Source organism: Colius striatus, chromosome 1, assembly GCF_028858725.1.
Source record: "Colius striatus isolate bColStr4 chromosome 1, bColStr4.1.hap1, whole genome shotgun sequence".
In the NCBI taxonomy this organism is placed as follows: domain Eukaryota; kingdom Metazoa; phylum Chordata; class Aves; order Coliiformes; family Coliidae; genus Colius; species Colius striatus.
The window spans coordinates 88,998,161-89,142,339 of NC_084759.1; the positions used below are offsets into that span (position 1 = coordinate 88,998,161).

Below are 144,179 nucleotides of genomic sequence, written 5' to 3' on the forward strand. Positions count from 1 at the left end.
CACAATATCAAATATGGATAGATAGATAGATAGATAGATAGATAGATAGATAGATACTCTACAGAAATGTGGAATAAATTTTTAAGTATTTTCAGCCACCAAAACGTTAGGTAAGTGTTGTGTTTCTGTGCTAGGACACCATCAATAACTTCAATTTGTAAAATAGTTCCAGCTTTTTATTTCATTTTATGATACAACATACTTAGACAGGTTGGGTACAGAAATTTGGGAGATGGAAGAAAGCTGGATTACATTATTAAAAATTAAAATCTCTTTCCTGTGCATTCTGACTAAAATTGTTATTTATCTTTCTGCAGCATCAAAGACTTTGTATAAGTTTCAAAATCATCAAATACTTTTAAGTGAGGTAGATCTTGCAAATTTAATCATCATATTAATGAGCAGTGAGCAGACTTTATCAGTGAATTAAAGCACAAATCTCCATGTACCAGAAGTCAGAAATGCACAGACACCTCAGACACAAAGAAGTGGTTGTTCAGTATGGCTGCATGCAGTGAGGAGAGCTTTCTTCCTGGTATTAGGAGACACACATGTTGCTTCAGGAAGAGGCAGGTGAAGTGCGATAAATGTATTTTTTCTTGGGACTCAGCCTTCTCCCGTACATAGTTGATTATTGTAATCAGAATTTTAAAAATGAGTATCTGTCTTGCTTTGCCTTCAAGTAAAGAAGCCCTGAAATGATTTCAACAAGCATAAATTAAATACATCCTTTAGGATGTTTAATTCTACTAACACTTTCAGCTCCAATATGTCTGTAGGTGGAAGAGACTGCAAGGAAGGTCTAGAAGAAAGGCTCCATGTACTCCACAAAACTCTGGAGCTCCTTTCTCCCACCTTCATGGGGAGCACATGTGGTTCTTTCATTGCACAACAGGAGGAGCAAGCTGGAGCGCAGCTGTGCAAGGTGTTCAGAGCATGGGATTGGTTTCAAAAGGAGCTGTCCAAATTGCTGATGTCTGCAAGAGTTTTGGCCAAAAGGCATGCAGACCCAAAGCAGGTGTGTTGGTGACAGAAGAAACGTCTGTGGTGGAAGAGCCTTTGCCTCTGGAAACAGGGTAAAATTTTTTAAGGCTTCCTTGCTAGACTCAGCCTCTCAGCAAGCATGGGCTTAACATTCAACTTGTGCATTTCAGGTCTCTGACTCTATTACTGTGCACCAGACTTAAAACTACTGTATCTGAGGATATATGAAGTTGACTTAATTTTATGGTTATTTTAGAAGCTCCTACTGATTTGTCCAGACTTTCCTTCCAGATTTGAGATAACACATGATTGCAGGTGCCTACTGAACTTTGGAGAGTGCTGGTATTGCACAACATATGCTCTATCTAGTGGATAGGACTTTTACATTAAGACTTGAACTTTGCCCATGTTCTTTAAATCACGTGAAACAGATTTATACTGTGCAGTGTCATTGCTGCTATCAAGTTTTCTATGTGCCCTTCGCTGCCATCACACTATCAGATAATTTTTATGCATCGGATTTTACAATGCACTTTCAGAGATATTAATAAAATGTTCTTTTAATTACTAACTCCATAAAAAGGGGGTTTGCATATAGCTCATGGATTGCTGGTGTCATTTGAGATTAGATCAAAGCTTGTGTAGGAGATAGCAGCAATCTGAACATAATAGTGCATTTTAAGAACAAGTTAGTTATGGATCACAAACCCTGGCTGCAGATTGAACAGGGTTTTAGAAGTAGAACAGCCATTATAGGAACATGGGAAGATCAGTGGAAATCATTAGTGGAGACAAATATCAAAGAAGATTTGAACTGAGAGTAAGAAAAGTAGGAAAAGCCATCTGGAATAAAGAATACAGTTAGAACTGCCATTGAACTCCTGGTTTTGATACAGCAACAACAAAAAATAATCAAGGAGCTTTGCTAAAAGCAAACCAGATAAATTTGTCATGCCCCTCCCTCCCTGGTCTATCAGGGAAAACAACATTGGAAACCTATAGAAAGCATCCAAAAGGAAATAAAGGCTGTTCTCTGCAATTTCTGTATGGAATGCAGTCAGCTGAAGCTATGTGGACAGCTTCATCTCTCTTCTAGATTAATGACTACTTTTATGAATACTTAAAACCCTCAGCACCCCTCCCAAGAAGAAGTCTTACTGCAGAACTCTGGGAGATGAACAACTTTTTGTGCCAGGCCTCCTCTTCACGTCCAGTGACCCCGGCAGTCTGCATTTAGATCCAGACCTAAGTACCACCTGGTAGTAATCAGTCACACAGATGCATCTCTCTGACTGACCAGGAGAGAAAAGCTCATTTCCGAGGAGCCATTATTTCTTTTCTTGAAAGTCTTTGACTGGAAGTTACCCTGTAGATTCAGCATGCTTTCCAGTATGACCCAAGGAGTCATATTATTGTAGCAAACATTAGTTGCCTGTTTTCATTTTTGAAAACCCAAATAGAGAATCCAAGAGGCTAACATTATGCTGGTTCCTAAGACTGACATAGACAGAAGTGCATCCTTTCTCCATCCACAATTACTTGAATTTAGGTAATAGATTATTATAAATTATCCAAAGCAATGAATTCGCAGATTTTGAAATTGTAGTGGTTTTGTGTGGCCAGGTTTTGGTAGTACAGGTCTAGAGGGGTGGCTTCTTTAAATAGAGTTGCTAGAAGCTTCCCTTGTATCTGATAGGGCCAATGCCAGTCAATTCTAAGATGGACCTGACATTGACCAAGGCCTGGCCAATTAGTGACTGAAGTAACGTCTCTGGGATTAACGTACTTGAGAAGAGGAGGAAGTTGCTGTGCAGATGCTGAACTGCAGCAGCAGCAGGGAGTGAGAATGTTAGAACATGTCTGCAGACACCAAGGTCAGTGGAGAAGGAGGGAGAGGAGGTGCCTGGGAACTGGAAGAAAGACTCCCCTGTGACCTGTGGTGAGGACCATGGTGAGGCAGCTGTGCCCCTGCAGCTATGGAGGTCCATGGGGGAGCAGAGATCCACTCACAGCTTGTGGAGGACCCCATACTGGAGCAGGTGGATCCCTAAAGGAGGCTGGGACTCTGTGGGAAGCACATGATGGAGCAAGTTCCTGGTAGAATCTGTGAACCTGTGGAGAGAGGAGACCACACTGGACGAGATCTGTTGACAGGATTTGTGACCTCATGGGGGACTCACACTGGAGCAGTTCATTTGTAAATTCCCTCATGGATGAGACGCAGGCTGGGACAGCTCGTGAAGACTTGTAGCTGATGGAAAGAATCTACACTGGAGGTCATGGAGGACTATCTCCCATGGGAGGATCCCACAGTGTAGCAGTGGGAAGTGTGAGGAGGCCTCCCTCTGAGACGAAGCAGTGGCAGAGACCATCTGGAATGAACTGACCGCAACCTCCATCCCCCATCCCCTGCGCCGCTGGGTGAAAGGAAGGTCCAGGGAAGAAGGATGGGTGGGGGGAGATGTTTTTAAGAATCAGGTTTTATTTCTGATTTCTCTACTCTGTTTTGATTGTTTGTTAATAAATCAAACCATTTCTCCCCAAGTTGAGTCTGTTTTGCCCATGATGGTAATTGCTGAGTGATCTCCTTGTCCTTAATTCAACTCACGAAGCCTTTGTGTATTTCTCTCTCCCCTATCTGGTTGAGGAGAGGGAGTGATAGACAACATGGTGGGCAGGTTAAAGCAGGGTTAAACCACTACAGTAATTAAGAAAACTGTGAACAAATTGGTTAAAGTTAAAATAATGAGAATTGTTAGTGATTTTTGATCTCTTTTGTAACAATATTATCTCAACAGTATTTATGATAGTCTCTATCACTTATATGGTGATATCAAAGCATGTTCTAGAATTCTATTGAGTACTTCTGCTTCATGCAACTTAGTAACATATTAATCTTTTTGACTGCACTTTTTTTAACTGATTCAAAGCAAATATGTCTTAATCTATGTCTAGATTAAAAATAACCCCCAAACCCAACTGAACTTAATCTCTCATCCAAGTGAGTCTGGAAATGTGCTTCCAGTAAAAGCAAAAAACCTCTGACTGCCCTGGGATGATATCCATCCACCTTCCACAGTTTGTCAGAGCTCTGTTTAGGAGTAGTCATAGCCAACTTCAAAAAGACACTCCCAGAAGGCAAATGGAATTGCCTCACTGTGCATAATCTTGTGATTAAAAAATAGGTAGGCAGCCCTGCTGCATTCGATGTACACAGTAAGGAATATGAGTCTGCGAGGTCTCACAGGGTTATATATGATACAGGTAGAGCGAAGCAATCAAAGTTCAATTTATAGTGGCAGGATAACAGAGAGAAAGCACAGGAAAACTGCACTCAAATACAAGCTGCTTGCTGCTTGCCTCTGCAGCGCTGATTTACCTAGAGCCAGAACACCAAGCACAGATGTAAGTACAATTTACAGCAGGGGAGGTAGCTGTATTTATGTTCTACTTACGCCTTTGGCATACACTACAAGTACAGTGCAGTAGTTCTAGTGCCAGCGCAGATGCCTGGTCAGGGTGACAAAGTCTTTGCTGTCACCATATGACCAGACCGTGAAGCTGCACATCCACACATAGAGGTGGAAATGAGGGGTGCAGCAGTAGGCAGCTCAGAAGATACCTTGTGCTCCTGAGTCACTGGGAAAATGCGTTATCTGTTGTCTCTTTCCTTAATGAGTTAAGAGATACTGCAACTAGTGTGATTTCCTATATATTTTTGTAAGGATCCATAAGTGTTTTTTTTTTCTTGTGAGCAGTGTTAAAAGATACAGACATCATTAAGAGTTCAATCTTCATCTTAACGTGTGTGAAGAGAGGGCTGAGGGAAAAGCACACATGGAGGTACACATTTACTTTTTATTCAGAGTAGGAGAAAAAATAGTCACCTGATGCTACTCTAGACAGCCGTGAGCATGACTGCATCAGCAGTTTCTACCAGAGCTACTTCTCCCACTGAGTCCCCTGCACACCAGTCTGGGTAGGCAGTGCCAAGGAAGGCAGCAGGGACAGGGGACAGTCCCTTCAGGCCAGAGTGACATGATACCTACACCAGGATTTGGAAGTGGAGGCATCTGGCCAGAAGCAATGATTCACAGCACCTTCACTTTTGTGTTTGCAATGCATTAAAAAAGCACTGGAAGAGAAATGGTACCTCCAAAGACTGATTTCTGCCCCTTTTGAGGAAGCTTGTCACTTTTCCACAGGTTGCAGAGTCTGAGGATGACAGCACAGGCTGAAGTGCTCAGCCACACCAGAAGGTGCAAGCACCATTAACAAGCAGCCTCACTATGCATCTCACTTAATATTTTTTCTGTACCCTAATTTCCCTTTCTGGACTTTTTCTCTTGTCTACATGACAGAGTCACCTGTGACCAGTTACTGCAGCTTTGCCAGCCTCTTGGGAGACACACATTGTAGCCATGTGCAATGCCTTAGCATTAAGACTATTTCTGCATATCAACTGCAGAATGCTCTTTGGAGTTTGACTTCTGGCAGATTTTAGTTTTACTATCTTGAACATTATAGAGCTATTAAAAGGAGCCTACAGCAATAAACAATTTGGTGTGTTTGCTGATTAGTGTGAAAGTATGCTTTCTGAACTGTGAACCTCCTGTACGTGAGATTTTATATCTGTCTGAACTTTTTACCTGCAGGAGTTGCAGGTGTTGAAGGTTACACAGTAATGAATTACTGAGTCTTTTGGAAGAAGAGTTTTACCTCCTTTATAATTTGATTGGCTTTCAATTGTATTTCTAAGGAGATAATACCCAGTTCTGTTTTTTTCCCCTGATAAAACATTTACATAATGAGGAAGTGGCTATTGACAGGAGATTCCCGAAAATAGAAGGAATAAGCAAAACTGTAGCAAAGCATTGGTTCTACAATTCCTGTATATTTGTCAGCAAGGACATGGATACTAGCATGAGCCACTTCCAGAACAATTTGTGACACATTTTTCTGTGCATGTTGGAACCACAACCCTGTGAAAGAGCCATGCCTGTTTTCATTTGAATAGCTGCTCTTTTCTAGTTCATGTTAGCTATCTCCTTAGACTCTTTGTTTGTCTAAGGTATGCTGATCACACAAGGATCCCATGGGGACTAATCTAATTGAAAATAATCACATCTGTTAAATATTCTCCTATCAGGACTATGCTAGATCTTTTGATCTTATTTTCCACAGAAGAAAAATGTCTGTTCATGTATTATACCATTTAATTCTGGTACTTACGTAGTAAACCAAATTGATTATTTTCATGTGGGTTGGTGGGTTTTTTAACATATATATATATTGTTCAGTGCTATGCAATAAAGTAGAAAATATATCTTGTACAAAAGGTTTGGCTGTCCTGCCTTCTGCAGTCAGTGGTCAGTGCAGATGCACAAGTGTTCAGGGCCAGGTTGGATGGGGCTTTGAGCAACCTGGTCTAGTGGAAGACATCCTTGCCCATAGCAGGGAGGTTGGACCTGTTCAAATCAAACCATCCTACTATTCTATGCCAAGCTAACAGGTTATTATTGCCTGGGAACAAATGGCCATTTGAGGGGAGCAGCACCAACTTGGCGATTTGGGAAACCACAGCCAGGGAACAAGAGAGGGCGTTCTGGCCATCCTGAACGGCTGCACAGAATCAGACTGCACTGGGAAACCTGAGCAATGTAGCAGTTTCCAGTTGCTTTGCCCCTCATCCATTGCTCCAGGTAGACTATGCTGTTTCTGGTTGTTGTGGTTTAGCCTCAGAAGGCAACTAAGCTCCACAAAGGTACACATTTCTTCCCCTAGGTGGGATGGGGGAGAGAATCGGAAGAGTAAAAGTGGGAAAACTCATGAGTTGAGATAAACACAGTGATAGGTGAAGCAAAAGCCATGCACACAAGCAAAGCAAAATAAGGAATTCATTCACCATTTCCTGTGGGCAGGCAGGTATTCAACTATCTCCAGGAAAGCTGGGCTCCTGCAGATGTAATGGTTACTTGGGAAGGCAAATACCATAACTCAGAAAGTCCCTCACTTTCTTCTTCTTCCTCCAGCTTTATATGCTGAGCACGACATCATACAGTATGATATATCCCTTGGGTCAGTTGGGGTCAGCTGTCCTGGGTGTGTCAGCTCTCAATTTCTTCTGCACTCCCAGCCTACTCATTGATGCAGCCACATGAGAGACAGAAAAAGCTTTGACTCTGTGTAAGCTCTTGAACAGCAATAACAATAACATCACTGTGTTATCAACACTGTTTTCAGAACAAATCCAAAACACAGCCCCACACTAGCTACTGGGAAGAAAATTAATATTATCCCAGACAAAACCAGAATACTGGGAAATCTGCACACCAGTACCTCTCAGCCACAGAAAAAGAGTATGGAAAGGCAGCAAAGAATATAGTGTAGTCTCTCTTTCTCGGAATCCCTAAGAGACATTTCTGTTGCACCTCTCAGGTCTACATCTGAGCTTTCCACCTGCAGAGCTCTACATTCTCCTTCCTCTACCAGCACCTTCCTTACACATCTATTTTCTAGGGTCTGAGGCGATTTCTCCCCAGTTTACAAATTCATGGCCCTTATCCAGGGACTTCATTAGTTGATTTATTTGGGTAACAGTGTGGAAGAGAAGGTTTTGTGGACTGCAGCTGGTGTGTTATGTTTCTGAGAAGAGGTGATTACCTGTTCTTGTCTTTGCTTTGTTAGCCACCCTTTATCACAGCTTTAAGTCCCTGGCTAGCTGGAGATACATGATAGAAAGATAACCATGCTATCACAGAACAATTTGGTGACTACAAAAACCCAGTTTGTAGAAAATTTTACTTGTTCTATGTAATACGTTGGATGCTTTGTATGTAGTGTATGGCACCTACATGGGTGGGATCCCAAGGTGAAGCAAGGGAGGAGTATGATTAGGAAGGAGCAGCAGAGACAATATGTGATAAACTGACTGCAACCCCCATTTCCCATCCCCCTGCACTGCTCGGGCGGGAGGATGTGGAGAAATCAGGAGCAAAGATGAGACCAGGAAGAGGGAGTGGTGGGGAAATGTGTTTTTATTTCTCATTAGCCTACTCTAACTTTTGATTGACGACAAATAAAATGCATTTGCCTGAGTAAAGTCCATTTTGCCTGTGACAGAAATTGATTAGGAATGTCTCCCTTTCTTTACCTTGACCCATGAGGTATTGTACTGTATTGTACTGTAAGTAAAGTGTGTGGTGTATAGTATGTTATTTACTGTATTCTGTTATATTTTGGTTTTATATTGTACTGTACTGTATTTTATGTTGTGTTCTATTTTATACTATATTGTCTAGTAGTGTAAGTATGGTATGGTGATGTATATATTATGTTGTGTCTGTTGTATGTATGGCATGTATTGTACAGTAAGGTACCTATGGTATAGTATAATATATACTGTGTCATAGAATCGTTGAATCATAGAATGGTAGGGGTTAGAAGGGTCCTTTAGAGATCACCCAGTCCAACACCCCTGCCAAAGCAGGTGCACCTCGATCAGGTCACACAAGAATGTATCCAGGTGGGTTTTGAAAACCTCCAGAGACTCCACACCCTCACTGGCTAGCCTGTGCCAGGGCTCCCTCGCCCTCATGGGAAAACAGTTTTTGCTTATGTTTAAATGGAACTTTTTGTGTTCCAGCTTAATCCCATAACTCCTTGTTCTGTGTATGTATTGTATACATTGTATGTATTAAATTGTGCTTACAATGCATGTCTTTATTGTATGTCAGTGTACAGGGTCTAGTTGGAGGCCTGTATCTAGTGGAATCCCTCAGGGGTAGATGCTGGGACTAGGATGAGGGAACAGAGGGCATTATCAGCAAGTTTGTTGATGATACTAAACTGAGGGGAGTGGCTGACACACCAGAAGGCTGTGCCGCCATTCAATGAGACCTGGACAGGCTGGAGAGTTAGGTGGGGAGGAAATCTAATGAAGTTAAACAAGGGCAAGTGTAGAGCCTTGCATCTGGGAAACAATAACCTTATGTACCAGTACAGGCTGGGGAATGAACTCTTAGAGAGTAGTGTAGGGCAAAGGGACCTGGGGGCATAGTGGACAGCAGGATGAGCATGAGCCAGCAATGTGCCCTCATGGTCAAGAAGGCCAGTGGCATCCTGGGGTTTATAAGAAGGGCTGTGGGCAGTAGGTGGAGAGAAGTTCTGCTCCCCCTCTACTCTGCCCTCATGAGACCAAATGTGGAATATTGTGTCCAGTTCTGGGCCCCTCAGTTCAAGAAGGACAGGGAGCTGCTGGAGAGAGTTCAGCACAGGGTCATAAAGATGATGAAGGGGTTGGAGCATCTCCCTTATGATGAAAGGCTGAGGGAGCTGGGACTCTTTAGCTTGGAGAAGAGGAAATTGAGGGGTGATCTCATTAATGTTTACAAATATGTAAAGAGTGGGTGTCAGGAGGATGGAGCCAGACTGTGCTCAGTGATGTCCAATGGCAAGACAAGGGGCAATGGGTACAAGCGGGATCATAAGAGATTCTAAAGAAACATAAGGAAAAATTTCTTCACTGTGAGAGTGAGGGAGCACTGGGACAGGCTGCCCAGGTGGGTTATGGAGTCTCTTTCTCTGGGGACATTCAAAACCCACCTGGACGAGTTCCTGTGTGACCTACTCTATGTGGTCCTGCTCTGGCAGGGGGATTGGACTAGATGATCTCTAAAGGTCCCTTCTTTCTTTCGACATTCTTTTGACGTTACTTCTAACCCTTGAGATTCTGTGAATCTGTGATATTGTGGTATATTGTGTTGCTTTCCACTGTACTATATTTTATTGCCTTCTATGATAGGTGTGATATTGCACTTATTGCATTTTGTACAATATGGTATGGTATGTGTGGTACATATGGTATCAGATATTGGTTTGTATTGTATTCTGTGTTGCACTGGATTGTATATAGTGTAGTAGTGTATTGTATGGTATTTATTTATAGATATGGTAGATATGGTATTGAATGGCATTCTAATGTATGATATTGTAATGTAAAGCACTGTATTCTATTGTATTGTATTGCACGCTACTGTATTGTATGACATGGTTATTTATTTTATCATGTTTTGTATTTAATGGATTGTATTGCATCTATGCATTGTAGGGCTCAGTGTTGGGCCCAGTTCTGTTTAATAACTTTATGAATGATCTAGACAGGGAGGCCAAGTGCACACTCACAAAGATTGACAATGACTTGCCAGAGTGAGCCAAGTACTGTCTTTTGATGCCTTGTGGGAGGAAGCAGGGGAGCCCAGAGGCATGGCCAGCAGAGTTGGGCTGTGAGATTTTGTCCTGCTGCCTCTCAATGAGGCACAAGGAGTTCCAGAGTGAAACCTCCTGCTATATGTGCCTGTGGACATCTGCCACAGCCAGAATGACCTGATCTGTAAGTCCCTGGGAAGACATTGCTGAGGCCTCCGTGACTGGTGTGAAACACCAATGATGAGCACAAGACAAGGGATAGGGGACGGAGTTGGCAGTGATGTTGCAGTAACTCGCCCATGGTGGGGCTGCAGCTCTGCCTTGGGCCAGTGATGGGGGCAGGGATGGGCCCTTGTGATGTCTCTGAGCCATGGACAGTGTCATTACAAAGCAATGGCTTCTGATGTCTGGGTGCCTGAGCAATGTATTCTGTGACCTCCAAGAGATGCGCTGCCCTGTGATGTCACATAATGATGGGCTGTGACATCCCCAAGCAATGGGCTGGCACTGGGTGCCCCTCACTGCCTCCATTTGGGTGCTGAGTCTCACTCCACAGCTCGTGCTCACACTCCAGCCAAATGGGTTAGTGAGGTTTGGCATGTTCAGTGAGGCCTTGGTGCTGGAGCTGTTCTTGGGGAGTTGTACTCGAGTACTTGATCCCAGTCAGCGAAGGATTTCCTTGGTCCTGCCAGGTGCAGGCAGCCAGTGTAGGCTGGAGCTCTGCTCGTGGCAGCAAAGGTGAGCTGGGAAGGAACACCTTGCCTTGGGGATCTGGGAGGGCTTCCTTCTTGAGGGATCTAGGCAGTTCTTGCCCCTATCCTGAGGCCAGCCACCAACTGTGGTCTCTCTCCCTTTGCAGCTTGAGCCCCGCTGCCGCAGCGCCTGTGAGAGAGAGAAGTGTTGCACTTACAGCTCCCCAGAGCCCACAGCAGCACATGGACAGTGAGGCCACAGAGCTGGACGAACTCTGTCCCATCTGCCTGGATGTCTGGAAGGAGGTTGCCTTTGTCATGCCCTGCCTGCACAACTTCTGCTACCAGTGCATCCTGCAATGGGCTCAGAGGAAGCTTGAGTGCCCCCTCTGCAATGGAGCCATCTTGTCTATCCTGCACTCCATATGGTCAGGCCGTGGCCGCCTGGAGTTTGTCATCTCATTTCCCAGGACACCATTAGTCCTTCTCCAGGCAGGAGCAGCTCCCCACCATGCAGCTGCCCAGCAGCTCCCTCAGCCTGAAGCACCCCAACAGCAGGCTGCAGAGGGGGAGCCCAGACGGCCCAGGCAGGGCATCCTGCCCCTGGCCTGGCTGAGTCATTTCCGAAACAACCCAGTCCTCCTCCAGCTGCAGCAGTCCATCAGGAGATGGGGAAGAGCTTTGGCAACAGGACGTTGGAGGCTGCTATGGTGGAGGAGACAGACACGCTCTCCCTGACCAACCGTGGGATGGATAGAGAGCTGCCAGCCTGGATGCTGGGGATCTCCTCAGGGGTCCAAATCCAATGATCCAATTAAATGCATAAAAAAACCTTGGTGTTATGAATTGTGAGGGTAGCAGTGCTATCATGGCGCTTTTTTGCCCAGATAAGTGGGTTGTTAATGCTAAGCGGTCCTTCTAGGTCTTCTTAGGACAAGAGGAAAATGTCCTCAAGTTGCTCCAGGGAGGTTTAGATTGGATATTAGGAAAAACTTCTTCACTGAAATGGTTGTTAAACATTCAAACAAGTTGCCCAGGGAGGAGGTGGAGTCACCATACATAAAACACATGTAGATGAGGTGCTGAGGGCCACGGTTTCCTGACGGGCTTGGCCAGTGTTAGGTTAGCGGCTGGACATGATGATATTACAGGTCTTTTCTAACCAAAATGATTCTATGATTCTATAAGAGTTGGTTTAAATCTGACCCAAGGCAGCAATGTTTAAGAGTCGTCACCATTTGTGAGCTGCTTTGAGAGCCTGTGAAACACACTGGTTGTTCTGTTACATTTCTTAGAGGAAGGATGCTTTATACACCATGCAGAGGATTAGTTGAGGATATTTGCCTTTATGTTATTTGTGATCCTTTATAAGTTGTAAGTAATACTGCAACTTAAGCTTATACAAAGAAGACTGACTGATTTTGATACATTTTCCACATGGATGGTTGCTCTTTTTCCAGTGTTCGTAGACAACATCTTTGTTCCCTTCCCAAGGCCAAACTTCTTCAGTTACATTATCTCTCCAGCACTGACATGAAGCTGCTGGATTAAATCAAGACAGGGATTTTTGTCTCTCTTTTTTTGTTTGGTTGTTTTTTTTCTGCTCACACCACACAGTACTTGGCATAAGGTCTGTCTCTTCCCATGTTCAGGTATAAGCACATTTCACCTGCCCTTGACTCTTCCGAGCAGACATAAAATGTGTCCCTACCTATAAGCATTCTGGTCAACAAGGTGCTGTGAGAGAGGTATGGTCATGATGGGGATACTCCAAACGCACTGACAACAATAAGAACAAATTCTTAAGTGTAAAACAGCTGGCCATTTATACATTAGGAAGAATTGTTACCAAATGTAGTTTAATCTTTCAGACGTTTGGGGTTTGGGGTTTTTTTTGCAGGGAGGGAAGCAGGGTTTGGCTATAGTTGCTTTTTTTGTTAAACCCTTTTCTCCTTTTTCACAGAGCTTTCTTTACTAAGAAAAGCTGAAGTTTTCTCACTGGCTTCAGTATGAAATGGAAAATGTGGCGTTACTAAGTAATACTTACTATCACAACCAAGACAAAGGGGGCTACCACAAAAGAAAACCCTCAAACAATAAATGTGACATGACAATATTTATTGTTTCTAATTGAGATTTAAAAAATCTCACAGCTGTCAGATAAAAATATCTGCAGAGCCTATTGAAAAGGGAACTTAAGAAGGAAACCAAGGGAGACAGTCACCACAGAGGCACTTGAGAAAATGCTACAGTTATAAAAGGCACAAATTCATCACACACACAGCATATATATTCCTGCAAAGTGCAGTCACTCTTTTTTTTCCAAAACACGGAGGCAGGCATCACTGAACACTGACCTGCACATGACCACAGGAGATACACTACATGCATCAGTCTATGACAATGCCTAAACCATTTGACAGGAGAAATACTTTGAAAGCAAGATTGCTTTGACCATCTTGGTATTTATCTTTATTGAAGAACAGATTGTAAGATCAAGGTGATCTTAAGGTGGTGGAGACAGGAGAGGAAATGTTAGTCCATTTAATCACAGGTCAGGGTTACTTGTGTGCATCTGTAATCTGCAGTTTAAGTGGGTTTGCTTCTTGCCTGAGATCAGTGCCAGATCTGTTGTAATGTAATTCTGGCTCCCTTTTGCACCCAAGTACTTTTAGAGGACATATAATTCCTCCTTCCTCTGAAATAGTTTTCTTACATGTCTCAAAACAAACCAAAAAACACCTTAAAATTTCTGCACTTCTGTAAAGTCTACCTCCTCAGTGAAACAATAGTTTCACTGAGGAGCCAGAAAGATTATTTTAATAGAAGTCCCTAGCTTCTCTTCCAGTTCCAGTGATGGATAGTTCTCTCGGATTCCAGTGATGGATAATTCTCAGACCTGTAATTAATTGTGATTAATGTCTTTGTTGTGCTGACAGCAGATGAGCTATTTGGAACTAAGATCTGCATTGAAGAAAAAATTGCACCAGTTAAGGGAAAAACAAGGGGCTGCCTCAGATTGCTCACTTCCTTCATATTATTGAGTAGTTTATACAATTATCTTTCAAGCACTCTGGGTAACAGAGATTCTCATGCCATGACCCGACATCCTTTGCGATATACAGTCACTAAACAGTGTACAAGCAAGTAAAACTTTTTGGTTTGTTTTTTTGCAAACTTTTAAGAGCCTTACAAAATAGGGGTGATAACACAATCGGAAGAGACAAATACAATTATTTCCATGGTTGTTCTTATAATACATAGTAGGAAGCCAGTAAACTGCTGAAACTTCCGTGACAGCAGATTTCTCATCAAACATGTAAATCAACTAATATAGCAGGACTAGTTACCTGCTCAGTCGGATTTCATTCCTCTCTTTGAAGGGTTGGCACAAAGGGATTTTTCAAATGTGAGCCAGACCTAACAGTTCCCTCTACCCATGGTGAAGCAACTTGATTCTGTACCTACATTTGTCATTTTTCTCATCACTGGCATCCACATACACACAGTGCCACATATTCCTTTTATGTGGAAGTTGTTGAGGGAACAGCAGCAAATCCTTCTTTTTAATCCCACGGTGGTGACAAGCTCCACAGCATAACTGTAGCAAGACATGGCTGTAAAGACAAAGAGAGAGTTCCTAATGCTTTGGCTGTTTGGAAGGAAGAAGACAGACTTTTAAGTGCTAATGCAGATGTTGCAATTCAAACCTCCCAGTTCCATCAGATTTGGCTAGAAGGCTTGGGGCATCCATACATGATACGAGATTTCAAGTCCCACTTACTTTTTTAGTTGCATCAGAATTTTTCTGAAATTAACTAATCTCATGAAAAGCTTTGGTTATTATTCAGCTCAGTGTTAACTATACCTAACTTCTGTTTTTTCTTGGATTTCCTGCCCTGGAGGCATACAGCGTTTTTTTGTTAGACTGGGAAAAACCTCTGCCAGATTCAGGAGCAAAGAAGAGAGATCTTTTGGACATGAATAAAACCAGTTTATCCTCATTAGGCTCATGAGACTGCTCCCCTTTAGAGATCTGCAGAGTATTTCCAGGGCAGACACAGGGCTTGAATTGCAAGCAGTTTTGGCAGAGAAACCATCTGCAAATTGAGCAGTTCTTTATATGTTGAGTGTGTATTCACCATCTAGCACTTAGAAGTATTCGGCCAAGGCCTTAAAAACATCATAGATTTAGGTTTCTATGTTGATCCGTGGCCTGAGAATTCACCGAGTTGTGAAAGCTCTGAACTTCCACAGTTCTCATTCGGCTTTCAGTTCCTGATTCATTTTGTAAACACAACTCACAGAAAGAAAGCCACGTAGAAGTACTCTGTGGCGGGGAAACAACCCAGCCAATTAGCACTCTATGTAACACAACGAGAAAGGCCATATGTACACTGCTGCACTACTCTTCTGACTTAAAGATCTTTAAGTCTGAAAAGTTCCCTTAGGCATTTTAAAAGGCTGCTGTAAGAATATTCATCTGTGATAAAATCCAAGAGATTTTTTTAACTGGCACATCAAGTTAAAAAGAATGAAGCCTAAGGGCCGGAAACTGTTGCGCTGCTCACAGATATTATAGCTTTATAAGTAGTTCAGTGGATTTCCATGGGACTATTTGGAGAAATAAGTACTATTCTGTGCAAGCAGGATCAGATGCTAGCCCAAAAGCTTGCCTGAGACTGGTGAGACAGCTCCTCTATTGTCTGTTCACACTAGTTGCTGAATATACAATTTTGCTCCCCTCCATGGATTTTTACTGCAATGCATTTTTTTTACACGTAAGTGGGTACTGGCTGAAGGAAGATATGCAGCAAACAGGCTCAGCAGAATTCCAGACACCTCGAACTTCATGTGCACCAAACCCTGTTCTCAACTATACTTGTAGCCTCCTGTTTTACATTGGACAGATGTAAACCAGCAGAAATACCTGGAATAAGGTACCATCATGTTGACAGGTAAGCACCTAAACTTTTGGTGGTTGGGAGTGGGGGTGTTTCTTTTTTTTTTCCCCTTATTTTCTTTTTTCTTATTTTACATTCTTTGAAAGGTATCAAGCTAGGGAACGCAGAAGCACTCACATGTGACTATGCTATCTGTGGTTCTTTTTGGTCTCTCTAGGATTAAGATCCTTGATGAGTTACCGAAGTACACAGTCAGTACGACACAGCACCACAGGCAGAAGTTGAAAGTGCTATTCCCATCAATATGGTTGTTAAGAGAGACTGAAGGTCTGAATTAGCTAAGCTGTGTTCAGCATGAAGCAAGTGTTGAGGGGCAGCTGAGCTGGTTTTTCAGTTGTTTTGGTTTTTTCAATGCTAACACCACTCTTTAAAGCCCGCTGTGCCCTACCATGCAAGAGACAGCCTCAAGGTGTACAAAGGATAAATTTAAGTAAATGAAAGGAATGAGATCAGAAAAAAAAAAACATAAAAGAGGTTTTTCTATGGACAGCTTTACAGCTTCTTGGACTAGGCAGAGGTTAATTTGTTAAGTGCAAAGTCCTGCACCTGGGGAGGAACAACCCCATGCACCAGTACAGGTTGGGGGTTGACTTGCTGGAGAGCAGCTCTGCAGAGACAGACCTGGGAGTCCTGGTTGATAATAAGCTAAATATGAGCCAGCAACGTGTCCTCGTGGCCAAGAAGGCCAATGGCATCCTGGGATGCATCAAGAAGAGTGTGGCCAGCAGGTCAAGGGAGGTTCTTCTCCCCCTCTACTCTGCCCTGGTGAGGCCTCATCTGTAGTCCTGTGTCCAGTTCTGGGCTCCCCAGCTCAAGAGGGACAGGGAAGTGCTGGAGAGAGTCCAGCACAGGGCCATTAAGATGATCAGGGGACTGGAACATCTTCCTTATGAGGAAAGGCTGTATTGACTGGGGCTGTTTAGTCTGGAGAAGAGGAGACTGAGGGGAGATCTTATTAACATTTATAAATATCTAAATGGTGGGTGTCAGGAGGTTGGTGCATCCCTTTTTTCTGTTGTATCCAGTGACAGGACAAGGGGTAATAGGATGAAGCTGGAACACAAAAAGTTCCACTTAAATATAAGAGAAAACTACTTTACTGTGAGGGTGAGGGAGCCCTGGCACAGGCTGCCCAGAGGGGTTGTGGAGTCTCCTTCCTTGGAGGTCTTCAAGACCCACCTGGACATGTTCCTATGCAACCTGATCTAGGTGAACCTGCTTCTGCAGGGGGGTTGGACTAGATGATCTCTAAAGGTCCCTTTCAACTCCTACCATTCTATGATTCTATGAAAGGCTGCAGGAACTCGGGCTGTTTAGTCTAGAGAACAGGACACTCAGAGGAGATCTCAAGAACACTTACAAGTATTTAAAAGATGTATGTCAACAGGATGAGGCATCCCTTTTTTCTACTGTATCCAGTGACAGGACAAGGGGTAATGGACAAAAGCTGGAACACAAAACCTTCCACTTGACCATGAGGAGAAACTTCTTTCCTGTGAGGGTGAGGGAGCCCTGGCACAAGCTGCCCAAGGAGGGTGTGGAGTCTCTTTCTCTGGAGATCTTCAAAACCCGTCTGGACACATTCCTGTGTGACCTGATCGAGGTGAACCTGCTTTAGCAGGGGGTCGGACTGAATGATCTCTAGAGGTCCCTTCTGACCCCAATCACTCTGCGATTCTAGGCAGAGGAGATCTGATTCATACAGGAACACACTATCTATGACATTCTAGACAGTGTGAACACAGCTGGGAAGCCTGAAGTTCAACTACATTGCTAAAGGCAGCGAAAACATTGTTTTTTAATTCACTATAGGACTAATGTGCCACTGGAAATGCCAACAACCTATGGCCACATTTGAACATTTTGGATGGATAAATGTAGCTTGACTTTTCCCTTAGGTGCTGCCTGGGCTCTGAACATCTGAGTGAAAAACAAAAACACTACAAAGATCCATACCAACAATTTGCATGAACTAGTTACTTACTGTTTAAGCTATGGATTTCTTTACTCAGTCTACCACACAGAAAAAAGACAGAAATCCTTTGTAATACAACTAGTGATGGAAGTGCCTGTGATGTCTTGGAGTTCAGAGTCTGGTACAGACATTAAGTGTAAAAACAACTGGAAATCTCATCAGAACAGTCTTTACAGAGGTATTTTGCCACTTCTGTTCCGAGATCTGGATAAAGTCCTCAAGGTGGTAACATTTGGCAGAGTATCCTAGAAATTCAACCACAAAAATGTTACTGCTTGAGGTAGGCCTGGATTCAAGAGGTTCTTTTTCAATACAGATCCCTTTCCTTTACCACTCCCCTGCAGCCCTCTTCTTTCTACTGTTTTCTCCTCTTCCCCAGTCATGATTGGATTTTGGAGACAGGGAAGTACATGCCCAAAAAAAAAAAAATCTGAGAAAAAGAAAACTGCTCAAGTGTGAGGCTTGAGTGAGAGTTAGTACCTTTCTTCAGTTCCTAAGTAGAAGTCCCTTTTTGTAGGCCAATAACCCAGCTGCAGCCAGAGAGGTGATGACAGTGGAACATCCAATCAGCTTGAGCAGTCCCGGCACAGATGGCAAGTTCCTCTCCCAGAAGGTGGTAGTGATGGGTAAAGCTGGAACATCCTGCAGGAGAGAAGCCATTATCAACATAACAACAGCTCTGCTGTGAGAGGCAGGATGGAAATAGAGAGATTCTTGTGGCAGAAACAGCACCAGGTTGAAGCAGTTCATGTGAGCAAGAAGTACAGTGAATTAAAGCTTTCTGCTCAGTTAAAGGCAAGGAGATACATGGAAAGGATTCATTGCCCAATTAAAAAGTGCAGTTCTTTCTGATTCCATGATACAGAGTTGTCAGACGGGTGCCCTCTCTGAGTTTCTATCATGTTCCTGTTTAGGGAAGGCAGTTTTGGTGAATAAGGGAAAGTTCGCTGTGTCTTTGATTTAGTGAACTTAAAATAGCCCACAAAATTTAATCTCATCAGCAGAACTGCAGAAAAGAAAAATATATTTACATCTACAGAAAGACTTACAACTGATTCAGGTTCTGGCTTCCAAATTTCACTGTCTGGGATTTTCCTCATAGCAAACAGTATCTGCAAATAAATAACATTCTCTGTAAGTACCATTCATTCTCTGAAAGGAAAAAGAGCTGGCTTCAATTTTTGCTTCAAAATGGCATGATGAAGGTGACAACTGAACACATAAATTCAAATTTTAAAAGAAAAAACCTCAACCCTTGTACAACTAATTTCTGAGGAGGCCTGATATTTAATAAAACACTCCTCCTAGTGGAAAACAGAAACAACAACAGAGAAATCCCTCTATGCTTCGTTTGTCCATCCGAGTTATCAGAACTTGGCTAGTCCCATGAGGATGGGGTAACACGAATATGCCTAAGAGTGAGGTATACACTGATGGCAAAGTGAGGTATGTATAGATCAGCTACTGTATTGGGAAGTTGTATACCCAGGCACAGCTTGTTTTGCAAATTTTAGTGGGATATAGGATCACAGAATCTTGTGAGTGAGGATGGACCATCACCTTCAGGCAGAGAAGAGCACGACTGAAAAAAAACCTTCACAATGAAAAAGTAACCATGCAAGTACATCAGAGTAGGATGGCAAAGATTATCTGAAATGATAGTCATGAAAGACAGCAAGATTAACTTATTCTACAGTAAAATAAAACAGAGGTAGTGATATTAATATTTTTCATTTTCCAGGCACTTGTAGAAATAAGATTTACCACCTTTTATGATGAGCTTTAATTCCAGACAAAATTCATGAACCACATCAACTTTTCAATACAGGACAGTGAGAAACACCATTACACTATTTAAAAAATATCCTCCTCTCACAAGTAAATAAAGGAAAACACCAACATTTTTACCAGACAAGCTCTCTTGCCAACTTCTCTGCTGAGGCCTGTGGAGGTCCTGCTGTAATGTGCATACATTAGAGAGGTCATAAAGCATGACCTCAGAAGAAGGTTAGATGTAACCTTCAAAAGTGGTACAGTTTAGGGACAGTTGGTTCCTGTCTTTTTAGGAAAGAGGTATGGGGTAGATATACTTTCAAGATCCTTTCCAGGCTAATTTCTATGTCATGACTGTAGTTTTTTGACACAAGGTTCCCTACATCTCATAAAAGAAAGATGACGTTTCTTTTCCTGCATCATAAACTGTAATATTCCTAAAAAGTACTTGAGGAATTTGCATTTTCTCAGAAGCAAAACATTTAAGTCATTGTTTAATGACTTTATGTAAAGCTATCTCAATGGTGTATCACCATGTCAATGGTATTGTTGGAAACAGTTGAGGAAAGGACTGACTTGGTGTGCAGAACTGCAGAACTGTGCTATTCCTAGCGAGGGCCATGATCTCTCAGAACAATGACTAACACAGTGCCCATGTTGGGGGAAAAGAATGACTAGGTGAGAATTTGAGATTTCTGTTAATGAAGAAATTATTTTGTTCTTGGAAACAGAAGAGTTTATGAAACAGCAAGACCCCCTCCTAAGCCTTCCAAATCTAAGTGCAAAACCTTAATCTTTTTTGAAGTCTGTCCCCTTTGAAGAGATTTCCATCAAGACTTCAGAACACCTGGAGATGTCAACACTGAGTTCCCATTTCAAGGTCTTTCATTTTCCATAGGATAGTGTCCCCCGTTCTGGGCTTGAGGCTGTACCTCTCTGGCTGCTCTCTCTCCAGCTTGTATTGCCCCCTCCATGTATCCGCTCCACTCAGTGGCTGTCTCTGTGCCAGCAAAATAGATCCTGCCAACAGGCTGACGAATAATCCTGGAGGAAGGACAAGCAGTCAGTCACACCAGCCATCTCAGGAAAGATAATTGAGATCCTTGGGTTAATATCAGAGTAAATGTATCTTAAATAAGAGCAAGCATTTAAAGGCAGTAACTTCAGGTGAGGTGAGCTGAGCTGAAGGAGGAGTCTGCATTGCATTTTGTTTCTTACAGTAAACACAACAGTGTTCATATTTTCCAAGAGTTTACACTGCTTATAGACATAAAGGACAATTAGTTTGAGCTGAAACTTATTCTACCTCACCATTTTAGCCAGCATTGTAAATAACAATGCTAGGCACAACTGGCACAGGACAGCATTCTGAAGTAAACTCCCATGATAAATAACAAGCAAATAAAGCAAAAAGAAAAAGAAAGAGGATTTTTTTTCCTCTATTTTTACCAGAATTTGCAATAGTTATAATTAAAATTGCTTTAAACACTAAGACCCCTATTTTGTTCCTCATTACAACTGCTTTCTTGCTCTAAATTCTTCTTAAATTGTGAAAACTTATACTTCCAAAAAAGGGCTATACCCCGACATTAAAAACTATGTATCTGAATCCAGATACAGAATCTGATTCTGTATCTGAATCTGTATCTGGTCCAGTCTGACCAGTGAGCCTTTTTCTCTTTGGTAAATCTTATTTTCATGCAAGAACTTATTTTGGAGAGAACTCTACAGAAAGGCACACCAATTACTATACTAAGCCTTGACTGATAAAACAAAAGGAATAGTCAAAAAAAATATCACTCATTACTGTCAATGTTGGCAGGAACCAACTCCTTGCCAGTGTTTATTTATAAAACACCAGATAAAGATGTTCAAAAAGATGATCTCAAAAACCAAAAACCAGTTTTGTAAACAGATTGTGAAAGCTTCCCAAATCCCTTCCAAGAATCTACTCAGTCTACTCAGTTGTATTCACTAAATAACAAAAGTGAATAAAATCCTCTAATGATACTGCACTCATCCATCAAAAAGCCCAAGTGAGACAAGTGGAAGATTATAGTATCCATTTAAAATATTCCTCAGTGATCTTAAAGGTATAAAGAGTGACAGAAGATTTATGACCCTTTCTGAGGACATTTATTAACTTGATCTTATCTTACTACTCCAAAGCCCACTATAAATAGACACTGTACCTTCCATACTGAGTCATTATGCCTGGTGGGAAGTAGGCTGTGTAGCAACCCCCAGAATACTGCTCTTCACACCAATTCTTCTCTTCGTAATGCACTGGCTGTAAAACAGAGATTAATTCACTCAGGGAAAGGACAAAGTCCCAAGGAAGCTAATAAATGAAGTAAGGAGACAGCAGAGAAGAATTGCTTATGATTTGCTGCATGTCAATGTCTGACAAGATGAGCACATTTAACAAGTCTCTTAATGCAACATGGTTCCAATACAACAAACACACGAAGTAAGCACTGATTCTGCTTACAGTATCAAGATGTAGTGATTGACAGAATGATGTAAACCTCAAGACTGGTGCCTACAACATTTAACTCACATAAAATTGCCCTGAAAGGATAAATGGTGTTGATCACATAAACTAAGTGTGACATCACACAAATCCTATCAGTAATTGACTATGACAGGGAAGAGAAGGCAAGGGAAAGGCAAAAAACCACAAACCCACATGCAGCAATGGATCTTAGCAACTAGTAGGAGAGAAAAAAATGTTATCTTCAGCATTGACTAAGAGGCAAGAGGAAGGTGAGGGGAGACACAATCACTCTCTACAGCTCCCCTGATGGGAGGAGCTGTAGTGAGGTGGAGGTCGACTTCTTCTCCCTAGTAATGAATGATAGGACACAAGGAAATGGGTTCAAGTTGCACCAGGGGAGGTTTAGATTGGGCATTAGGAAGAAATTTTTTACTGAGAGAATTATTAAGCATTGGAATGTGCTGCCCAGGGAGGTGGTGGAGTCACTGTCCCTGGGGATATTCCAAAGACACATATGATGTGTGAGGTGACTGGTTGGACTTGATGATCTTAAAGGTCTTTTCCAACTGCAATGATTCTAAGTTCTAAGAAAAGGCAATCCTGTCACATCTGGAAACAGCTGAGATGTACAGTGGTAAGCACTGTGAATGTCACCCATAAAGCTAGACAAGAACCTGTCCGTCTTTCAACTGTTTCATATGAACATTGTTATCCTCACTACCAAATACAGCCCAACACTTGCCATGACCTTCTCTCCTTTCCTCTACAGATGGAAGAAAGTGCACCTGTAACAGGTACCTTTCCCAAAACTTAATGCAGTGCTGCCAGAGTATTGCTGCATTCTGGTTTCATTCTACCCTTCCCCAGCTCAACAAGTCTGACAAGAGACACCATGGTTTAGATTTTGTGCTTACATATAAAGCTTCCTCTGATCCCAGAACCTTTGCATAGAGCTCACACAGCCTCGTCTTCCTGCAAGAGAAAAGCAACAGAAGACTTCTGCATGAGGAAAAAGAAAACAAAACACTTCTAAGATGTCCTAGTTTCAAGAGAACAAGTATTGTTATCTACTTGAACTTGAAATTCCAGCTTTTTGAAATTATTCTAATTGGTCAGCCTCAGGATCACTAGGAATAACTCCTGTGCTGTGCACATGCTGGTTTTCCCAGCAGTTATGCAAGCTGTGCCCTTAAGACATCTCTAGCTGCCCAAATTCACATACTATCCAAAGGTCCTCTAGGCTGTCAGGAAAAGAAAATAGTAAGGCATTGCACTTCTTTGTTTTGGCACATGGTCTAACTTATAGTTTGTTCCTACAAAGAGGTAGGTATTGATAGCCTGAGGCTCCCTTGGGAATCAGTACTTAAGTTCTGTTTCTATAAAATTTCCTCCTGTTCTAGTTTATAAGTCTATATATCCATGAATACATTCTATTCTGTGGCAAATCCCAAGTGTAATTAAGTTCTTTCATACAAGTCTTTGAGTCTCACTGTTTACTATTAGAGGCACTGCATCAATTCTCAAACACAAGAAGATGAAGATGAAATAGTAGTTCACAGGTGTGAAAAACAAACACGCAAATACAACCCTGGAAAGATGTTTACTTTTGGAAGCCAATCCTGTGCTCCACACAAAGCTATACTGGGCACAGAATTACAGCAGTCTCAGCTCTGTAACTGTATGGGGCTACACTTGTAGCCATAAAAGCATATGAGGAAACCATATTTATACTGCTGCATGAAGCAACCCAGCTGTACACGAGCCTAGCTGTACCCTGAGCGGCTGAACTCAAAGAATGCTGTAGAAGAACGATGAGTAGAAAACAAAAAACAAACAAAGACCTGAAGGGATTTGGACAAGGTGTCTTCCTGTTTAGGGCTGGCTTGAGCAGGAAAGAGAAGGCTGCTATACTTTGGAAAGAGCTGCAGCCCTGGGGTAATGTTGCTGCTGGAAGGTGTCAAGCCCCACAGCAGCAGAGGGGAAAGATGAAGCCCCTTCCTCAGACTGCTCCAGCAGCAGAAATGTGACTGGCCAGGAGGGCTCAGAGAGCTGCAGGGTCTATATATTTACATCCTCTGCAGTCAGTAGGTGACATGAATCCAGCAACAGCTACAAAAGGGATCACTTCCTCCATCTCTCCACCTCTCCCTTAGTGAGGTAACCACCGTGTCCCTGCAAACCACCAGCACCTACCTGATGTCTGAAAAGAATAAAGCCATTTTAATAGCATGATGCAGCAAAGCCTTTGCTCAGGTCTACCCAGTGCCTCTCACAAACACCTACTGGCTCCTGCTTTCAGGGCAGGTCAGTAACACCACCAGAAAGTGAGTTATCATCTTGAGACCTATCTGCTTCTGCTCCTCCCAGCACCATGACAGCAATGAGAAGGACTCCTCTAGATCTTCGTGTGCCCTGCTCTTTTTCCACTCATAACCTGCAGACCTTCCAGGGAGCATGGAAATGCCATTCCAGAGGCTGGTAGAGATTCTCAAGTATGGTCAACTGCAAGGCTCTAAAGAGGCTCAAGTTCACTTCTGTTTGCTAACTACACTGCAAATACAGACAAAGTTAGTTTAAAGTAGCCATGCAAAAACAAAAATTTGCTTCAGGCCAAAGGAATTATCAGTCTCTTAAGAAGTTTCAATGTTGGAAGGAATTAGTCATCAATAACAAGGTATTCTTTGACAGGGAAAAAAAAACCATAGAAAAGCAGTTTATAAAACACTGAATTGTACCAACAATAATCTATCACTGAAGACATTCTCTTTAAAAAGAGCAATTCTTGCAGATGCACTGATCTCTCTGCAACATCTGTACTTTTTGTCCTAGGACAGTTTAAATAAATCCTTATTTATGGTTAATGCTAGCATGGAACATATGGAATATGAAGTGAGTAAAATCCCCATTTCTCTGCTTTGGACTCAGCTGTGAAATTGTCACTAGCACTAAATAAGAGAAATGTTATGCCTGGAGCTGCCTAGGTAGGGTCCTGCTGAGAGTTACACTGTGCTCAGTGTGGGAGAGGTACACATGTAGACACTCAGCTCTGTTCCCTGGTCTCTTATTCCACAGCAGTGTGTGACGCCTTCACCTTCATTGCACAGCTGTGCAGGGTAGGGCACGATCTAACCACTGTAATTACTCATTGGCTCCTGGCCTGGGAAGAGCATCTGGAAGGCAACAGTGAGTTTTACTCCCTTCAAGCTGGTTTATGCTGTAAAATGGTTTCCATTCCCTCCTACAACCGCTGCTCCCAGCCATGAATTAGGATAGCTGCCACAATCTCTACATCCTACTCTTCATATCCAACAATTAGCAAAAATCTTACCCTGTCATCAATGTGAAAAAGAGAGCGCTCAGCTTGTGCTGATAGGTGAGATGCATCCTCTGTAGAGAGCAACAAGAAGCTTGTCCTCAGAAGAAATCCTTCCCTGAAAACACCATAACCCCTCTCTAAACACAAACTGGTTGTACCCTGAGTGTACGCTGGGAGATGGTCCAGGTTCGTGCTCTGTCTTCTCCTGGACCCTGATTTCCAGTGGAAGGAGACTTGTCCTCGTGTGCTGCAGAGGAGTTGCAGTGCAGCTCAGCGGGCTCCTGCCTTGGCTGGCTGTGTCCAGGACAGCCAGAGACATACCCCCACAGCAGGGTACAACTATCAGGCACCAACCCAGCATATTTCAGATCCCTTCTTTACCAAAGAAAAGCCCTTCCTAGGCTAAGGTTTATTCCTCTAAGGAGAAGAGCTCAAAATCCTTTTGTTTAAAACTCAGCCGTAGGCAGCAGCAGTCAGATAATTGTGCTAATGCTTTCAAAGCCCAGGGGAAAGCAACCTTTCCTTCATGGTGCCTTGACAACAGCCAAGACAGCCCTCCCTTTCACAGACAGAGAAGCTGTTCTCAAACACTGCAAATGCTCAGTTGTATGCGGTATATTGACACATAGCGTAAGACACCATTTGGTGTTTGTGATGGCTTAAAATGCTGGGCACACTGGATTTCAGCATACCTACACTTTTATCGTCAGTCACCTGCTGGGAAACCATCTCAAAGTCTGAGTGCTGAGGAAAAGGCTGCCTTGTTCATTCTTGCCAAAATTATAAGGGCTCTGTGGTACCAGGCTGTCATTCGAAAAGACTGGGACATTAACAGCCCCATTTAGACCCATTATCCACCAACCACTGGACCTGCAAAGATAATCTGAGATGACTACATCTTCTCTAGGCTAGCTATTACTATAAAAAGGCTTACTTGGACACAAGTATTCCTTGTGGCAATCTTTAAAAACAAATGCATTTTCTCTATGTCAAAATAAGACTCTCCTCATATCCACACTCTATTTGTAGTTTTAGTTTGATCAGATACTGTGAATCAGTGTGATGGAGAAAACTCATTACTTTGTAAATTCTATTTTAGCAATAAACCAGAGCACTACCCAATGCAGAGTATTTGTTTCAAGATGGTAAAAAAGATCTTCATCTGTGCCTGAAGGGCATTTTGTTTTCCCCATAACTGGGATTCGGGAGCTGGAAGCAGCTTTTTGACCCTTTTGTGATGCTGAGTCTCGTTCCTGGCAGCTACAGAAGCCTCAAGGTTCCACTAAGTTACAGAAAATTTAAGGATCCCCCAGGATGATTAGAACAAACTCAAGCAGAGTGGCCGAACTTGCCCCTTCTGATAAGCTTTCGAAGAGCTCAGTGCACTTGTGGAAAGCCAGAGGGGTAGCAGTGGGGGAGGATGAGAGTAGTCCTGGACCCCTTTCAGCGAAGGCAGTAGAATATCTGCACTACTTTCATACTCAGCAGCTTAAAGCAGTTCTTTTGCTAGAGTCACATAAACAGAGCAGCCCTGCTGGAAAGTGCGAACCAGGAACAGAGATTTTCCAAGGGGCAGGGACTAGTCACCACATCTGCTGCCAGTCTGTGGGGATTCGGTGGGGCTTTCATCCAAAACCAAGCAAGATATCCTCTTCCTTAAAGTGATATGTCTGCCTACTCTCACAAGGCTACAGATAGCTTCTTTCAAATTGAGGCAGTTTGCTCTGCTCTGGTCACTTATAACACAATTTTGACCCAGATTCCATGTAGATCTCCAGTGTTTGTACTTACCTTTCTTCTTTCGTGAGACCTGTTAGTCTTCTACACTTCCGAGCGAGAATGAAGCTATAGGAAGATCAAAAACAACTTACTCCCATCACATTACTACATTTACTCCATTATGTAAAATGACAATACTTCATGATGGCATGCTGTGATTCATACTACCAGCTTTTGACTCTCTATCCAAAATATCCATTTCACCTCTTTGCATGATGTTACATGCTCTGTCTGCTACTTGCAGGATCCACTGTGGAAGTAAGTACTCTGAGATTCAGGCTGGAGTACTTGTATCAGCTGTATCCCAATATTTCCCAATTTTCTCAAGTGGGAAATATTCATTTCCAATGAATATTCCAATTCATTTTCCAATTGTTTCCCAAAACGCTTCCCAATTTCGTACAGCAGTGGGTGTGGACATATAACAACTGGAGGTGAAGCCCGGGATTGAATCAGAAATTAAGCAACTTTATTAAACTGATCATACTTTCTGTCTGGTTCAAAAAAAAAAACCCAAACAACATATTAAAAAAAAAACCCAACAAACCCAAAACAGAAGAAAAGAAAAAAAATCTAATTCTTGAAAACAAATTTTCATTTAAAGAACTGGAAGATCTAGGGGAGGCAAAATATTTGCAGAAAACTATTTCTGCAATCACTCCCTTTTTTCTTGTCTTTCCTTTTCTCTTCTCCAGTTTAGTACTTTGCCACACAAAAAGACAAAAGACACTGAGAGACAAAGAAGAAAACCATAATTTCTTTTTTTTTTTTTAAAATTAGCAACTAAATCATAGAGAGAACATTTTTTTAAAAGAAAACATATTTTAACACACATTGAGAAACCCAACCCTTTAACTATTTAAAAATATTTCCCTTCGAATGTAGCAGGTTTTCTGTTTCAATTGGTGCCTCTGAGACACAATATAAAGGCATTAACTAGGTACTTTCTTTTGTCTCTTACCCTATTATGGCAGGAAAGCTGCCATCAGGCTTAGTATCATCAAGTGTTAAATCAACTGCAGCATCTTCATCTTCAATGATCATGGTACCACAATATCCTGTTAAGCACAAGGTGGAAAAAAACTTAGGATCTATATATACAAGTGCAAAAACAAGCATCCAAGAAGCTAAAAAATACTCAGAACTTGACTGGAAAAAGCCCTAAACAACTTGGTCTAAATTCACTCTGCTTTGAGCAAGGCATGGGACTAGATGACATCCAGAGGTCCCTCTCAATTTCTAACATTCTCTGATTCTATGATTCTAATAGAATAGGAATATATTAATATAAAGGAAAGGAGAACAGAAAACCCTCATAAAGTGACAAAGATTAGCACACAGATCCTTTGCTAGGCAGTGTAGTGTAGTGCTGCTTTGAGTCAAAGAAGCGCTAGACCCTCCCTAAAGGTGAAAGTTACATCTGACATGTGCTGACAATTAATAATCCTTTAAAAGCATCTATGAAACTGAAAGTCAATAAAGGAATCTCCTGTTGTTGAATACATGAGAGAAAACTGAATTATTCTGCAACATGGTTGGCGAAGTAATTATTTAATTATTAATTGCACAGAAAGACGCTGCTCTCAGATACTGAAGATGTTCAAGTACCTCTACCATGGTTGTTTCCATATAAAACATTTATGTTAGACACAGGAAGAGATATTCATACATTGTTTTGGAAACACAAATATTCTTAAAAGAAGCACTGAAGAAAATTAATTGTTCTTAAAAGAAGAACAACAGTGTTAGCAGAGCACAGTACGCAAACTATGGGTTCTATCGGGAAATGGGAGCCACTTCTTGCCAACCAATCCTAAACCTAACAGCCAGAATATGCCAAGATCCAGAACTCTCAAAATCATCCACAAAGATGAAGGGTGGATGACATTCATAGACAAGCACAGATGTCAACTCATTGTAATAAGTAGTGATGAGGAATGGGTGCAGTTTGCCTTAGATTCAGTAAGTTATCAAAGACAGTGAGTTGAGGAATTATGATGGAAGTATTCAGTAGGTTAAGGGAGTCCAAGATGACCAGCCCAGCTGGGGATGTCTATCAATCATAGAATCATTTTGTTTGGAAAAGACTTTTAGGATCTTCATGTCCAATTACTAATCTCACACTCCTAAGTCCACCACTAAACCACGTCCCTCAGCATCTCATCTATGTGTGAAGACACCTTCAATTAACTCTGCCCAACGTATCCAGAAGGCAGAAGTTTTGCAGGCTGATAGCTGATGGGATAAAACCTCTTACCATCACACATCATTTGTACCTTTACATTACTGTACAAGTGGGAGAGACTCATCTCATACCCAGGTGCCGCTGACAGAAAAAGAAAGAACAATAAAGAAGAACCCAGGCAATAAGCAACAGGCACAAGTTCTCCCTTCGTGCCTACCTCCTTTTTATTCCCCCATCCACCCTCTCTTCCCAAAAGGTCTCTCAAGTTTCTCAAACCAATGAAGGCAAAAATGGCATATAAGGGTGTGAAGAATCCTTCTGAAGTCCAGCATCCTCTAAACACAAAGTCTACTCCCTCACATGTACCCTCTTCCCTCTGTCATTACTATTCCTTCCAATTAAAATGTAATACCCTTTTTCCTCCAGAAAGTTTCCTTATAGTATACAATGCACTTGATGACTGAGCCCATGGGGATTCGGTTGATGAGCTGGTTTCTCATTGGGGGCAAAGGTGGGTTGAAATGAATCTTCAAACAAAGAGCTGGGGGAATGGCACTGATCACATATTTACCCTGGAAAAGAAATTACATGTAAGCCAAATACATTCTCCACTACTTCATCCCAAGTATATTGCTTTAATGATCCTGGCAGACATCTGGGGAGGCTGCAGGGTGTATCTTCTGAAGTAATTCTGGCATTTAGCATAAGAATTGCAAAGCTGAACCCTCATAAAATCGTGCTTGTTGAACAACAAATAAGCATTATATAAAAAGCCATCTGTTCAAATGATGGGTCAGCTGCTCTTTCCCCAGCATGGAAAAAAGGCCCTATGTTACAAAAGTTCACTGGTCTCCCTTCCATCTGGACTGCTCTGTTACAACTTGGCTGCAAAGCCTGCGATGTTTTTCACAGAAAGTTTGCTACCAAGCTGCATTTTTGTGTTCACCTTATAATTATTCTTTAATTCAGAAGGTAACTGAACACAAAGAAGAGATGCTAGCAAAGGAAAAGTTTGAATATGTAATCTGCTTTTCAGGCACCACTTTAAAGCTGTGCCATTGCTATTACTTTGGGACAATCAGGAAGTGTAACTTTCTGGCGTAGTCATTTAAATCTCTGTTATACTTTGGTAATAATTTGGAGAAGTCAAAAAAGAAAACCTAAAGCTTTCTTAGTGATCCCAGCACAAATGGTTGCTTAAATGTTTGAGGTTTCACTACCTCATATAATTCATGATCTAAGGTTTCCACTATGACACTTTCACCCGACTGGTCGATGCGGATGACTGGTTTCCTCAGCTTCACCCGGCCTCCCAGGCGCTCCATTATTTTCTCACTGATCTGGCTAGTGCCCCCAACAAACTTCCTCTCCTGAAACACAGAAAACAACAACTTGGCAAAGCAAACTCCACAGAACGGTGCTTGAGAAGTGTCTACTATGACAAACATTTTGCTTAGAATCCCATTAGTATTGAAACATTTTTGGGAAGTTTGACAGTCTCACCTGGAAAATGTATCCACGTTACTTTCTTTTTCAGTGAACTCCTCAAATACTTTTCCTATTTGACCACCAGCCAAAACTACAAGTATCAGTAACCTCTCATGTGGTCAGTCTCCAAAGGTACTCCACAGATCTATGTGAATCAGCAAGAGCTCTGAAAAGCGCCTAAACTTTCGAAACTTTCTCTGAGCTCATTCTTATCCCTGTAGATGTCTGTGTACCAGAAGTAGGAACATTGATCCTCATAATAAATAACAAGGTATAAGAAGCTCACACCAAAGACGCCTCCTGCGATATATAATCTAAACTAAATTAACTCATCTCTAATGGAATACAGAATTCAAGTAACACTGTTAAATTATCTGTAATTACTGCTTAACTATACATGTGTATACATTTTTACATGTTTTAATGCATTTACATTTTTGTTATTATTTATTTATTTGCTTTTCTAAAAATACAAGTATTTCTAATGCAACTAATGCATTTCTAATACATTTCTCAAGTGGAAGACAGTTAACAGGGTCTCTACCTTCTCGAAATGCATCAGCAGCACTAGTGTACCACATTTCAAACATTTCAGAGCAATATCATATTTCAGCAGGAGTGTTCATCTTATTCAGGATGATTTGAAAATCGTAACAGTTTTAATCCTTGGAAGCTTGTATCATTAGGAAACCAGCTCTGGGCTACATTTTTCTGTATTAACTTTGAGTGCTCTACACGCTCATTTAGGTAGCACTGTCACCTCCATTAAGCACTTCTGAAGTGGTAAGGTGTGTCTCAGCCTCATGACAGAAATAAGCATAAGTAAAACTTTCTTTTTTCAACATGGATAAGCAAAGTATGTGTCCTAACCAGAGCCCAAAAAGAAGTCAGAGTCAGGAAGACACTCAAATCTATTGATCCCTGCGCTGATGCCTTCAGCACTCGTTTTGCAAAAGTCAGACTAACATGTAAATGAATAGAACTAGTTATCAACTTGCTACTGTCTCAAAGTCATGGATGATTTGGCTCTCTGAACTGAAATAAACAAGCAAAAGAATGAAGTTAAGACAGGGCCTGTCACAAGCTGCAGAGGTGATGGCTGACAGTACCTGTCCTCCGTTGGATGTTGAAAATATCCTTGTTGTCCCCCCACACTGCTTCACATACCACAAAAACCAAAGGGCAGAGACCTCGTGGGGCTCAGAAGTGACATCCACATTCACAAACAGAGTTGCAAAACTCTTGGCAGCACTGCAACAAAGGACAAGGAAGTGAGTTAATTTAAAAATTGAAGAAGGGTGACGGGCTTGTTCTTTAGTAGGGGAGAGACTGTCTCTGGGGACCTCCCCTTTCACTGTAGGCAAAGGATTCCTTTATTTCAGTTGAAGGAGGAAAACAATACCTTTTATACAACATTTTTAAAGTAATCCTTAAAAAAACAAAAAAAATTTAAACAAGCACTGCTGTGTTCCAGCCAAATTAGGGCTCCACAAGACACAGAAGCCCATGAAAGCTTATGTCACTTTATGCTACTAATGCAAAGTTAGGTTGTTGTTCTAGACTCAGAAGTGAGGGAAACGAGTCTTTCTGTCTTCACTGGACTTCAAAATCACCATGTCCTCCCACAGTTTCTAGGCTATATACAAGATCTGTAGCTCTGTTTGCACCTGCTGAATGATTGATAGGGATTAAGATTCTATAGGCATTTCATAGGTCAGGCATTAAGCAATCAATAACTTCCAAGGCCAGTATAGAATCCACTTTTGGCTGCTTCTTTATTTTTTCTGTCTTTGAACTTTCAAAAAAAATGCTACAAGTGTTACTCAAGCATACTATTTCAAACACCTTTAGATCTACATAGAAAAAAGGCATCTTCTGAAGTAAAAAGCTGATCCACTTTTTGAAATAGGGCTGTGTTCTGGCTTTATTCTTGACAGACAAAACCAACATAGAAAATATTTATCAATTTTTGTCTGTATAAACACATACTGTAAAATATAATAAACTTTGAAAACATTTTGTCTAATGGAAGAATTATTGTGTATATATTAATATTTTATAAGCAGAAGAAACAGATGGTGGTTAAATTCTCCTAGTTTCTTCTGCCCTCTCCCACTGCTTTTCAAGGTTTCAGTTCCCCAGTTTCTCCCCATGTTCTACCTAGAAATGGCAACATAATTTCAACCAAGAGCAGTCAGGGTATTTCTAGCATGTGACTCTAGCCAAAACCAAAGCTGTGCAGTCTGTTAGATGAGAAGAAACAGCAGCGATTACCTTTCTGGATCATTACTTTCCAGAGTGGGAACTTCCTACGGCATGTTAACTAAACCTTGAACTGGGCAAAACCAAGCCGAGATGCACATATAAAATCTGAAAAGCATCTTGGAATTAAAGGAGGCTGACAGCTATGCCAATATTCAGGTAAAACGTCAAATCTTATTCCATCAGGGTTTGAAAAAAATATGACTGCAGTCATGTGAGCTACTGGATATTGACTGCTGATGCATGGCATTTTGCTGATTTGTATAGTTCCTTAGCAACTTAGATGGTCAGCAGAACCACCAGCATACTTTTCCATTTGGCTTTCCTGAATATGGATAGTGATACAAATAAGAAAAGCTTTCTATATGCTTTTGCACAATTGTCATGTTTGTTAAAGCAGAACAATCAGAAGATTAAAAGTTTTTGGACAACAGTCTATTGTCTGCTAAAAATTATATATATTGCTCTCTAGAGGTCGGCTGAAGCTGTAAAATTGCTCCTATCAATGACAGTGTCAGCTTGAGAGTGGGTGCTAGCACATTTCTGCACCAAGCTCATGCAGGCTCACAGCAGCTACATCACGTCAGGTGCTTAGCAGTTCTGAAGAGGCTGCTGTAGAAATCAATCTCCTCTACAGCAAGGCAGAATCAATGTTGGGTTTTTTCCTACTTGAGTGTGAAGAAAACAAATCAAGCTGCTGTTGAATGGCAAGTAAAGAAATATTCCTTTTGGTGTACACATAAAAACAGGAAGCATTTTTGGTTTTGCTACGTGGTGCAGTAGAGAAACAACAGAATGATGTGTGTTAGTGATTTATTACTGTTTCAAGACAAATGCTATTTTTCTAACACTTTGGTAAAATCAGTTGGTCCAGCACAGAAAAAATGTAGGTATGTTGTTCCATCAAAAGTTTGACTCAAATACTTCTTGTAGCCAGAGCATTTCTCTCTTAAAGGTTAAACACAGAGTAAAGAAAGCAAAAATGCACATAACAGATGAAGGTACTACCCATCTCTTCAGAAGCAGCCTTCTCCAAATACATTTTCCTTTCTTCTTTTAGTGTAAAAAGTTATGGAGAAGTACTGTGTGCACTGGCAGGTGTTGTGGTCCATTATTGCTAGACTTCCTCATCTAATTTCTTTAAAAAGACTGTATTCTAGTGGTACTTATACCTATTTGCAAAGCAGTAACACTTGTTTTGTTCTCTAAGGTATGTAACTATAAGCTATTATATTTCACATTAAAGCATGTCTTACTTTGTCCAGCAAATTTTATCTATGAGATCTTGCATCGTCATTTTGTCCCATTCTTCTGCATGTGGAGCTTTCCACGGGGCTTCACTAGGAATCTAAGGAAACATACAGAAACATTCATCAGCAAATGGCTGAGTAGCATAAGAAAGAGACAACAAACACAAACAATCTCATCTTTCCACAGTAATTCAGCCTGCAAATTCCTGGCAAGTAATACAGTGAACTTACCAGAGGATACTTTTAGGTTTTTCGTTCTTTGTTTGCTTGTTTTAAGACTATTCTTCTTTAGATTGTTGAATAGAAATAATCTTAGAAGTAATAACTTTGTCTAGAAGTGCTGGGGAATGTCTCTGAGTTATTCTGTGTCTGTCTCATTCATCCACACAAATAATGGTAACTCTTCTCAAAGTCTTATAGCTCAGTCAACAGAAAACATAAACTACTGGTAACAAACTAAAACGGACAAGTTGAATTTGAGAGTGGAGAAGGGCATACATTTAAGAGTCTGCAAGACTCTTAATATATTACTTTCCCAATCATCAGGCAAAGTGCTAAATATGCCTAAACCCCAATGTTCCTGTATCCAGAAAAAAAAAGGTATGACTGCAGACAGCCTCATCAGCCCAACCCTCAGAAGGGCCTGCCAGGATGCCACTTACACATGTGCTCCAACCATCAGTGCATATCAAAATGCATGGCACAATGCTGCTCTTGCCAGCACCAGGTTTGTTCAAGCTAGAGCAGCTTTGCCTCTCTGTATCCTAGTCCCTGCTTCACTCATGAAGACAAAGTTGAGCTGTTCCTCATACCATACCTCCTTTCCCATTTCATCCATGGTCCTCCACAGATTGTTGTAGTCCAGGTATGCCAGCGGATTCCACATAGGAGGGAATGTACCTTTAAAGGGGTAAGACTTACCCTATGAGACAAAAAACAAACAAAAACATAGTAAAAAATAGATACAACCACAATCATGGCTTCTGTGTGCAGGAAGCTGCACCAAATGGTTCAGTGTTCACTGGAAGAAAGCATGAATGTAATCAATATGTGTGTCAGCTTCTGACAGATCGTGCCTGTGTGTGCATGCAGAACAAGAGGCAGTGAGCACAAACTGAAACATAGGAGACTCCTTCTGAGTACCAGGAAACACTTTTTCACTGTGAGGATGACCGAGAACTGGCACAGGCTGCCCAGGAAGGTTGCAGTCTCCATCCTTGGAGATAGTCGAAAGCAGCCTGGTCACAGTCCTGGGCAACTTTCTCTAGGTGGCCCTGCTTGAGCAGAGGGGTTAGACAAGAGGATTTCCAGAGGTCCTGTCCAGCCTCAATCATCCTGTGACTCTTGTTCTGCATGAATTTGACACACAGTTTAATGAAGTCAGTTGTGTGCAGAACTGATGTTGTCTTGTATCTTCAGAGTTTTAATTATATTGGGTGCTTCTGAGCAACACAACTAAACACCCTGCAGTACAGTCACCAAGATCAGACCAGAAAAAATGGAACAGCACTGCTCAACTGAAATGAAAAACTGCCTAATTTATACTGAAAAAGACAAACATATGTTACATTAATTCCTCCTAAATGTCCATAAAAAGACTGAACTGTTAGTTGTATTTAGTGGCATCTTTTTCTTTCAAAATCAGACAAAAGCAGCCGTAATGAGCTTTACTATACACTAAAATCATAGCTCAGAGACCTTACCTGGAAAAAATGGTTTCGCCTAACCTAAAAATCCCCAGCCTCACACAAAATGTAGCATTTACTAAAGACAACTCTATCTCCCAATTCAACAGCTCTGGCTGTAATTTCCTGAGAGTGAGAGTATGGTCAATACCAATGTCCTAATTACATCACCATATGTTTAATAGTTACGATTTAATACATCTGCATCTCCACTAACAGATACTCAGAAAGCCTAGCTAAATTAAGAGGTGAAAATGACAGGTAATTTGTACAGCTGTTTTATTTATGAGGGATTTCCCATGTCATTCCTATATGAATGACAATGTAACAGCTTTAAAAGTTCACAAAGAAATGCTTGTCAGCATTATGCAGTTACTCATTTTTATTTTTTTTTACAATGCATTCTGGACTCCATAAAATGAATAAACAATAAAAGTCATATTGTGTGCCACAGATAATTTTTCAAAATTTATATTAAATTATGTATTTAAGCTGACAAAGCCCCAGCATGAATGTCAACTGGTATAAGTACTAACTTTTACTAGATATTTCATGCAGTGTCACACCAATCCATCACAAAAAAAAATAGTTACACTGGCTTTAAATGAAATATTGCAACAAGATTTAACATTTAGAAGCAAGTAACACCACCACCACTGTGTCTTCTTGATGAGAAGTATCCAAAGACCACTTACACAAAAAAGTGTCAGGCTTGATTTGGCTTCTTTATCAATAACATGAAAGAAGGGATAGAAAGCACATTATTCAAACCTGCAAGTGTTTGCAAGCACCAGAAGAGACTATAGAAGGGTACAAAGGGATCCTGGAAGACACAAAACTTTGCTGGAAATAACAAAATAAGATATAAACTTGAAACATGCTGGCTAATAACTTTGAGGACTCGTAGTTCAAAGAGAAAGATACTTGGAAGGCAGTAAAGCCAAAAATCAAACCTAAGAATAAGTATAAACTAGTTTATAAAACCCAATCAAGTTAGAAAAAGTGAGGCAGAAATTCTTTTTTTACCTAATCTTTGTACAGATGCAAGACTCTAATGGAATCCTTGTCAAAAACACCAAGGCAATAAAAGTTGGGAAGTGTGGGAGGAAATTATTTAGTTCTTTGGTACACGGACATATGAAGAAGTAGCTGCAAAACAATAATTTTACTTTGTAGTGCTTCTGAGGAGAGATTATGGTTTGTAAAATGCCAAAATACCACTTCAAAAAAATTAATCAGTTTTGTCACAGTCAAAGTAGATGTCCAGTCACTTCATGAGCCAGAGGCACCAAGGTTGAAACCCTATCATTTCCCATTTAATGGACACTACATCATATGTTCACAAACAGTACAGAAAATGGATGGTTGGGGCTTTTGTTTATTTCTCATTCAGCATGGAATAAAAGTGCATTTCTACAGCTCTTGTGCTCAACCACATGAAAATAGATTAAATTTGAATCAGAAAAAAAGAAATCCCTGTAGATGGGAATGAACGCAATGAGTTTGTTTTATCAGAAGCATTTGGTCCCGTCATGGACATTTGGAATCCCTTAACATGAAGTCAATTTGAACTGGGGCACACCTTCACACTGTTGCCAAAGGGCAATGAAAGAAGAGCAAAAGCTGTCAGACTGAGTACCTTCCTGTCCCAGCTAGTAACATCTGAGCCATGTTGGTAGTTACCTTTTAGCCTTTTTAAGCACATTAAAATTCCACAATTTCTTTGTCAACAGGATGTCAGTTTTACCAGCCCTGCTTCAAACATTAGAGCCATCCTTCACTAGTGTAAACACCGGGTACAGACAGAGTGTTATCAGTTTGGTTTTAAGTACCTAGCATTTCCCATATTTAAATTTTTGAAAGAAATATACTGCTGTGTTCAAGAAAACCAGGACACGATCAGAATGGTTTATTCCAATTATTCTGTTCTGAGCTTCTTGCTCTGCCAGAAGCAATCCTGAGTTATCCCCTCTGAGTTAACTCAAGTCAAATGAATTCCCCGTGGTGCTTCGTCATGAGCATGCGGCTAAGAGAGACACAAAACGTATCTTTGTTTTAGTGTTCTATTTCACTGCATTTGAACTGCTGAAAGGGAAATCTTGGGTATGCCTCTTCTGCAGGAATCTGGGGTGACAAGACTCATAAAGCTTAAGAACAAACTTCAACCTGGAAAAATAAAAGCAATCATTAAAGTTAGGGAGTCCCCAGTGAAAGTTACTTTCAAGACCTCCCAAGTCTGATGCTTATTTCCTTATTGAGGAATTTGCTTATTACGGCTGATGCTTATTTCCTACAGGCTGTGGATGTGGTCTACCTGGACTTTAATAAAGCCTTTGATACAGTCTCCCACAGCATCCTCCTGCAGAAATTGGCTGCCCACGTCTTGGATGGACATACTCTCCATTTAGTAGAAAACTGTCCAGATGGCTCGGCCCAGAGAGTCGTGGTGAATGGAAATAAATATAACTGGTGGCCAGTCACCAGTGGTGTTCCCCACGGCTCTGTGCTAGGACCTGTTTTGTTTAACATCTTTATCAATGATCTGGCTGAAGGCATCAAATGCAACCTCAGTAAGTTTGCTGATAACACCAAGTTAGATGGGACTGGTGATCTTCTTGAGGGCAGGAAGGTTCTTCAGGGGGACCTAGACAGACTGGATAGATGGACTGAGGCCAATTGTATGAGGGTTACAAGGCCAAGTGCCAGGTCCTGGACTTTGGCCACAACAACCTCAGACAATGCTACAGCCTCGGAGCAGAATGGCTGGAAAGCTGCCCAAAGGAAAGGGACCTTGGGGTGTTAATCGACAGCCACCTAACCATGAGCCAGCAGTGTGCCCAGGTAGCCAAGAAGGCCAGTGGCATCCTGGCTTGTACCAGAAATAGTGTGACCAGGGAAGTGATTGTGCCACTGTACTTGGCACTGGTGAGGCTGCACCTCAAATACTGTGTTAGTTCTGGGTCCCTCACTACAAGAAGGACTTTGAGGTGCTGGAGCATGTCTAGAGCAGGCAATGAAACTGGTGAAGGGTCTAGAGAACAAATCTTAGGAGGAACAGCTGAGGGAGCTGGGGATGTTTAGCCTAGAGAAGAGGAGGCTGAGGGGAGACATGAAGACTCCCTATAACTACCTAAATGCAGGTTGTAGTGTGGTGGGGTTCAGTCTTTTCTCCTACGTAATGAATGATAGCACAAGGAGAAATGGGCTTAAGTTGTGCCAGGGGAGGTTTAGATTAGAGATTAAGAAGAATATTTTCACTGACAAGGTTGTTAAGACACTGGCACAGGCTGCCCAGGGAGGTGGTGGAATCACCATCCCTGAAGATATTTAAAAGACATAGAATTGCAGAATCACAGAATTGTAGGAGTTGGAAGGGACCTTTAGAGATCGTTTAGTCCAACTCCCCTGCAGAAGCAGATTCACTTAGACCAGGTTGCATAGGAGCGTGTCCAAGCGGGTCTTGAAGACCTCCAAGGAAGGAAACTCCATACCCTCCCTAGGCAGCCTGTTCCACTCTGTCACCCTCACAGTAAATGCAGCCGAGGTGTTGAGGAACATGGTTCAGTGCAGTGTTAGCATATGGTTTAGCACAGGCCTTGGCAGTGTTAGGTTAATGGTTGAATTTGACGTTCTTAAAAGTCTTTTCCAACCAAAATGATGATTCTATGATTCTACACAGACAAAATCCAGGAGCTGTCAACTAGAATTGTATTTGAGAAGAGACTGCAAGACTAGCCTTTACACAACAACAAAAACAGCAACACACAGCTCTGAGCAGATCCCAACAAACTGAAACATTTCAGCCCTACTTCTGATGCATTTTCTCTTTCACAAACAAAAGAACCTTTTCTGATATTTAGGCAAAATTTGCCTATTTCTATCATAGTGCTGGGAATAGCATTCTCCACACTCCCCTGCTGCCATATAGTCTCTAAAGAAAAACAAGACACAGATGAAAAATATTGCCCAAGATGCAAAAAACATTTCCTTTTCAAATATTTTTTATCCCTAGATCAGAGCAACATAATATCAGCAATAATATCCAGCCCTTCTGATCATTTGACATGATATTTCATACCAGTATCAATAATACTCAGAAGTACTTATCTTTTTTTTTAGGGCTTAGTGGTATTTAATACAAGCATATTTGTATTTTCAGTAACTGTTTCATGATGGTTTTTTTGTGATGTTTTGACTTGCAATACTTCCAAAAGCAGAACAACAGTATCAGTACTTGGAGGTCTAGTTGCTATTGTATGGGCCACTTGCTGCTTACAAAAGCTGTTGCTGCAGTATGGGCATAATGAAGAATCTGAAAGTATCAGGAGGAAACTCACGTGACTCAGCTGTCTCAGGAATAAACAAATAGGGAAATGAGAAACTCAATGTTCGTCCCAAATATCATAATTCCCAATAGATTTTATCATGCATCTGTTTCACATCAACCAAGGTCTGGCTTAGTTACACTGAATCCACATGACATAAACAGTATAGGAATAAACTTTCTGCATACTTCAGCCCTGTTTCAGGTCAAATAGTTGACATAAGAAAGGAGTTATTGTAGAGGTGAGAGAAAAACACAGCACAGCAACTGAATATCAGTAGTTCCATGAATGTCAGTCGCAGCACTTGAGAGGTCAATAGTGACCAGACTTCAAGTATTTTCTTCTGTGACAGTGGCAGAGGATGAATGGTTAGCTGAGAATGTACACCCTCTGTCAGGAAATATCATGAGTATCTCAATGCAGAGTGGGACCTCAGGATAAAGTTTGGTTTTGCAGGCACAAGACAACTTCATAGAATCATAGAATGGTAGGGTTGGAATGCTCCCCTAAACATTATATACCCAGGTAGCACCCAAGTGGGATGCAGTATTGTAAATTGAAGCCCCTGATGCCAATGATCCATGGTTGGTTTTTGGGTTGGTTTGTTTTGGTTTTTTTTACAGCACTATATAAACATCTCAGAAATACAGTCAGCTGTCACTGGAAAAAAAAAAAAACCCAAACGAGATAGTGTGGTGCATTCTCTGTATCACTGAATGAGCATAGATATTCCTGCAACTAAATTGTCTAAACCTTGGAGAAACTTCACCAAGATGTCACTCTGAATGTTAATTCACGGTTATATAGGTTTATAGGCACGTAGTGCCCTCTGCTGATTCACAGCACTGGTATATGACACTGTTCTCGCAGCTTCAAATTCTAGTAATGTCATTCATGCAACACAGAAACACAGTAACACATTCATGCACAGAAACAGTAAGATGCAAAGTTGTGAGAAAGAAAATGAGAAACAGTAATTCATCACTTCAAGCTCTGCTCTGTATCTGTCTCAGATACTCACGTTTCTCATCTGCTCACCTGTAGAAAACTATCCTTTTGTCTTTGTTTATCAGAGATGGGTTTGGTTTGTGTTGTTTGTTTGTTTGTTTGTTTTTAAATCCACAGAATCTAACAGCATGTGTCTTTCGGACTAAGACTCTTGTGTCTTGTGTCCCAGACCTGAGGTCTGGGAGGTCTAAGACTAAGGAAGCTTCTTTCCATTCACATTTAAGTAAGAAATACATACTTTATTTCTAGAACATTTTTGCTTACGATTTCCAGCCTCATGATACTTTTAAGTTACAGCTGCCAGTCTTCCAGTCAATCTTTTTATTAATAAACATCCCTTGCAAGACCTGGCTTTACAGTCTCCTTTGAAAGAGATAAGTTTGCAGATTTGCTGTGTATATTCTTGCTTCTTTTAGGCTGCTGTAATCCAAATATTACCCATCTTTTAATTGAAAAGGACAAATTACAAACTTCCTTCTTGCAATTACTGCCAGGTGGCTGGCACAAACACAAGAGAAGACGCCCCTTTATTTACAGGGAAGGTCCAACAAGACTAAAACAAGACTAGCCGTTGCTATACTTCTGCCAGCAACTGCTCTTCATTCACCAAATGGAGGATATTCCTTGTGGGAGTCTGGAAGATGCTTTCACCAATCTCAGCCTATTCCATCTTCAGACTCACTTTTGAGGCTACCAGTGAGTGTAACTAATAACACGGCATCTCATAGCAGGAATAGCTGCATCCTCTATCTAGAGTTAAAACAACATAGATCTGCATTCCAGTAATGACAAGTAATACTACCAAGTCTCTGTAGTAATTCAAGCATCTTTGAATATATTTGGCTTCCTTTTCAAGATACCAGATGCCCAATTTCTTAAAAAGTCATATGTATTCTTCTCAGTTCCCCAAGTTCCTGCCTACAAAATGTCGGCAAAAAAAGGGAAAACCCCAAAAGATGTGATGACATTTCACCTTGCTTAAATTGATGGCAACTGAGAATCTCACAGCCTTTTCATTCTCTGACTGCACTCAATAATTAAGATACACAAAGAAAAAAGAAAGCACTTTTATCTAGTTGTTCAAAAATCCATCTAAGCTGTTACGCTCTCTACTGCAGGCTACGCCAGGAAATACTGCTCTTAGATTTGCTGAGAAGCAGATCAAAAGCTTAAATCATATTGCTTAGTTTCAGTGCATCACTGATATCACAGAAGAAATACCACGGAATTCTATAACTTTAGATACAGCATTCACTTAGCCAGCTTCTAATTAAATCCCAATACAATACAACTACCACATTTTTTATTCATGAACAAGAACAAATCAAACTGCATTTTAATAAGCACAATAGTCCTGAAAATGAATGGCACCCTTGAGGGCAGTAATTTTTTTTTCCCCGTGGATCTATTGTGGATCAGCATGTAACCAGGAAACATTAGTGCAAATTCATGGTCCTAGTTAAAAGCACTGCATGTGTAAAACTAAATGTTCACCTTCAGTGATGTGCTGCAGGCAGGGTTTAGATTATCATTCTCCACAGAGATGCTGATTGTACTTGTATGAAAGTGGTGCTAAACTCAAAGAAGGCATAACATGCACCCAGACACCTCTAGCCAGCACTGCTTGTAGATGAGTATCTACTATGATGAAACACCATTGATGTGATGAGATATGGCAAGTCACTGCCAAGAACCTGTCCAGTGACTAAGGGGATTTTTCACCTAGTATTTTAACCTGAAAGATTCCCCTGGATGCACATGATGTCAAGCATGCCTTTTGATGCTAAAGAAACAACTAACAGAACTTACCTTAATTACAACCACATGAGGAATGTTTCAGGTGCAACAAAGCATCAAAATAGCCAGCTACGTAAGCCAGGTGTTAGTACTATCCAAAGTCCGCACTAAGACAACACCGAGATTAAAAAGAGTAATACTACGACTTTCTAGCAGCACTGCCATAATCTGTGGAAATTCCAGGAAGGATCATGGAATTACCCTACAGAAAGTTTTGGTGGAAAAAATATCTGGCAAAAAAAAAAAAGACAACAGGGAAATCTACTACAGGTTAATGACAATATTTTGAGAAACAAGCTTTGTTGGTCTAACTTAGCCAGTCAGGAGTCTTGTTGCCAGGTTTTCATGCAAGCTCCCCATCAGCAAAAATGCAATGAGTAGATCATCCTTACTGTCTATGAAAGAATCAAGTCCTAAAAGGATTAATTTGGCAAACTAGTCATATAAAGAAATGTTTCCTCATGTATATTCAGGGTCGCAGATCAAACCAGTTCCACAGTTACTTTACTTAGCAAAGGAACCTGTGTCCCATTTGACAACATCAGTAAATCTGTGTTTCAAAAGTAGGAAGTTTGCATGGCTATTGCAATTCCCTTCCGTGCAGTCCCAAACTGAGTTACCAAAGCAAATATGTTGACAATTCAACCCTTACAATAATTGACATGTTTTCATATTTCAACTCCTCTTTCCAGAGTAAAAGTTACCTGGACTATATATTTTGGTTTGTTTGTCTAAGACAAAAGTTGTCATGTTGGGGAGAAAAATAAACACCACCAGTTAAAAGTTGCGTTATCTACCAAAGGTAGGGCCCTTAATCCTCTCTTGGGCAACTAAGGAAAAGCTATGTTATTTTAAGAAGTGTTTTACATCACAACAGCAGTACAACAGTGTTTTATCAGTACAACAGCAGGACTGTAAGGAGATGACAACTTGTCAGACAGTTCTGCTTTTTTTTGCTTCTTAAATCCGGATTTATGAACCTAACTGAAGCTACATTATTGAAAAGCAATGGTGTTCAGACAGCAATTCGCCTACCAAAGGCTACTTGCAGAGCCATACTAATTTTCTCACTAAGGCTGATGAACTATTATTTAAACAAATGAAAAGAACATACTAATCTGCTTTCAAAAATCATGAAAAAGGATGCTTAATAAGTGGAGAGAAAGAAAAAAAATGTAGGGCAAGAAATATATTTTTGAGATTCTGTGAAAATATCACACACATATTGTGTGTGTGACCAAAAATAATCTCACAATAGAATCTGACATTAAAAAAGATTAAAGGGGGAGAAAACCACACAACCCAATAAAGTTGATAAAACCTAATTAGCAGAGATCAACAAAATGCATTCTTTTAACTTTGTAGTACAAAGAAGTTGCATATATTACTTGTATTAAAAAGCCTCTAAAATGAATTTAATTAACTATGAAAGGTTTGATTTTGCCTTTGGGTATACGTAAAAACAGCCACTGATTTTACAAGATGCACTGTGATGCTTGATTGTTTAGTGAGAGTAGAATTAAAACCTTTAGGTTTCATTGCTTCTCTGGGTTCAGAATTTAATTATACTTGGCCACAGTCACAAAGATTGGATCAGCACGTGTATTCCAATTCACACATGGGTTACAAACCTTTGTATATTTTGGAATCTGGTTTGCAAGCTATGTCTTGAGAATATCACCTAGATTTCAAGGTGCCTAAGAAAGCATTGTCCATTTGCAGGGAAAGCATGGGCAAGCCACATGGCTGAAAGTGAGAGACATGTAAGTTATTGTATTACAGATACTTTAAACGCAAAAGGCTGAAGATTGTTACACTGAATTGGCCATATAACAAAGCGTATGTCTGCTACATAATGGCTTTAAACTGAAAAACTATACATTTAGATTACATTTAAGGAAGAGGTTCTTTACTGTAAAGGCGGTGAGGTTGCTCAGAGAGGCTGTGGATGCCCCATCTCAGGAAGTGTTCAAGGACAGGTTGGATGGGGATTTGACCAATCTGGTCTAGGGGAAAGTGTCCATGCCCATGGCAGAGGGGGCTAGAACTAGATTTGTAAGGTCCCTTCCAACACAAACTGTTCTGTGATTCTGCATAGTGCTCATCTTCCAGTTATTTAACTGCAAGTAATTCTTAACTGTGTTAACACTTCTCCACAGTTGTATAAACACAGAAGAAGGAATTAAAACATTAAAAGTAAATGAAAATAGTAGATTCAAAGGAGATACTATTCATTGTGAACTATCTGCTCCCTTTACCTCCTGCTTGGCTACCAGAGAGTCTTGGCACACACTTCTCTCCCTCCTCTCTTCAGGAGCTTTCCTATGGGTAGACACATTGGGAGCCTGAGCCTACAAACTCTGTCTGAATCCAACTGGCAGGCTCTCAGCCTGCTTTCAAAGCACCTTGGTGAGATCTCTTTCCTTGGAGACTTCCAATGCTTGACTGGGAATGGCCACAAGCAACCTGACGTAACTAATGAGTAAACACTGCTTCAAGCACAGGGTTGTGTAGGAATATTCAAGGGTCTCTTCCAGGACAGCTTTTTCCATGGCTCTATGTAAGGTGAACTGCCAATATCACACGTGCCAGCCACCATTGACTGAGCCACTTGCCTGCAGCAAATTGCCATAGACACACCATCACTCTGACATATGAAAGGACATAGCATGTCATCTAAGAGCACCTCTCAGTAGATCTGAGTGCTGGAGCAATCCCAGGCCCTCAGCTTTCCTCACAGTTCCCTCAAGGATCTGTTTACAGAGATGCAGACATTAATCAAAGTAGCAAGCACCCTATGCTTCCATGCTTGGATGGCTTGAATGCTTCCAGGAGCAGAGTGGCTTGTCCCACTTCTGGATAGAAGTCATACTAATGTATAGATGCCTTAGTGTCCCAATCCAAGGCCTTTTCTACATCCAGCATACAGACAAAGCCAAGGCATGCCCCTCTCTGCCAGCCTGGGATACATCCCTGAATGCCAGTAGGTCCTATGAGTGCTGGGTGGGGAAGAAAGCTGAGAGGTGACTCACACCACCACTTGACTCACCATCCTGGGCTAAAGGGTATCCATAGATGATAGTAAAAAGCTGTGTACAACCTCTGGTAACTCATGAGATAAGACACCTGTGGTCAAGGGAAAGACAGATCGTCCCAGCAACTGAAGCCTAAAGAGTGTGAACAAGCAGAAAGTCTGGCTCTGAGGATGATCTCAGAGGCACATGAAACAGAATAGTGTTGATGTACCCATCAGTTCTACCACAGCAGAAGTAGCTGTGGATAGTCACCACAGCAATATCACTTTGAGAATACACTTCTTTTTTATAACAATTGAGTGGAAAAAATCTTGGAAAACATGACCCAATACCTTTTCTCTATTGCTGTTTTAAAATCAGTCAATGTTTTCTTTAAACTTCCATCAAACACCAAGTACTACCTGATAAATATTTTGTGAGTCATTGGCAATGGTGTTTCATAAGCATACAATAAAATTCAATGTTAATTTCCCCAGGGCTAGCATAGAAAGTTTATTTTCTGTGGGAGTGCAACACTGTCCTATATAAGGAAAGAAGCAAGGATGCTCTTGTTAGAAAAAGTATAGTACAAATACTGAGAATACGTGGGCTTTTTAACAGCTTTGCCACAGCTGTCCTGTTTCAGATCTTGAACAGATCATTTAGATCTGCATCCACAAGGACATTTGATTCCCAGAGCCTTTTGCAATTACTACTACAGTGTCTTTTGCTACTCCACATGTTAGTTTCCCCATCAGCAAAACTAGATAACCTATCACCTTTCTTTCAGTCAGGATAATAAGAATTGTTACCTATTTAGGTACATTCCAGTGTAGCACACAAGGAAAAACAATGAGACATCACTACAACTTGCCTGTCTACAGCAGCATGTTTGAGAGCATCTTACCTTGACATGGTGTATCAGGTTCTCCTCTTCATTCACTTTATACGTCTCTATTCCTAACTCTTTAGATAACCGCAGGAGACGATTCTGTGTTGGCCCCACATAGGCTCCTCCAAGGTCCACATATTTAACTTGCTTATTCTACTTTATCACATGCAACACACAAAAGGAAAAAAATAAAAAAGGGTTAAAAAAAAAGCCCTTTGTAAACAGCACACAAGTTATAAGAGCAATCCAGAGGAATTGTTCAAATGAAACTCTCCCAGAGCACTGTGGCTAAGATTCCTCTCCCCATGGAAAACTTTTGACTCTTTGGTAGAGTCTTGGTGTGGCAATTACTGACAGTCTCAGATAGGGAGTTCATAACCAGCTTAGTTGGCCTGTTGTTACATTACAGCCTTAACAAACCTGAGAGTAAAGAGTCTGTCAGGCAGACAGGGAGAATGACAGAGTTCCTGTACAGTTCTTGCTCAGTCAAGACATCTTGCCAAGTGACTGTACCAAAACAGACTACTCTCACCCAAACAGACTGTACTGGGAAGCAGCACAGGTAAGACTTTCTAAGGTAAGTGGGAAGGGGTCTCCCAGGTCACAGTAAGGCAGAAGGTAAAGGAGTGACAAGAGAGATGCTGGTTCTATGCTCCCAGCCATTCCTCTAGTCCGTGTCACACCTCACAGGGCTTGTTATAGTTCGGCTCCAGGCTCTTCACGGTGTGGTTGGCCTCAAAGACAGTTTTTCATAGAGAATTCTCCAGTGTCTCTCCATAGAAAATGATTTTGAAACTTAGCTAAACACATTCTCTCTTCCAGAGGAAAGGACTGATGATTCCAGAGCCTGCAGATCACAAGGAAACATTTCATCCCCACCATCATGCCAGTCTTTCCCTACTCTTGCTGCTACAATATCAGCAAATTTGTCACCTTCAGGTCCTCTAGCAGGGAAAATAAATACATTTATGTACAATGATTCCTGTAATATGTGTAAACTATTCATATATATACACATGTATAATTATACACATGTATAGTATATACTATATGTACGTAGTATAAACAGATTTGGTGATAATTACCCTTACGGTGAAAGTTCTTCCACCAACTCTATCATTGGCTTCCAGCAATACCACATTCAAGCCTGACTCAGTCAGTAGTTTGGCTGCTGAAAGACCTAAAAGACAGAAAGAAAAATGACTAAAGAATACTTCTCTACATGTTACCCCACAGTTTTTGTGATTTGACACATAAACATTCATAGCTATCCATTCAAGCCCTGAGTTTTGCGTTCAAACTCTTTGCCAGGAATCACAGAATCAGAGAATCTTAAGGGTTGGAAGAGATCAGGTGGGTTTTGAATGTCTCTAGGGAAGGAGACTCCACAACCCATCTGGACAACCTGTTCCAGTGCTCCCTCACCCTCACAGTGAAGAAGTTCTTCCTTGTATTTCTTTAGAACCTCTTACGTTCCAGCTTGTACCCATTGCCTCTTGTCCTGTCATTGTCCATCACTGAGAAGAGCCTGGCTCCATCCTCCTGACACCGGCCCTTCGAAACATTAAGGCGGATAAAGAGTCCCAGCTACATCAGTCTTTCATCGTAAGAGAGATGCTCCACTCCATCATCTTTGTGGCCCTGCGCTGAACTCTCTCCAGCAGCTCCCTGTCCTTCTTGAACTGAGGGGCCCAGAACTAGACACAATATTCCAGATGTGGTCTCATGAAGGCAGAGTAGAGGGGGAGCAGAACTTCTCTCCACCTACTGCCCACAGCCCTTCTAATAAACCGCAGGATGCCATTGGTCTTCTTGACCATGAGGGCACGTTGCTGGCTCATGCTCATCCTGCTGTCCACTATGCCCCCAGGTCCCTTTGCCCTACACTACTCTCTAAGAGTTCATTCCCCAACCTGTACTGTACATGGGGATATTCTTTCCCAGATGCAAGACTCTACACTTGCCCTCGTTGAATTCCATTAGGTTTTTCACCACCCAATTCTCCAAATTTAAAAAAGCCAAACAATAATCATGAAATGGAACTGAAGCCATGTATTAAAACCATTTGTGGTCATATATTACATGTGCTGTGCACCTTTTGCACCACATGCTCAGCTCTTCTGATGCTATAAGCCAGCACTTGTTGTAGTCATGCATCCAGGAAAACAACTTAGAAAGGTAGTTTTCAGGTTTTTAAAAGTATGTCCTCTTTTGTGACCCCTCCAAGAAAAAAAAAAAAAAAAGAGAGAAGTTAAGTTTTATTAGGACTATATTTCAAAAGTTTTCCTGAAGTTTGTGTACATGGGGGGTTGGACTAGATGATCTCTAAAGGTCCCTTCCAACTCCTACCATTCTATGATTCTATGATTCTCTGTCTGGGTTCCAGCTCTGAATATTTTACAGTGCATTAGCAAAGTTCCCACAGAGTCGGGTCACGAGTTTCTTCTCCTGGAGAACATACAGTGTAGTGCAGATGAAACAGAACGTGCATGTGTATGTGGCAACAAGAATTAAAAATATGGGTAAGTCTACTCAAAAATGTTTCATTCCTCATCCATTTTCTTCATACAATTTTATTTCTATCTTGCAATTATCAAAGCTGAGACACCAAGTAAGGCAACAATGGGAATACAGGAGGAAATATTCCATTTTAGTCCTGTTGCCATAAATCTACATATTGCAGAGGAAAATATTAGTGCCAGTCCCTGTCAGAAGTGTGTCAGGCTGCTATAGGAATGAAGGGAACTAGAAATGATGCACAACATGGAGGGAATACAGCCCACAACCTCTCAACCTCTTAAGATCACCAACTTTTACTTCAGCACACAAACTAGGATTTCTATAAACTGAGGTTCTTATCTTGACCACATGTGAGTGAATTCCTAGTGGGATACTAAGAGTTATATTCTAGAGGGTTGCATCATCCTCTTGAACAGACAGGATGTGTTGAATAAAGTTCAGCACAAGCAAGCTAGAAGCCACATTCATACATCATAATTTAGATATTCTTTATGGCTCTCTGCCTTGTCACGATCTGAAGGCAATTGGTTTCCTCTCTGTGTCCTAGTACATGTGAGTTTTGGGCAGGAGTCATCCAAGCAGATTTTTCCAAGCATAATGTAGCCATGGAAGAAATGGCAAAAGCACTGGCAGGAAAAGCAGATGGCCAAAGCTAGCATGACAGAATTGAATGAAAGGCTAATGAAGAAAATACAGCAGCCCTGAAAAGATAAGGAATGTTAATGAGAGCTACTAAAGGTGCTTCAGAACATGCTGGTCATCACCTAGTGGCGTGGGAGTAGAAGAACCTGTTTCTGTTCCCAGCACTGCAGTGAATACGTATTGTGTCCAGTTCTAGGCCCCTCAGTTCAAGGACAGGGAGCTGCTGGAGAGAGTTCAGTGCAGGGCCACCAAGATGATGAAGGGAATGGAGCATCTCCCTTATGATGAAAGGCTGATGTAGCTGGGACTCTTTATCTTGGAGAAGAGGAGACAGGGTGGGTGTCAGGAGGATGGAGCCAGGCTGTTCTCAGTGATGTCCAATGACAGGATAAGAGGCAATGGGTATAAGCTGGAACACAAGAGGTTCCAAAGAAACATGAGGAAGAATTTATTCACCGTGAGGGTGAGTGGACACTGGAACAGGCTGCCCAGATGGGTTGTGGAGTCTCCTTCTCTGGGGACATTCAAAACCCACCTGGACGAGTTCCTGTGTGACCTACTCTAGGTGATCCTGCTTTGGCAGGGGGGTTGGACTAGATGATATTTCAAGGTCCCTTCCATCCCTTAAGATTCTGTGATTCTGTGAGCCTGCTGCACTGTGCTCGTTAAATTATTTAAGCTCTTTGTTTCCCCACCTGTAAAGAGAGAAAATGGTGAAGACTTATCTATCTATTTATCTGTCCATAGTATTTGACATTTTCTGAAAAAAGGCAGCAGATGTTTCCATTAATAGATGATACTGTCCTGCTTTTACTTATATCTTCATGGGCTTATCTATCCTGGGTTTTCACATATTAGTGAGAAAACCAGTAATGACACAGATAAGTCTTTCCATACTTCTTTACAGAGGAAATCATGTTGCAAAAACATCTGGCTGGGTCAATGTCCTTGAACTACTCTGACAAATATTTGAAGACACCAAGGAAGAATAAAACATATAAAATGGTCATGGTATGCAAACACAGACCATACTTTTAAACAATCTGCAAAAAGAGATTGGCTCTTGAAGGAAAAAATAGGCAGCAAAACTCCTAAGTAAATACAGTTGATGAGTTAAAAGAAAAAAAAAATCAAAAAAAGACTACTATTTCTTCAGTTGGAAGAGGATCAATAGTAGTTATTAACCATTTACAGAATGAATACATTACCTGAAGGCTGTTGGCACTTCAGGTTTCCAATGGCTCATCTTGCTAACAGGTATTGACCAATTAATATTATTCAGTTGCCAACACTGATTAAGGAATATGAGATATGACTTTGTTAAAATCTAATGAAAAAACACTTCAGTATAGCAGGAAATAAAGGGGGTTTATTCCTAAGAGCTGAAGAGACAGAGAAGTTTGTGAAAGAATAGCTCTCTAAACTCAATTGAAATGCTGGCAGTTCACAGTGATCAGCCCAGATATCATATCTTTGTTTCCTTAATGCACCTTTTTTCAATCCTACTGCACCTAACTACTGTTTATTCTCTACTGTTTTGGGGGGGCAGGTGTCACCTCCTCCCCACCCCACCTCCATACATTTACAGTTGTACCTGTTAGATGGATAACAGTTTACTCTTTCCAGATGCAAAGACAAAAAAAAAACCCCAAACTAATGTTGAGGAGAGAATGGGTTCCCTAAGTATCTCACCGCCTCATGCCCATCCTCCAGCAGAGGAGACATCTGTAGGGGGAGGGATGCATCTTTGGAGCCTGAATCTACAGTGTACAAGGATCCCAAACTAATCACCATTCGATCAGTTACTTCTTTCCAAGGGCTAGTGGTCCACTCCCTTCTCTCACCTACATGATAGCTCTGTCCCAGTCCAAAGTCTGCTGGAAAAATTACATAGATAATTGCTGACAAAGGTAGGGACAAAGGTGGGGAATATATCCAACCTCTAGCTCCTCCTCTCCCCTATCACAAACATGTAACTGGGGAGAAGGGTGGAAGAAGTAGAGGAAAAGGCTTGGGAAGATCAAAAAGCACAACAAAAGACCAGATTAAGTCTTGTGGCACATATAGTACTGGGTAAGGCAAGACTAATGTCACAGATACCACATTACAGTGAAAGATTGACAGACAGGAATGTTGTTGGTTTTAGTATCTCACACATTTGGAATCACAGTACTGCCAAAACACCCTGTATGTGTTCACTGGAGCTGGACCCAAGACCCCAAATGGACTCCTGGACTGTTACCATAACAGCAAGAGGACACAATGGTGCAGAGGGAGAGCTTTGAGCCAGTGTGATAAAAGAATAGATAAGCTACGAGCAACAGCAACAAAAACATATTAAAATGGAAATGAATACCAGCACATGAATATTAGGGCAGGAGGTTGAGGTTTGCTCTTCAGAAACTAAAAATTGCTGCAGGAAACTCCTCCAAACCTCAGCCTCTTTTCTGGGCAAGAGTCAGACTAGCCTCTCTGTGCTTAATACTCTGATTGCCCCAGATGACATACATGAAGCCTGAGAAGCAAAGTCTGGCAAAATCTGTCATACATGATGTATAATCTTCTCTTGAGAAATTTAACCCTTTGTAATTTTCATGCTTCAGCACTGCCTCTTGCACATCACTAACAAAAGGCAGATCTTTAATATTGCCCCATTCCTCACAAGTGAGGGGAAGTAGCCATTTTCAAATATAAAATTAATAAAAAAAACATGATTGATGCTGTTATTCCTCCTGTTTTGTGCACAACAATTTGTCACGCAGTGGCACCTTCCTCTCTTCCCCAGGAGCATTTCAACAGAATCATATCTGGATTGCAATATAAAAGCTCAACCACTTTTGCCATTATTTCACAGAGGACAATAATTTGGTCCAGTTTCCACTGCAGGTCATTTTTCTTCAAGGGACAACAAGAGAGTTGCATATCTATGGCAGAAAACATATGGTTAAGCAGCCTCATCTGTAGTTCTGCTCAGAGACTTGATAGGCAGATAATGAATGCACAACAAAGAAGAAAAAATGATAGGTCTTATTTGAAGCCCCAGACTGAAAATGCCATTGTGCTTAGAGGATGTTTAACCAGGCAAGCCTTCATCTGTTACCATGGCAACCCGGTACCCAACCGCAGCTGCTCGGAGATACTGGTGAGAGATTGTCTCCCCTAGAATTTTACAATGTAAGTTCAAGCCATGAAAATCACTCTCCGCCGTGCAGCATTTGTGTGCATTCACATATATCTTACTGAAATGTAATACAATAATTATTTCATCTTCAATTCCAACTTCTATCATTCCTGCTTGATATCTCTGTATCTGCTAACAACTTAAATTGCACCATTTGATTAAACAGCTTTATTACAACCTCATTTCCTAACATTAACATCTTTCTTATATTTCCAGATTTTTTTTTCTTTTCTTTAAAGAGGAAATCTTAAACTTCTGTGCTAGAACCAAAATTATTTAAATTCTATAACGCTAGTCTGATTCTACCTGGAATCAGCAAATTTACCAAAATACCTTTTAAACCTCATAATTTCCACAAAAATTTCACTAGAAAGGACATTATTGGAAGTTGCATCCCTGATACATCTCTAAGTGATACACGTGTCTTCTTCCATTTAGTTATTTTTTTCATAGGATACTCTGTCATTCTTTGGATGGATAGAAAACCAATACAGAGGTTCTTCTCCCCCTCTACTCTGCCCTGGTGAGGCCTCATCTGGAGTCCTGTGTGCAGTTCTGGGCTCCTCAGCTCAAGAGGGACAGAGAAGTGCTGGAGAGAGTCCAGCGCAGGGCCACCAAGATGATCAGGGGACTGGAACATCTTCCTTATGAGGAAAGGCTGCAGGAACTGGGGCTGTTTAGTCTGGAGAAGAGGAGACTGAGGGGAGATCTTATTAACATTTATAAATATCTAAATGGTGGGTGTCAGGAGGTTGGGACATCCCTTTTTTCTATAGTAGCTAGCAACAGGACAAGGGGTAATGGGATGAAGCTGGAACACAAAAAGTTCCACTTAAACATAAGAAAAATCTATTTCACTGTTCAGGTGAGGGAGCCCTGGCACAGGCTGCCCAAGGAGGGTGTGGAGTCTCCTTCCTTGGAGGTCTTCAAGACCTGCCTGGACATGTTCCTATGCGACCTGATCTAGGTGAACCTGCTTCTGCAGGGAAGTTGGACTAGATGGACTAAAGGTCCCTTCCAACCCCTACCATCCTATGATCCTATGATTTCACCCAATTCCCTTGCAGTGTATGAGTGACAGGGTGGGTAACTTGAAGGCAGAGAGATTATAAAGACAATAAAGTTTCGTTCTGAAGGCATTCCAGCAGTTCCTGATGTACTTTTTCTGTATTATTCACTCCTTTATCACGTTACTCCATTTCTATTGTCTCCCTTATAACAAAAAAAAAATCTCATCTCATATATGTGATTATAAAATTTAAAATTTGTAGATTATTTCAAATTCACGTTGGAAGAAAAGACAAAGCCTCGAAGCCACTGTCATTCCTTTACTAGCTTCTAAGATGGCTGTCAAAAAATTGGTTACTTCATAACCTTTAGGATTTCTCTCTCCAAATAAAATTGGAAGTTGCGCAAGCAGAAGGGCTGCCATCATAGTTGTACTTGCAGGTCTTACTGCAGAACCTTGTGTGTCTCACACCTGGATTTCCTCAGATTAATGAAATTTGCTGATATTTATCTCTCTTGTCCTTTATTTATTTATTTTTACTCCAAAGATATGTTTTATACTACTGCCCAGGGGAGTTTTAGTATTTGTAACAGATACCAGATACCTTGTTTCTGCGTACAAACATTGCCTGTCCATGTAGATTAGAAACATCCAACACTTAAAAGAGGAAAAGAGCTGATTTTTGCCTTTGTTGTGCCTCTGCAACTTGGATATTCACCCGTAAACAAGCTCTACAGTGTCTGAGTTTACTGCTGACAGCATCCCCCTTGACATCATGAGTAGGGGCCAACACCTAGCTGTCCCAGTGTAGTTGAAATTGCAACAACTGCACTGCAAGTCATCCTCCAGGCAGTCAGTTGAAAGCTCAAGCATGTCTGCATGAGAAATAAACTGCCAGAATATAGCTTGTAAATAAAGGTAAAACTGATGAGTTTCTCAAGGACCTTTTTCTCAATCTGTTTGTCTACATCTAAATCACTGTCTGCAGAGATGTCAGGTAACAGATGCTCCTTTACTCAGAGCCAGCAGGCAGAGCAGCCCGCAGCAACAGAGGCTGAGCCTGAGCACCTTGTTGAGGTCCACGGCAGTAAACAAAGATAGCAGAGGCTCAATATGAATATCTGTCACAAAATAACATAATACTTAGCTTGCAGAACAAGCACAGTCCTCTGTCCTGGGGTTATTGGAGAAACTGTGGGATGTAAAAATGTTTCACAAGACTGGCAGCAAGGAAACACCATAATTGCTTATATATAAATAAAAAAGAGTCGAATTCAGGGACACCATGATAAATGAATTCCAGTATTTCTTGACATAACTATTAAAAAATATTAGTCAGATCATCTTTGTCCATGGACACTTAACATCTTGAATACAAATCTTGAGGTTTCTAAAGTAACAGCTTCCTCTTCTTCATCTAGAGTCTAAGTCTCATTTTGACCAGAGGGACTGGGAATTCACAAAAATCATAAAATCTGAAGTAGCTGAAATGTTATGAAAAAACTCGCAACTTTGTCAAAAACTACATAAAGTTACAGAAGCTGGTATAGCTGTGTGACCACATGGGAAACACAACTTCCCTCACTATTATATGTGTTCATTCAATAACTCTTATCTACCACCTCTGATGCTCAGGAACACATACAAAATGCATAGAGCAAATAAATGAGCTCAGCTAAACCTGCTGCACTCTACTCAGTGAAATAAAATCCATCTGTCTTAACACTGCAGAAGAAATATTGAGGAGAACCCCTTTGTTAGAGGTCAGCACAGTCAAAAGTGTGTGACCTAGCGCAGCTGGAAGAAATAAAGAGGAATATGCCCCAAGCAGTTGAGGTAAATTGTGGCAGAAGGAGAAAGACACTCCTTTGACCAGGAATACCCTCTGGGTAAGTTGTTCACATCTAAAAATTAGATCAGTTAGGAAGAACACTGTTTCCTGTTGCTTGGACCTAATCATTCTAACATTCAAAATAAAACTCCTCCTTTCTTATACTCGGGGTTCTCTGACCTCCTTTTAAGAGATGTCCCAAAACATCTGTTAGTTCAATGCCATTAGCATAACACAGTTTGCATATTGCTTCAGTATCGAAGGGCTGGAGGGCCAGAGAAAAAGCATGCTCCTATCTGCAGCTAAGTAGCCATTTTGCACCAGTGGATTTTCTCCTTCAAGTCTTCTGCAGTTTCTTTATTGCATTACTTTGTTAGAAACTGCAGTTCAATAGCATTCATTTTGTTTGTGTTGACTGCTCTAATAAACACAATCTGATTACTGCTCTGCCACTGAGAGATCGAACCTGGCATTGGTCACCTTTACCTCTGTCACTCATCATCAGTCATCTAAATGTTTGACTTGAAATAATGGCTTGAGACAACAATGCCTGTAAGGCGTTACAGATAAGGATTGTAAGCAAAAGAAAAACAAAAACTCTACCAACAAAAAACAAATTAAAAAAAAAAAAAAAACAAAATCAACAATGGCCCAGGATCTGGGTGAGTTAAGGTGACACAAGCATTTCTTTTTTAACTTTCCTCACATTACGGAAAGGTCAAGGGATTTTGCTCTTGTGAAGAATACTATTCTGTTATAAACTCAAAGGACATGCTCAGAATTGCAACGGGATTACTACAACAGAAACAGCACACTATCTGAAACTTGGCTCACATCAGGCCAGCCAGCACATTGCTATAAAAAATGGTGAGCACAAACAATAGTCCATTTTCCTGCATCGTCACAAGATGAGGTACACAGCAGATTGTTCCAAGATGAAGTACACAGTAGATTGTTCCAAGAGTTGTCCGGGTGACAAAACTTGTGAAAAGCAAAGGGCTACTACAAGGACAATGAGATACTGTGACCCAACAATGCTTTTTATTAACTTTGTCTTTTACCCACATCCATAAGCTTCCGAGATGAAGGTAATCCCTTAACTTCTCTAATTCACTATGCAGCACTGAATGTCATTAAGATGAGTATCACTCACTGGCAACACTAGAGAACTTTAAAAATAATACAATTACAGTTTCAGAAAGCCCAAGGAGCAAAAAAAGACATTATCAATCTGCCTATCTGCTTAAAATGTATATTTACTTAAAATATTTGTACAAAATACATAACATTTTTGCCTAGGATGCTGCATCCTATGAGCAAACAGAATTAATTTCTGTTACCATTTCATTGCCTAGCTAAGGCAATGAGTTTTTCTGTCTGAGAGTTGCCTCTGTAACCTTGTCACTGAGGTCAGTATGAACAATCCCATGAGCTAATATGACTTTATGTGAGTATAAACTCTAGTTTCAACTTTCTGTGATCTCTTCTCCCTGGCAGTGATCCTAGATGATTCATCTCCAGTGCAGGGAGCGGAGCTCTTAAAACCAACCTTAAAAACATCCAGTTTACGTTTGTCCCATGCATCACAACTTACTAAGTGATATAGAGCCTGGTCAGTTATGACCAAGATGAGCAAAGTGGTGGTGCCTTAAGCTCAAGTCCTATCAAGCATGACATGAAGACAGCTTGTTGCATTCGGATAGAAATCCAATGCCTTCAGTGTGATGGTGCCCAGGACTTCTCTTTAGTTTCTACTGCATTTTTTACATTTGAGGTTTCCAATAAAACTCTGGATTGATGAATCTGGGCATTCCAGAATTTCAAAGGATTAGTATTTTTGGTATCAATCATTTATTCAGTAGGCTGTTCATTTTATTGACACGTCTTACATGTGGAGCAGTACACTCACTCAACATCCACCTCACATTTTGAAAGGAAGAGTCAGAAGTCTGTTTCTAGGCTCCAGACAGGAAAAAAAATCCCTACACCCAAACACATTCTGAATGTCCTTTTTTTATGGGCCTTGGATAGATATAAGGAAGAGTTAAAGTTAATTGTATTATTATTACCATTATCATCATTATTATCTGTATTGCAGTATTATCTCACACTTTCAACCCCAAGGCCTTCTTTGGCTTAGGTCATCGCTTTCTGTTAGTTTCCAACCTCATCTGCCTCAAAACACAAAAGGGCAGAGGGAAGAAACAAAGGAGATAAAGAGAACTGAAAGACAAGGTACTACTACAAAAAGCATACTGTAGCACTGGAATAAATATAGCTTAGTACAATGAACTGGCTAAAGCATCACATGGGTAGTTTACAAAAAGCATCATTTTAGGCTTTACTATTGCAAGGAGATAACACAAACAAATAAAATTCCAGACAGATTTACTCCGAAGAACAGTTTTGCCTTCCACACACAGCAATGGGAGGAAAAAACCAGACTAAGCTACATCTGGAAAATTTTGCAAAACGATGCAGTAGTTGCCTCAGAAGAGAAATGTTTATCTGTTTTGTTAAGCCCTGCATGTTCTCAAGTATAGAACTCATTTTTTTAGTCCCTTGAGAAAAGAAAATGCTCAAAATACATGATCAAACAGAAGATGTGAACTTGAAAAATAAACAAACTATTATTCTCATATCTTGACATTAAAAAGCATGTAATTTCTCAGATATTTCAGTATCTGGTGACTCATGGGCATCCATCTAGAGAAAGTCTTCTCATCATGGGTAGCAAAGTCCCCAGCAGAGCCACCATGCCCTCATTCCATAGCCATCTGTTGTATTTCATGCTTTCCTTGATCTCCAGTTAACTTTTCAACCAATAATTATGGATTTACATTGAGTGTATCTCAGTATCACTTCCAAATACCCACCAAGCCATGCCCCAGTGTCTATCTGGAAATTACTATCATCATCACCACCACAGCACACAGATACACACACACACACACATGCATGCACGTGCAGGCTAGATACTACTAGCTTGCAAAGCTCACAAGGATTTGTGAACATTTTTACTTATCTGAACAACTGAAAAATGAAGACGAACCCCACCACTCCCCAGCATCCTACATATAATCACTTTACCTGTTAGGCAGCTCTTTGCTGATACCCCCAAAAGACTACTACATTTCTTGGTGGTCAGCTCTGGATGAACCATTCCCCAGCTGAGATACAAAAGGCTGAGAACATAGATGTCATCCGGAGAAGCCCAAAAGAGAACCACTGAGTAAGAAGATTTTCAAATAACTGTCTTCCCTCTAAGTGCAGGCAGGAGAAAGTTCAAGCTAAATGGCTCATAAAAACATCAGTGTTATGAAACAAAAAATGCTACCATTAAGATTTGTACCATTCTGATATGACTGATACATTCTTCCGGGGGGGGAGGGGGAGGGTGAAGGAAATACAGATGAAAATAAAGTATCTAGGTGTTGAATAAATGAATTTACACTGTTTCCTTCACTCTTTTGTGCTCACCATTTAAAATAAGTCACTGATTCAACCTCTGGCCCAGCTAGTCTAATAATAAATTAACTTATGTTAGAACAAAAGAGGCACCTTGTTCCAATACTTAATACATTCAAACATAGACCTACCACTCAAGCAAACAGGGTGCAAGTTTATATGCAAGCTATCCAGGTAAACATGATGAATGGTGTGAACCGTGTGTTTGATCAGCTGTTGCCGTGTGCAGTCAACCAAACAGACTGCATTCAATGTTTTATATATGAATTATAGCATCAAGATAAAGACCAGCTGGCTGTGAGGCAGAAGGCTATAAAGACATCTTTCCTTCCCACTTCCGTCACTCTGAGCTGAGTTATGTCGTGGAAACTGAAAGACTTGTAAAACTTGAATAGTACAAAGTAATATTTGTAAGATGAACAAGTTTCAAATGAATTAAAACTTCATAGAACTCTCTAACCACCTGAAACATTTTGCCATATATATCAGTTACCAGAAGTAGCTCGTGAGGTCTCGAATCTTCTAGATGGGATTACCCTTTCTTCTGGGAATGGTCTTCACTTTGTGTTCCACCATCCTGTTCCCTGTCCTCCGTTGTTATATACAAACACACACAAACCTCCTACGAAAATGATGCTCATCAATCTCTTGAGCAGTTCCCTGCTCTCCATCCATAGCTGCTATTGCTCCTGATGCCATCAAGGGCCCATTCCTTCTTACTTAAGTTCATGTCGCTGAGTCCCGTGGTGTTTTGGGTGCTATGCAAAAAGCAGCCCCAAGTACTTGCTAGGGAGGTAGGAACGTCTCTCTGGCAATGGGGACAGCATGAAGAAGGAGAGGGAACAGAAGAAGAGATGGGGAAGAAGAAAAAGATGGGTTGAATTCCCTCAGGCAGCTTTGGCCCTGAAAATATTTCACTTTCTCCTTGGAAGCCGATTCTTCCCATAAATACTATCACTGTTTTTTGACTAAGTCAATGAAACTTCTCTGTGTCTTGACAGGCACTTTCCAGCATCTCCTTTTTTTCTAACTTATCCAGAACCCATGGTCTCTGCAACTGAGATATTGATGCTTATTCCTGTTTCTGATTCCTTACAGCACTCCAGCCCCAAAAACTGGTCATAATAACAGTCTATAGAGCAAATACAGTTTCTAAAGGAATCCACACTGACATTACTTTTAAGCATGCTGTTTGAACTGAAAACTGATAGGACAGAAAAGGTCATGCAAAATGGAAGTCTGTGGATGGGTTATTTAAAAGAATGCGAGATATTCATGGTTTAAATATCAACATGCTACGGTGCACTCTCATTGACCACTGAAATCAGAAAAAACAACAACTCCAACCTTTAAACAAGGATCGTATAACATTATAAAATTATAAACCTTAGACACAAATTAGTCCGTAAGGAAATAAAGCTAGTCAATTGGATGAACTATCACATTTTGACAAACCATCTCACAAGTTTACAAGGATGGAACAGGTTATCAGCCCAAAAAGAAAATCATGCAAGGTTAAAAAATGTCTATACAAAAATAATTTAAACTGTAATGAGATGAATGGAATTTCCTCAAGAAATCAAAGCCTGGTTGAAGCACTGGAGTCCTTGGTACAGGAAAGACATGGACCTATTGGAGTGTGTCCATACTGGAGCACCTCTCCTATGGAGAAAGGCAGAGAGAGTTGGAGTTGTTCAGCCTGGAGAAGGCTCTGAGGAGACCTCATTGCAGCCTTCCAGTATCTAAAAGGGGGGCATGTAGGAAAGATCGAGACAAACTTTTTAACAGGGCTTGTTGCAAAAGGACAAGGGGTAATGGTTTTAAACTAAAACACAGCATATTTAGAATAGCTATAAGGCAGACAATTTTTACAATGAGGATGGTGAAATGCTGGAACTGGTCACCTAGAGAGGTGGTAGATGCCCCATCTCTAGAAATATTCACAGTCAGGTTGGACAGGGCTCTAAGCAACCTGATCTAGTTGAAGACGACCCTACTCACTGCGGGAGTGGATGGACTAGATAACTATTAAAAGTCCATTCCAAATCAAACCATTCTATGATTCTGTGAATGACGACTGATTTCAGAAACATTACTGAGAGCTTTGTAAGTGCATCAAAACACATTCTCTGCAAAGGAAAACCAAAAGAAGGTCTTCAATCCACTATGGCATTGCTCAGCAAACTTTCAGAACCATGATAAACTTTACCAGTGTATCAATGAACCCTGTGAAACAGCTGGCACAGAACTGAGACAAAACACAAAGGCAAGTGACTCGTGTTTTGAGAAGGGTCAGTGAAATAATATAGCTTTTTATCTTTAAATAACAGAATTGCTTAACTACACTTTTCAGTTGTGCTAGAGAAAGAAACTGCACTAGTGGGAAATGTGCCAAAATCACCCAGATTGTTTACATACAGAACAGTGACTTCTGAAGAACAAAAGCCTTCTCAATTGACTAAATTATCCATAACACCTAATTCATTTTCATTAGCTGCTGTGTAAGATATGTAAATACAGAGTAAACTCTCTGCTGGTTTATGATACTACACACAGCGCTAGAAGCTCACCTCTAGGACCATAAGGGCTGTGTAAGCTCACATTGCTCAGACAATACAGGCAGTACTAACATGTCTGCTTAGATTTCTGCCACACTTCTACAACTTTTGATAAGACTACCTCCACTCACTGGTTTTCCTTAAGTCTTCATGTACTCCTGAGATCACATTGGACAGCCTGAACACTCCCAGGATGCAGTCAGAGCAGTGGTTGCTCCTCACAACCTCTGCGACTGCAGGTACCAGTGTTTGACCCAGCATTGTATCAATGCAGCTGACATCTTGCTGTTTGCTGGGGACTAACGCATGGTCACTCACTACAGCAAGGGATGCATGCTTTAGATTACTCTTGTCCTTGATGCTGCCAAGGAGTAAAATGAGCAAATCAAAATTCACAAGCACATGGAGAGTGATCTTTTGGTAATCTCTGATGCTACAAGACAATTAACGAAAGAATAAAACATACACAAGGACATAGAGCATGAAGACAAAGGATGAAGGTGCATATCTGTGGTCAGGATGTCCAAGTAAATCATTTTTAACTGTATCTTCATTAAAGAAAAGCACAAAACTGAAAAGCTTACTCTTTCCATGTTACTACCTTTGGTTTGCAAAAATTAAAAGCATCCCAAGACTGTAAGTTTGCAGTGCCTATGTTAGCAAATAGTGCTGAAGAGCAGAAGACCTACAGAGTAAACCAGTTGTACCCTGAATACTGAATATCCATACTATATGCATGAAAAGGGCTTTATTTCTGACTAGCTCTTGCATACTCCTACAGGCTGAGCATCCTGTTAGGGGTTGGAGCTCCTACAGCATGTGTTTCTATTTGGTCTCGTGCCAACAGGAACCCAATGTATATGCTCTGAGCCTGCCCTGTGGTACACACCATAGAGCGGTATGTAGGGTCAATCAGGAGATCTGAACCAATGTGCTAAATGCAGATTAATACCTACCACCACCTGCAGTGTGATTAGGTTCTAGTAGTGTGCTAGACTGGACTCTGATAAACAAATTAAAAGCAACACTGCAGGTGGTTGTCCAAGTAATCAGTGCACTGAACTTTCCTACAAAGAACTTTCAGCCTTCCCTTTGTTTAACATTTGAGAAAAGATACACATTCAGCAGTACAGATAAGAAAGTCCTGTGGACTTTGCAGTTTGTAAGCCTAATATCAACTGCTTCAGCCAAACTTGGGTTCTCCACCAGTTATTTCCATAATAGCTACTCAGGAGTTCCATGCTCAAAGTTTTGCCATCCTAACTTACCTTTTTTGCCCTTTTTAGAGTGGTTTTCACATTTTGCTCAATAGACTGAACAAATTTTCCCTAATACCACCCTTTCATAATGGTTATATAAGCTAATGGAAAAGCTTTCCTTAATGATGCATCCCTCTGAGCCTTGTGAGATGAGATGGCTCCTGCAGGTAGACTGGAAAGCTTCTTATCAAATCCACTTTTAGATCAATTAGGAGGCATTAGTCAGTGAATTACAAGTGCTGTCCCTGCTGCCTAGGCTACCAAACTACTTCACAACATCATGCAGCTGCTTTCTGTCCTGTTTACTGTGCATTGCCAAGTGGTGGTTTGTTTTTTTTAAATCTAGAAGGCCGTTGTCAGGCTCCACCTAATTGCCTCATTACTCCAAAGCAGAAGCCTTTCAAAATAAAAGGAAGAATCCCCGATGGCAGATACAGATGACTCAAAATGTGAACTAAGAGCTTCATCGTGTTAACTGACAGGGAAATGTTATGGATTCCTTTTGTCTAAGTGCATCCTGGAGAAGCTGATATCCCTTGGAGAGGGTCACAGCCATCCCACAGATGGATCCATTCCATTTCACCATGTATAGCTATTTCATCCACATCCACATTTTGTTTTGGTCTGAAGGCTTCTCCTCTCCAAATGGGCATCTAATATGGGACTCCTAGACCAGTAATGTTCTCCTGAAACACTGATTCATTTGACAAACTGTCTTTTCAAAGTAAAAGTATTACAACACTTTAAATTACTAGCAGAGAGCAAAAAGAAACAACTAACTAGTGGAGGTTATGCATCTCACTTATGTTTGTCTTACAGTATGTCCCAGTTTTGTTTTGAGCAATAGTTTTGCCCTCTGCTTCATTTTTAAACAGATTTAACATATTCAGATACTAATACAAATAACACCCGATTTTGTTTTGGTTTTGTTTTGGTTGGTTGGTTGGTTTTGAAAGTAATTTGCAACAGGCTCACAAATGCAGTAAGCACTACTGTAATTATACAGCATATCAGATTGTCAGACAAATACAAAGCAAGGCTTAAGAAGAAGAGTACAAAGCCCAGTGGTATCTCACTAACACAAGAATGGATATCTAAATATTTTAAAAACCTAACATTTTAATAGAAATATTTTTTTCTTACAGTAGGTTTTGGTTCTAGATTTACAGGAAAATGATAGGTTATTTGTGAACAGGTGAAAGGCTTCACCTTTAAGGAAAAAAACCCCTAAATCTATTAACCTTACTTTGATTGTAAAATCTGTGCACTACAAACTTATGAGAACCATTTTCCTTAAGTAGGACTGGCATAGCATTGGGATAAAATCTGTTATATTCTTCGAAAACAAAAAAAGGAAAGAAGTCCCCAGGACAAAAGCATGGACAGGAAGGCACTTTTGAAAACATATGGAGGAAGTTTTCAAAGGAAACCTCTGAACAGATTCCAATATTTGATTTTAAGAAAACTTCTGTCATCAGTGTCTTGGTTAAGAAGACAAACAAGTTTGATGCCATAACCTTATAGTTTCCTCATAGTCATTTCCATCCTCATGATGGAGGAGCCCTCCAAATTAAAAAGAGCAAACAGAAGTACCTGTCATGACATAAGCTTCTGCTCTATGAGAACATTTTATGGTTTTGATCCAAATATTCTTCAGTATCACAATACTACATACAGTATGTGGCTAAGCATTTTAATCTGGGAACTTTTCTTTCAAAATATTCTTTAAACTACACCATTTACAAAGATTTCAAGGTCTTCAGCAGAGTTTCACATACAAACCAGAATCTACTCCTTAGTAAAAACCCTCTTGTTCCTCAAAGGTCTTTGCTGTCATCAGCTGTATTGAGATATTATGAAATCTTCAGAGAAGCCACAGACCATTTTTTTTACTTGAAAGAAGCCAATGGAGACCTAATTTTGAGAAGAATTTCATTACTTAACACTTAAATTAGCCAGTTCCTTAGTTTTATTATTTGCTTTTCAACAACCCTCTAATGAAGGACACTGAAAATGATTCAGCAATCAAAGTGGTATCTTTAGATAAAACACCAGTCCCTTCAGAGAACAGTGACTATCAGGGCTGTGAAGGCAGGAGAAAGGAGATATAAAGCCACACTTTCACTGCTTGAGTCCAAGGCTAATGACTTAGAGTGAATGGTGTTATCAAGTGTGGTACATAGTAGCTAAAGGAAAGTGACTGAAGAAAGGTGATTAGTCATTAGTAAGTTTTGTGCCTGTATATTTTCCCAGCCTCTGTATGAGGACGGGTAAAAAGTTACTACAGCATGAAATCAGAATACTTTGGTGAGGATTTGGTGCAAAAAGAAGTAAACAAAAAACTGGTTCTTTACAATCCCCACCAGCCACTTGCTGCTGTCTGCCAGTAGCAAAGAGCAAAGCACACAATTTAATGCAGCATGGCAATGCTTCCGTGTTCTGTCTGCACTTTCAAAAAAACATATGTAGGCTGTGCAGGCCTGCCATGAAAATATTCCCATGGAAACCATGAAAAACAAGCGTATATTAAAAGCTGTTACAATAACTCTCTCCAACTCGTTCAACAGGGGAACCTGTAGCACTCCTCCTGTATAAAAACAAGCCACTGGAAACATTTTTGTTTAGATGGCATGAAGAGCTACCACTGGTTAATTTTCCATAATCGACTTGAATGATGAAAAATTAGCCATAATGCTGTGCTCAGAACTGACTGTGCTATATAGAAAAGCAATGGTCAATTTTTGCTCATCACATAAACATACTTGAAACATTCAATAATTCTTCATCAGTTTGTTATCTGAGAAGCAGCCTTAGGAAATAACAGCAATGGTTTTTGTTCACTGCATTTTGTTATAGCAACCAAATTGCACTCTGCACACCTTAATATAATGGGTCAATAAACACCTAGAATTATATATAAATAAGCAACGGAAATCAGAAGCCAGGTAAAAAAACAAAAAAGGATTAATAAAGTAATGTTTCATAACACATTTTGAGTAATTTGTTTGCAGTCTGGCAAGAGATCATACTTGGATCTGTGGCTGTATGCATACTCATATGCACTGATGAGATGAACATGCAGCACAGCAGCTATCCCACTGCACAGCTCCTAAAGCTAACAGGCCAAAAAACAACTCTTTGTTATGTCAAAGGCACAGGGAAAAAAAAAAAAGGAAATCTACTGCACATATACAAATTATTTGGCACATGTATCTCAGAACAAAACACATGAGAGATTGACTCTGGGCAGGCACACAGATCTTCTAGCCAGGATTTGGTTAAAAACCAGCAGATTGCCACTCAGTGCCAAGAAGGCTTCCAGGCCTGCTGCCCATTTCTGCCACACTGCTTATGCTCTCAAATCCATACCTGTATTGAATGAGGAACTAGAAACTTACTAAACGATCCAGCTGATTTCTGGCATTTTACCGTTAAGCTTCAACCTGCTCTGAACAGAAGGCATCCAAAGATCTAAATTTGTCATGTAAGACCAAAGGACTCTGCATTAAAACCCTTGCGGTCAGTGCAGAAGAGACAGAGCATGTATAGCTTCGCCTGCCCAAAACTTTGAGAGGCTCCAGTAAAAATTACACAAGTCCGGGGGATGCTGGGGCTGGACATGGGAACAATCGTAAAAATAAGATAACTAAAATAAAACAGTAAACAATACAACTAAAATAAGAAATAATAAAATGATCATTAAAATGAATAGTACAAGCAACCAACATAATAAAAAATAAAAGCAATAAGATGTGAACAATAAGATAAAAATCAAATAAATTAGCTGAATTACGGGGACTCCGCTCAGGCAGCCTCATGGAGCCGGTCGGGCTCCGCTCGCACCTCGGGCTTCCCAGAGGAACCCCGCTCAAGTCGAGCTGGAGGCGGAGGCCGAGGCATCAGCGCAGCTTGTGCCCCGCCGGTGCCGCCGCTCCCTGGTGCCGGGCAATGGGCGCCGAAGCGGGCTGCGCCCCGGCTGCCGCCATCCACCCGGCCACCGCCCGCCCAGGCTCGGAGCCTCAAGGGCTGCGACAGGGCTTCCCGCACTGAGACCTCGCACCCACCTGAGATGCCGCCCCCGACCACGACCACGTCGCATCTCTCGGCCATGGCGCTGCCCCTAGCACCGGCCGCTCTCTCCCTCCTGCGGCAGCTCTGCCCGACTCCGGCGTCCCTCGGGCGAACCCCGCCTCGCCTCGCCTCCCTCGCCCCGCTCCGCCCCGCTGACGGTAGCCACCTCCCGCGCCCCGTACGAGACCGAGGGCTGGCGGTGCTGCGGGCCGCACGGAGAGGGGGCCGCCAGGTGAGAGGGGGAAGGGGGCTCGCCCGGGACCGAGGCAAACAGGGCTCCAGCTGAGGGACAGCTGACCCTCCAGGTGATGGCTGACCACTCACATCGGCCCCGCACACCCAGAGCCACGCTTGTGGCTGTTTTCTCTCCTACCTCCCAGAGGATTTGGGAATGGAGCAAGCCCCCGGTTGAGGAGCGCAGCTGTCCAAAGGCCGTGGAAATGTTGGACTCTTGTTTCTGTACCATCTGCTCTGCCAGCAGCCCTGCAGCTGCCAGAGGGGACCTCTGCCTCTCAAGGCTGGCAGTATGGACTTTGGAAGACCAGTTAGTGATCTCCTTGAGGGAGCCTCAAAATGAGCAGCAGCACCTTGTGCCAACCACAGTTTGTGCTGTGCAACAGTGGCACCCATCAGTGTTTCTCCAGATCAGCCACCACCCTGAGTGATTTGCCAAGACCCCCAGGAGACTCACAGTGGAAAAGAGTGGCTCATTGAGAAGCAAGTGTCATCAAATTCACCTGGAGACTTTAGACTGGTCCCTTGCACACCCATCGGGGTTTTCTGACATTCAGATTTCTGCTTACCATGAGGGTAGCTCCAAGAGAACTGTCTTTGGAGATTGCTGAGGCATTAAAATGTGCTTTGTCAGTTGTATCTGTACAGATCACACCCAACAGCTCAGTCAGTCATACCTGACCTTCCATACAGCAGGCTCAAGGCAGAAGATAACCAGTTCCACAGCTCTTCTGAGCCAAAGACTGTTCAGTCTGTGTCATTTGCTGTCTCCTGGAGCTATACGTCGGAAGAAAGGCCGTGAGAGCCTGGACAGGATTCTCTATTCTTCTTCCATAATACCTGAAGTGATGGGAAGAGACATGAGAACCTGTTATGGGAATCCCAAAGAATGGGAGAAAAGAAAATGCAGAGGTCAGGAAGCAGAACAAAAGTACCTCTAGATCAACTGTCTGCAAAGCTAATAATCAATCATGGATCAATCCTCTGTTTCACTGCTGGGAACAGTTCTTTCTCCGTGCGTCTCCCCAGGCATTTTGTGGCACTGTGGCAGTTGACATGGGCCAAATGGTGCTTGGAAGTGTGCTAACAGACAGTAAGATGATGACAGGGCACTGCCTGAGCTTGTGTCCCTGGACATGCTTACTCTTCTGCGAGAGCTGTATCCTGTATCCTATGCACAGTGGATGACATAATTCATATCCACAAAGTTTAATATCCAGTGCTAAGGCTGTAGCATCTTCTTGACATCCCAGGATGAAACATTCTTCATCTTACAAGTATACCATCTAACAAGGATTCTCAGTTCCCTTATGTTTTACATAGAATTGCAGAATGGTTTAGGTTGGAAAGGACCATTGAAGATCGCCTGGACAACCCACATTCCACACCCCCCTGCCATGTGCAGGAACATCTTTCACTGGATGAAATTACTTAAAGCCCCATTTAACCTGACCTTGAACACTTCCAACAGCTTCACTGAACAGTCTGTTCCAGTGCCACACCACAAAAAAAAAAAAAAACAAACAAAAAACCCCAAACAAACAACCAAAAAAAATCGATTAAAAATATTTCTTTATGCTACCACATCGCTTTCCTCCCTGTCTCTACTTTGTCTTTCATTCCCTAAAGATGTGCTTTCCATACTTCTGCCTTTTCTTCAATCTCTTGCCTAGCTCTGTTCACCTAGACACCTCCTCTCCTATCTTTTTTTACTCTTTCTCCAATCTGTGTGCTAGTTGATAGGTGAAATACAGCTTTTAGGGTCAAAGCCCACCAAAACCTGGAAAACCAGTGAACTAAACCCCATAATCTGAGCATAAGGAGAGGTTTGGGTTATAGGAAAGATTAAACAAATAATTAAAAAAAAAAACCCAAACCAAAGAACAAAACCAAACCTAGAGAAAGAGGACTATGTAGCTGAAACTAGTTTATCACAATTCTAAATTTGTGAAGTATGACATTTTCATTTGATTTACCTGATATCTGTATTACTTTGTGACTATTAGATTAGTAATTGCAGTGGTGATACTTAGAAAACATGTGCAGCACTTGTCTTCTGTGAGTATGCAATTCTTCCAAGATCATATGTATTTTCTGTTTTGGCTGGGAGAAGGCATGCCAGAGTGGGAAGGGATATTAGGGTGCTAGACAGATAGAACCATCATCTGGAATATACAAGGAAATTAATTACAAAGCAAGGGACGTGTACTTTGTCTTTTTATATGCTTAGCAGAGTGCTATATTTATAACTCTGAAGTTCAGGCTGGTTACTGGTAAGATGAGAGATCAGGTAGGTAAGTGGAGAAGAAAAAGGAGTAAAAGAAGAAGAGGAGAGGGCAGTGACCCTAATTTATTTGCCTCTTGTCTGAGTGCATTTTTCCGGTCACACCTAATTTTCTGAATGTGAGAAATTGACCAATATACTTCAAAACTGAATTTCTTTCTGAGGATACCAGTTCCAATAGTACATATCTTCCTTTTGATGGGATCAGTAGTAACCTACATGATCATACCTAATATATTTAATGTCCAGGATATTTTATTGTGTATGAGATGTGAGTCTCATTTCATCACTGTCGTTAGGAATATCGTAACTGTGGCAAGACATTCAATTCTGGTTTTCATGGGTGAAGTCTGCTTTGATCAAACTGATCTTTTACTTTAAAAAAATATGACAATCTGTAAAGAAAAATTCTTGTTCCTTACTCCATTTTTCTGTGTTGCTCTCATTCCTTATCCAAGGTCTAGTCTCTAGGTGTTTGCCTAGATGCTTGCTTACCATTTTTGTGTACTCCTAGATGTGATCTCTTTCTCCTTAAGGCCGTATGTCTGTCAGCTTCTTACAAAAGAAAGCAGTCTAATGAGAACATTTACATTTTTACTTTTATTATTGTGTTTCTACCTAGAAGATATGTGAAGACAAGAACCTTTGCCTCATTAAAAGTGTTATAAATATCCCTCTTCTCAAAACAGATTTTCTGAGTGATACTTGCCCTGCCTGAAGCAATGCTATATGATTGATCATTTACAGGAAGAAAATTACAGGAGAAACCTCTGAGAGAAGTAGTTAATGGAGAACAGAGAAAGAGGTCACTCCAGGCAACCTGAATAAAAAGTTATTGGGAGACTGATGAGGCTGAATTAATGGAAGAAGCCATTTTTTAGTTTCTGCTCAGAAATACAAATTTTTACTCTGATGAAAAGAATCTTCCTGATTCAAGGATGACAGGGATTCAAGACTTCTTCATACTGAGAGACACACAATTATCAAATAGGTATCAGAAATAATAGTCATAGAGTTTGATTATTTCAAACCCCATATGAAACACTGAAAGGTAGGGAAGGTATTCCAAAAGCAGAAGTGAGTGATTTTATTTAGACTGTTGTCAAGGGTAGCTGTGATTCCATCTATGTACTTAATGGCAAGTGCCACAGATTTCCAATGTTAACAATATGCAACATTTATTCCTCTGTGTCTCTAAGGACTATATATATATATATATATATATATTTAGTATGTTTGAAACAGAGAGTTGAATTGCCTGCAATTGAGGGTAGGTCCATGGGAGTGTCTGGGGGTATAAAGCCCTCAAAATACTGTTGTTGAGTTACAGCACAGCAAACTTCTGTGTCATCAAGTCAGCTTCTCTATCATCATGGACACATTATATAAAACTTCTAATGAATGAATGTAGCTCAGTCTAGGGCAAGCCAAACCCCTCCCAAAGCCAGGTTGATAGTTTTTCCCACCATATCTGTTTCAAAGGTTCTGTTTTTTTTCATCTCCATCGCTTCTGCTTCCAAAATGTTTACACCATGATGCTTTTAAACAGATATCCTATTCCCCTTTCTGCTTTTCTGCTTGCAGTGTTGATGCTTGTCAAGCACTTAGTATCCCCACATACTGGCATACACATTTCCTGATCCTAATAGCTCTTCTATACATCTGCCTCAGTCCAGAAGCATCCATCTTCAACAGACATGACCGGAATGGTACATATAATCCTAATAAAGCCTCTTTGATGGCATAAAGGTTTTGTCTGGACCTCTCTCTTCTAATCATATTAGGATTCTGTTTCTGTTTTTTATGATCCCATTACTTCTCTCATCCCTTGTGGTTCTAATTAATTAAACAGATAAAGAGCCTTCTGCTTGGATTTTGGTGCATCATCCTTTGAATGCATAATGTTAAAAGCAAAGAGAACTTTCCGAGAAAACAGAGCAACTGAGAGCCTCCACGTCTTCTCACCTTGGAAGAGAACTTGTCTGAGACAAAGTATATTGCTTTTATAAATTTTGTTAGATGCTTAGACACAATGTCAATGAGGTGGCATAAATAACTATGCTGTCTGGTAGAAAACATCCTGGCTACCCTGATCTGAGTTTTGAGAAATTATTGAAAAATTAATGGAGTAAGGGTCAAAGCCAAAGATCTCCAAATTTACAAAGACTAAGAGGTAGAAGATTCATGACTGTCTGCTCAGTGGATGGTAAAAATCAGTGGCATTTTAAATCACACGTCACAGCTTCTGCTCCTTAAATAGCCATGCATTTAAATAAGCCAGCTTTTTGTTTTTAAGCATTATAATCTTTCTTCATCATATTCAGTGAGAAAGTCTCCGCTTCAGGACAAGTTTCTGCTTCAAGAAAAGTCAGTTTTCAATGCTGCAAATTCTTGCCTTCAGGTAATACATGTTGATATCACCTTTATTCAAAGAGTCAGGACAGATTCCTCTGTTATCTGCACCTGTATTAGCATCTGCATCGCTAAGGTTCTTCAGCAATAGTAGTACAATCAGAAACAGGTATTCTTCTAAGTCCCTGGGTCTGGGTGCAAACTCCTAGTGTTCCAGGTCCATGCCAGCAGGCCCTGGACATTCATCCTACTTCCCACCCTTTCCTGCCACTGCCATTGTCCCCTACCACACAGATAGAAAGCCCAGGCACACAGGCTAGGTGAACATCATGGCACACCGCAGTAGGTTGCAGACCTTCATAACTGGGGTCAAGGCACAGGGACCTGACAGGTTTTAGGTTGCTTGATTGTCAGAGGTTTAGGCTTAGGAGCACAACATTGTCTATTCACAACATTAGGACATTGCCATCACATACAAAGAAATTGTGAAGAGAAAGATAACAAAGAGATTGCTTGTGAAGAGCAAGATTGCATCTTCCATTAGCCACGAGCATACACTGAGACTTGGTGCTTTCATTTATCTAGGGAGTTTGGGATTTGTACTTCATTACTGGTTTGTGGTTGATAATCCCTTGAAGGTAGGGTGAATATGGCTTATTATCTCTCTAGTTGGCAACCAGGTCATGCTTTTCTTCTGGTTAGTACATTTGTGCCTGCTGAATACCAATGTTATAGGAGACAGGCAGGTTTAAATATATATTTAAACATATATTTTACATAATTTCCAATTTCTCTAAAGCAGTCAGTGCTTTTAAAATACTGTACAATTAAAGGAGCATCAGTTCCATGACAAGCTGTCCAATAAAGGAAAACTGCTGCAAGGAATCTCAGAAGGTTGTCTAGCCTGTCCCTTCACTCTATGGTGGTATGAGCCATGACCAGAATGTGTCTTGATTAGCAACATTTAGCTGGAGAGGCTAAATGTTAATAGCCAAAACAGTCTGGCATTAATCTATACCTAATGAGAAAAATATTCAGTATTTTATCAATCAGTTTCTATTCAAAGTAGGGCTGATCATGAAATGTCAAATCTACAAGATTAAGCCCATTAGTAAAAAGCAATGAGTGAATGTAAATATATTACTCCAGAGCACACAGAGCCATAGTACAAGAACAGGACAAGGGTCTGAGTGTGATGGCACAGTCAGGCTAGCAGTTGCCCCAGGGCTAGGATCATGGGGACATCCCATGGGAGGAGTCAGGGCAGGTGCTGACAGCCTGGACCTGTCCTAGCCCAGAGCTACCAGGGGCACCCAAGCAACCCCAGCCCTGGCCATTGGGCACATTCCTGAGGATGGGGATGAGGTGAGGCCATAGGCCTTTGAATGAGCCTGTGGGCAGGGGTGGAGACGGGCCTTGCTGTAGCATCACTGGGGCAGGGGCTGATGGCCCTACGAGGTTGACATGGAGTCCTGGGATGTGGGTAGGTGGGGGGGAGCCCTGGGGGGCTGACATGGGACAATCAAGGCTGGCTAGTTGTGTCTTCAGAGCCCTGAAGCTGAGTGAAAACTGCTTTTTCTATTTTCAGGTAAGTAAGAAAGACCAGCAAATTTAGGCCCCTACTGATACCATAAGCATTAAGTACAAATGCACAAGTTTCTTGACCACACAATACAATACCAAATAATTTTAGCTTTCTTCTTATTAGCTCCTTGTCTGTTTAAACTTAAGGGTCCTCCTGGAGAAAAGTATCTGCAACAAGTATAGAAGCAGCCTCCCATTCATCAGAGGAAGGCCATGTAGGCTCTAACACAATAAGGAGTCAATTGTATCTCCCCTTCTTAGATCTCACCCATCAAGACCGCTTGTGTAATGAAACTCCAAGGAATGGAGGAAAGTTGATGTGATATCTCGAACCATTCCAGTGAGTCCTACTCTACAGTGTCCAGTTTCCTTACCCAGTCTTTGTATTAATGAGTCTGCTTTCACAAATCTATGTCAAATGTAACCACCGTTCTCATGCAAGAATTGATAAAAATTACAGTAGTTATATAAGTATGTACATACTTACTAATATAGCCAATAAAAAAAAAGCAGGTTAAAAAAGCTTAAACTAGCACAAATCATTTTCCCAAAGTCAAACTTCTCCTTGCACTATGGTAATCTCTTCCTGGCCAGTATCTACAGTTCAGGCTGGCCTGCTTTCCTATTGCTTTTCTCTTTTGCAAAATTTTCCTCCAAAAGAAATTCACCCCCAGATTTCCAGTGATGTTTCCTCTTGATATTAGCATGCACATCTAGCAGATACTGGTACTGGTACATCCGTATTTGGCCTGGTACTGCCATGACATCTGTGACATGGTCTTCTTCATGAACTCCACGTATGTGTCATGGCAAGGTGGAGTGCTGGTTCTCCCATTGTCCATGTTGGAGAACTGGTCTGAATAGGTTGTTCCTGAGCCCTTCAGCTCACTTATAGCCTAAATGCCACAAAAGAGGCCACTAGGCAGGGCATGGCTTGGAATGGCAGAGAGCATTCCAAATGAGTATCTTCCTGCTTCAGACAGAGCCAGACTCAGGTTTGCAATCAAAGGGTATTTTTCAAAAATAATCAGTATTTTTTAAGCAATGTCCAGAAGACATATGTTCTGAACTGAAAGTCAACAATCTTTGCCTTGTAAGATCTATTTTTTTCTGACCCTTATTTAGAGTCTGAGCTCATTTTATTTTTTTCTTGAAATAGATTGAGCAAACACTGAAGATGTAAAGCAGATGACAGTACTGAAATTCTATCTCATACCTTTAAACAGAGAGTGCCCTGTGTGATATGCATGGGCATACCTCAGAACATGAGGAAATGAAACACTTCCATGCTTTTAACAAAAATGTTCTTTGCCAATAATCTAATCTGAAGGGTTCCTGAAGAGAGACAGTATGCCTCTCACTCATGTCAAATGTTTTCTTAGTGAATAATAGCAGGTGATCTATTTTCTCTTAATTATGCTGACCTGCTGCTTTACATCTATTGAAGTCACAGGACACTATTTCCATCTGCCTTTTATACTGGCCACAGACTGGCCACTGCCAGCATTCATTAATTCACTGCTGACCTATTTCACCTGAACTGGAATCAAAAGAAGTTCCTAGGTTTGCATTCTCCTAGTTCCTCAATCTCTAATTATATCTTTCCCCCATGTTTCTCTAATGCCTCATTCATTAAATGTTATCTGTGGTGAAATAGACTAACATCAGTAACAAGACTTCAGAAGAACATGCTCTCTTCCGAGAAGAACTCATGTTCTTCATCTGGAATATCCTACAGAGCAATCTTAGGAAAGAATTGAAATAAAGAACAACAGGCTATCATGTATTGAATTGAAATTACTATCACTGAGGAGGCTGTTATGCATGTATTATGTATTACTATGCATATATATGGTAATGCTGCTGTTGAAGGGGGATGTTGTTTACACTTCTGTGCACACTTCCATAGTCCAAGATGGCCCTGTATAAATTGAAGTAGCTTCAGTAAAGAGCATTGAAAATAATCAACAAATTGGTAAATACACTTGTTACTGAAAAAAAAAATAATCTAAATGTAAAGAGGAGAAGGCTCTAGTTTTGACAGGTGGGATTAATTTGACCATCGGGGGGTTGGACTCTAAAGGTCCCTTCCAGTCCCTACCATTGTATGATTCTGTGATCTGCACTGGCCAACAAGCTCCCTTCTCTAGGAAATAAAAGAGATAGGTAGGTCTAAAGACTGATTCATACTAGGATAGTCAATTGAGAGAGGTGATATTCCTGTCTCTCTCTGAGGACACAACTAACTGACTTAGACTACTTAAACTTTCAGATGATTAGAACTAGTGAGCTAAGTCTCATTCCAGGTGTGTGCTTAGGAAGTAAAAAGCTACTCATGGAGTTCTTCAGTGAGGGTGACAGAGATGCTAACTAACACTTAAACCTAGAAAGAAAAGAGAAAACAATATAAATCTTCCCAGGAAACTTACAACCTGGGTTATTTTGTAAAGATCATAGGATCTGAAAAGCAGCAGGAGGTTGTGACGTCAAGTTGAATTTTCTCCTTGCTCCTCCATGAAGGCTAGGACTACCTCTGCAAAGGCCTATATTGTCCACCTCATCCTCCATGCCTTTCATTAGGGTCACTCAGTGCCCTGAAGCAAAGCTGATACAGCTTCCTGAATGGGTGTGGAAAACCCCTTTATACAGGAAGACTGGGGCTTTGCTAATTATTAACTTCATAGCACAGATTTTAAACACCCATAGACACAAACAGCATTAGCTGTGTAGTGAACCAGAATCAAGTTTTCATTTTGCAGCTTCCTTTTGCAATGTGTTTTCTAAACATTCAAAATCAGCAAAAACTTTTAAACTCAGCATTGCGAAGTACTGAGTTTAATCCAAATCTGTTTGTGCTAAATTCTCTAGGGTCAGGACTTGATCCTGTTGCTTGAGGCTTGGGAAAGATAATCCATATTCATGTGATTTTTTCTTTCTGTTGTATGCACAGTTTTCATTCTTCTCACACCTAAACCTCCTCCAAAATCTTTAGTTACTCTGAAAATTCCCCAGTCCAGTTCCTCAGCTTTTCCTTATGTGCTTCCCTTAACACATTTTCATAAAACACAAGCTTCCTCCAGAGAAATAAAAAAGTATATATATCCACTTAGTAGATGTACAATAGTTTAAAATCCATAGAATATGGATCTAACAATAAGCAAGGCTTTTCAGGTTGTCTTGATGTCATTTGTTGCCTAAGTATTTAAGTCTATCTTCACTTACTGTCTTCAAGTTTATAGCCTGCTTCCTTTGAAATGCTTGGTTATCTTAATGCCTCTAGTTGGTAAAGGTGTTGTGTTTATATTAGCACTTCTCTGAATTACAGCTTGGATCAGTCTTAAGTCTCTTTCTTTTCTGCAAAATGAGCCTGCTGCATTCACTTTATGTTTACAGATCTGTTACAGAAATCAATCTTCTAGTTTCAATGAAATTAAAATATTTAGAGTTTAGGTACAACAGAATTTTAATTACTGCCACATGGAGATACTGAACAATAGTTTTCAGATAAAAATACTATTTGATCTTCTGTCACATTTCTCGTGATTAGGACATGGGTTTCATGAGGTAGCCAGTACATGGTTAGTGTTACTGTGGGTTGTGTTTCACAACAGGTAGATTTTAGAGGTGGTCTGCACTAGATGGGCTATTTTAAAATTCTGTCACTTTACAGAGATGAGCAACCAGCTGGACAGCACAAGGGAAACTTGCCTCTGTCCCATTCCTCAGCTCAAGAAGACCTAGTTTCTTATCGCTGGTGACAGCATCAAATGCAATTATCAGGGCTGAGAGCAGCTTTATTTTACCTGAATATCTCACCTGGTCCTGACTCCATCTTTATGAACCAGGTTCTTGCATCAGAACATTACTCAGACTCCAGAATACCGTCAGCCATCTAGGCTATGATGTGAAAACAGACGCTTGTCATGTTCAAATACGTGACCCTAGTGTCTGCATGCCATGGAGAAGAATCTCAATGTTCTTCATCTTCTGGCAATTATCATTTCATGGCAGGTGGCAGAAAAAAATCAAGGTGATCCTTCTGCTTTTCCCTGTTGGGATTAAAATCTTAGTCTTGAACTGTATTATGCATCTGAGCTGTTGCCTTCTTTCTGTATGCAGTGGCCATTGCTCTCTGTCAGCCTTTCTGGGGAATAGTTGATACCTGATGGTGATATGACAGATGTTTGTAACTCATTGTATGCAGGCACTTGTAGTAGCATACTCTGCCAAGCTATTTCCATCTGCTTTGTTTCTTCAGATAGGTATTCTTTTATTTTAAATGTTCTGTGAGATGGAGGTCAGTCTCTTCCCTCCAGAAATGAATGACAGGGCAAGAGGAAATGGCCTCAAGTTGCACTAGGAGAGGTTTAGACTGGGCGTTAGGAAGAATTTTTTCACTGAGAGAGTTGTTAAGCATTGGAGCAGGCTGCCCAAGGAGGTGGTGGAGTCACCATCCCTGGACATATTTAAAAGATGCGTAGATGAGTTACTGAGGGATATGGTTTAGTGATGGGCTTGACAAGTGTGAGGTTAGTGGTTGGACTTGATCTTAAAGGTCTTTTCCAATAGTAACAATTCTATGATTCTATGACAAGTTTAGTTGCTTGGATTTTTTTAGTATTGCAGACTGTGGTGTGAGGAGCTAGTTTATCACCATCTGCAACTTTTGCAACATGTTTTTTACTTAGTGTCTTGTTGATCACTGATGTGTTTTGTGATCTTGTTCTGGTGACTGTTGGAGTCGGTGGAGAGATATATACTGGTGTTAGGGACTGTTTTCTGAGAGTCTATGTTACATTTTTTATTGTAATTCTAGAATTCCTGGGTTTGAGAAAACTGGTCTGCCTTTCATGCATGATTTTAGATGAAAAGAACATTAACATGTACAAGCAGTTCACAGATTTTTGGAACTGCTATCTGTCCAGAGATACCTGCACAAAGGTACAACAAATAGCTTATCTGGTAATTCTTCTGGCAAATAAATGTGACTTTTAAGTTATGTCAGTCAAGTGAGGCAACTGAAGCAATTCTCTCAGTCAGGTCTTAGGAATTCACCGTCATAAATGCCTTAGCACTGATGTAAGATTTTAATAAACCAAGTATATTTACATACTCTTGTACTTAGAGAATATGCATAGACAATACCAGAAAGAAATAGCCTTTTGAATATTGGTTAGTGATTTCAAATACCCTGAGTTCATTAGAATAGTCAACCTTCTGTTTGGGATTAACTGACGAATAAAAAATAGTAGAGATAATAAAAGTAAACCCACTATGATTAATTAGCAAATATATGTGGTATTTCTGAAAAAAATCCTGACATTTTCATAGGAGACTGTGGGATTTTACATTGTATAACCATGTATTAATGAGGGAATGTATTCTGAAGTGAGATTCATTGATGTACTTGTATCTTTTAAACTGGCACTCAGTAACCATATCCCCAGGAACAGTGGCTTTTACTGCATTATAAAATATCATTCCCTTGAGAAACAGATATAGGTCTTTCTCCGATGAACGTGTTGCACAGCATGGATTAGCAACCCTTTGCAGAGCTGCTGGGATCTGGGCTCTGTAGACTTGGCTTCCAGGTGAGCAGTGAGAGACCTTGCAGAAGCTAGCCAGTAACACCTGAATTATATATCCAGGAGTCAAACTTTTAAAACTCTGTGTTCTACCCTTGAGCTGTCTCCTGGGGAAAGTCAGCATCATTAGCACACCTGTAGGATATGCTCTAAAAAAGGTAAACACTGGGATTCTGCAGAGCCAGTGTGGATAATCTTGCAAGTGATACAATGAGTCTTATGTGGTCAGGGTAGTCACTGTCAGATTTGAGGACATTTTTAAGCTTGAGGACATAGGAACTTGGCTCTGGGGTTTGTATCTTAAGATGACACTGTGCATTCAGAGGAATCTTTCCCCAAATGACCAAAGTTAGATAATATGATATCATAGGCAGTAACTGTGAAACTTCTTTAAAAGAGTTTCCAACATTCACAGCTTGCTGGTCTTCATCATTCCACTGGCTCTAGAACTAGGACCTATTGCAGGGGTAATGGAATTGCTTTTTAGCCAACAAATAATATCATTATGAATTTTAAAGGATATTATTATTCATGCCCTGTAAATGAATCCTGTGGAACTGTTTACCCTTCAAGGCAGAGTGTTCTGCAAAACTGTGGCAAGTCATCTGCAGATGACCTTCATAGTATTTCCAAATAAAACTGTCCTGAAGGTACATGTTTGCCTACAGAAATTCTGAGAGGTGACATAGGCCTGAGGGATAAAAAATCTGGAAATCACCAAGTGAAGAATGCCAGGGTCCATAACGTCTGGGTATTAGGGGGAAGTGAAGATAAAACATAAATGAACATTAGTGTCTGGGGACAACTTAATGATACAGCATAAAATTGGAATGATATCATTAATTCCTAAGTATGGAACAACATTCTTTCTGAGAGGAATTGTTTTCATTTTGATTACAAAGGACATTTAAAAAAAGAAAGCTTTTCTGTTCGTAAATATCTATCTTTTTCTGGCTGATGTGAAATGCATACCATAGTTCTGTCCACTAGAAATAGTGTAAGACTTGAATGTCTAACTGTGAATAAATACTCCCAGCACTTCCAGATGCAGGCAATAGCTTAAAATTCAAGCATGCCACACACAGCATCAAAGACTCTATTTCAAAGGACAGCTGTCACTGCATGTATTCTGCAGCTAGCATTGGTCTCTTCCTGTTCTACACTAATACTAGTCATAGACTGTAGCAATTTTAGTTGTATTTCAACATTATTAGTGCTCTGCAAGAGGAATTCTCTGTGAATACTTGTAACAGAAATAAATATATAATATAATAATATAATAAGATTATAAGATTAACAATTCGTAGCACAGACCTCATTATTTGATAGTTATTTCATCTGTGTTCAATGTAGGACAAACTGTATTGTCACTGTTTGCTTTAGATTAGGCAAGCAAAAAGGCAACATGTCTCTGCTATGTTATAAGATACCTGTTTGTTCTCTCATGTGAACAATGTGGTCTTTTATTACATTTTCTTGACATTGATTTTGTTCTAGCAAGATTCCTCTACTTTTTCCAATATCTTATCAATCATGCTCCTATCAAAGTATCAGCCCCTGAGGGAAACGGAAGGAGGGAAGAAGCACATTTGTTGCTTGCCAGGAGACAGAAAAGCTGTTTTTATTTATAATGGAAATAGTAGATCAACCTGGTTTTAATGTATGAAGCAGCAAAATGGAAGATTGCAAGTTTTATCAACATTGAGGTAATTTTTTCCTCTACATGCCTAGCTTTGGTAGGTTTGTCAGATGCTCATCAATCATTCATAATCCAGAAAAATCGGAACAACACCTCTGAATGCAATTAAAAATTATATCCTGGTTGTTACTATAGTCCTATGAAGCCTGAACACATGTCCTGTACTTAGATCACAGTACAGAAAAAAATCCAGTGCCTGAAAATTTTCAATTTGAAAAGGCCATGGCAATTAAATGAGAGGCAAAGCATTCTGCTAGCTGGTATATGCTTCTCCAGAAGGTTCCAAACCATAGCCATTTCACACACAGATTACAAATGAAATACTCTTCAAAAACACTATGACAATATCACCCTGTCTCATTATTGACATTGGTCATATTCCAGATAATAGGTATTGTCCAAAATGGTCTGTAGGACATACATGTTCATGAGACGTAAGGAGCATTTGTATTCTCCAACAGACTATGTAATCCTTCAGTCTCTTTGTGCCTGAAGGATTTACACTTCATATAAAAAAGAGGAGAGCTCACCACAATCATCCTGATTCCATGCTGCCTCTCACCATCTAACCAGCTTGTTAAAATATAGGTGAATACTGCTAAACACAAGGCAACGTGGAGCTGCTCATTGCCTCAGATGTTGAAAGGTAGTAGCAGGAGTTGGTGTCCAGCAGGCTCTTGCTGCTGTCTGTCAGTGCAGACAGAGGAAAGAAATATCATAAATCTTTAAAATCAGAAAAATCCCTCCCATGGCGTGGCGCATCTTTATGTCATGAGATGAGGTACTCTGCTGAATCCAGACAATAAGGAATTGGGCCTCACTCCTTCCTCATGTTTTTTTGTGGTGTTTTAGGTGTTTGTTTGGTTGGTTTTTTTTTCCTGGTAGCTTGTCTTCAGATTCAGGAGAAGGCACTTTAATATTGCTTCACTAGAAAGTCAGTTGTTCCAGAAGCACAGATAAGTAGGTAGGAAAGAAGGGACTACACAAGCATAACTCCCTCTTCAGCTGGAGTTACGGAGGTCAGATGGAGAATAGGAGGAAAGCATAATCAACTCTTTTTCAAAGTGAAGTACTTGCTTTGATCAATTGTAGTGAAAAATGGGGTTAGTAAAAGGTGATTATGCTTTACAAGAAGCCAGTGAACCTGTCCAGAAGCCCCTTGAGTTTGGATCTCAGAGCTATAGTGCTTTAGCAGAGGCATACACACAACAAAGCTCTCTTAGGGAAAGGCTGAGGCTCCTCACAGATCTTCATTTAACCTTTGTGTTTTGCTGTTAGCAGAGACTCCCAGGAGGTGGCTGCCCTGAGAGACACTGTAGCTCTGTATGCCTATTCTGTGTAGAACCAACAATTCACATCCTTTTTTTGCATTGTGGTTACAACTCATATTCTTATGCCTCACCACTACCTTCTACCCTCAAAATATTTTATCTTCTACTGTTTTCTGAGGTTTCAAAACACTTTTTTCCCCTGTCTTTTGGTCATCCTCTTTTCTGTATAGCCTTTCACAGCCATAAAGCCTTAGCCTCTGTTCCTTTATTAAAAACTAAGATATCTTATTTCTTACAGTATTGACACTTCTTCAGACCAGTAGCATATCTGTTTACTGCTGGACTGTTATAGTAAGGAAGCATTAGTGTTAATACTGACTGTGTCAAGGACCTGACTTCAAGCCTCGAGAGATTTTTAAACCTCCTGGCTACATGACAAACCTTTTAAGGTCTTTGGAAAGTGTCGGGTATAAACAAGAACAGGAGAAAAAATGTAAACTGGCAGAAACAGATTCAAGTCCCTCTTGGAAAGAAAAAGTGGAAGAAAAAAAAAAGGATAAAAGTAGTTGTAGAGGTATGTTCAAGACTTTGGGTTAAATCTACCTCAGCTCTACAGGCCTCTGCAGCAGACACTGAGAACTGAAAAGTAAAGCTAGGTTTCATCTTGCCAAGGGATACTTGGGATGAATTAGCCACTTTAGCTTACATTTTTAACAAGTCAAATGTTGCCAGGCCTCTGCAAGCTGCCCTATTATGTGAAAAAAAAAATCACTTTTACTTTTTCAAAACATTGCAGCTCTGCTGCCTTTTTAGCTCAGTTTTGACAGCAGCTTGCAAGTGACTATCCTTTTATTCTATTTGATCAGAGGATCACTCTGGCATCTTTTTTCTGTGGCAGCCTCTGCAATGAGGACACATGCCTTCACCTCCACTGCTTAGCTTAGTGGCACCGTTTTTAAACCTTCTCCTCAGGTGTCATGCATTATGAACTTTCCCAAGACGAAGGTATTATGACAAAATTGTTGTGATGCACTGTTACACACAGGGTCATGGAAAGAGACCTGAGGAGATCATCTATTTCATTGCAGTATCTGGAGGTGACAAACAATTATCTTAGCTAGTCTTAAAGGCACCTAAGGATATGTCTTAACAACTAACTACTGCAGTAGTTAGTTGCAGTCTTTTCCAGTCCTTCATTGTCTTCTGTGTATGAATGTTTTTTCATTATGGATATTAGAAATCTAATCCCCACAGCTGCTTTTTGCATATTTTAGTATTTTCAGCAGATTGCCCCTCAGCCTTCACTCTCCTCTCCTCTCCTCTCCTCTCCTCTCCTCTCCTCTCCTCTCCTCTCCTCTCCTCTCCTCTCCTCTCCTCTCCTCTCCTCTCCTCTCCTCTCCTCTCCTCTCCATTATATTTCCTTCAGATCTTTCCTGTAGACTGTGTTTTCATCCCTCTGACTATTAAAATTTCTCTCCTTTTTAATTTACCCATTTAGTGAATGTCTTTCTTGAGCTCTAAACAGATAACACTGTTAACTTACACTCTGCCTTGACCAACTATAACCCCTGTATCTCCTCCTGGTGAAAGTTTGTATCTGTAAAGGTGATTATTCTTTCCTGTCTGCGACATCTTTCAGGTCTGCCTTCTGTTTACTTTAGACAATACCTACAATTTGTCAGGATTGCTTTGAATACTAATTTCTATTTGCAGTCCTTCCTGCCTAATGCCACATGCAAATACACTAAACTTCCTCTCTATTCTATCATCTCAGTCATCAGTGAAAATACAAAGGACCCCAACTGTTGTAATCTCCAATGTTGACAGTGTTTATTAGTAGCTACTACTAATCTCTGAGAGTAACTACTCATACACCTCTCATAGGTTCCATCTAGATGATGTTTCCTCATTTTATTTGTGAGGATATCATTAGAGAGACTATGATAAGAGCATCACTGTGGTGCTTATTGGTCTCCAAAGCTAATGTGTGGTTATACCTGGATCTGGATTCTTTGAGTTAAGATTGCCCTTTTTCTTGTGTATAGTATATTGTATATAGTATATTGATCTGTACCTGCAATTCTTTCTGCAAGAAGAATGATAGCAGAAGTAATAAACTACAGTAATTGAATTGCTCTCTTTTTTTGGAGGAAAGAATTAGCAGGTGGATTCATCTCACAGATTAAGACTGGAGAAGGTGTCTACCTATGCATAGGTGTCTAACCTCCTGTTACAGTCCATGGGCATAGTCAGGACAGTTAGTTCAGTCTAGAAGGCTACTCAGCTCACCCATGGATACACACTGATGTCTGGTCAGGTTTTCTCAAATACATCTCCACCAGCTGCAGTGGGAAGCAAGACACAGGCTTCATTCTGTTTGCCTCAATCTGTGGGCCTAATCCTGCCTGCTAAACTCTGTATAACACAAAGGATAATGTACTGTATTCAGTGTATTCTAACCATGTTTTGGTACACATTTTTAGAGTGCAGGAGAAAATCAGTAAGAAAGGTAATATTTATGGTGCAAATAGGAATAATGCTGTAACACTGGAGTTTGTCATAGCTGATCTCAGTAACTGCTTACAGTAATGAGTAGGCTTCTGTTGTGTGAAAGGAATGGTGAGTCTTCCTAACCCTGACCCATGACATCATCTTAAATTATTAATGTTGCTTACATTTATAGCAACTGGGCTTTATCCTGTGAAGAAAAATGGAGAATGAAAAAAAACGGAGAAAGAAAAAAAATGAAGTAATAAGGACATAATGAGAAGCATGAACCAGCAACACTATTAATATTTCTTTCCCTTATAACTTGATTTCCTCTTAAAACTGATCACACACATGAGAGGGATGTTTGGATACTGGTATGAGAGATCACAAGATAGGGAAGGATTTGTGTAGTTTCAGCTGATGAAGTTTTGTCTGGAAAATAGCTCACTGAAAGATCTGCCATTTTACAGACATTCACAACCATTAAGGTTATTTCATTTCTTCCACAAGTAGAGAAAAAGGCCAGGAATTTGTGAGCATGTCTGAAATAAGCAAGCGCTGAAGTAAGAAAGAAGAGAAGATCTGCAGGCAGCAGAATTACAGAGCCTATCTGGTTTGGATTAGGCTTAGTTTTTTTCCAAATGCCTCTTGCCCTTCTGGACTTGTCCTTTGTCTATACCATAGTTGCAGACAATTCTTCCTTGGAGGCATCGCTTTGCTTCTCCGCTTCTACCAGTTACTGATTCTCATCTGTAAAGACTTAAATATCATTTAAGTACAAAGCTGAAGCTGGATCACAAAATCTGCTCTTTAAAGGGCTTGTCTGCTAACTGAATATCTGAACTTTGCCTCCCGTTTAGTTACACCAGCTGCATAAATCCAGGTTCTGTAAGACAGACTCTCCTGGCTGAAATTGTTGTAGACTGACTATGTCAACCTTCTCTGTCCCTGACCAGACCTCACATCAACTTATATTAAGTGAAAGAAGCAAGAGCTCATAGCCATAGTATTTCAGGAAGTGTCATGAAATAACAAAAGAGTTGGAGTAACTCTGTTGTTAACATGTCACTACGCAAGCTGCAGCACCAGGACAGGCCATCTGTGTGATGTCCCCATAGTCCAGGCTCACTCTAACCACTACACTTTTTAGCTCAGCACTGGAGCAGTAAGCTAGGGGCAGTTGTTATAAATCTAACCTTTCCATTCACTTCCATTTCAACAAGGCATTTGGCACCTTCTGGTCTCTTTTGGATATCCATTCAAGATCCTCACCATTCCACAGCTGGCAGCGGAAAACTTCAGTGTGAAGTTGTCTTTTAAAAAGTTTATTGTCTCAAACATGTTCATCCCAGGAGCCTCGGGAGTGTGAAAACATGGAGGGCAAGACTTGGAGTTATGTCAGGCTCTTCCATGAGTGTGGTGAGATATTGCTGCCAGCTTCAGGTGTAAGAAGGGAAATGGAGTCATGTGATTTTGCCTTTTCTTGGTTCGCAGGTTTAAGGACAATTCGTGTCCCATTCTGCTATCTAGAGCTATACATTGGTACTCTCCAGGACATACAAGTTCTTCATCCACCTTACCTCATTCAAGCCCTGCTTGTCATGCCTGGCATTACCTTTACAGTGTGAAGTGAACACAGCTTTTACAAGCCTAACTTTGTTAGATAGAATTTCAAGTACTCACATGTGATTTCATCACAGTTCACTGATTCGGGGTTTGCTGCTTCCATAAAGCTTTCTTCCACTTCCATTTTTTCTGCCTGACAGGTCTCACAGAAGGGATGGGAGGAAAGATGTGCAAACCAGACAAATTTCCCTTCCTGATCACGAAACTTTCTCAGAAGCCTGATTCTTCATGTTTTCCACCACAACTTCCCTTGTGCCCTCCTCTAAATCACACAGTCTCCTCACTGCTCTCTCCATCCCACAAGCCTGCACAGCCTTCTGTAGCCATGCAGCAAAATGTGTCAGATGCATCTGCTGTCCCGTGCTTCTGGGCCATACTACATTGCATTCTTCAGATGAAGGTCCATGGGATCCTTTTAGACTGTGAAGCAAGGTGGACCTGAAGAGAGCTTCCCTGACTGTGTGGACCTACACGAACCCGGTGTACACAACACCTAGAGCTCCAGTATTGTGACCCAGCCAAGGATGTCCTGTATGAACCAGTCAAAACTGTGTATGCAGGACAAAAGTAATCATTGAACAGCTTTCAAAATAAGCCATTTTTTCAGCTTGCAAGAAACTTGACTATCAAGCTAAGCTGTGAAAATCCTGAGACTAGCTCTGCTTTCCTGTCTCTTGGCTTGCAGGGCTGGGCCAGGTCAGCTGCGTCCCGCAGGAGCTGCAGTGATGCTCTTTCCAGGAGCAGCGGTACGTTAGCTCCACCTAAAGGCTCAGCCTCAGCCCCAGCTCTCTTCCAGGAAGGATCCGCAGGAATTTATTTCATCGTGTCTGAGCTTCACACCATGCTCCGGTTCCAAGGAAAAGCAGAGGTTACTCAGCAAAATGTTGGAGGAATCCGTAATGCCTTTAACCTCCAATGCAGCCTTGTGTGCTCCTGACCTAGCATCATTTCGTATATAACACCATTTATTTTACTGTGTTCAAGGTCATGCATGCAGTTGTTTTGTCTAACAGAAATGACATTATTGAAGTTAAAATTAATAAACATATATTTATGAATATATAAAAGTAGATTTGTATGTGTATGATTCTCTTTTTTATCTTGTTAAAAGACTGTCATACAAATCATTTCCCACAAAGCTGTGATTACCCAAGTCAAGGCTAAAATATAGCTTTCTCATCCTAGAATAAACAGTCTGCGTGTGTGTGTGTGTACATACACATACACCTGTATCTATCATTACAGTTTCAGGGAAGAAGAATCGTGAAGTAGTCAGTAGTGAATTTCCAACACCAGCTCACAAAAAAGCTCCAGTGTTCTGGATTTTAATGTGCCTGCAGATGAAAGCTAGAATTAACAAATCATTCAATCTGCGAAAGAAAATGCAAGAGAGGAAAGAAATCTTGAGTTGTAGAGGAGGATGAGGTACATATTTCCACCCTGAGGCTTTTTCAAAACTGGAGGGTATGGAGGAAGAGAGGTGGACTACCAGCTCCTCATTGCTTAAGGCCTCAAAGGCAGCAGCAAATGTTAACAAAGAAACAACATGGGCGATATTAGGAAGCAAAGGAATGGGTTCTTTCAGTGTAGGGGCTCTCTTGCACTTCAAAGGGAATGAAATATGTGAGGCAGTAGTAACTGTAGTCCCTGGGGTGGTAATATTTGAACATTTCTAGCTCATAAAAAATTAATCAGATTTAAGTCTATATAGTCTTGCTGCAGCAGGTCACAAGTTTCTTCTTCCAGCATCCCATTCCCAGTTTCTGGAAATATTTGGACAAGCTCTGTCCAAACACAGACACAAGGAGATGTGTCTGACATTAGCAGTGAGATCCCAGCAGCACAATTGTTTCTATGTGTTAGAGGTGCAGGGTGGGTGAGGAGAAGCAGGGCAGGCAAAAGGGATGAATAACATTTAAATGAGCGTAACTTTAGGTTTTTCTCAGTTAAGGAAAGCTGACTTGCAAACACGTGGTGCTGAGGACTGCCAACATCTTGAATGGCTGCATCACAGACCCTGCCCTCTCTCTTCTCTCCTTGCTTCCCTCGTCACCCTCAGGTAGGAGACTTTGCCATGCTGGCCAGGATTTGTTCTCACTGAAGTTGTGCATTTCTTGCTTTCTGTGTGAATGAAAGTGGAGTTAAGTCAATACTAAATGCCTTTGAAAAACCCACTCAGAATTCACCTAGTGTTTAGTCAAGTAAGTATTAATTATAGAAGCTCTTTAGACAAAGAGAATCCCTTACTGCTGTTTCATCAAAGTGTGGAATATGGTGTCTTAGTTCTCCCAAGCATCCTCTGTTTCATTTCATCTTCTGATGTATTTTATCTACAGTTACAGTCTATAGAAAATAACAATATTTTAAATATCGTTTCAGAGAAGTAAGGGGCACAATTTCCAAGCACTGTACAAGAATCTTGTTAAAGTGCCAATAATCTCTTTGTCAACACTCTAAAGGGATTAAAATGAGAGTTGGGAAGATCTGCAATAAAAAAAAAAAAATTAAAAAAAAAAGTGGGAGCCCCATAAAAAACACAGAAGAAAGAGTAAATGTAGACACACTGCTTCATATGGGATCATCTTGATCTCTTTTCTACAAAGAGGAACTTAACTTTATGTCTGGAGTATCTATTTGGCTCCAGTTAAGTGACCCCTGATGTGACCACAAACAACTGTATTTGAGCAGTTAGCTGAGGGACTTAGGTGATTTGGGTACCGCCTGTGATGTCTCACTTCAAGAGAAGGATGAGTGGTTCAGGCCACTTGTGTACTAAATTTTGGCCATCTTTCAAACAGTAGTGAAACATAGCTGCTTTCTAAGAGAAGTGGAGAGAGTTCAGGAGAGATCTTTGGTCCTTTCTAGCTACCGAGCTCTCAGGAAGTGGTAGAAAGCTGTGAGGTTCAAAAGATGTCTGTGAAACAGAGCCTTGTTTTGTTCATGGATGTACATATACATATACATAGGAATATAACAAAAAGATTGGGAGTTATTACTTCTAATAGTACAAAACTGCTCCTTGTTAAAGCTATGGGTCTCGTTGCCCTTGTGAATACTTAACTTCTACAAAAGCACACTTAGGACATTTTCAAAGATTCAAGCATGCAGTAAACACAATGCTTGAAATACTTTCAAGATGTTTTCAATATCATTTATGTGAATTCTGCAAATCAAATTTCTAATACACTCAGACACCTACATGGGACTTTTTCAGCCTCAGAGTTTCAGACAGAAGCCTCTCTGATCAGCAAAGATTATCTCTGCCTTCCATACAAACACTACCTGGGACCTCACATCTGCGTAAAATTATTTGGCACACAGAAAACTCAAATCCAAAGAGGAGCTTAATTTTTCTGCCTCTGCTGAGAGCATGCTTAGTTCACTCAGACTGCATTGCATTTAGTAACTGCTTTGACAATTTTACCATCTCACTTTGGCATAGGCTCCTGCAGGAAAACATGCTCACCCAAGACGGTGGAGACTGATTTCAGACCTTCCTCCACACAAACAGGAGGTTTGATCCACATCTGTTAAAGAGCTAGGGATTGATGCTTTCAAGGAAGAGGACCTTTCAACATCAATCTTCCAGTATCAATCATTTTAGAAGCAGAACTAGACCTAACAAGGCAAAGTCTCTAGCACTTAGGGTAGGGAACTGGGGGAGATGAGTCTTAGCACACCACTTACTGTTGCTCTGCAGATAATAATCCTCTTTTTATACAGTGATCGTCTGCACTACACAACATCAGTGCTAACCTCTATTAGATTTTATTGTCTGGAAAGCCTCAAAAGAATGGAAAATTCTAAAGTCTTGGTATCCATTTAGAGCTTAGAACAGTAACTATGCATCCAAATGGAAACAGCTGTAACTCAGGGTTTGATCTTTAGTTCTTTCTAGAAAAAAGATCAGATTAATATATGTAGATTGCTTAGGAATGTGATTAGTGTTTTAAATATTTAGTTGTCATGGGATTTACTGTTGGTTAGCATCTAATGAACTGACTTAGAGAAATTATAGATGTCCTTTTGTCTTTCATAGATGTTTTTGATTTCTGGACAAGTCCCAAGTGGTCTATTAAAAATAAAACACCACAAAACCCCCACAATATGCATTCCTGGTGCAAGGCAAACAAGATTACTTCTTCTTGTTAGTGAACTTTGATGTTTTGTGTCTTGAGGTACATAGAAGGTATGTTCTCCATATCACAGAACCACCAATATCCACTTTCACTGCATTAGCCTGCTTACTAACATAGTTTGCAGACTAATGATTACCTGTCCTGTTTCTTTTGAACCGTAAATAAAGATTGTGACCCCTTGCTTGCAAAACAAATTGGATAGACTCACTATTTGGATTTGCAACTAGCTTATTTGTATGTGTGCAACACAGAAAACTTAACTAGGCTGCTATTTTCCAGCACAGCCTGCTGCACTTTTGTGACTCTGTCTGTCTCAATATGTTAGCTATAATGCAAGCTATCTTAGAAATCTATCAGTCATTTTTACCATGGATATCACCTGTTTGTTTGTTTTTTCAAAGCCCTTGTATGTTAAATAATTATAGAGTTAAAGAAAGTAAGACATGCTCTCCCCAGACACCCCTTACACTGACCTTTTTAATGTCATTTGGATTTTTCAAAAATACTCCTTGCCCAAGGCAGAGGAAAAATGCCTGACTAAGCAGAACTGTGTTTTCTGGAGGGTTAAATCCTGCTTCGGATAAATTTATTTAAAAAAATCCCTGTCTTTAAACATGTAGGACTAAGCACTGAAAAAACACTCACCCACAGGAAGGAGGCCAAGGCCAACTCTTTTCTCTTGTAAGGTCCTAAGAACTGAGGCTAGATACACAGAGCAGCAGAGCACCAAACTATTCCCATGAGACAGTAACCTCTTGTCTTTTCTTTCTCTCCTCTTTCACAAAAATATTCTGGCTACAGTCTTCACAGTCCTGCTTGAGTTTCAGGGTGTCACAGTAGATCTACAAGGACTTGATGAACAGGTCTCAAATAAGGCTCAACGTGCAGCTCCAGCACAGGATGTGGTGTACCATAGAAGGCAGTGAACTTTGCCTCCCCCTTGTTGCCATGAGCACTGTAATAGTAGCTTACAAAAGTCTCAATAAGGGCCACCAAGAGACAAACAGATTCAGAATCTTTTGTCATGTAGAAGTTCTCCAAGCTCAGAGAGTAGAGCAAGGTGTAAGGAAAGTTAATGGAGACACCTCCAGGGAATCAGTGAGCTCGTCACTAATGATTCATATAAAGCTTGAACCAGAAAATTGGTTCTGTGTCTATGCAGCTTCAAGCACTTAACAGACCCACTGAACCTGGGAGTAGAATATTTAAAATTTACTAGGTCCTGGACTCTTTTGTTCTAGCAAATCACAGATTATTTCTAATAGACACAAAATACAGTGGCATTGGAATGCTTTTTCTTACAATCAAAGGCTATCAGTGAAGGTCTAGTGTTTCCCTCTGGTCTCCATGAATACAGTCAGTCCAGCTGAAATATAACACCACCACTGCTGGAATGAATGGCTTTCAAAAGTAAGCCAAACTGAACTCAGACACTTAATCAAACAAAAAGAGGACTTAGGGTGGTAGACATAGGGTGATGAGAGTTGAAAGTCTGTATTGCATCTTGAGCATACCACAGGTTGATTAGAGCTGAATCAACTTCTCTGTGAGTAAAGATGGTGCCTGAAGGGTGAGATACAGTGAGGGGGGAAAAAAAGACAAAAGCTTCTTATTCTAGTCCCAGTGAAAGGATGCTTTAGCAAACAAAAATCTGCACAACATTATCTGGAGAACCAGACATTATCCTCTCTGTTGTTCAATTTAAGAAGCTCTTACATGGTGATCTGACCTGAAAAACAGAGATTAAGTATTCAGAGTGGCATCAGGATAAGAAATCAGGAAGCTATTTCATCTTCAAGCTCCATTTAGACTCTTTCTTATTTAAGCTATATACTGTAGTTTTTACCCAAAGTCTCATCTTCTTTTGCTTCAATATGCCTCCCAAGTTTTAACATGTATATCATATCTGTGTTTTTTTCAGCACTTAGTTGCCTAAAATGCAGATAAAAAAGTATCAAAATATTGGGGCATTTGGTTTTGAAGAATAGCTCTTCCCCTTCTTAAATATTTATATGAACATTGCCTGACAAAGCCAAAAGGAGAATTTGAAAGTTTGATTCATTGTTTAATATCCAGTTCCAGCTATTTACAAGTATGCTTTGCCTTGTCATTCAGAATTTGTTATATTCCTGCCATGTATTTCTTCGACTCAACAGTTAAATTAGATAATGTTGAATTCATCTCAACATTTACACCTGGCAGCAGCCTTTGTGGTCATAAGGCTATGATTTCATTAGAGGAACTGAGTAAAAGTGGAAGGAATGTGGGGTGTGAGAGGGGAAAAAAAAAAGCTTTTGTTGAAACATAAAGGTCTTCTGTGAGATTGATTTGAGCAATTATAGCTCTGGCACTGTGATAGCAAGGGGCTATGGGAATAAATACCAGCCAAATTCTTCTCTTACTATTAATATTTTTTTTTTTTTTGGTAAATCGGCTCAGGCATGTTCTCTGCTCAAACCCTTCCTTTCTCCTTACCAGAGGACTGCAACTGAGACCACGTTGCTCTGCCATGTCCTGTCCAGCCAGCAGAGACGCTTGCAGCCATGTAGAAGTGCTGGAAATCATCACCCAAATTTCATGTCACAACCTCCCAACATCCCATTTTGCACCAGTGTTCTGGTTTAGCAAGGAGCAGCTTTTGGCTTAGTAACAGGGGGAGCGGGTTACAGTGAAGACCCGGTAAAGAGTTTTTGGACTCTCCCCCGGCTCCTGGGTTCACACCCACCTCCGGCCCAGCTGGGCCAATCTGGCGCCTCTGCCATCACTATTTAGGGGACGGGAATTCGGAATGCAAGGAGGAGGTGTAAGAGTGATACAAGATGGAGGAGGCCACGCGGGCCCTTCAGCCAGAGAAGGAGGAAGGAAGGAGGAGCAGTAGACCGGAGACCGTTTTGCAAGCCGTGGCGAGAATGCAGCTGTGCCCCTGAAACCTGTGGAGATCCGTGGCAGGACTGAGAGCCACCAGCAGCTCCATGTGAGTGAGCCCGGACGGGCGAGGGACTGTGTGGGGAGACGGCCATGGCCCAGGCCGTGTTGGAGAGCCTGCACGCCGCAGAGCAGCCCCACACGAGAGGCAGAGAGGAGCTGCAGCCTTTGGAATGGGCGCGCGTCGGAGCAGCCCGTGCAGGGCTGCCATGCGTGTGAGTTACCCCATGGACTCGCAGGGAGGACTGGTGTGGAGTTCACCCGTCCTGAGGAGGGACAAATGGCAGAAGCTATTGGGAACAGACTAACTGAACCCCCCACTGCCTGCCCCACCGAACCGTTCAGGAGGGGACAGGGTAAAAACCCTGGGATCAGGGCTCTGAGCCCGGGAAGAGGGGAGGTGTGGCAAGAAGGTGTTCTTAAAAAGGCTGGTTGGACTCTTCATTGATGTATTACTCTGTGTTGTTTCATTTTGGTTATGTTTTGGGTTTTTGGGGGTATGTTTTAGTTGATGTTGCATTAAATTATTTTCTGTTTTCTTCCCCAAACCGAGTGGCCTGGTCTGTTTTGTCCTGAACCTTAAGCGTCAATTAAGCCCTCCCTGCCTTTGAGCAATTCTCAGCCTCTTCGGTACTCGAGGCTAATCCTGGTCTTTGTTCCCTGACGGGCCTAAACCATGACAACCAGCTAAGGAGGCTAGTAGCAGCATGAACCAGGGAGAAGTGATGCTGGATATTAACATCTTTAGCAATGACCTGCAACCTCAGTAAATGTGCTGAAGACACTAAACTGGGTGGATGTGTAGACCTGCTTGAGGGCAGGAAGGCTCTTCAGGGGGACCTGGACAGGCTGGAGCTATAGGTCGAGGCCACTTGTATGAGGTTCAGCAAAGCCAAGTGTCTGGTCCTGCACTTGGGCCACAACAACCCCATGCAACACTGCAGGCTTGAGGCAGAGTGTCTGGAAAGCTGTCCTGCAGAAAAGGACTTGGGAGTATTGATTCACAGTCAGCTGAACATGAGCCAGCAGTGTGTGCAGGTGGCCAAGAAGGAGACCAAGAGCATCCTGGCTTGTATCAGAAATAGTGTGACCAGGGAAGGGGCCAGGGAAGTGATTTTCCCCCCATACTCAGTGCTGGTGAGGCCACACCACGAATATCATGTTCAGTTTTGAGCCTCTCATTACAAGGACACTTTGATGTTGAAGCATGTTCAGAGATAGACAACAAAGCTGGTGAAGGATCTGGAGAACAAATCTTATGAGGAGCAGCTGAGGGAGCTGGGGATGTTTAGCCTGGAGAAGGCTGAGAGCAGACATTATCACTCTCTGCAACTACTTGAAGTGATGTTGCATTGAGGTGGGAGCTGGTCTCTTCTTTCTAGCAACGAATGATAAGACACAATGAAATGGCATCAAGTTGCACCAGGGGAGGTTGAGATTGGACAGAGAGTTATTAAGCAGTAGAATGGGCTGCCAAAGGAGTCACTATCTCTAGAGACATTCAAAAGATGCATAGATTAATTGCTGAGGGATAAGGTTTAGTTTAGTGATGGGCCTGACAGTGTTAGGTTAGTGACTGGACTTTTAGATGCTGCTGGTTGAAGGAGAATGGAAAAGGAACACATATATGAACTTACATGTAACGTAATCTGATGACAATGCTCAGCTCGCAGTCCCTTCACTCACCCTTTGATGTTCAGATCATGCATTATGTGTGAAAAGAATGACTGACAGTGCTGAAGCAATGCATGGTATCCAATGAGCTCACTGGGTCTCATCACTCCCACTTTTCATATTTTACTACGAGCCACTCAACTCCTAACATGTTGATTTTCTTCACAGTTCTATGTTGGCAAAACTTGACCTTCTTCTCCAAGTCACCTCCAGAAAACAGAAGCAGTCCTTCCCATGAATCATAAGCCTCCATAACTGATCTCTGTGGGTACAGCTGTCCCCCATCACTTTTCTCTGCTGACTACCATCCTGCTCCAGGATTTAGCTTGCAAGGCCAATGTCTGTCATCTGCCTGCCTTCACATCTCATAGCTACTCAACATGAGGAGTCAATGGCAAAGGAATTGGGCTTTGCTCAAGCAGCCATGGTAACTTTTGTGTAGAGCACAGGATGACTGCCCTTCCTGGCAGACCTTGTGTATCCCCTGCAATGTCAGTGTGCATCTTTGAGCAGCTGCATATGACATTTGCTGCAGATAAACTGGACAGGGTGGAACAAATTGACCAAACGCTGGGCTTTGGACTGGCATTGCCTGTCCCAGAGGATGACTGTGGGACTACACACATGGATACTACTGAGAGGCAGAAAGTGTATGAATCCTTGCACAGAAAAGATGCTGCCAATATCTCCACGACTTCTATAAAAAAATTGCTTACCCAGGTTTATGTGCACATCCCAGACGTATTTCTGGCTGGCTGGATACACTGCCATTTAAGGAGATAGGAACTGTAATATAAGAACTGTTGCTTTCTTTATTTACATAGCAACAAGAGACTATGACTGAACCTTCCTAAAACTTCATGTTAATGGAAGAGGCACAGAGTTTCTCTGCAAATATTGAACACTATTAAAAAACTTGGGATCTCTGGTTATTTGAGATCCCTTCACCCTATTGATCACTGCAATTCATTTAGCTCTTCAAGGCATTTCTTTCTGTAATGGTCCTACAAAGAAAAGCAGCTCATGGCCTCATTTGCTTCTTACAGAGAAGCACTGTCTAGTCCTGCTCTGCAGGACTCCACAGCTCTGATGCTCAGGCTGTGGGACAGCTTCACCTACATGTGAGGTCTGGGCTTGTGATAACCCCACCACAGCCTCCTACATCCTTGTGTGCTCAAAAAGGACACGTGGATGTATGGACTAGCCAAGAGCTGCACCATTCCCCGAGTCAGACAGGAATCCAGGTAGCAACAGATCATTAGGTAAACCAAAACACAGCCTTTGTGGTTGAGTGGATAACGTTAGGACTCAGATTCTGTCTGAAACTTCCTACTGCCATGTCAGCGTGATTCCTCTGTGTTTGAGATCGCCTGTCTTTAAAAAGCAAAATGTTACTTACTGAATGGCCCAAGAGCTATAGATGAATAGAAGTTCTAGGTTTGGTTATTATTTTGGTGTCTCTGGCTGTGCACATCAGTAGGTCTAGCCAAGTTAAGAAAAGACTCCATTTAGTACATGTCATTTTAATCTTTGATTAATTTTTGTCATTCGAATAATGGCTTTTGTGACAGATGTAATGTGTCACATTTTCAGGTTTTGGAGGAGAATAATGAGTCTCGTGACCTTTAATTTCTCAAGAGTCGCTCAGCCATTGAACTCTGATGCCACATGCTGCAAAGAATCATTTAAACTGGCTAGGGTTGGATAATCCCAGCACAACTTTTCATATCCAGTTCACTTTTCAATGATTTATTTGTAATTTCTGCTAAACCACATCTAAAGTTGTCCAGCACTTGGCTGCTAGATCGGTAACAGATAACCCTTGCCAACAACACAATTTGTTTTCAAGTCCATTATAACTGAGAATAAATTGATAGGTTTAAGAGGTGGTATGTGGGAACTGATGCCCATCCTCTGTCGGAACGCCAACTTCCAGAGTGCAGTGCTGTCATCCGTCTGACCTTCCACTCTCTTCTTCTGCTGCCCTTGGCCTAAAGTAAAAGCACTTCTCTGTAGTCAAAGCTGAGCCTGAAAAAGAAGAAACTGACAAAAATATCCTTTCAGAAAAAAAAAGACAGGCTTCTCAAAAACAAGTCCTGGTGCTTTCGCCTTTGTCACAGCCCAAGCTTCAGTACTGGCACCATCCAGGGCCTCGGGACATTTTATGCTTTATCTCTCAGATCCAATCCAGCCTGGCTAGTGCTGTCCTCGCTGCAGTTGTACGCTGGGAGCATCACTCTCACCTTGGATTACTTCTTGGTAGCCTTCCCCAACAGTAGCATTCCAGTCCTCTCTCTTCTGTGTCAGGCACGTCCCTAGGAGTTACACTCCTCACAGTGGCAGGAGAGGATGTAGCGGTAAGTGGCAGTGAGCCGCATGCCCCCAGAGCAGCGCAGCCGCATGGCCTTCAGCTTGGAGGTCTGGGGCCGGCAGCAGTGGCAGGTGGAGCGGAAAGGCTGCTTCAGCACCGTGCTGAAAGACACCATTGGCTCCGAGCGCGATGTCTGGCTGCAGCGCCCTTCACAGCGAGCCAGCAAAACCATCTGCGGAGGAAAAGAGATCGATCAGGAAAAATAGAATCATAGGACCATATTGGTTGGAAAAGACCTTTAAGATCATTGAGTCCAACTGCTAACCTAACACTGTCAAGCCCACTACTAAACAATGTCCCTTGGCACCTCATCTATGCATCTCTTGAATATTTCCAGGACTGATGACTCCATCGTCTCTTGGCAGCCCATTCAAGTGTCTAATAACCCTCTCAGTGAAAAAGTTCTTCCTAATATCCAATCTAAACCTCCCCTGGCACAACTTAAACCCATTTCTTCTTGTCATTACTGGAGAGAAGAGACTGACTCCCACTCACTATAACCTCCTTTCAAGTAGTTGTAGAGAGCGATCATATCTCCTCTCAGCCTCCTCTTCTCCAGACTAAACAACCGCAGCTCCCTCAGTTGCTCCTCATAAGATCTGTTCTCCAGACACTTCACCAGATTTGTTGTCCATCTCTGGACCTGCTCCAGCACCTCAATGTCCTTCTTATAGTGAGGGACTCAAAACTGAACACAGTTAAATACAAGAGGACAATCATTTCCATGGTCCTGCTGGCCACACTATTTCTGATACAAGCCAGGATATCATTGGCCTTCTTGGCCACCTGGGCACACTGCTGGCTCATGCTCAGCTGGCTGTCAATCAATGCTCCCAGATCCTTTTCTGAAGGACAACTTTCCAGCCACTCTGCCCTAAGCCTGTAGTGTTGCAAGGCGTTGTCATGGCCCAAGTGCAGGACCTGGCATTTGGTCTTGGTGAACCTCATGCAATTGGCCTCAGCCCATCTATCCAGACTGTCCAAGTCCCTCTGAAAAGCCTTCATGCCCCCATGTCTGCCAGTATGCACTTAATATCAGCAGATGGGAAGACCTTCCAGCCTGGTTGGTCTTTCTTCACTTGCTGCATCTCCCCACGTTGGCAAGGACACCCAACAGCCCCACACAGTGCGTTGCCCCTGAGTTCTGTCTGAGAGAGTGGAGGAGATAAGATGGACAGAAGGAAAAGCAAGACTCCTCCTGAAGCCCCAGGCACCAACAACAAGGACTACAGGATCCAGTTTTCTGAGCTGACCTCAGGTCTCCAAATGAACACAGTCAGCTCTGCTTTCCCAGCACGGTGAATGCAACTGTGACTTGCTGACCTCATATTTGTGGCAGCCAAGCCCTTATAAATCATCGGCCAGACTGATAGTTCAGTTGACTGTTTTCCAATGTTTTGAGTGTATATATTAGTGATCAGCAGAACTGGTCCTTGGGGCCAATGAATGTCTCCAATGCTTACATACATAAAGTAGGAATATAAGGAAAAGGCTTAGTTTAATGCTTTTAAAGAAGTAAGATTATAGCTCCCTCTTTTTACGAAGATCACCTTGAATATGTTTTTGCAATAATATGCATGTATGCATATGTATATAACTGCATCAACTGTATCTATATAATAAGCACTACATAGTGTAAGCTAGTGAAAATGTAAACAAGATGAACTCATTGCCAAACAAGAGGGCTCACTAGTGAGATTTTCCAAAAGCAGTGCAGGCTCCACGGTCCTTCATCTCCTGAGCTCACTGTCTGAGCTGTGACCAGAACAAGGTAACCTGCCCAACAGGAGCCACTAAGGAAGGAAAGTCACCTACACCCCAACAACCCCTTGTTGAATAGAGATTAGTATTGTCTCCTAAGATAATGTAAAAATTGGAAAGGATCTTCTAAAGCTCAGGACATTATGTTGTTAGAAACAATTATTACAGCATCGATAACAGGTAAGTGCTGGACAAGTTTGAACCAGTTCTTAGATTTTCATGGGGGACAAAATATTAACTGCATATAAGCTAATTCTGCTTAACCAAGACAAATTTCAAAACAAACTTATTGTATCAGAAAAAGAAGATCAAAATGTGACAGAGGTGAGAAAGTAGGCGATAAAACAGTTGTAAGTCTATGCTATAAACAAGGAAGAAAATTACCTTTTAACCATGCTGCACATCTCTGTTGTTTTTTACAGACAATCTAAAAGGATAACTAGAGATGTGACAGCAACTATTTGACGACATTAGACTTTTTGAGCTTCTTTCACTACACATGTTCAACTGGCTACAAAACTCCAAGTCTTGAAAGCAAGTATGACAATGTAGTGTATTTTCCTGAGCCAGGGTGTGGTAACAAGGGGACTACAGGGGTGTCTTCTTTAAACAAAGATCTGCCAGAAGCTTCCTCTCTAGCTCACAAGGCTAATGCCAGTCAATTCTAAGATGGACCTGCAGCTGACCCAAGCCTGGCCAATTAGTGACTGAGGCAACATCTCTGTGAATGACATATTTGAGAAGGGAAAGAAGTTGCTGTGCAGTTGCTAAACTGCATCAGCAACAGGGAGTGAGAATGTGAAAACTTCTCCACAGACAAGGAGGGGACGGTCAGAGGAAAAGGAGGGGAAGGAGAGTGCTTGGGCCCTGGAAGAAAGACTCGCCTGTGACCTGTGGTTAGGACCATGGTGAGGCAGCTGTGCCCCTGCTCCACGGAGGCCACTGGGGAGCAGAGACCCACTCGCAGCCCATGGAGGAGCCCACGCCAGAGTCGGTGGATGGAGGCTGTGACTCTGTGGGAAGCTCACCTTGGAGCAAGTTCCTGGCAGGACCTGGGAGCCTGTGGGGAGAGAGGAGCCCAAGCCAGAGCAGGTTTGCTGTCAGGACTTGTGATCCTGTGAGGGACTCAGGGTGGAGCAGTCGGTACCTGAAGGACTGTTCTCCTGGTGGATGACCCACATTGGGGCAGGGTGTGAGGAGCTGCCCCCATGGGAGGTCCCATGCTGGAGCAGTTCATGAGGAGCTGCAGTCCATGGGAAGGACCCATGCTGGAGAAGTTCATGAGGGACTGTCTCCCATAGGAGGGACCCCACACGGTAGCAGTGGGAAGTGTGAGGAGGCTTCCCTCTTATCTTCCCACCACAGATAATTATCTGTTTTTCTTTTTAATCAGTCATTAGGAAAGATGAGAGAGAAAATACCAGCACTATTTGTGTCCATGAGAAAGGCAGCTATCACCCATTATATGGTGCTGAAAATTTACTCTTCCCAGAGTACTTGCATGCTAAATGCTTTGCTTGTAAATGTATTAATATAGTAACAAGTACAAATCCAGTCAACACAGACAGATCACAAGGAAGAGGTCTTCATGAGCTCATGATCTGGGGTTGGATTCATCTTGGTTTAATTAAAAGGTGGGTTCTTGTTGCTCTCTGACAAATTTGCCATCCTTCGTAATTGGTAGCATGAATTTATGTTCCCTTTCCAGTACTACTGCATAATAATAAACAAACTCACTTTAGCTGTTAGTAATGTGGTGGAAAGGAAATTTCACTGTGCTGTTGAGCCACCCTCCAGCTTCAGATATATCACTAAGTTCAAGCCTCTTAATACCAGTGTCTTTGCTGTATACGAGAACATGGAAAGGGACAATCATTACAGTGCTAGCACCACATAACTGACAGATAAAGACATGCTTTGTCCCCTTGGTAAACAGAACTCACTTCCCATACTGACAGGCAGGCAGCTGGTAGAGCCACACAGGTACCTACTCTTGTCTGTATTGCAAAGGAAGGACAGCAGCTTCCTTCCCAGAATCCTGACAAGTCTTGTTACGTTCTCCACTTTGACCAGTTTACCAGACTGTGCACACTCCTTGTCATAGGCTATTCCCAGGCCTTTGGCTAAAGAGGAGGGTGAAGAGCAATCTAACAGCAGCTGGCAACTACTTGAAGGCTGCAAAGACAAAGGAGTCAAACTATCTTCAGGAGTGTCAGGGGGAAGTGTGATGGCCAAGAGCTGCTTTTTGGGAGGTTCAGAGGACCTCCAGAGTCCCCTCCAACCAACATTTCTATGATTCTGTGATTTTATCCCAAATGTGATAGCACACATTGCTGTGTGGTGGAGGTGACTTATAATGGTTGATGCTTCTGGAGCTGGAAAAGTAAGCAAATTCTAGTATTATTAACCTAAAAACTTTTTATGGCACAGTTCTGCTCTTGCAAGTACTTTCAGAAATGCCAGGGAAAAAAACCAAATCCCCAAGGAATACGATTAAGGACTATGGAAGAGTTCATCAGTGTAATTATAAGGTAGAGTTATGCCATGTGCCAATATCCGTGTCTCAGCACACAAGCCTTCTAATGCATAACCAGTTAATATTTCTTCAATATGCTGCTGCATTTAAAATTAATCTACAACCTTTGCCTTGAAAAACACAATTTAGTCTGTGGAGACTAATTTTAAATTCACATTTTGCTGGCTAATTTTTTCATAAGACAATGGTCAGTATTCATATCATGTAAAATTACAGTGTAGAAATAACTAAATGACAGAGACCAGAGGCCGGTGAACAATGGCACGGAGACAATGACCTGTGGCCAGTGGAGTTCCACAGGGATCGTTTCTGAGGCCAGTCTTATTCAACATTTTCATCCATGACCTTGATAAGGAGACAGAGTGTACCCTCAGTAAGTTCCCTGATGACACCAAACTGGGAGGACTGTCTGATTCCCCAGAACGCTGTGCTGCCATTCAGCAGGATCTCGACTGGCTTGAGAGTTGGGCAGAGAGGAACCTCATGAGGTTCAACAAGGGCAAGTGCAAAGTCCTGCACCTGGGAAGGAACAACCCCATGCACCAGTACAGGCTTGGGATTGACCTTCTGGAGAGCAGCTCTGCAGAGAGAGACCTGGGAGTCCTGATTGATGATAAACTAACCACGAGCCAGCAGTGTGCCCTTGTGGCCAAGAAGGCCAATGGCATCCTGGGATGCATCAAGAAGAATGCGGCCAGCAGGTCAAGGGAGGTTCTTCTCCCCCTCTACTCTGCCCTGGTGAGGTCTCATGTAGAGTACTGTGTCCGGTTTTGGGCTTCGCAGCTCAAGAGAGTCCAGTGCAGGGCTACCAAGATGATGAAAGGACTGGAACATCTCTCTTATGAATAAAGGCTGTGGGAACTGGGGCTGTTCAGCCTGGAGAAGAGGAGACTGAAAGGGAACCTCATTAGTACTTACAAGTATTTGAAAGGTACATGTCAAGAGGATGGGGCAACACTTTTTTTCTGCAGTGCCCAGTGACAAGCCAGGGGATAATGGACAAAATCTGGGCCACAAAAGTTCCACTTAAACATAAGGAAAAACTGCTTTACTGTGAGGGTGAGGGAGCCCTGTGTCATGGTTTTGCAAGGAGTTGCTTTTGCTTGGCAACAGGACAGGGCTATAGTGAAAGCCCAGCAAAGACTTGTTGGAATTTACCCCAACTCTGAGGTTCAGACCCACCTCTGTCCCAGCTGGGCCAATCTGTCTCTTCTGCCATCACTGTTTAAGGGTGGGCATTTGAAGTATATAGTATATAGTATGATGTATGTAGTACGATAGAAGGGAAGGGCAAGATGGAGGTGACCACGCGGCCCCTGCAGCCAGGAAAAGACAGAAGGAGCAATGTCAGACCAGAGACATCCTTGCAGCCCGTGACTAGAAATAGACACCCCGTGACAGAGAGGATGAGAGTTGTGTCAGTGAGAGCGAGCAGTTTAGACCTCAGCCCTGAGAGAAGATGAACTGAGGTTGCAGCGGCCCGACGGAGCAGCCCATGCAGGGCTGCCCAGTGTATGGGAGACCCCGAGCTGGAGCAAGAGAGGACTGACGAGGAGCACTTATCCTCAAGAGTGCCATCAGCAAGAGACATCAGGAAAGATCTGACTGCACCCCCATTCCCTGGCACTGTTAATGAGGGGAGAAGGTAATGACACTTAGCTCAGGGCTCTGAGCCCGGGAAGAGAGAAGGGATGGGGAAAAGGTGATCTTAAAGAGTTGGTTGCACTTCCATCATTTGCCTTACTCTGTACTATTTTTCCATTGAATATTTTGTTATGTTTTAATTCGAGGTGGATTAAATTAAGTTTCATTTTCTTCCCCAAGCTGAGTAGTCTGGTCTGTTTTGTCCAGGATCATAAGCCTCAATTAAACCCTTCCCGTCCTTCAGGAGTTCCAGGGTTCATGTTACTTAAGTCTAATCGAGGTCTTTTGTCCCTGGATGGGCCTAAACCAGGACACCCTAGCAAAGGCTGTCCAGGGAGGGTGTGGAGTCTCCTCTGGCAGTTTTCAAAACCCACCTGGACACATTCCTGTATGACCTGATGAAGATGAACCTGCTTTAGCAGGCAATTGAACTGGATGATCTGCAGAGGGCTGTTCCAATCCCTACCATTCTGTGATTCTGTGATTTTATGCCCTGTTTTTGTGTCAATTTTTACAAACTGCACAGTGTATTATGTCAAACTAGCAGAACAAAAAGAAAAATCAGATTGACCATTTTGATAGCTTTCTAAACTTCTGGGCTAACCTGAATTTCTCTGCAAAATTTAACTTCCTCCTCATGAATCCAGAGCAGCACCAAGCAGATTTTAGCAGGTGTGCAAATGAGCTGGAAATAGCATGTAATTTAAAAGCTTTACTTTGCCATTGAATCAATCGCACCAGCTGCTTATTGTGCTGTCTACTATAGTTCAATGGAGATTATCACCTGAATAATTAGTAATTCCATGATGGCATAGCACAATAATACAGTGGGTGTATATATAGTAAAAATGCGTGGATATTCTATAACCTGACACGCCTGCCCCTCAGCTCCCTTTGTCCCCTGCACATGTGAGCTTGTGCGTGTCACCTTGTGGTACGCAATCCGGAAGCACAGCATGCTGCAGCCTAGGAATTGTGTATGTCTCGTGTATGAGCAACTAAGGAAGACGACGTTTTCTTACTCCAAGTCTGCAATCTCGTAGGTATCTGGAATGCCATGAAAGAGAGCAACCTGCATCTGAGGAAATACTTGACTCTGATCACTCAAACCATATTCTGAAAATTACAAAGTTGTGAACTGGTTTGTTTTTCATGGCACTTGTAGTCCTCTTTTCAGCGGTCTTCAACAATAAGCTGAGGTCCCAAAGCAGATGGGCAGAGATGCGTGAGAACAGACTTTCACACGGTATCCATGGCCTAGCTGCAAGCAGACATTACTGAATGTCTCCTGAGCTACCTAATGAGTAAATGTCGTCAAACATTTGCGAAGATTTTTTTCATCTGTTCCATGACCCTGCTTCTGCAGGGGGGTTGGACTAGATGATCTCTAAAGGTCCCTTCCAACCCCTACCACTCTATGATTCTATGATTCTATGTCTCCCTGGGCTAGATTCTTTACTATGGGGCTGTCAGTGGTAGTAGATTTCCGGTACATCTGGTGGAAGCATTTCTGACAGCCAGTACTGTAATTCAGGAGGCTCTGGTTGCAGCAGTGAGGCAATCCGGCACATCAATGAAAACCAGTGGGTTTCTGTGACAGAATTCGGGCAGAATCCAGTATGGTCAGGAAAGGTAACATCTAATGAGTCAATACAAATATTTCCTTGAAGTCAAAGGAAAACACTGGTTTTCAGGAACAAATAACTTTCTTCTATCCCTCTTTTGTGTCTCTTTATACATTCTGTTACTGTAATGGACTGTTTCCATAGTCTTTGGAAAACTGTTTTCAAGGGAGATTCTCCTCCCGCTCTCTTCTGCCCTGGTGAAGCCTCATCTTGAGTATTGTGTCCAGTTCTGGGCTCCCCAGCTCAAGAGGGACAGTGAACTGGAGAGAGTCCAGCAGAGGGCTACCAAAGTGATCAGGGGACTGGAGCATCTTTCTCATGAAGAAGGGCTGTGAGACCCTGGGCTGTTTAGCCTGGAGAAGACTGAGAGGGGATGTTATCAATACTTGTAAATACTCAAAGGGCAGGTGTTAAGAGACGGGAATGAGTCTATTTTCTGAATGGCTCAGTGACAGGACAAGGAGTAAGAGGCACAAGCTGAAACACAAAAAGTTCCACTTGAACATGAGGAGAAACTTCTTTATTCTGAGGGTGAGGGAGTCCTGGCACAGGCTGCCCAGGGAAGGTGTGGAGTCCCCTTCTCTGGAAGTTTTCAAAACACATCTGGATATGTTCATGTGTGACCTGATGGAGGTGAACCTGCTTTAGCAGGGGGTTGGACTGGGTGATCTTTGGAGGTCCCATTCCAACTCCTACAATTCTGGAATTCTGTTTTCAACATCTGTCTATTTTCACAAGAGGGATTTTAACGATTAAATGATATTAAGTGAATGTTTCTGAATGTAACAAAGCTGCTTCATATGTGGTTACAATTAGCAGCTTCCACAGAGAAGCACAGTGGACATAATTGTTTTTTAACCAAGACAAATAGCAAATACAATATGTCTTGCAATTTCTGAAGCCATTTTTAACTTCTGTAATCCTATGCTGCATCAAAAGGGAAAATATACAGAGTGCAAAAGGATGGCTTGGTGGTACCAATATATCATGCCAAAAAAGGGCAAAGTCTCTGCTTGACATCAATTGTCAGTCCAAACTTCACAATGGAAACTCAATGGAAACATGATGCATCACAATTCCCACAGCTACTACCACAGAGCCATCTTTTTTTCACTTGTTTATATTTTATCACAATGTATATATAGGAACAGACATTGCATCCCATTTTCATTAGCAAGTCTAATATTGGTCTGTGTTTATATACCGGATCCAGAACAGAAGCCATATGTCTACCAGGATGTTCAGATCCCTGAGACCTTAAAAAAAAAAATAGCTAGGTTTAACAGAGAAATGTTTTCTATGATGTGTCAAAATTATTTTGCTTTGCATGGAAAATGGTTATATTTTCCATTTCATGGGGCAGTCCATACGTTTAGCAGCATTGTTAAAAATCTGTTCTTGAAACCATTATGGAAACTGAGAACCCAAGAGGTTCAGTCAGCGAGACACGTGGCAGTGGCAAGGCTCAGTTTTTTGCAACTGAGCAGCTGATCAGAGAGAGCAAGGGTTTGCCAGAGCAGGGAGAGTGGAGGAGCAGCGAGGAGACCTGCTGGGATCCAGCAGCTCTCGTAAGGGGATGATCCTGCTGGGAGGCAGAGACGAGGTGTCCTCCAGAGATTTAAATGGTCCCCAGGGAGAGCAAGTGACCAGTGCCACAGAGTGGCAGTTTGTGTGCCAGTTCAAGCAGGGAACAACCCACTACCCACACAAAGAACCACCGCCTGGGGCAGTGCTCCAGTGTCAGGCTGACAAGATGGTGAGCACTCACCTGTGAGCTAAAGCCAGGGCTCAGAAGGAGACTACCCTACAGAAGATCGATGCACCCAACCAGACAGAGCTGGGTAACAAGGATGCTTCAGTGCAGGCTGGCAGAGTGAGGGTTTAGATGCATCTACTGCTAAGGTAAATATGTATGATAGGTCCTGTCAAGTCTAAGAGCTGCAGTATCAGGTAGAAGAGCTGCAAGAAACCATTAGTAGACTCTGAAGTGTTAGAGGAGTAGAGCTAGAGATTGACAGATGGTTCCAAAAACAGGGACCAGCCTCCACTGAAAGTGAAGTGCCTTGGACGCTGGTGACACAAAAAAGCAGGACTCCCCTTCATAACCCTCCCTCCAGTGTTCCAGGCAAAAACAAATTTGAAGGATTAACAATGGGGGACATGGATGAGCAAGTGGGGAAACCTCAACAATCAATCTGCCACCAACTGGTCCACTGGCAACAGGCAGCAGGCACCATGAAAAGAAATGATGGGTGCTCGTTATGGATGACTCACTGCTAAAAGAATCACGAGATGTGCTGCCTGCTGGGAGCCAAGATCCGAGATGTGGCTGAGAGGGTACCCATGTCTTCTCAGGCTTGTGAACTGCTATCCCCTACTCCTCTTTCACGTGGGTATGAATGATGTAATGAGTCATGACATTACCACAATCAAGAAGGATTATAAAACCTCGAGGAAGCAAGTGAACGATAGGGGGGGCCAAGTTATCTTCTTATCCATCCTGCCTGCCAGAGGAAAGAGCACAATCATGATAGTTAACTCCTTGCTTAGAGGTTGGAGCCAAGGGGAAGGTTTCGGTTTTTATGACAAGATCTTCTTCAATGAATGCAATCTGATAGGGCAGGATGGAATACAACTTTCTCACAAGGGCACTGGTATCTTTGGAAACAGGCTAACCAACTTGACTAAGAGGGCTTTAAACTGAAGGACTCAGGGTGGGATGTGAAATGGCAAAGTATGTGCCATCCCATCTAACAGGGAAACAGGTCAGTGCAGGAAATGCAATGATGAGTGCTCCTCAGCCCTGCACCAAGATGAGAAGCAGAAGGCTGACTGCCCTGAGGAAGTGTCAAATGAGGGAGGACCCTCTTGCACTTGTCCAGGGAAACCTGTCTGCTCAGGTAAACCCTTTTGTTGCCTGTACACCAATGCATGAAGCCTGGGGAAAAAACAGGAGGAACTGGAGATGTGGGTGATGACACAGGGCCATGACTTCATTGCAATTACAGAGACATGGTGGGACACCTGCCATGACTGGAGTCATGAATGGATATGTGCTATTTAGGAAAGACAGGCAATTGTGAGAGAGCAATTGGTGTGCATTAAGCACAAAAAGTTCCACTAAAAGAAAAGCTTTTTTGCTGTAAGGGTGAGGGAGCCCTGGCACAGGCTGCCCAGGAAGGGTGTGGAGACTCCTTCTCTGGAGGAGACGGAACCTGCCTGAATGTGTTCCTGTGCGACCTGATATAGGTGAACTTGCTTTAGCAAGGGAGTTGGACTGAATGATCTTTAGAGTTCCCTTTCAACCCCTACCATTCACTGTGATTCTGTTACGTGGTACTACTTTCAAACATGATTGTCATTAAAGGTTTGATTTTTAAAAAGTCATGGCATTTTTGCAGCCAGAGTTACAAGCATTTTTGTCAACAGTTTTTTTCTCCAAGCTCAGTTTTGAAATAATATTGTTTTCATTACAATGCATTATGTGTTGTCACTTCCTGTCCTATTCCTAAAGGCCTGATTGTTGTTTCCCCTTCTTCCTTCCTTCCTACCTTCCTTCCTTCCTTCCTTCCTTTTCCTCATACTGGACAGAAGAGGGAGACCTTCACCTCACTACTACCTCCTTTCAGGTAGTTGTAGAGTGTGATCATGTTTGATCTCAGCCTTCTCTTCTCCAGGCTAAACATCCCCAGCTGCCTCACCACTCCTTATAAGACTTTTTCTCTAGACTCTTCACCACCTTCATTTCCTGTCTCTGGACCTGCTCCAGCACCTCAATGTCCTTCTTGTAGCAAGAGGCCCAGAACTGAATACAGTATTCAAGGTGTGGCCTCACCAGCGCCAAGTACAAGGGGACAATCTCTTCCCTGGTCCTGCTGGCCACACTATTTCTGATTCAGGCCAGGATGCCATTGGCCTTCTCAGTCCCCTGGGCACACTGCTGGCTCATGTTTAGTCAGCTGTCAACCAACACCCCCAGATCCTTTTCTGCAGGACAGATTTCCAGCCACTCTGCCCCAAGTGTTGCATGGGGTTGTCATGGTCCAAGTGTAAGACCAGGCACTTGGCCTTGTTGAACCTCACACAATTGTCCTCAGCCCATTGCTCCAGTCTGTCCAGGTCCCTCTGAAGAGCGTTTCTGCCCTCAAGCAGGTCTACGCTCCTACCCAGCTTGGTGTCATCAGCAAACTTACTGCAAGTGCACTCAATTCCCTCATCCAGATCATTGATAATGTTAAATTGAACACCCCCAACATGGCCAGTAATAGGCATGGTTATGTGAAGCCAGGTAAACAGCACTGCTATGAGCCCACTGTAAGGCAGCCCAGAGCATGGCTTTGCCCTGTGCCCAGTTTTGAGGCTGTCAGCCCCTGTCTGGTGAGCAGGGACAGGGCAAGCCCTGTGGAAGGTGCACAGGCAAGGCAGCAGCCATCCTGGTGCACAGGGGAGGAATGGAGCACCAACCTGGTCTTTCTTTCATGGAATCATAGAATCATAGACTGGTAGGGGTTGGAAGGGACCTTTAGAGATCATCTAGTCCAAACCCTCTGCAGAAGGAGGTTCACCTAGATCAGGTCGCATAGGAACATGTCCAGGCAGGTCCTGAAGACCTCCAAGGAAGGAGACTCCACAACCCCTCTGGGCAGCCTGTGCCAGGGCTCCCTCACTCTCACAGTAAAATAGCGTCTTTTCTTTTATTTTCTTTTTCTTTTAAAACTTGATTCTTTATATTTCACCTTGAATGTCATAGACTCACTCGAAGGAGGAGGTGACTGGAATTTTCTGAAATTCCAAACTAGCCCAGCTAGTGGTGTGCTGCTTCTTTTGAAAAGGTGAAAAGAGTCTTTCTCTCCAGTCCCAGTTCTGACGTATACACTTATATGTGTCTACACTTGTATATCTCTGCAGCTAAATTTTGATAGCAAGGAATTTGTGCAGAGAAAATACTCAAAATGAATAATTTTAACAACTCTGCTGGCGTAGTACCCTGCTAGGAGGGGGTGAGGGAACTCCTTACCTTTGAGCTACACTTGTAGAGAGGGTGGCTGATGGAGTCAACGTAATGATGCCTCATACAGCGGCTGGGGTCGGAGTCAATCATGAAGGAACCGTCTGTTTTACTGTCCGTGTCTCCCATCATTGCTAGAAGCGAGAGCATGGAAATCGAAGCTGCAAGGACATGGTTTCCCATTGTCGAGGAACTTCCCGCTGATAACAGCAGAGGGAGGTAGAGTATTAACAAAACTCCAAATACTGGCCGCCAGTTCCTTCCCAGGATGGTGAAAAGACTGGTTTAAGTCTCTTAGATGTCATTCTTCCTCTTCTTGAGTTGGAGTTTGCAGAGATTGTAATCCGTTAAAGAATCTCCTGCGTAGGTGGAATAAAAACAACATAATTCACAATCCTGACCAAAAAGACCTCTGGAGAAAAACAGACATAAATAATATTAAGACACATGGGATTTTCATTAGCCAAAATATACGCTCTGAGTAAGCATCATTCCCACAGTAGGTATATGGCATTAGGAAGGAGAAGTCAAGGCCTCATTACTTTAAGCATTGCTCTGTCATTTTACTTGGAGAAACTTTTGACTTTTAACATCACAAGTGGTTCAAAACCACTTTTTTTTTTTAATTTATTTGATGATGTCCCTAATGGGTTCCTCTCAAAACTGATGATTAGTAACTCAATAGAGATTTCAGCAAATTTAAAAGACTTTTGTATCTACTTCAAGTGTCAAAGGAGGGGCAGAGCTAGGCTGCTTCCTGCATTACAGATGGGAATTTCTGGCTTAGATAGCACATGGTTGACCCATGGCTCTAGGTGCTGTGTGTTTGTCTCCTGCAGCTGCTGTGCTGCAGAGGCAAGAGACACTTCCAGGATGGAGGAATGCTGAGAGTCCAAGCCTCAAGCGTGAACAAATCAGTCTCCCAGGAAGCTTGTGAGCACTAGGTTGCACTGCATAGAGGACTATCGAGGTATCTGGTAATATCCTGAGTACCAAAATCACATGCACATGGATGAGCATGCTTCACTTGCTTGCTTGTCAGGCTGTGCTTGCTCACTCTCTGTTTCTGCCCTGATAACTGAAGAGCAGTATCTGAAAAATACATTATATTCCATAATGTCCAAATACATCCCAGCTGTCGTTTGGGACAGAAATATATGCAGACGGAGTCATATGGATATCCAGCCAGGCATCTGGATTTCTGGTGAATGTTGGAGATCTCTCAGAAAGCAGGTGCAGGACAGCCTCTGAAACACTGCCCAGAGCTCTGTGCCAGCAAGAAAAGGGGAGCATCCCCTCAGTGGCTTCATCACAGAACCTTGGTCCTGCTCACAAAGTCTGTAGTCTCAAGTGAGTGGTTTACTTTTGTTGTTACTGTAAGCAGCTATAGCTTGAAAGAGCTGTGAATTATCCATCTAAATACAACTTAATGAAGCAAAGGATAGTCACAAGTAAAGTTAAAAGTATGAGGACTTTCTGAAGAAACTTATGATAAAACAGTTCTCTACTCATGTACAAATGCATCCCCTGAGCCTCTTGCCTATTCAAAAAAGATGGCGTCTATATTGCCTTACACAAGCCTCCTTCAAAGCTATTTTCTGGTGTGCTAGCAATACTCTAAACTGACTGGTATTCATCTCCTAGACAGCCTGAAGTTACAAGGCCTTCCCACCAGAGTGCTTGATGTTCATTGCTTTACAGCTCAATCAAACGCTTTTGTGAGGGAATAGCAGTGAGAAACTCTTCCAAAGCTTATCCAAGTTGGGAGTTGGGACTTGTCAGGCTGAAGTGAAATGCAAAGTTTCACACTGGGAAGAAGTGTGATTAGAGATGCTCTGTGTATTAGACGTTTCTGAATCCTTTTTGTGGTTTCAAACCATTGTCTATGTGCCCAAGAAGGAAAAGAAAACTGACGTGACTGTGGATTTAACAGATAATATTTCCTTCCCAGAGTCTGATCTGGTATATTTTCCTGAAGCAAACTTTTTCAGTGGATATGACATTAAAAATACTGTCTTTGGAATATATGGAAATTAAACAACACTAAACCCTTAGGATCTCAGATACATTTATGCAGAGTCTCACTTGTGTCAATAAATATCCCTTCAAACTTGTTAGCAGGGTGAAAAATCTCTCAATCATGGGAGCTGGAACAGGCTCCTTCCCAGAAGCAAACTGTGCTACTCTGGTTCATGCAGATGATACCAAGAATTAGCTAATAGGAGGAGTGATGAACTTTTTTTTCATATTTAACCTTTTACCTACATTCCTATTCTTCTTTATAAAGAGGCTGACCAAAACACACTGCTTGGCAAGGTCTCTCTCCAACATAGTTAATCAGTATTACACACCCAGTAATTCCTTTTCTGTCCAAATAAATTTACTTGATACTGGTCGGACTCATCTCATGGAACATTACATCCAGGGATCCCCATTTCCCACTGTCTCTATCCCACTGTTAATTTTGTGCTTCTATATCTCTCTGTGGTTTCGATCAAAATGATTTAATACAGTGAGGGAAATCTGGAGTCCTGGCTTGGCTTTCAAAGTCTTATCTCTTTAGTTTTCTTCAGGAAATAATTGGATGACATACAGTCTGCCTCATGAAAACACTCTGAGAAAGCTGGAAAGAAGCAGGGAAAAATGTGAGAAAAGGAAAAGGTCTGTACCTTCTTCAGGATAATCACAGCACAATACAAAAAGTATTAATAATTTCACAGTCTTTTAAAATTGCCCTGACAGTTCCCAGGCAAAAAAAAAATTAGTGAAGTTTGGTAACAGAACTACATAAGAAGAAGAAAAGTACTGTTATCACACATTTATTAGCAAAAAGAGAGACTGTGAATGTAAATGTGACCCATCTTTTGTGAAAAAGTGTGTACAGTTGTTGACAGACATACTGGCAAAATGATCATGTAGGTATTGGAAGCAGAACTGCAGAGAGCACCAGGCTATTTGCACACGCCAGTATCTCCTGTCATATTAATGTGAATTATATACATACATTTTCAAGTACATATGCCATATATATTTGAGATATAAGGGGAAATAGTCTCACAGGGACATTTAAACATATAGGAGTTCATATATAGATTTTTGATTGTGTAAAAAAAGTAAATATTTTCACTCAGCTACATCATCATAATGAAGTACATTGACACCACATTTTCCATTTCCAGTTGATATTATGCCTTGGCATTTCACTTTAAATTAGTTTGGTTTGGTTGTATTTAAAAATAAATAAATAAATAAATAAATATTGTATTCCTTTTGGTATGCTGGCTGAAATTCTAAAACCTTAGATAGCAGATGATATGAAGAGTGATATAGACATAACTTCTAGTCTATATTTCTGTGTAAAACCAGAGGCAAGTACACTTGTAATCATTATAGCTGTACTTATGATGGCTTTTTGTTGCATCTGGAAAACACACTTTTTAAATTAAAAGCGACAGTTTCACATACATCTTTTCATTCTCTTATTTGAGCTGTTTTTTCCTCAGTTTCTTTTTGTGTGAAAAATGTTGTAAACAGCTCATTGTTGCCAAGGTAACAAAAAGGAATTTAATGCTTCCTCTTTACAGCATCCTGTAAAGAAAAATATGCAAAAGAGACTTTGTATTCACAGGCTGAAAATTTGCTACAAAAATACTTGGTCTGATAGTGTATGAAATTCACTGATTTGAGCATTATATGTTGTCACTAATAGGCTTATAGTGCCCTCTCCACTTAACTAGTTTTCAGGAATTCATAGAGACATAACATGCTGTAGGCTGTTACAGCTGTTACTTAAAACTGCTACAGCTGTTACCTAAAAACTGCAAGGGAAAGATAGAAACAGTCCCAAAGACCATATGAACATACAATCCAAGACTGTATTGCACATGGACATAAGGGCAGACTTAGGGTTACTTTTCCAACTTCACTTTGTTATTAACTGCTTTTTGAATGCTGAAATAAAGATTTCTTATCACAGTCTTAATATCATTCAGAGAGTGGTGAAGGTTAAGACTTTGTTTTGCTGTAAGGACAGAAGAAAATTCCATCATCTGGAATTATTTAGCCGGTCACTTTGTGAGAACGTAAACAGAAATTCCCTTTTTGCTATGTATCTTGGAAAAAATAAAAGCTGAGCAATCCTCCAAAGGTCTATTGGATCTGCACTGCTTTTACCCTGGAAGGTAGGGAGGGAGCAATGGAAAAGCTCATTTGTGGTGTATTTCTTCTTAGCTGTTCCCTGCTGCCAAGCCCCCTGAATTAGGCATGCACGTATGTTCAGCTTGGCCTTCGTTTGTTGTGCATTTTCCATGTTTGAGACTCCTGCTTGACAATGAGGGTACAATTCAAGTCACTCAATGCCTTTTACATTTTGGAGGCTGCCAAAATCCCATTGGAGCAACAGTGTGTATATATAACTAAGCCTGGCCTTGCATGCTGTGCATATTTAGTAAACACAATTACTTGGATCCTACCACGTGGTTCCCTCATTCTGAATTTGTTATGTAAACAGGAGAGTTATATGACTACTCAGTTTCTCCAAACTCCAGCCCTAAGAAAGTGTCACTAACCATATGTGAGTGTATATATATATATATATATATATGTGTGTGTGTATGCATAGTTTGCCACTGTTACTATGATAAAGAACCCACAAAGACCTTCATGAGACCAAAATGGGTTTTTCAAGAACTTTATCTAACCTGGAAAAGGTGAGAAACTTGAGAATTTGGGGAGGTTTGCATTCTAAGATCTGGACTAGAGTGGAAACAGCTGTAATGGCCAAACTACACTGTCACGTTACACCAGTTTGTCTTGCAGGGTTACTTTCCCTGGCCATGAGAAGGGCCATGAAGGGGACTTAGGGTGGGAAGACAAGGAGGAGAAATCTGTGAGGTAGATTAGTTCCAATCCCTCAGCCTCAACCTTCAATCCCCCAGTATTAACCTGTTCCATTGCAAAATAACACTGCAATGCCCTTGCTCCCACTGCCTGAACACAGTGCTAGCATGGCCCGCAGTGATCCATCACCACTGAATAATGGATCTGTGCGTTCAGAGAACATGGAAAACCATTGTTTCTGCTCCTTCAATGAGTCCCAAGGTCTCCTCATCTGTATAGTCAGCTGGGGGACCCATGTGCACAGAGTTGCCCCTACGTTTGACCACAGTTCCTAGATGACGGGGGCAACTGGACTGCCCTTTTGCCAGGGCTGCCCTTGTAAAGGAACACCACTCTCCTGAAGCCAGGCATTGTCCTGCGTGTACACAGTTCAAGTCTTTCTCCAAGGCCATATCTCAGCTGAGATATTAAATTCCCTTGGAGTGCTTCTCCAGAATTGCCACCACATGGCATGGTATGGGCTGTTCCCAGATCTCCTCCAGCCTCCACAGCACGCAGATGACTTTCAGCCCACGCAACCACTCGCACCATGCTCAGCAACCACTCAGGAAGCACTGTGTGCTGTGGGACAAAACTCTACTAGTGACAGTCAGAATAATTTAAGAAAATGTTTTATCTTGTAGCAGAAGTAACCTAACATGCTATGCCTGATCCTGCTTACTGTTCAATCAACTCAGAGGCTTCATCAGCTCCAGTGTATGGTTTAGTTCTGTAAATAGATGTAATCCGCTTCTCATGTAGTTATTTTACTGTGGCCATTTCTGTTCCAGCAGTGAAGAGGCTGTCCTCTTATATACTCCACTAAAACACTTGCTCCACACTGTAGCCGCCTTTCAAAACACCTGACAAAGTCATCAAGTGGCCATGGGGCAGCCGGGAAGCAGCAAGTGAACACAGGCAACTCCAGTTGTTTGTGAAATGCCTCCATGCAGCATTAGAACAGGTTTCTTCTCCTCCCAAGAGAGGGCAAATACCAAACCAAATATTTTGAATAAGATCCTTACAGATCTAAGTAAGCAAGATGCTTCCCTGAGGCCTCGTTTTGCCAAATTAGTGTTTGTCCTGCTGACATCCAGCTGTGCTGGAGCTTGTCCCCTTTGATACCAAGGGGAATGCTCTCACCTGTGTTACAAGGGGAATGTTCTCACCTGTGGTACAGGAGCTCTATCCTCCATTCCACAGCAGGTTGCAGGGCAGCAGGCACCTTTAAGGAAGGCACACAAACCACATGCCCTCCTGGCCAGAGCTGACAGCAGCTGCTGGGCAAGAGAAGAGGTGAAGGAAAAAGGCAGTAGAATGGCTCAAAAGAAGGGACTTAAGGCTCTTCATCTGTCTGTCCTCAGGAGGGAAGCACACCTTCTAGATCTACAAAGACTGCGTTGGCCTAACACCTGCCACCCAGCAACTGCAGAGCATTGTTCCATAAAATACAAGAAGATAAAACAGATCCTACCTCTGAGCAGTCAGAAATGTCAAATATGCTGATGGTAGTTGAGAGAAACTCCTGCACATAGTTTTATGCTGTGAGACTTTGCTAAGTCTCACTGTTTCAGGAGACGAATATCTGTCATCATAAGCAGACTGTAAAATTAGGAAGACCATGGTATTTGAAGAATTAGAAGCAACATAGTAGTTGCAGCAGATATAATGGAAGAACATACTTCTGCAGTCACCCCTGGGAACGTCAGCATGCATGAGGCAAGCATGCATGGGACTGGTTCCCCAGGTTTCAGTGGGGCAGCCTGTGTAAGGCCCCTGTAAGTGTTCACACGGCAGGGACACGGTGCCTGAGGTGGAACAAATTAAGCTGAAGAGCACTTGAGCTTGCTGAGTTTCCCTCTCCTTTTGAAGTTTCCAAGAATATTTTCAGTCCTTCAGGTAGCTCGGAGAGAGGGAGCTGACAGCACTTTCCTGCTAGGCAGTTGAAATAACAAACTCTAGTGGGTACTGCAAACTGGAACCCTGCCAGCAGACAGGCACAGGCCGACACAGAGAAAAGGTTTTTAATACACTTGCAAAGAATAACTACTGGTGGACAAAAGGGCACTTGTATTTTTATTCTTTCCTTTTCCTGCTTCCAGGAAACTTTAAATAGATTGATTAGGGGACATGCATGGGATCTCTCTCTAGTGAGCTAGTAGAGCCATTTAATAAAGAAGTGATGCCAGCCTTGGATTTTTTCTTTACTCTTATGTATTGTTGAATGTAAAAGCAGTTGTGGTATATAGTCTGGGACAGGAATTGAGAGGAATACAGTTTCCCACTTGCTCATCCAGAGAGTGCTGGGTGGGATCACTCCTCAGTGAAGCACCAGGCACAGTGCTGAACTGTTTAAGTAAGGCCACCCATCCCTCTCAGGAGGCAAACTATCAAGGGTGGCTGCTGGCTAAAGTGCAAGTATTCCCAGATAAGCATTAACAATAGGATTTGCTTCAGTAATTACCTCTACTTTAGTCTTATGACTCAACATAAGGCAAAATGACTCTTGGCCAAATGACAAGTTGCTGAGAGGCCTAGGGCATTTGGGCATGTGTCCTCTACCTGTTGGAGTGTGTTATGAACAGGTGAGTGGTTTTTGCTCTATCTCGTACTGTATTGCCTGCCTGTTGATTAGAAGTTGATTTAACAAATTTCCCAAAGAACGCAAAGAACTGTAGTTGTCAACAGAGGCAGGAGTAGCAATGTGCTTCTTGTTCTTTAATATGAAGCAGACATCCCTGCCACTGGGACCAGCAGAGAGTGCATAGAGATAGGATATGATTGAATGGGATGTTCATTCTTCTCTGACCCTTGGGGCAAAAACCTCTCTTCTTTTATACATAGGCAAAATTCAGACCACCATCCACCTACTTTAGCCTCTGATAATTAGGAAACCTAAATATTTGGGTCATGGTAACAATTTTATGTCTCCTGGGAAGGGGAATAGCATTTCCCTAGGTCCCACTCTCTTTGAGCCATGCTGCTATGACAGTAATGCGATTGTCACTGCCATGGTATGCTTAACCTTTGCCAAACCAGAGCTGAGGCATTAACTCAGATCCTCAACTCACATGTCTTAAAGGGCAACATAACCTGTGCTGCCACTGCACTGCCAGACCAACACAGTTTGCAGCTCAGTAATAATAGGCACGTAAATGTGACAAGCGTAAGCCATAAAAATGATTGATGCAAATAGAGAAATAACAAAGAGAAGCCGAAAACCAGCAATGTGGTAGAATTTCTAGGAGCGTTGTCTCCATGACATCAGCAGCCCAATACCCCGACACCAGAAGAAAGGCTACATTCGTCTGTGATAGAAAGGAACTTGGTGCCACGCAATGAAATTCCAGTGAACAGGACAAGGACTGATGGTGTCTGGAAGTGGTAGTGCCACTGCTACCCGGATAATAGTCTGTATTAGATTATGTGAAAAAAGAAGGAATATATAGACGGCCAGCTGCTCAAAGGCTTACTACAAACTTGCTTTTATTGTTCTGCTAAGTTAGAGGTGGGGCATCAGAGGGATTCCTAACATACCACTACTGAGAAATTTTAATATGTTCCACACTGACACATATAAAAAGGAAATAACAGCTGATCATGGTCAGTGGAGACTGCATCATCTCTTCATATGCATGCACAGAAGCATAGGCAAAGTGGAATGTCCTTGGCCAGTGAAACTCAGACACCTGAGCTAACTTGACCCAACTAAACCTCTCTTTTGCCGTTGAGCTGAGTTTCAGCAGAAGGGCTGTTGAGCAGGAAGCAAGACAGCAAAAAAAAAGGAGAAGATCCTCTAGGCATGGCTACTCACCCCATCCTAAGATACCAGGACGTGGAGAAGGGCAGGGGAGCTGAGAGGCTACCCATTTAACACTGATGAAAAGAAACACAAGTTTACGCAGCCAACAATGATCGGGTAGAACAAGATATCACAGAGGGCAAAAATTTAGCTGGGCTCAACAAAAGGTCTTGTTATGTATGGGAGGGTTACAATCCTAAGGGTTTTATTTTTAAAGAGATTTTGGAAGGGTTATAAACTCTCAGGACTAGGAAAGTTCAGTTGATGGGGTTAGGTAAAAATCCTCCATCACAGCAAGTTACCCCATAGCTGCCTGCCACAGGATCTCTATGTCGGTCTTTGATGTGGCCGCTTCCAGCCACTCTCAAGAGGTGGATTACTCAAATAACATGAGACTGTGGACAGTCTCATGTAGCGCAACTTTTTCAAAAACTCATAGACACAAGTCTCTCCTCACACTGAGCAGTACATTAGAGGCAGAGGAATTAACAGTATTTATAATACAGCTATCTAATATTTATAATTGCAATTACAATGGTGGTACTTGGGGGGGGAGGTGGGAGAGGAGGCTTTTTCTTCTGCTTTCAGTCAAAAAAATAAACTACCAGACTTGCTACACAAACAAATGTCTCAGTGGCTTCATGCAAGCTTTGCACCATACAGTCAACTCCTTTCAAGGTCCAAGAACAACCTTGAGCACTTCCTAGTGCTTCTAGGAAAGCAGACAAGCCAGGAAGGGGACACAGTTGGCCAGAGTAAAAATGAGGAATGAAGGCAACTCCAGGAGGACTCTCTGTCAAACGAGTCACCACAGGGATATAAGCCTCCAAGGAGGTGGCTCGCTTCCCTCCCACCTGGGCAAAAGAGATTGCAACCCTGGCAACTCAAGCAAGCAAGAATACGCATTACAAGCCTCAGTGGCCTGTGATGGATTGTTCTGGGGGAATAGAAGGCTTTTGCAGAGATTTAACACGCATAGGTAACTACCTGAGATATTACTACTGCAAACTGTAAAGATGGCTGTCCATAACAAGTACCCTGCTCTGCAAAGGGGAATCATCGGTGTACATACATCTAATCAAAACCAGGTGCTGTGCACACTCAGGAAACCTACATGGGACACCTTCAGGTAGAGAACAGATATACCGTAAGCTGCAGCAGACCCTAATTACACTCCTTCACCAAATCAAATGGCATTTTATGTTGTAAGCTTAAAACATCTATTCCTTCCATTATTACTTTTAACTGGAAAATCTTAAAGCATCTTCTTATACTACCAGTATTGCAAATAAGAGTTAATTATTCCAGCAAGAGTTTGTCAATATAAGTCACACTGTGAACCCCTGATTCAAGCTGGCAAGTAATTAATCACCAAATAGTTCTATTCAGGTTGAGAGAATTATTCACATGCATAACTGCTCACAGATATGAGTAAGGTCACCCAGCCTAAGCAAAAGTGAGCATTGTTAGTAAATCAGAAGAAAAAAAAAAAAAAAAGGAAGAAAAAAGAGATACTAAAATAGAAATGTTCTTCCAGGAGGGACAAATAACAGTGTTGTCATTATCACATCCACATTCATTGACCCCCACCATGCAGCTGGGTTGTTTCTATTAGAAAATAAGTTTGTGATAAGGAACTGGCTTACAGTGATTTTTCTCCCTACTGTTGGTTTTAAATAATCATTTGCCCATCCTTTCCTAATATGCAGAGTTCTCACCTCTCAGCCATTGGGACAGTTACAAAGCTTTAGGAACTGTTAGTAACCTTCAGCATACAGGACATAGCATTTTCATCTTTAAAGAGCTGCTGAAACCTGAAAAAGTTTCTTGTCATGCCATCTGTCCCAGACAGAAACAAGTAAGATGTGTTATGGGAGAAATATAAATGAACTTGAGGGCTAGTATAAGAAATCTGCCTGACAACCCCACACGTCAGTCCACACACATCGTCTTGCAAATTCAAATTGGCCACAATAAAACTACTGCCCCAACACACACTCTGTGTGAGTCTGCCTAACTGACACTACAGCAGTTAGCTAATATAGCATTGACATTGCCCTTCACATGCTTCATCTTTGTTACCCTGTTTTTGCTACTGAACCCGTTCACTTGAACTTTTATAGGATGAATTCACTCACCTGAATGCTAGCAGGGAAACCAGGCTTTCTTCCTCAGCTGGGCTCTCTCAGGGCAGTGTCCGTTCCTGTGCCTCACAGTTACGCTATGCTGACACTTTAGCACTGGACTCATAACAGTGAAACTCTTATTTTGTCCCAAACACACAGAGAACAGTTATGCTCCTGCCTCCGACGCTGATACAAAGCAAAATGATCTGCCAGCAAAGGAGGAGAGCCTCCTTCCCTCCTTTCGTAGGCAGTCTGGGGTCCTGCAGCATCCTCCCGTGTCAGCTACCGACTGCTCAGCCACGCTGCATTACGCATCGCGCTGACGGGTCGAACACGTACTAAATATACCCCTCAGCATTGCAGCAAAGGCAAACACTGTGGCTTTCCTCATAGGTTTCAGCCAATCAGGAGTGTGTATTAAATCTGTCCTAGTCCATAACCACTGCTGACCACTCTGTAGTAAATCTTCCCAGAATTTTGGGTAAATAATAATGTGCAAATTAAGAGCACTCCTGTGAAGCATGACACATAAAGCTGGAAATAAATATTGCCTGTTGTTTCAAATTATTCTAAGCACTCTGGCAGATGACTGGCAAGTTAACAGCATGCATAAGTAGTGATAAAAGTAAAGAGTCCAGCTTTAAGCTAGCAGGCTTCATAGAGCCCTATTGTAATGGGACAAAGAGGGTGCTGGCAATGCTGGCACTTTCTGGATTAATTCAGGGCAGAGTCCAGTATGTCCATTCACTCCAAAGCCATACTTCTGGGACCAATACAGAGTTGCAGACATGAGCTCTGTATGCTAACAAGGATAGATGTTTAACCAAGTTGCTCAAAAGCACTCTGGACTACCTATTTGCCTGTATACAGGCATCCTTCAGATAGGAGAAAAAGATAGGAGGATAAGAACGAGACACAGGCACTGGGGCTGTGTTGATTCCACATCAACAGATTTTAATTTAAAAACTGGTACAAGGAAAACTTGTATTTGTCAGATAAAGAGTCTAAGAGCTCAGTTTAAGCCTATGGAATACTAAAAAACCGGAGGAATCTCTTATTTGTGTGCTTACCTTTGGAAAACGCATTGCTCCTTCCTCCCTTCAAACTCTTCAGAGAGCTAAAAAGAGGTCCTGTTACTTCGAAATGCTTTTGTTCTTCTGTCCCTCTGTCACATGGCTTGCCTTTTATATTTGCAACACACAAAAGTTAGGGCTGTTGTTGAGAGGGAGAGGGAGAGAGAGAGAGGGAATGTCAAATGGAAAAGTGCCATTGCAGTCATATATCAATCAGGGCAGCGGCAGCAGCAGCTCACTGGCAAATGGGAATTCCACAGAAATGTGAAGCTCTTGTTATCTGAGAAATCACAAAACACCACCAGCCAAGCTCCCCTCTGCAGGGACTTCTTATTATTGGCAAGCCAGGAAATAGAAGGAAATGTAGGCACTGTTTCTGTTGCTGTTATTGTTTCAGATTTAGAGGTGCGTATGCTGTGGCATATGTAAGCCAGTGGAACGTAAATCCTGAATTAAATTCCTTCTTAAACAAATACACTGTGTCTGAGATAAAGGAAACTACTGAGGAAGAAGGTAACAGAGCTAAGCACAGAATCTGAAAGTAACAATTTAAAAAATCAGATATCTCTTTGCACTTGGAAAGTATCCAAAGAAAAACTACCTTTTCCCAAGATTACTCATTAATCTCCTTTATTTCTGACAGTTTTGATCAGAATTTTTTGAACCGTGAGTGATCTCAGACATCCTTAATTCAAGCTATGCTGCTTCACCACAATTGGTCACTCAAATCATCTGATGTTGCCTGTCCCTCCAGATGGGTAAACAGACAAGCATTTTCTGTATAAATACTTGTCTGCAAATCTGCAGTTCCCATGCTTTAGATAACCTGCCCTGAAATTCTGAGGTTTTTCTCAAATAAAACTCAGGAGTTTGTTCACAGAAGGAAAGGTTGTCCTTCCACTTCACTCACTTTCCTCTGAAGAATGTCAAGCCTAAAAACAGTTATCCTTCACACCTCTTATGTAAATATTTTACGAAGTAAAACCCCTCTCTATTAAATAAATCATCTCTTCTGTGCTTTGGTGGCGGAGTGCTGAAGTTTTTCTTCCTTTTGGAGTGCCCCCTAGTCGTCCTGCGGCGTTATGGGAAGCACAGCCCTTAGCTGGTTAATTAAAAAATAGGCGACATAGTTGGTCATTCACAAGCTGGATCTGTTCAGAGGCACTGGCCAGCAGATGGATGGGGTCCTGTGTCAATTGTGTTTGAACTCTAAAGGAAAGTTGGTATTTGATGGATGATGTTATTAGCTAAATGTCTGATGTGGTATAAGATCAAAGAGCAGATGGAAGTTATGCCTTAAAAATAGAATAATCTAAAAGGGGAATGGCTTGTAGATGAGTAAGCATCATGGAAACAATAAAGGAGACATTCTTTGGCTTGCTTTGCTGCAGAGACAGGTTTGTCTGGTGGGATAAACAAATGATCTACTTAGGACTGAGATTCTCAGGATGTGAGTTTTGCTGCACATTTTTTCCCTCATATTCAGTGTTTACATTGTTTTGGTTCTTAAGTCAACCCTGGGTTTTTCTCACCGACCACATGTCCCAGCTCTCTACGTCTCTCGCAGATGCTACCATGGTCACCCAGAGTGGATGGTGTCAGAAGTCACCAGCATCTTTGCCTCACTGTAACTGCAGTCTGTCACTGATGCTCTAGCACTACACTTAAATAGGTAGACAATACATAACAATCTTTTTTAATTTAGCCAACATTCTATTTTAAAATGAAGGCTGTTGGCCCTTTGGTTGTTATGCTACCGGGTGGCATCTTTTTTCCCATGGACAAGAAAAATCTACTCACATACTCCAGTTGCTTGCACTAAGGACTTGCCATGTGCAAGACAAAGGCCTGGCTAAGGAGCTCCCAGATGAAATCCTCTCTGAAATGCTCTCCTGAAATCCAGGAGACAGTAGATATCCTACTCACTGACCTTCCTGAAAAGAAGCTAAGTTTCTTATCTTTGTGACATCTACAGGTGACAGTATCTGTACTAATTGTTTCTTGGGTGCTAAGTGTACTTTAAATGCTCAACAGTTGTCAATAATATGTCAAACAGGGGTATTTTTAAAAAGTAGTGCTCAGCAGTTTGCTATTACAGCTACAAGTTCCTAATACAGAGAAATTTGCAGACATTGGGCTAAAAATTTTTCAAAAAATTAGCAGTGCCTTCCAATTTTTTACCTTTAGCTACAAGACTGTGTTTGGCAGTATGTGGAAGTTAATCAGAAGTTAAATGACCTCACAGGCTGGTGACTTAGAAACTGATGCTCTTCCTTGTGGTTTTCTAAACGAGCTTACACAGGATTGCAAGCACAAAAGTAGAAGCATCAAATGTAACCTCCCCCACCTCAAAAATGCTATGGCCCATAACTTTTTCATAGCTCATCATAAATCTTCAGCCTCCCTCAATCACTGTGACTTAATCCCACCCATAAAACCAGTCATTTTAAAGAAACAAATAAAAGTGGAAAACAACAGAAGCCCAGAGCTCAGTTTTCAAAGATGATTAGACATTTGAGATGACCCCAGATATTAGATAAGATTTCCAGAAGATCTAAGGTATCTTGATTCCATCAGCTCTGATCTCAGTTCCCTTCAGAGGGAGTTTATCTCACTTAACAGTAGTTGCCTGAAAACTAAGTTTAGGCTCTCCCAGCACCAAATAGAAAGTCTCCATCCCAATTCACTTTCACTTCAGTCTGGTCTCAAGCTGGCATCAATAACAGTTTTTCTCTCCCTCAAAAATCAAAGATATTCTGCTGACTCAGTTGGAGTAAATATCTAATTTTAGAAATGGATAAAACTAGATGATATAAATTTCTCTCTCAAGGACTCAGGCTGTAATTTTGAAGAGATAGGGATTTACCTCGGCATGGAGTTCTACCAACCATTGTGGTTCTATCTCCATGAAACGCATTACAGATCTGCAGCCCTAATTTGCATGTTTTCTTATTCCTCTACTCTATGACCTGCAAGATTCGTGTGTGTCCTTATAAAAGCACTGTACTACTGTTACCTGCAATTCAGTGGGATCAAATTGCATGCCCCATTGGCATCATAAAGCATCATGTTTCTTCCTCAAAGGAGCAGGATTTCACCTTTCTGTTATCTGAATGTGGTGAAATGCATTCAGACTTCCTCAGCAAAGTCAATCTTTTGCTTTTATCTGAAGGATTTTCCAGGGCTGTCACTTTGCAGCCTTCCCCAGGCAATATTTATATTCTGAGGTAGTGGATTACAGATTTCCACATCATCAGATATACTGTCAGAACAGGCGCTACTTGATAGCTGTGTGAGTTGTGTCTGCAAAGATCTCGAATGGAATACTTGTGCAAGCACAATTTTTAAGTGTAGATACATACTCATGCACAGACATAAACATGAAATGAAAGCAGTTGGAGGGAGTAGGCTGTGTAGGAATGCGTTTCAGAGGAGGATGCTTTGTTCCATTATTGCATCGATAAAGGGTTGTTTATGTTTGGGGCCTGGCTATCAGTATTCTTTTCATAGTTGGGAATGTAGGAGGAACTGAAAGTATTGTAATGATGGTCAAGAGAAACATAATACTTGTATGATGAATATATACTTTATGCAGACAAGAGGTACTAGAACTCTTTGAGAAAGTACATGCTATTGTTTTAATAATCAAAAGAAGTATCAGCAAATAGTATTACCAATGAGTAAAATTATATATATATATCCACATACATCAATACAGGTGGCACAAAAGCCTAATTAGGCACCCAACGTTTTTCATCCCCTCTTTCTCCCTGTTGTGCATTATCTCACATTTATTTTGCAAGGACATTTAAATACCTAAAAACATACATTTTTCTGTAACCTAAATAGGCCTCTTCTTTTAATGTTTATATGTATCCATGAACGTGTTTACTTAAGACACGGTACTAGTGCCTTACACGTATGCCATTACTACAGCAAGGCTCCCTTCATCTGAGGAGCAAGGCTGCTACAGAAAAGACTGTGAAAATTGAGTCTGAACTATTCACTTCATTTTACAACAGAGGTCAGAAAGACACATTGCCTGTGAACTACACTTGGACTTTAGATTGCCTTGAAAAGGTGCCTGCAGCAGGAAAAGAAGTTGGTGTCCTAGTTCCTTCAGCAAGGAGTAGTTGGTAAGGTAGGGCTCCTCTGAGGTGTGCTCCTTACAAGGCACAAATGATGTTGGGGTATTGGTGCTTAAAATAGAAAAGCTGAAGAGACTAAGGAAAACAGTGCATCAAGGAGAGATCTTGGAAAAACAGTGGCTTGAAGAAGTCTGTGGGAGAGAGGTGAGCAACAATTAGTCGGGGAGAGTTTGGCATGAGTTGTATGAGTACACAAGATTGATGCTCTGTCTCCTAATGAAAGCTGCTGCCTGCTGTTAGTCACACTTGGGCTCCTATGCACTTACAGAGCCATGATGAACAACTTGTATAGAAGTAACGAATCCTGAATTCCTTAAGTCTATGTCCCTCATGGTTACCCACTCAGATGTTAGCTCCATGTTACTTCATCTCACTGATCTCTGTATCTCTTGATGATGTGTAATGCCGCACTTTGCCCTTTTCTCCCTCCCACAAATGTTTCAACTGCTTTTAAAGCCCTACAAGACTGCTGGCTGAGCAAGGGGCAGTGTGCCCTCACTGGCCAGCAATTATGTGCTCATCATCCAGAATTCCGCAGCTCCTCAGACTGCCAAACTTCAGGTGCTTCTGTTTACTTCTGGAGGACAACAATAGATGCAATCATAGAATGGTAGGAGTTGGAAGGGACCTTTAGAGATCATCTAGTCCAAACCCCTTGCAGAAGCAGGGTCACCTAGATCAATACTCCTGCCTAAGCACCACAGCTCCTTATATGTCCAAGAAGTTGTCTTGAAACTTAATTTTCTCTGAGATCTCTGCTTTGCTGTTAAAATTAGGTAACTTTGGGCAGTTGGTTGAAAAGCCAATGGGAGACACTAATGTCAAAGCAGACAGACAAAAAGGCAACCCAATGCTATCAGAAAATCATAAATAAGAGAGTAAAGATGTGTCCTTTTTCCTGTTTTCAAACTGTTGGAAGGTAGAGTCTCTTTCTCATAGGAGAGACTCTGGTCACCATGATCCCTCTCCCTACCACCTTTGAAGTGATTGGCTGCACCTCTCTGGTGTTCTTTGCTGCTACTTTAACGCAGGAAGAGAAAAGCTATCATGTTTCTCTGAATCTCAGCCACTGGATCAACAATTCTGCAGACATTTGTGTGATTTATCCACCCTTCTCTGAAGTCAGATATCTCAGTCCCAGCCAGGCTCCTCTTATCACCCATAGAAACCACGAATAGGTACTGTCAAAGTTGATGATAGAATGGGGTGGAACTGCTTTTTGGCTATATCTATCTATCTCTGTTAATAACAAAGGGAGCCAAGAGTGACTAGTTCAGATCTAGTCATTCAATTGTTGAATACCTTGGTTAGGGCAGATTAATTCCACCTTTAAGGTTGTTTCAAATTATCTTATAAACATATGTAGTAGATAAATAACATACCAGATATCTACAGTTGTACATGGATCAGTGCTAAATACCTTGCTTCTTTTGTCAAGGCTACAAGGAAAGCTTTATGTCAAATAGTCTGGGATAATGATGCTTGACATGGAGTGTGCAATTTGCAATGCATTTCTTCCATCTGATAGAGGTAGAAAGAGTCTCTCTGTGATGACTTGTAGTCTCAAATGTTTATCTAAGTATTAAAGAACAGATATGATGTGGTGCCACAGTATTCCCAAACCACACCTTAGAGCAGGCTGTATAAACCCCAGTCTGTAGTAGGAAGGAGTTACAATCATGTCCACGAGGTTTCCAGTGTAGAGTTTAGGACTTACGTCATGCCTCAGGCAATCTCTCCTACATTTCTCCAGCATTTGCATCTCCACTTCCTTATGTGGGCAACATGGCACACCTTGAGCACCAAAGCTGATCTCTCTACCCCACCATCTCAAACCACAAGCAGCAACATTTCTGCTGTTCCCTGTCCTCCACGTTCCTCAAGAGGTCAGAGTTTGTCAGAAGGTCCTAAAATATCCAGTGGCACATCTAGCAGTTTTGCCTCAGTACAAACTAGGGTTAATGTTTCTAAAGGTAGTTTAAAAGTAGCTTCCTTCAGCAAGGGTTAGATCCTGAGGTCTTCCTTGTACATTGCATATCACTGAGTATCAAACTATAACTTTACATTTCTAGAATGGTTTGTGGGAGAAAAAACACTGACTAAGGTGGCAGGACTATCTCCACTTAATTGAGAAAGTCACAATCGCCTTCCTCAGTATAATATCAGGTTAAGACTGTGATTTGAATACCATTTCCATTATGACAAAAACCTTCCCATAAATTCACTTAGAGCAGCAAAAATGACTTGGCAAGTTACAGCCAGATGCTAATAATGGCAACCTTATTTTTTTTGTAGTCTCCTGCCAATACCCACATGATGTGACTTTCTTGCAGCAAAAATACAATAAGCAAAGGGAAGGAGAAATTTTTCTATGCCATTTACTATAAAAAATTAATTTGCCTACCACCCAGGTTTGAGTGGCCTCTCCCTGTGCAAAACCTCATGTTTAAAAAGGAAACATTAAGTGAAAGTCAGTCTCAGCTAAGCAATTTGGGTTAAAACTGCAGGGCAGCTTGCCGTTATGTGAATTTGCTAAGGAGAAATGCTATTTAGAGCAGGAAATTGGTGATTCATAATTGACATTAACTTCGGTTAGCCTCCAATGTGCATGCTGTACCTCATGTGAAATTATTATAAGCAAAGAAAGGCCATTCCCTTGAGCAAGTTCAAGTTAATGTTTAGGAAACCATTTAAGTTACTATTAGGACAAAAGTCACTATGGTGGAATGGTCAGATGCTCAGACTGCGCCCTCAGCTGAAAAACCTGTGCATTTTAATACCCATTTGCAGGTAGCTCTTCAGACATATGGTTATTTTGGCCAATTCATTGAAATCCTGACTTCACAACTGTCTGTAGTCAAAACTCCAACCTCCTAAACAGGGCCAGAAACGGGGGGGGGGGGGGGGGGGGGGGGGGGGGGCGGTTTTTTTGGCACTCCCTGTGGCCAGCTTTGTAACTGCACTGAAATCCCTGCCAGTCTCTTTGTTTTACATGCACACGAGTCCCTTTGAACTCAGATGAACTCCTGGAGCCCCAGCAGTTGATGAGAGCAGAGCCACAGGACATGTCTGTAGACAGCTTCATGTTGACCCCAGCTTCGATGCAATAAATGCTGATACTGAGAGATGCCAAATTTGCAGAAGCTTAGCTCAGAAATAACTGCAGTTTAGATTACAGGAGACAGTCCAGGGGCCAAATTTTGACCAAATGAGAGCCAGCAGAGCTCTCTGGCTTTTGGTGCAACCTGTGACCTTGCACTAGGCATAAATTTTGTGCCACCACATCTTTGACAGCTGAATGCTTTTTCTGGCCTCTGCAGCAGAAGTTTATTCCATCCAAATGAACATATGAACTTAATTATTTCACCATACTATAAGCTTAGAATAAGTAATTAAATAGATCTTGTTATAGATTTTGATGTGAAGGAAGTTCTGGCATCTCATGCAATTTTTTTACCTTTTTTTTTTTTAGATAAAAGAAATGACATCTTTCTGACATGGAATGTGCCTCACCCTGCAGGTGCAAGTCAGAGGCAGATTTCAGGTACAGAAGGAGAGTAAAAACTCATGTGGTTATAACTTTAAGTATGTTTGTACTTGAGAAAAGCACTTTAAACTGCTGTGTCATTAATATTTTTACAAAGCGGTAATTTGGATTCTTCTCTACAAAGAGAGATGCTCTTCCAGCCCAATGCTGTATGTGATCAAGGAACACATAAGAAAAAGTCAGTCACTCTCCAGGGCTTGTCAAGTTCCCTGGACTCCTTGACTGCAGGAGGATGCTCCAGGCACAGAGGGATGATGAACCACAGAAAGCCAAGGGGTTCACCGTCCTTCTTGGGTCCAGCTTGAGCTATGATGGACAAGACAATAGAGGAACTTTTTGGATAGCAAGGTCAGCCTTGGGAGCAAAACAAAGAAAACACTCTCTGTGTAAGACCAGCAGTGGCAAAAGACTTGACAGAATTGAGACACACTGGAGCTGGAGAGGACACCGGAAGGTGGTATAAACTCTGGTGTACTGAAAGTGAGCACAGTAAAGGCAGTAGAGGTTGACAGCAAAAGGCAAGAAAGACAGGAGAAAGTGATGCTTCTTGGTGTTTCCAAATAATCTTCAGTTCTGCCAGGCAAAGAAACTATTGTAGAAGCTTGAGTCCAGTATTTCATTTAAAAGCTGAAAAGATAATAAGAGTTTTTCAAACAGAGGGTACAAAAAATGGAAGTTTGCTCTCATGTGGCAGACCCAAAGATATATCTTCTCGAGCTTCAGGAACAGACCCTGTCAAGAGCCTTTCATTCATTTGCTGCCTGGGGCAGGGCCTGGAAGCTACTGTAGGAAGCAGAATTAACTCTTAAAAAAGGAATTACGATTTGCCAAGTGAATTAAGTTGACCAGAAAAGATATAAATTGGTGTAAGGATGGACAGAAACTCTGAAAAGAGCCATGAAAGAGAAGGGCAAGCTGAGTCTCCTGAGACACTGAAAGGCCACATATGATGCACATACCTTGGCAAGATGCTGCTACATCCAGCATTTGGGAAGAGATGCAAGAATCACAACAGATAATGTTGTCTGAGAAAGAATCAACGTGAAAGTATTGTGCACAGCATGGGTGTGGAGGATGGTGACAGCACCATTCGAGGGAAAAGGTTTATTCACAGGAGCCATGAAAAATGCTGTGTCACAAGATAAAAGGACAATCAGCCCATAGGCAAATGGCAATAATCAATTTTCCTCTGGACAGAGCTGCACGAGCTGATAAGGTTCTTGACAGGGTTACGAGCACTGAAAGAAAAGCTACAGTCAGCATAAGGTAAGCAAAGAAAGGGCTCAGAGAACTATTCCCCACCGAAGGAGATAAAGGCATGTGCAAATGAAAAGAGAGAGTTCATAACAGTGTCAGGGATTTTTAAAATGTCAAACTCTTGATCTGGCTACCAGGGTGAATGCATTGGAGTCAAAACAACAGTGGAAAAGGCTGAGGGACTCCAAGGAGTAGAGATGGTCTCTGCAAACTATAGAAAAGAGGACAAACGCACCTCAACCTCCCCATCCTCACTCCAGTGGGGTGGCTGGAGTCTTTCACTCAGCCTAGGGGAAAAGTGCACTGCTCTTGGAATCAGCAGTCCAGGGGAAAACTTAGCCCTGGAGGCATGTGGCGTCCATTCACTGGAGGAAACATGGCTCCTTTAACAAATAGGGGAAAACAAAGTCAGAATACAAACAGAGCACGTTTTTCTGTCCTATCAGAGGTGAATGGCTTTGAGGACATGATTGGTTCTGCTGTGGCAGAGGGATTGGACTAGATGATCTTTCGAGGTCCCCTCCAGTCCTTGAGATTCTGTGATAGCACATTGCACCTGACACATCGTGCATTGCCCTTCAGCACGAGTCGGTGTTGAAACAGAGTGTGTACTAAGCATCCTCATTTCACAGATGTCCTTATCTCACTGCATGGTGAGGCAAAGTAGAGGTGTTTCTCAGGAAAAGAAGTCTCTCAAGAACAGCCACCTTTTGACCGTATAAAGCTTCTTGGCTGGCCATACACAATCTTGTTATCTAAAAGGAAGAAAACCTACAGGGCTGAGCTGGGGAAATGGCCTAGCCTCCCAGGGCTGCAGGAAAACTAACAATGACTTTCAATTCCACGCAACAGAAACTGCATGCATGGCAGGAGGAATAACACAGCCAGGGTACAGGCAGATCTCAGTAGGGCCAAAATAATTACTGATACTTCTATCCCAACAGACATGCAAAGAATGTAAATTGTCCTTAGGATGATGACCTGTATGGGAAACCTACCTGAAGCAGCAGTAACAAGCTGACAGGGCTCATGGGCAGCTCCAGCCAGCGTTCATGGTATGTGTATTATAATAGAGAAACATTTAAAGAATCCATGCCCCTGCACCACAGTGAGAGTACATTTAAAACTAAATTTCTCACAGACACCTCCAGGTAGAGGATGATCAAGTCCCATGCCTGGAGATCAGCATTTTGTGCATCATGCACAAGGTGCCTTTCCATGGCTTGAAAGCAAAGGAAAAGGCTAATCTGAGTGCCATCAGATATAGCATGGACTGTGGTTTCCAAAGGCTCTGCCCAAACTCTGATCAAGCTGTTGGCCAGGATGAAGGAGCTGGGTTTTCCCACTACCTAATGAATATTAAAGGGAAAATTTCAAGTTGCAAAAGTTTTTGAAAGCTGAAGGAAATAGGAAGGGCGGGAAGGGTCTGGCCATGTTGTCAACTCTAGTTGACATCTGAGTCTGATGTAGCAAGCTCAGGTATGGTTTCTTGCTGGTTGACATTCCATGTCAGCCCACCACTTGTCTCTCTTCTGAGCTGCCCTAGAAGTCAAGATGAACATCACAGAGAATAAAATAGGATTTACCAACGTTGCTATAAGCCTGTAATCTTGAGGCTGGGACTCAGAAACATTAATTAAAACCCTTGGAAAATAGGTAGAAAGATTTGGCATAGACATTGCATGTGATATAAGGGTATCTGCCAAGGGCACAGCCTCATGGCCACAAGTCAGACCCTGAGGTATGGGTTTGGAAGCATAGCCGACCGTCCTTGTGAGTTCCTATCCAGTTTGCCCCTTTGCAGTAACCTAGGACTGAGTTCAGGGTAGCCAGTGCATTTGCTGCTTCCTAACAGCACTGCTGCAGACGTCTCAGGCAAAGCCAACATCTCCACTTGACAGTGAAAAGCTGTTCACAGGCTCGGCAATCACCACTATTTTGTACATTGCCTATATGACATTGTTTTCTGTGTTGTGGATTTCTCCTTGTTATATTTATTGTTTAACCTCGTAGGAAAGAAACAGGAAACTTGTTTGAGATGGTCTTTTAAGAGCCACCTGGAATTATAGTTGTGAGTTGCATACTTCCTTTCTGAGCTATTCTAATCACAACTCAGCCACAAATGAATAAATGAATGGATGAACAAATTAATTACATAGGTCTTTGTCAGGTTCCCTGGTTTCTGAGCTGCACAAACTTGTCTGTGATTGCCAAGAACTCTGATATGTGATCTGACATAGTCAGAACTGGTTCAAAGCTCATAAAAGCTCAGTTAATTCAACCCCTGCTCAGTTATGCCTTCACAGTTCCCTTGACTTCATAAAGACTCTGTATAGCTACAACCTCTGTAAGATTAGGCTGGGGTTGCAATCCTCTACCAGCCTGTAACATCTATTTGCAACAACTGTAAGAGGTACTTTGGAACTGGAGTGTCTCATCCTGCTAAGTGCACATCTACAATTTCAAAAGACCCCTCTGGAAAGTGACAAGTCTGTATAGCTGGTTGACAAAATATGAGGGCTTGTATTAATTCCACCAATGAGACTTCTAACTTTACACCAGTGCTAAATTTATGCTTCCAGTAATATAGTGATAGTATCTAATTTGGTATTTTCCATACTTATTGATCTACTATATTCAATGATTGGGATGGTGCAATGGTACTGTTTCAATGCTAAAAACATATTACTGGAGGATGCTGATTTCTCCTGGTAAGTTTGGGAAGGTATCATGGCTGTGCATTAAGCTTTTAAAATCTTCCAGAATTTGGGGACATTGTCCTTGCAATTTATTGTACTGCTGTTCAACACAGAAAAGGGATGGTCATTCTGTAGGAACTGTTGCCATTTTGTTCTTTTGTTGTTGTTCTGGCTTAAAACAGACAACCTTCAAAATTAGTTGTCAAAAGAGAGAGACTTATAAGCAGGAAGACATTTTAGAGACGCTGAACTGAGTAGAACATAATAAGATCCAGCTGCAGCAGCCACAGAGCAGATTGTTGGTGCAATGGAAGCAGTGAGGACTGTGTGTGCCACAAGTGCAGCTCAGCCTCTGCTACCATTGCTGCACTCCCTGTGTGTGCCTGAGCTGTCTGTCCCAAGGTTTGTCAGCTGCAAATCGTCACGCAAACTCGGCCTTCTGGTGTATCCATGATTTGAGTTAATACTGTAGGGTCACACTGGAAGTAGGTCAAGCCCATTCAGCTATTTGGACAACTAGGAGCTGTAGTATAGACAAGACACTAGCTTTGTTGGTAGTATGTCTTCTAAAGCTGCTTACAGCACCATTAGATAACATGTCAGGAGAAATATCTGCCCTTCTTTCTTCACCCAAATCTCTCTCCTATTGACACCTATTGTAGCCCTCAGATCTCCCATAGAAGGGAAAAGTCATGGTGATAATCCACTCAGAAAGTGTTGCAGTCCCAGAGCCCTCAGGCAGGTGGTCTTTACCACTACAGTAGGGCAGCATGGGCACCAGTCCCAGCCATTGAGGGCTCTGAACCATGAGGCTGATCCTGGGAACAGTCCTCCCCACAAGCTTGGCTGCTCCTCACCACCAGCATCTGCTGCTGGCCACTGCTGGACATGAGATGCTGGCTGACTGGACCTCTGGCTGGTGCAGCACAGCCATGCTTAGGGTTCTGATTGATGTAGTAAGACATGGTACAGCATGACACAGCATAACGTGACAGTTTACTGAATTAAGTGAATCAAATGGTGACATCCAAATGAAACGGTTCTGCTTCTTCAGAACAGAAGTCCTCAAAATTATTAAAGATAAAGGAAAATAATGTCATGGATTGTTGATTTTGTTTGTCTGAGGATTTGGGTTGTGGTTTTTTCCCAAGATTGTTACATTTTCACAGATTTTTTCATTTGCATTTATGCTGTTCTTTCCTGGAGAAAATCATACTGGTAGAAAACAGAAGTTATCTCTTCTGGAGTTTCATAATAGAAAAATTATGATTCAGATTCTCTGCAGTTGTAAATCAAATCCATTTATTCCAATGGCCTCGTCTACAGATCTCAAGAGGCCAGCTCTATCTAATTTGCAACAAATTGAAGAACATCTTGTTCAGCACAGCAGTCTCAGACTGCTCATAGCACTCAAGCATTGATGTCTCTATACAAGTAGTTTCTTTAATTACCATTGCCAATTCTGAGTTTCCAGGTGAAGGCAGTCACCCTGACAAAATGCTGGAATCATTTATCACCTGTGATGAGGAGGAGAGTTTGTTGGCATCCTCTGGTCCAAGGAGACATGCTGTGGTCCTAAAATATTGCATCTTTAGTATAGTGTCACTGGTTTGTGTGGAGCTGGCTTTTGCTCGGTAAGAGGGAAGGAGCTACAGTGTTAGTCCCAGAAAGCAGTTCTTGAAACATCCCCTGGCTCTGAGGTGGACCCACCTCCAGCCTGGATGGGCCAATCTAGTGCCTCTGCATGTGGTCATTGATAGCTGCGTCCTTTTTAGGAGAGATAGGCCGATAGGGCAAGGTGGTGGAGTTGCTCTGGTCTGGTTGAAGCGGTGAATGTTAAGGGCAGCCTTGGCTGCAGCAACCACAAGATGGTGGAGTTCGCAGTCTTGTGTGGTAGGAATAGAATACCAAGCAGGTTTGCAATCCTGGACTTTAGCGAAGCCAACTTTGGCCTTTTCAAGTACTTGCTAGGGGACTTCCCATGGGACAGGGTACTAGACAGTAAAGGAGCCCAAGATAGTTGGTCTATATTCAAGGATCACTTTTTCCAGCCTCAGGATCAGAGCATCCCAGCAGGTGGGAAATCAAGAAAAGGGAGCCAGGAGACCCTCGTGGTTAAATGGGGAACTGTTGGGCAAACTCAAGTGGAAGAAGAGAGTCTATAGATCATGGAAGGAAGGAATGTCCACTTGGGATGAATATAAGACTGTTGGCAGAGGATGTAGGGAGGCAACTAGGAAAACTAAAACCTCATTGGAGTTGTGCCTTGCAATGGAGGTCAAGGACAACAAGAGGGCTTCTTCAAATACATTGCAGACAAAACTAACACTAGAGGTAACATAGGCCCACTGTTGAATAAAGCAAGTGCCCTGGTGACAGAGGATACAGAGAAGGCAGAGTTACTGAATGCATTCTTTGCCTCTGTCTGTACTGCTGGAGACTGTCCTCAAGAGCCTCAGACTCCAGAGGAAGTCAGGTTAAAGGAGGATTTTTGTTTGATTGATGAGGACTTGGTTAAGGAGCAGTTGAGGAATCTGGATGTGCATAAATCCATGGGCCCCTATGGCTGCAACCACAGGTGCTGAGGGAGCTGGTGGAAGTCATTGCTAGACCAGTCTCCATCATCTTCAGTAAGTCATGGAGGACAGAAGAGGTGCCTGAGGACTGAAGGAGAGCAAATACATCCAGTTTTCAAAAAGGGCAAGAAGGAGGACCCAAGTAACTACAGCTCAGTCAGTCTCATCTCCATCCTTGAAAGGGTGATGGAACGACTTATCCTGGGTGCCGTCTCCAGGCATTCAAAGGACAAGAGGGTCACTGGGAGGAGTCAACATGGCTTTACCAAAGGGGAAGTCAGGTTTGACCAACCTGATAGCCTTTTATGAAAGTGCAGAGATGGTGAAGGTGCAGTGGATGTGGTTTATCTGGAATTCAGTAAAGCATTTGACATTGTCTCCCACAGCATCCTGGCAGCAAAACTGAGAAAGTGTGGGCTGGATGATCAGGTAGTGAGGTGGATTGTTAACTAGTTGAAGGGAAGAAGGCAGAGAGTTGTGATCAAGGGGACAAGGTCTAGTTGGAGGCTTGTGTCTAGCTGAGTCCCTCAGGGGTCAGTGATGGGACTGGTGCTATTCAATATATTCATAAATGACCTTGATGAGGGAATAGAGGGCACTGTCAGCAAGTTTGATGATGATACTAAACTGAGGAGAGTGGCTGACACACCAGAAGGCTGTGCCACCATTCAACAAAACCTGGACGGGCTGGAGGGTTGGGCAGAAAAAAATCTAATGAAATTCAACCAGGGCAAGTGTAGAGTCTTGCATCTGGGAAAGAATAACCCCATATACCAGTACAGATTGGAGAATGAACTCTTAGAGAGTAGTGTAGGGCAAAGGGACCTGAGGGTCTTGGTGTACAGCAGGATGAGCATGAGCCAGCAATGTGCCCTCATGGCCAAGAAGGCCAGTGGCATCCTGGGGTGTGTTAGAAGGGCTGTAGTTAGCAGGTCGAGAGACGTTTTCCTTTCCCTCTACTCTGCCCTCATGAGATCACATCTAGAATATTGTGCCCAGTTTTGGGCCTCTCAGTTCAAGAAGGACAGGGAGCTGCTGGAGAGAGTTCAACGCAGGGCCATCAAGATGATGGAGTGGAGCATCTCCCTTATGATGAAAGGCTGGGGGAGCTGGGGCTCTTCAGCTTGGAGAAGAGGAAACTGATCTCATTAATGTTTACAACTATGTAAAGGGTGGATGTCAGGAGGATGGAGCCAGGCTGTTCTCAATGATGTCCAATGATAGGACAAGGAGCAATGGGTACAAGCTGGAACATAAGAGGTTAAAAAAAAATACCAGGAAGAACTTCTTCACTGTGAGGGTGAGGGAGCACTGGAACAGGCTGCCCAGATGGGTTGTGGAGTCTCTTTCTCTGGGGACATTCAAAACCCACCTAGATGATTTCCTGTGTGACCTACTCTAGGTGGTCCTGCTTCTGCAGGGGGATTGGACTAGATGATCTTTCAAGGTCCCTTCCAACCCTTAAGATTCTGTGATTATTTAAGAAGGCAGATTGGAGATGTAAGAGGAGGTGGAGGAGTGGTATAAATGGAAGTAATCACCTAGACTCCACAGTCTGAGAAGGAGGAAGGAAGGAAGAGAGCCAGACTGGACATCCCTCTGCAGCCCATGGCAAGAAGGCAAGCTGTGCAACCTATGGAGGGCAATGGCAGGACTGAGAGCTGCCTGCAGCTCCGTGTGAGTGCACCTGGACAGGCGAGAGACTGTGTGAAGAGGTGGCCATGGTGCAGGCCGTGCTGGAGAGCCTGCGCACCGCAGAGCAGACCCATACGAGAGGCTGAGAGGAGCTGCAGCCTTTGGGATGAACGCATGTCGGAGCAGCCCGTGCAGGACTGCTGGATGTGTGAGGGACCCAGTGCTGTGACAGAGAGGGCCAACAAGGAGCTTGTTTGCTTTAAGGAGAGACAAATGGCAGGAGCCATCCAGAAAGGACTGACTGAAACCCCCATTCCCTCCACCTCTGAGCTATTCATGGGGGAAGGAGGTAAAGACATGGGATCAGGGTTCTGAGTGAGGAAAGAGGGAAAGCTGATCTTAAAGTTCTGGTTGTGCTATTCATCATTGTGTCAATCTCTGTTTCACATTTATTATGGTTTTGGTTGGTGGTGGATTAAATTAATCTTTGTTTTTTTCCCCAAGTTGAGTAATCATGTCTGTTTTGCCTGGGATCATAAGTGGCGAGTGAACCCCTCTTGTCCTTAGGGGCTTCCAAAGGCCTTTGGTACTTAAGACTGAGTGTGGTCCTTTGTTTCTAGATGGCCCTAAACCATGACACATTGTAAGACAAATCCACCACCTGCTATGAAGTTTGGAAGACTACATAAAATTTAATTTATGTATTTTACCATCTTGTCTGACAAAGGAGCATCACAGAAGAGAACAAGCAATTAAATGTGTAACTTTTGTGGCAGGGAGAAATGTATCTAATTTATGGCAGAGAACTAATAAAATTGTTTAACTTCCAAATAAACAAATTCTCCCAAGAACTGTGCAGTGACTTAATTTTTATGGCTTTAAGTGAAATGACTGTAGTTCAACAAGTTGACATACCACCACCCAATATAAAATACAAAGTTCCGGAAGATCTGATAAACCTGTCTGGTAATACTAATATGGACAAAGGTCCAGAAATCCTAAACCCACCAGTCAGCAGCTATTTCACTTGCGGATCTTTAGCTGGCAGAACTCTATCAGGAGCAATATCCCGCCACCATCCCAGGTGCACAGTAACATGCAGGAGCATCGTCTGGAGAGACAAGATGTAGTGGTCACTAACATACATTGTCATGTCCAAGTGCCTCTAGTGCTCCAGACTTGCTATCCAATTGGTGTTGAGACCCAACAAACCAAATCCTGATGTTCTTTAGTGTCATGGTTTAGGCCCATCTGGGAACAAAAGACCGCTATTAGCCTCAAGTACCAAAGAGGCTGAGAACTGCCAAAGGGCAGGGAGAGCTTAATTGCCGCTTAAGGTTCAGGACAAAACAGAGCAGGCCACTCAGCTTGGGGAAGAAAACAGAAAATAATTTAATGCAACATCAACTAAAACATAACCTTAAAACCCCAAAACATAACCAAAATGAAACAACACAGAGTGGTACAACAATGAAGAGTCCGACGAGCCCTTTTAAGAACACCTTCCCACACCTCCCCTCTTCCTGGTCTCAGAGCCCTGATCCTGGTGCTTTTACCTCCTCCCCCCCTGAACGGCTGGGGGGGGCGGGGGGGGGCAGGGAGTGGGGATTTCAGGCATCTATTCTGGATAGCTTCTGCCATTTGTGTCTCCTCAGGGCAGGTGGGCTCTGCACCCGTCCTCCCTGCAAGTCCGTGGGGTACCTGACACACATGGCAGCCCTGCACGGGCTGCACCGACGTGCATTTATCCCAAAGGCTGCAGCAGCTCCTCTTTGCCTCTTGTGTGGGGCTGCTCTGGAGCCCGCAGGCTCTCCAGCACGGCCTGTGCCATGGCCATCTCCCCACACAGTCCCTCGCCCGTCCGGGCTCACTCATACGGAGCTGCTGGTAACTCTCAGTCCTGCCACGGGTCTCCATAGGTTGCAGGGGTTCAGCCTGCATTCTCAATACGGCTTGCTGAGGGATCTCTGGTCTATTGCTCCTCCTTCCTTCCTCCTTCTCTGGATGAAGGGCCCGCATGGTCGCCTCCATCTTGTATCACTCTTACACCTCCTGCCAGCACTTCAAATTCCCGTCTCTAAATAGTGATGGCAGAGGTGCCAGATTGGCCCAGCCGGGTCGGAGTTTGGTCTGAACCCAGGAGCAGGGGGAGAGTCAACAAACTCTTTACCGGGTCTTCACTGCAACCCGCTGCCCCTGTTACCAAGCAAAAGCTGCTCCTTGCTAAACCAGGACATTTAGAAGTTTCTAGCTGGGCAGGAACCATCTTTAAAAAAGGAGCAGAGGGGGAAAAAAACCCAAACAAAACAAGTTAGTGCCAGAGGAAGCCTGTAGAATGGGCTTGAGTTTTGGGATTGTGTTGGCAGGGGCAGGGCAGTCACAGCACTGCTTTGCAGCCACTGCACTCTATTGATTTGGGTACAGCCCCTCATGGAACCCAGAACATCAGGGTCGGCACTTCCACCCCTTTATAAACACAGTACTTCTGTAGGACAGTATTTTTCAGATATACACTAAAGATGTATTAATTGTCATGACTTGGACTATTGTCTTTCTATCCAGAGTTAAGGGACCAGGATCCCTGATAAATAAAAAAATCCCTGCTTGGCATAATGCACACGGCAGTACTCAAAGGTAAGACACAGCAGGGGCTTTTGAATCTCATGTGAAAGTTTTCATTGTGCAAGTCTTCAACTTGCACAAAGACAAGGGGATAAACAACATCTTCAGCCCTTTTGCACGAAGGTCTGGCTGAAGCATTTTCTGGCATCATGCTTCACCAGTATGAAGAAGCGGGGGCCTGGCAGGAGGATTGCTTCCCCAATTTTGGCATATGGGAACTGAAACCACATGTGGAAAGGAAAATGCAAGGAGATGGTTGTAGTAGCTCAGACCTGTGTTAGGCAACAATGGGCTCTCTCAGGAAGGCACTTGTCTTACAGCTCATGAAGGGAGGTAAAAAAGGGGTTTATACCACCTCCCAACACATCTATGAGATGTCTGCACTGTCCAGCCATCTGTTGGACACCAAACCAGACACGAGAGTGCCTTTGAGGGGCTATAGGGGTCTTACTTTTTTGAAACAGCAGATCATTCATATAGATAGGTCTGGAAAGGTGGGTGCAGTGTTGGAATATTCTATGACTTTCTTTGACTTGGTCCACCTGTACTACCATATCACTCCTTTCCCCAAAACAAGCTACAGCCGTTAGATCAAATACAGAGATGGCATCACTTTTTTTCTTCTTCTTTTTTTTCCCTCCATTGTGGTGTAATTGCAGAGGCTGTACACACAGATGAGTGCTATTTACAGTTCTCATTTAGATTCAAGTACAGTGCCAGTAACTGTTAGCAAGGGTTACCCAACCTTGCAAAGTCTACTTTTTCTCTCATTTGCTTTCCAAATGAAGTCTATGTTTCAGTCCTTCGATGGGGAAAACCAACCAACCTATTGCTCTTTTTTTCTTTCTCCCCTCAATAGTGAACCCCACCCTTGATGCAAGGATTTCAAAGACAGACAAAGTGATGGGGTTTTTTTGTTACAAATTTTCTCAGACAACAAACACGCTTAAATGCCAAAATGCCATCTTCCATTTTCTGTTATATTCTTATAAATCAAGTTTTGCAAATATTGTTTTGCAAATTTGCTCTCAAGAAAAAAAATAATCTAAGCTGGTGTATTTCCTTTGTCCCATTTCTTGCTTTCTGTTAAAGTTTGAAATTTGCTGTTATAACTTCCTGGAATGGGAACAAAAATGATTCAACTTATTGCTGGGTTGGAGAGTGAAGTGTTTGATGGGAAAAGGGCAGGGAGATAGCAAGAGCAAACAAGGCAAAAAACCTTGTATTTACTGAATCTGTAACTTTCAAGTGTCCAACCTACATCTGATATTGCCAGCCAAGCCAGACATTTCTACATTTTCTTTTGACATTTGAAGATTAAGTAAATCATGTTTACATGCGATAGTACCAGCAGACACTCGGCTCCATTCTCTCCCCACCTCTTCAGGACTTGTCGCCAAAGGAATACCGTGGAAACAGCATCGAGGAGATGTCAGGGAATATGTGCCCAGACAGGAGGCTGCTGCTATTAATCTTCTGATTTAAGGGAGAATTGAGGTAATCTCCAGCCCTGTGTCCCTTCTATACTGGGAGCCTGCTGTAGGCCTGCATGCGTGTGCAAAGCTGAGAGATATGTGCTTATTATCTCTAGATTTGAATTTTATTTGTCCCTGAAAATTTTAGTAAGGGTACAATTAGGGATACCAGTTAATGACTGCTGTTTGTTTTATAAAGTAAACATGGAGCAATGGACTTTAAGTATAAAGTCCATAGTGCTTTGCTGAGGTCTATTAGAAAAGCACTGAAAGTCTACTTAAAAGTACTCCACTTTCTACAGGATTCTTAAATATATTTGAGATTGATTTGCACAAGCAGAATATTGACATTGCTTTTATTTGTCATTTACCTTTCAATTCTGCTTCTTGTGCCTACAAGTTCATTTCAGCAACTGTTCTTGATGGTAGGCTACAATGAGATCAAGGCTTTCTTCTTTCTGAGGATTCCCATCCTACATGACAAATGGAAACAGATACATGCCAGATGTGGATGGAGAGAGGAATGGAAGGGAGGCAGGGATGAAGGGACAAAGGAAGGAAGGAAGAAGAAGACAGAGAGAAAGGAGGAGAAGGAAAGGAGGAAAAGAAGACAGGGAAGGAATGGAAAGAAAGAAAATTAAAAGAAAGTCCACACTTTTTTATAACCTTGATTTAACATCCAGTCTGAGCCAAACCTGTTTTACAGAATATGTTTCCTTGGGGACTTATAATGCAACTACTACAGAGAAACCAGCATGATCTGATACAGCATGAACTATTCAGCAGCCTGCTAAAAATACAAATAGCTTGCAACAATACAAGAATCAAGATATAACTGCCTGGAATGTAAGATTATAAAATGTGAGATTATAAAATATCATGATCCAGATTGAAACTCAATATTTTTGTTGCGGTTGTCAGCAAAGGCACACAGACTATTGGAAAATGGTTAGTGCATTCCCTGCAGTTGCTAACAGCAGCTTTTAGACAAGGCAAGCAGTTGCTAGTTTAAAATAAACAAAAAAAAATGGGGAGGGGGGAATGTTTTGATATCAGTCCAAAATGTTCAAAAATAGAAAAGCAAGGAAGCAGTGGGAACTAAGTAGTGAAAAGCCAGTCCTGGAAGGGTGAAAAAAGGCAATTGCAGCCTGTAATGCTGATGTTCCAAAGGCAAAAGGTACATTACCCTTACCCACAGGGGTCTCCAGAAGGTACTTTGTTGTAAGGCAATGCCCTTGCAAATCCTGTGGTGCCTAGGGATTGTAGTATTTAAAGGGATTTGCTGTCAGAAACTCTCTGGTAATTTTATGTGCACAAAGTTAAATATCAAAGAGAGAATTAGACATCCTGTTAGGCTAGTCGCTGGGTTTAGTGAAGGTAAGTAGTAGCACTAAAGTATTGCTGGTCAGGTAAGCAGTTAAAAAAAATGGTTAGGCAAAGCACATGACTTGAGCACTTCCTCCAAGCAATTTAACACACTGTGGCCAAAATAATGAAATTCAACTGCCATTCATACTGCCACACAAAAGCTTTCTCCATACTATAGATATGAAAGCAAGTAAGATAAAAGGAAAGATGAAATAAGAGAAGAGGTGCTACTTACCTGTGTTATGTATTTTGTCTTTTTTATGGAGCCATTTGTAATCATTCCTAAGCATGGTTTGTATTAAGACTGGATCACAAGTAACACCTACCATGCAGCTGTTTTCATCTGGCTCACAGGTGTTTGCCTGGTGTTTGCCAAGAGCAGATGGATGCTTTTGAGGGAACTCTCAGAGCTGGGATGCAGAAACAGAGAGGAATAAAAGGAGAAGGTCTTTATTGTTCCTTACCTCTGTTACCTCCCTATTAAGCTTCCTGTCATGATCTAGGAGTCAACTTCAACAGAAATACAGGTTGGA

General features: G+C 41.9%; 2 protein-coding genes across 7 annotated transcripts; both read right to left on the bottom strand.

Annotated features, from left to right (window-relative positions):
- Positions 1-14,111: 14,111 nt before the first annotated feature.
- On the bottom strand, positions 14,112-67,724 carry LOC104558680 (amine oxidase [flavin-containing] B). Of its 3 annotated transcripts, XR_009819098.1 has the most exons (17): positions 67,626-67,724; positions 48,179-48,273; positions 47,109-47,246; positions 35,190-35,294; positions 34,379-34,470; positions 31,970-32,111; positions 30,593-30,742; positions 29,785-29,944; positions 28,149-28,245; positions 27,200-27,253; positions 23,007-23,064; positions 21,788-21,885; positions 20,528-20,639; positions 18,872-18,934; positions 18,303-18,464; positions 17,832-18,067; positions 14,112-14,500 (listed from the first exon to the last, which is right to left on the bottom strand). XR_009819098.1 is itself a non-coding variant. In XM_062000300.1 (16 exons), exons 1-15 carry the CDS (start codon positions 67,669-67,671, stop codon positions 18,309-18,311), a joined length of 1,566 nt encoding a protein of 521 aa, XP_061856284.1. In that variant the 5' UTR covers positions 67,672-67,724; the 3' UTR covers positions 14,112-14,500; positions 18,303-18,308. The 3 variants fall into 3 exon arrangements, 2 of the variants coding, with proteins under 2 accessions (XP_061856284.1, XP_061856297.1); XM_062000300.1 differs by lacking the exon at positions 17,832-18,067; XM_062000313.1 differs by lacking the exons at positions 17,832-18,067; positions 48,179-48,273.
- Positions 67,725-97,040: 29,316 nt separating this feature from the next.
- NDP (norrin cystine knot growth factor NDP) lies at positions 97,041-122,400 on the bottom strand. 4 transcript variants are annotated; one of them, XM_061988609.1, is made up of 4 exons: positions 121,259-121,570; positions 119,133-119,194; positions 110,450-110,799; positions 97,041-98,038 (listed from the first exon to the last, which is right to left on the bottom strand). In XM_061988609.1, the coding sequence occupies exons 3-4, from the start codon at positions 110,621-110,623 to the stop codon at positions 97,811-97,813; spliced, it is 402 nt and encodes a 133-aa protein (XP_061844593.1). In that variant the 5' UTR covers positions 110,624-110,799; positions 119,133-119,194; positions 121,259-121,570; the 3' UTR covers positions 97,041-97,810. The 4 variants fall into 4 exon arrangements, with proteins under 4 accessions (XP_061844593.1, XP_061844592.1, XP_010203518.1 ...); XM_061988608.1 differs by lacking the exons at positions 119,133-119,194; positions 121,259-121,570 and adding an exon at positions 122,317-122,400; XM_010205216.2 differs by lacking the exon at positions 119,133-119,194.
- Positions 122,401-144,179: the final 21,779 nt, after the last annotated feature.

Bases quoted from the DNA above. Each gene is read 5' to 3' on its own strand.
- LOC104558680 (XM_062000300.1), bottom strand. From the start codon at position 67,671: ATGGCCGAGAGATGCGACGTGGTCGTGGTCGGGGGCGGCATCTCAG. The intron at 48,274-67,625 runs GTGGGTGCGAGG...TCTGTCTTTTAG, and splicing joins GGTCGGGGGCGGCATCTCAG to GTCTTTCAGCAGCCAAACTA. The intron at 23,065-27,199 runs GTAAGTACAAAC...TTTCTCTTGCAG, and splicing joins GGTCTCACGAAAGAAGAAAG to GAAGACGAGGCTGTGTGAGC.
- NDP (XM_061988608.1), bottom strand. From the start codon at position 110,623: ATGGGAAACCATGTCCTTGCAGCTTCGATTTCCATGCTCTCGCTTCTA. The intron at 98,039-110,449 runs GTAAGGAGTTCC...TTTCCTCCGCAG, and splicing joins TCTACAAGTGTAGCTCAAAG to ATGGTTTTGCTGGCTCGCTG.